The sequence below is a fragment of the Calonectris borealis genome, chromosome 4 (assembly GCF_964195595.1).
Source record: "Calonectris borealis chromosome 4, bCalBor7.hap1.2, whole genome shotgun sequence".
Taxonomy (NCBI): Eukaryota; Metazoa; Chordata; class Aves; order Procellariiformes; family Procellariidae; genus Calonectris; species Calonectris borealis.
Window position 1 is genome coordinate 29,207,124 of NC_134315.1, and position 144,179 is coordinate 29,351,302.

Here is a 144,179-nt window from a genome sequence, read left to right on the forward strand (position 1 = left end):
CGACCGCGATTTTGGGGAGGGCGGCACCAGCCACGGGGAAGGGGATACCCTCCAGCCCCTCGTCCGTCCCCAGGAAAAGGGCCCCACCCCTCCAACTGCGGTCCCTAAAGCCGTGCTGGAGGCAGGCGGCATGCTCGGCGCGCAAGTGCAACCGCGGGAATTCCGCGTACCCAAGATACGAGAGTCGCGCAAGCCCGGAGGCAGCAGGCGGCTCTGCGCGGCCGCGGAGCGCCCCCGGGGGGAAGGGGGAGGAAAGCGGGAGATGCGCGGTGCTGCGCTATAAAATGCGCCGGGGCTTGCTACAACATGCAAAACGCGCCTTTTTTTTTTTCCCCCCCCCCCCCCCCCCCCCCCCCCCCTCCTTCTTGTCTCCCCTCTGCTGCTCGCTCCTCCTGTCTCTCTCGGGAGACCTACGGGGGAAAGTAGCCCAAAAAACCCAAACAAAAAAACCCTAATATAACCCCCACCAAAACCAAACCCGAGGCAGGAAAAGCGGTGGCGGAGACGCGCCCGAGGTTCCGCGCTTGCAGCCCTCTTCCCCGGTGCCGGGCACAGGCGGTTACGTCCTGGCGGGACTAGCGCTTGAATAAAGCGCATTTCTTTGCACGGCTTCAGGGTCGGATGGCCCCTGAATCTCTCCCCAACCCAATTCCCTGGTCTCGGAGGTGTCCCCGCTTGCAGCTCTCTATGGGGCACTCCTGGAGTAACCTGCGCTGCCTGATCCTCCGCGTAAGGAGCAAACCGGTTTACAGTCATCATCATCATCCTTTGAGTCAAGATGTAACTGCACAGAAATGTAAATAATCCCCCATTCAGCGGTTACTCCGATGAAAGGCAGTGTTTTGTTTTGGGTTCTCCTGCTCCTTTACACGTCATCATCTGGTTATTATTTTATATATACAGCTTGCAGCTGCTTTAATGGTTAAAGAAACTCAGCACGCTTCAGAGAGCTGCAGTACATTAAGTGAAAATTCAACGACTTGAAAATTAATAGCCAGTCCTGGGGGTACTGGCAGAAGGTAAAGGCACATATTATTGTATGACCTGAGGTCTCTTTATTGGTGAATTAACACAGCAGGCAGCGTCCTAGCGTGATGGCAGAGGCATGAGCTCGGAGGAGAGAATATGCATTTATTACAGAGTAAGTGCAGAAGCAGCTCCCCTGCTGCAGCTGGTGGCACTGGCTCCAAGGAGCAGGATTGCTGTCCCTCTCAGCAAGAAAATAAGCACAGCCCATCCCCAAGTCCCTTTCTCTCTGGGAAGTCTTTTTGCCCTGAATATAGCCATGGTCCTTAGGTTTATTATGGATTGATCTGTCAAATCGACCGCATTTTGCAAAATATGCAATGAACTCTTCCTATGCCTTTGCATTCTGATGTTTATGGAGCCATTAAAACTCTTTACTAGTCTATAAAATTTCATCCTGTTACTAAAATATGTAATTAATGTGACTACCAAGAAAGTTTGATGTGAGAAGTTTAAGGGTACTTACAGGATTACAAGACATCTTCTTTCTACATGAGCATCTATTTAAAAACACTTAATTTCACCCCTGTGTAGCTCCAGCAGCTTGCTAGCACTGAAAAAGGTGGAGGATTACAGCTAAAATAACATGTAGCATGTATAGTGAGAAAATAAAATTTTTCATTTGGTTTCTGGGTTTAGAATGCTAAGGCACATAAAAGTGCCATTAAAAATAATTTAAAATAAAATCAGCACCAATGAGATTTCTCAAATGACACAAGACTAAGGATGATACTAGGATAAGCTGGTTTCAGATAGTCCCAAATCTGAATTTTCCTTGTACTTTAATGTAAAGAATAGAAAGCCATCCCTCTCAGAACTAGAAAAGAAATTATTCCATGAGTAAGTAAAATACTAGATGAAAAATAGATATAAACATTTTGAAAAGCAAACATGAAACAAAAATAACTTTAACTACCAGAAGAAAATTTGAGGGAAAAGAAATCATCTCAGATTGTCTGTATTCCTGAGGAAGAAAAGAAGCAATAAAGGAAAACTACAAAATGGAAAAGAGGTTACTGAAGAAAAGCTGGGGAAATTACCTAGATTAGTGTCAAAAGAGGAGATGCTGATGAAGGATAATAAGTTACCAAGGCCACTTGGTACTGGAGCAGCTGACCTAACAACAATATTTAAATTCTCAGTTGAAATCATCTTCTCCTGCTGAGAGTAAGGGACCTGTCTTTAAAAAAAATGCACGGAGGTGAAGAAAGGGGTCAACAGTGGCATTTCAGACCTGCGAGGCATCACTTCAGAAACAGCAAATTGAACAATGTTAATGGACAAGCAAAACTGTAGGATTCAAATAGCTATTATTATTAAAGAGGCACAAACCAGAACGGCTTCTGCAAAGGAAAACCACTGTCTCTAACTTCTTCAGTCATATTTAATGAGTCCATGAATAGAACAGGGCTACATAATTCACTGTCTTTCAAAACCTTTTAAATCTACCAGTTATTTGTTAAAGGAGCTGCAGTTATGGGGTGAGTAGGACAGTAATGCCATCTTTCAGAAATTCTGTCAGAGTGGTTAACTTTCCACGTTAAAAAGATGAATCTGCTCTTGAGATTATTTTATTTAACCAATTCCTCACAGAAATAATAGTTTTAAAGACAAGAAATAGAAAATTTACAGATTAAATTTTCAGTTTGATTAAGTCTATAGAAAAAAACATAGAGAATACTGATTAATTCATCAGAGTATAGAAAAATAATTATAAAATGGGAAGCAATGGTATGTTGGCAAACAGAAAAAGAAAAGTAATTCAAGGGTTGAATTTGGTAAAGATTTTAAGTACCCAAATGTAAAATCACATCTCAACTCTCAGCTCTGCTGCTACCTAATAGTGAAAGATCCAGAGAAAGCATTTATATTTAACTGTGAAATTTCTCCAGGAGTGTAGAGCAGCACCCATACAAACACCCACAAGAGCACTAGTTTGAGCAGCTCAGCACCAAAATTCTGCCCAAGCCCATATGAAATCTTTCTCTACCCTCCAGGTTTAAAGAGTACAAGATAAATGGATAATCAAATGCAATGTAAAAGTCCTCTAAAACACAGCCAGGGTAGATCACTCCTTTCCTAACTTCTTAAAAGTGTAAGAATTGATTTGGATTCCATACAAATACACCTAACCCTCAGGCACTATAAAAGGAGCAAAGGCACTTAGCACAAGCTTGTGATTTCCATTCTGGAAGCCACCTATTCAACTTCAAGGTACCTACAAGCTGTAATTCGTCTAAAATGACATGAGAAAGAATTTTCATGCTTAAAGCTGAAATCCAAATAAAAGGAGGAGGGAAAAAAAAAAACACAGAACTACCTAATATGACTATATTTTTCACCTGGGAGCCTTCATGCCTAGTATTGAAAAGCATTTTGATTCTTCAAAATTTAATTGTTCAAGATCACAGAGGAACCTAAAAACACTCATATGTAATTTTCCATAGTTGATGTCGCACATCTGCTGTATTTCTCTTGGACATACATGTGACAGGAACATGTGAAACTTGATGGCAGGTTTGTGTGCCTGCATACCACTTTGAGTGCACAAAGAGCTTTGAAAATCTAGCCCTAGTGGGTGGTCCGTCTTCATTCACTGTGCTTGATAGGAGTTGATGGTCCTCACTCACGTAGTTCTGTAAGGAGCACTTATCCTGCTGAGACCAAAGTCATCCAGTGCATGGAAAGGGAAGAGAAAATCATTACGGTGTTCTGTCCTCCACCAAAAAACAATAGCAAGAGCTCAAAGACCATTGAAGCCACGTCTTCAAAAGGGTAGATTCAAATTTACATAACAATTTTTGGTGAAGTTACATAGGTAGACCTTAACTGTGGATGCACAAAGCAATTTCCTGTGTGTACCTCACCCCCTAGATTCATAGAATCATAAAATAGTTTGGGTTGGAAGGGACCTTTAAAGGTCATCTAGTCCAACCCCCCTGCAGTGATCAGGGACATCTTCAAAAAGTATGCACATGTGATTTATGTGCTTGCATTTGAGTAAGCACAAATGTAAGTGCGGAGTCACATTCACAGTATTTTAAACCTGCAGTCCAAATGAAAACAGTTCCATTCTTCTTAGGACGATTCAGAAAAAATGGTTTTAAGTATGCCTAATCATGCTTAATCCTACCTGAATGTTTACTCTTTAATAAAATTCAGGAAAGGTATCCTAAACAGCACAGTAGCCTACTGCTGCAATAGGTGTAAAAAACATCTCAAGAACAATGAAAATTAATGCAAACATTTTGGCACTGGCCTCTTAAAATGGGCCTTTAAATATGAAGATGGTGGATATCCATGGGAGGAGAACAGAAACATGCAGAAACGTAACTTCAGTGCAGCTTTCATATTGTGATTAAAACCATAAAATAATTGCGTTCAGCGAAACAGTCAACATCTTAATAGAAAATAAATTATAAAACTCTTACTTCCCATAGCTAAATATCATTTTAATTAAGATTTCATCTCCAATACATTGATTTAACTGCTCACTCACTTATGTTATTCATTAAAATGATTACTAACAGTACGACTTTAGCGGCACTTAAAAATTAAATGAGAGAAGTAATCTTAAGTAGAGAACGACAGATGTAGGAAAGGAGAAGACTGCACCCCTCTTTGCATCCAAGGGAGAGGGGAAGGGTTAGAGCACATAAGATGATATTCCTTTACATTTAGCGTGTTACCCTTCTTCTCCATTTAAGCTATGATGAAATGAAAAACAAATTGAAGTGTAGGCAGATCTATGGTAACTAGGCTGAAGTGCTTAGGTACAGAAAGATAACTTCAGAGCACAAGTATTCCCTTCGTCTATGACTATTGTCATTGCCTTTCACTAGACCTCCAAGTATTTTCAACAGAAAGTCAGAAAACAGCAAATAAATACGTTTTGATCCTTCCTGTTTTACAGAGCATAAATCTACAATCCCTCCCTCTTCTCCCTAAGAGCACAATTTTATCTTTGCCTCTCCCTCACCCTTCAGACAATTTCCCAGAAAACGGAGGCCAGGACCCTGGATTTCTCACAAGCCTGGATTTCCCATCTGCCAAGACACATCTTCAAAGACAGCAGACTTTGCTAGCGAATATGGTGACCAACGAAAAGAGGGATCGTTGCAAGTGTGAGGCACAGGTATGCTGCAGACAAGGCAAGGAGTCTTACAGGGAACTGGGGCTTCATGTAGGAAGTTAAGTCCAGCTTGGACTACCTCACTCTCATGGGCGGGAGGTGAGCACTGGTTCAAACTCTTCTCCAGTCTCTGCTCTATTTTCCCTGGCAAGGAAGAGACATAGTTCAACCCAGTGAACCACAGTGCAAAAGTACAAAGAGTACATTATATACATTGGCACTTCAGATCAAGTGAGGAGCACGCTTTCAAAGTGAGCTTCCCGATCATCTCCACCTACTGAGCTTTAGTTGGCATAACAGAGAGGCCCTGGAGCACATGAAGATGCTTGCAGCATCTTTTTGGCGGTGCTTTCCAGGAGTGCTGGAACCTATTGTGCTCCAGCACTAATGGGTCTTCAGTCTATGGGATTAGGTTAGGGCTAGTCTAAAGTAACCCCCCCCAGAACACACTTACTGTGGGTGTTGCGTTCTCAGTGCTAACTGATTCTCTCTAAAGATCTACTTCTATTTCACCCCAGTATTTGCCAATGTAGCCAAAGCTACAGTGAATTATTAGATGACTAGGACCCTGGCATGAATTGTGGCAAATCAGCCTGCCAATGTAGGTGCTCCCATACTTTCAAATCATGTAGCAAAGAACTTTTTTTTGTTGATTCCTCTTGTCTCCAGGTAGGATGGAAATTCCCTGCAAATGGTAAGAATAAGAATTGTTTCACGGCTTATAGTATGCTCCCAGGAGACTAATATTTGATCATCTGTCTGGTCTTATTTTGTTAGAGGCTAACAGAGCAGCTGTTCTACCTGACTACTGTGAGTACTTACTGTTCCAGCCAGATCAGGAGGACAAAGACATGTGAAAATGAAAAATAATGGGACAGGCAAAAGACTGTGGTCTGTACTTTTTCCAGTTTCAAAAAGATTCTGTTGATACTTGGCTTAGCCTTTGTTGAAAGCTGAAAGCGGCTTTTCAGTATACCCTATCCTGACCAATCCTCCTTAGAGTGTAAGAAGTTTTTTAATCTGCAAAGCACAAGGCATAAAAAGGTGTCTTCATAAGACTGCTCTGTCTGATAATTGAAAAACATTCTCTCCAGAACGCTGATTTAAACTCTTGGTAACAGAATCCCATAGCAAATCTAAAGGAAGGGTGATACAATTGCTGTCCAGAACATTAACACTCTCTCTGCAATATATTATATCACTTGCTGAACTTCTATAATTGTTACCAATTGACCTCTAGACCTCTCGATTGTAACAAAAGCCTGAGATATTTAGAGATTGCTTTTTGGTGTATTAGATTATATTTTGCTGTCTTTTACAGAGGGTATACATTCTCTGAAATTGCACTAATTTTCTCCTTTTTTTTGCATCTCCATCTTTCTTCTCAAAGCTCTTTTTCCATCTTCCTGTTACTGGTTGCTATAGTACACTTCAAAAAAACAAATGTTTAACTTCCGTTTTGAATACATCACGATCATCAGTATCTCTTGTGCTTACTAGGAAAATGAGCAGAGATCTGGCTGAACTTCAAATTATTTTAATTGTTATTGAGTATTCAATACGTAATCAAACAGAACTGTCCTACAGCATAGCTTGGTGTAAACTCAGCTGTCAGGTCAATAGATCTATTTGCAGTGGCAGGAATAGGTCAAAACCCAGCATTGCTTCCAAGCTTAATTATTGAGAGAAAAAGAACCCAACCTTCCTAAGTAGTGTGTCATGCTAGATTGTGTAAAGAAAATGCTGTTAAGTACCAGTAATCATTTCCTGATGATATCAAATATGTCAACATTAAGCAGCATTGAGATAGCGTGGAGCTTAAAGAATAAATGTGTATTCCACTGTGTCAAAATGAAGAAGTCTGCTAATCTTTTAAAGATGTATTTCGTGGTATGTTTTCAAAACTACTTCATTGCATCATCAATATAAAAGCGCTTTGATTTTGTTTTTTAACATGTCCCAGAGAAGAGTATTTTTCTCTCTCAAACAGTACCAGAAAGTAGGACTAAAAGGCCCTTAATCTTAGGTCTTTTGCTCCTAGACAAATTCTTGCTTCTGCAGTTGTCTTTAATCACGGACTTGCATAGTCTAGCATCTGCATATGACAAAAATTCATCATTCTAGCATGACAAAAAATTGTTGCCGTGCGAACGACATAGAAATCAACTAGTTTTAAAAGTGGAAGAATTATCTTATGGTTTATCATATTGTCCTGGTTTTGGCTGGGATAGAGTTAATTTTCTTCCTAGTAGCTGGTATAGTGCTGTGTTTTGGATTTAGGATAAGAACGATGTTGATCACACACTGATGTTTTAGTCGTTGCTGAGCAACAGTCAAGGACTTTCCAACTTCTCATACTGCCCTGCCAGCAAGGAGGCTGGAGGTGCACAAGAAGCTGGGAGGGCACACAGCCAGGACAGCTGACCCAAACGGCCAAAGGGATATGCCACACAACAACACATATGCTCTCAAGAAGGTCATTATAGTTGTGATTATCAATACCAATTCACCCTTTTGATTGGAGACAATGGAACAGCTGCTTCAGTTTGTATCATTGATGACTCTATTATTCTTGAGTATGATCCTTCCTTGGGGTAATTCAACCATTCTCTTGAAAGTATCTCCTAAAATAATTCCACTGACAAGATTGGTGATACTCATATTATTTTCTGCTTCAGCTGTGTTGCAAATGATACTCTGGATGTTAGAGTCTTTGGTTTCCCTAATAGCTGTTAAAAGCATTGCATGTTTTTGTGAAGCTTCACCTCTGTTACTACACTGTATTAGCCATGTAAAACAGATCATTTATTTAGTCTGAAAAATATCATTATAATTTAATCTGATTTAATAAAATAAAATGTAATTTAAAATTAAATTTCTAATCTATTTTGTTTCATAGTTCCTTTACTTTAAAATATTTCTTCTAAACTACAAATCCTTTTTCACCATTAAATGCTCATTAGCTCCTGACAAAATTTTGTCCACCCAGAGGCTAGCCTTCCTCTTTAGGAAGTATTGCAAAGACTGCAGTATGTTAATAGCTGCCAGTCTCAGTGTGTCACGGGCTTATTACAGGTGTCGAATAGAAGCTGCCATTCATGCAGAATTTGACAGTGTGTCCCATAGTTGAGGAATTTCCCCCATCCATCTTCCACAGCTCTTTATCATAGTTCCCGCTTCCTTCCAGATCAATAACAGGACCTGGATGTCTATTTACAAGAGAGTTTGCAGCTCCTCCTGGATCACACTGTTTCTGCTAAGAAAAGATTATTTTAAGAGGACCATACCCCCACTTCCATTTTTCCAACTTGTACCTTTCTCACCCCCGATTTTCTTCAAAGTATCTAGTATAATATCAGTGACTTTGTATAATTTCTTAAACTACCTCATTAAATTTCAGTGGTGGTTGCACACACTCCACTTAGTCAAAAGTGTAGGATTTGAGCGGAAAATCTTATGGAAAGACAAAAAAAGACAGGAAGATATAAAGGCAGTCACGCTTTTCAGTGTTGTCTTTCTACAGAGGCTCGTGTCCATCATGAACCTTGCTTACCGTTGCTCATTCTACAAATTTCCTCCAGTAAATTGTTATGCCATCTTCTGATAAAGTCCTGCCTCCAGGTTTTGACCTTTATATCCTGGGTTGTGAGCATTACCTGAAGTCCCGCTCCGCTCTCTAGGTGAATCATGGCAAGAATGAGACTTTGCTGTTAGCCGGTTCCAGACTTTGTTGTAGCTCCATAGACTGGGTCCGTAACAGAGTGAGATCTGCCCCTTGGAATAAATGTAGCACCAATGGAAAAGACACATTCATGTTATCTCTTGGCCTTGAGTCACTGCCACATTATGCCGAGCAGTAAGCCCCAGATAAAGTGAGTCATAGCTGCACAAATACCAGGGATTGCTGGATACTTTTGAATTGCAATTGCAATTGCAAAATACTTTTGAATAGCAGTGGTGTAGTCCTTTTCCAAATAGATATTGCAGAACATTTTTGTCACAGTGAGTAAACATTAAAAATTGTCTTTAAAAAGTAAAGCCACTTGCCTTCTTGGGATGATGGAGATTCTTGCTAGCAGCAAGTATTCTTGGTGGGCCTTATGTGAATGTCCTAGCCAGGAGCACCTATTTCTTTCCTGGACTCGGAGTAAGCTGCCTATTCACAAGCATATCATCTTCAAGACTTGTGACAACCTGGTGACCTTAGACACTGCATCTGTTGAGGACAGATGAGTTCATTAATTCTATTCAAGCCCTTGATGATTAAGAATGTACTGAAAATAAATCCGTAGGCTAAATTGCAGTATAGAGTTTTGATAATATAAAGTGGTGGGACATCTTACCAGATGTACCTAATGTAATCTTACTTAATATATGTTGTTGTGATTGCCTTTTGTTCTCGTTTAGAGGCATTTCAAGATAGCAGGATAAGCTTTTATCCTGTAAGAATGCTCCCTGAAATATTGTCAAATTTTCCTTGGAGAAGTAATCTAGGTAAAAAAATTCACTATACTGAAAAAATCTTACTTCTTTTATCTATCCATAGAAAAAAAAGTAAAGTTTTTAAAAGTCATCTGTATGGTTTACTAGTATGTGTGTTTGGAAAGCAAGGTGATTAAGTCCAAGTTATAGCTTATCTTCAGGAAGGCACAACTTGACCTCATTAATATCAGTGTCTACAAATGGAAAGATGCTCCTGAGAATAGGCAAAATTATGTCAGCAGCCAAGTGCTAAGCTAAAACTAAAATGATTTATTAGCCTAAATTATTTAATCTACCACATTTCTTTATTAGCACATATGCCTTAGGCGTACTGTATTGCAGTGGTCCTGTCCTCTCAGCTGTAAGTATGGCATTATGACTGCAATGCTATAGTGTTTCTGGGATGAACAGGTCAGAAAAAGTAAAGTAACTATTATACACACAAGCACTACTTTCACATTGTAAATAATGATGGTAGCTTTTAATACTAATTTTCCTACCAGAATAAGAGAAAATCATGCTGCTGAACGTCCTGCTATTTTATAGCTGCTATTTTATACAGATTAACTAATTAATCTAGTGGCTTTTTTTGTTTACCTTTGTAGAGGTTTTAAGAAAGAAAGAAAAGGCAAGAAAAAATGAGTAGACATAGACCCAATATATTTGGTTTTGGTATGGCAGACATACAGATCATGATAGCGTCTGAATTGGCAGCCCTATGGATTTCTATTGACCTGCAAAATAGGTACAGCAAATGTAATCCTATTGCACCATATCTTCCTACCTATGGGATGTGAGAGAGTGAAAGCCCAGCTCATTCTCTTGCTCTAGACATTTATGCTGTCTCTGGATCTTATAAATATATCAACTAACATTAACTATGAGAGTCATTCTTCATACTGAAGAACTACCATCTCACACCAGCAGAAATTACTTCTTGTTACTCTTACTCTGCCAGCAACTAAGTAGGTGACCACTGTTAGAAAGCTCGGTATTGTATAACTATGTCAAGCTCTCTGATTTGCAATTCTGCATTGGCCCACCCCATATAAAAATATTTCAAATTTTTTTTCTATATTTGTGTCCATGAAAGCAGAGATATTTATAATGTTATAGCTATTTAACAGATAAACACTTGGGAAGTGACCAACTAAGATGCCAGTTTAGCAAGTGACTAGATAAATGCGACATATAATTGACTTTGATGTTGTTCTGAAGTGCTTAGGTTAAGAAATTTATTTCCCAGGATCCCTATGTAGTCCATAGAGAGAGAGAATTATCTTTTAGAGGATTTAGTTTCTCTTTCTCAGCTGCATAGAGAACATACAGTTTAGCTGTGTGACTAGTCCTTCCCTCCCATTCCTTCAGATGTTCACTGTAGATGGCACTATTGGTAATTACTGTTTCTGACAAATTAGTAGAGTGCACTCAATTCCTGGAAGCTCAATATGATCTGAGTCTTCCTTCTGCCTTATGCCCCACCGAACAGCCTCTTGCATTCTTCCCTCTACAGTGCAGCTATTTGGAGTTTTGATGTGGTAAAAGAAAAAAAAAAAAAACCCCATTGTTTATCAGGGTCTTGCAGATCTCCTGCTGCTAATGTTACCTCTGGTAATCACTGAGAATTTTTCCAACTAGAGGTAACCAAAAGAAATCCCACACTTTTCTTTTTCACTTCTCTGAAAATCTTCTAGTCATAGATGAATGTGCCCAACTAACTCTACCTATCACTTCTCTGAAGGTGGGTAGGCTTTTCCCACTTTCATCATACACATGCCTGTGGCTACTTTTCTTCTTCTCCGGAAGCAACATATAAAAGCACACTGCTAGCTACAACAGTAACCATAGTAACAGACAGCATGGTACCTCTCAATGTTTATCATCCTCTTAGATAGATAAACTAAACCCAAATATTAAACTAAGAAGTTTCTACCCTTTTGTGGGACATCCTTAGGTCTATGCAACTGGAAGATGTTTCCAGGCTGGGTCTGCAGAAGGCTTTCTGTCCTCATCATGAAGTGCTTGTCTCGTTCATTGCTTTCACTGGACTGAATGCTTCTTTACCCATTGCAGGATGCCCTTCCTCTTTCTTGTCAGAAACTGTCCATCTAGTCTCTCTAGATAGACAGTAGATCACAGACTCTCTGTTTCCTACAGCAGAGGAAGTATGAGCAAGCTAAGTAATGTAGATATGTTTCCTTCTGCTGTTTCAAGTTTTAGTCCTTCATCCTTGGCTACAGAAGCATTTATAGCCCTCATCCTTTTAAATAATGGTGACTTTCCAATACCTTCTAATCTTGTTTTAAACTTCAGATCTTATTCCTGCTTTTGTGCGGGAGCCCAAAATATTGCTCAGGCTTGCAGGCCTGGAATCCTATGTCGCATACAGATTGTCCAACCCTAACCCCATATTGCTCTACTACCCAGGGTACCAGAAAAACATATGTTGTGACGATTTTTGTCTTTTCCGAGGGAAACAAATGTAAGATAGTGTATTAGAGCAGCTGAAATAACTGGAGAAAGCATACAAGCTTGTAAGTACATGATGTCTTCACCAAGTCTGAAAAAATTGTGAAAAATTCCAAGCAAAACAGAGATTAAGTGCAGTTGTTTTAGATTTAACATAGTTGTATTTGTCAAACAGACAAGTTGAAAGCAAAGAGCACTTAGCACCTGTTCAACAAAGAACTACAGGTGGTAGGAGATGAGGTAGATTGGTTTAATGATCCATTTGCAATGTGGTTCTGAGTCAGAGTTTTAGGCTTAAGTAGCTCTCTGAATTTTTGGTTGCTGGACTAAGAGAATTGATGTTTGGTGCCTGAAGGTCTGAATAAGGGTTGACTTTTTTGAGCAGAATTCTCAAAGCACCAGAGGAGTGTCCTGCCACCAGGTCTTCAGACACTATTTTTGCATCAAATGCTGTAAGTTTTAGTACCTTTTAATGCCTTTAAGTCTTTCACTGAATCCTCTTCAATTTCTTGCTGAACTTATGCAAATATTCTTTTCAAAAATCAGCTCTAAACTTTTGTCCCCTGAAGAGCTTCCACTAATACAGCTCTTAGGAGTTTGCTTCCCAGTTCTCCTTCTTCTCTGCAACAAGTTTTACTTCTTCCCAGAATTTTTCCTGGTTGCTGGGATGGTTTATTTTTATACCTTTTTCTCCTAATGGAGCCAGTCCACAGTTTTCGGTAAGGAATCCCAAATCACATTTGAAATATGTAACTGTCAAAATGTCTGGTCTTGGATGGGAGAGGACTTGGTAATAGGCATATTGGGCTGCCCTTGTTCTATGTTACCAACCTGCTTAAGGTGGTGTCATTACCTGTGCAAAACATAAATGGATTTTAAACAACTGTTAAGTTTGCGACCAGAATTAAATCATGTTTGTAATAACAATAAGCTGGAATCAATGAGTTAGGAATCACATGCCAGTGCTACTTACCAATGAATTTTGCATATGCAGTGCACTCAAACAGAATTACTCCACCTTAATCCTGCACAGCTTTTGACAATGTGCAAAGTACACTAAGGATTTGAGTTCAATTGTTCAAATCTGCTCTGAGCTCTAGCAGCCACTAACTTGCACTGACAAGTTATAAACGTGCATTAGGATGGTCACCAAAAGTAACACACTATACATTTTTTAAAATAGCTACTCCAATTCTAGTGACTGAAATGCCTCCTGTGGTAAAGCAATTTTTATAACAATTTTGATAAATGAGCTGCTGGAATCCTTGATAAAAATCACAGCCAGTCAGACCAAGACACAATTACTGAAGAACAACAAATCACTTTGTATACCACAGCACATTTTTTTATAATGTATCTTTAAATATAGCAGCCCCCTAAATACATAACCACCCCAAAAGTCCCTTCCAGGGAATCGGTCTCTTTTTACCTCCCTGATGTGTCTGATTCTTTCAATTCACAGAAGTTCTTAAATAATCTGTCATCCTAACATAAGTCAATAATTTTTAAGGAGAATATCTTCAGGAAATTTCCCTTAAAGGGAGTAATACTTGTAGCTTGTGATTAAATATAGCAAATTATTAATGTGTGTGTTTGTTTCTTTCCCTATTCTGAATTGCCTAAGCATAATGTTGTGTTGTTTTTTTTTTTTTGCCCTATATCTACTTTGTAGGCATTTTTTCCACTTCAAAATAGCTGTGTTAGTCACAAAGCATAAAAGAGCTATAAAACCTGACTTTAAGTGGTGTCCTAAAATCCCTTAGGGACCATTCAGCATTCAGCAGATTAAAGTAGTAGTTCTTCAAGGCTGAAATGACATTTAAGCGTGGAAACTCATTTTAGGAAAAAAAAATAACTGTTGGCTACTATAGTAGACAAACAAGTCTTTTGAAAGACAGCTCTTGCAGAGCAGTCACTATCTGGGTATTAATATATGTCTCAAGTCATTTTTCATACACTCTAAATGGAAGTGCCTGGGATAAGAAAAGGCTGCTGTGCTCCCTCATCGTTTACACTATGCAGCACTGAACCTGGCTACTGCTTAGTCATCTACCAACTGTACCTGTTGCTGTGTAAAGGCTGCTGTAATGGAAAACAAACCATTCCCACTTAAAATTCATTGCAAAGTTACCAGCTGAGCTTTAAACACAGCATCTTGAAGATGTCATGGTGACTGGATATGGTGTAGCAGCTCTAACATCCTGACAACTCTATCTGTTTACAGAAAATGAGTTATAAATGTTCTTTCGCCAATAAACATAAAATGCTTGTGCCAATGAAAACGCAATTAAAATACAAGCAAGTTGTGTAAGTAAATTTACTAGTAATAGAAATCCGTAACAGAACTGAGGAATGACATTTTGTGACACATTACCCCAACAACTACTTTCCCGGGGCTGAAGCGCAAGCGGCAGGGCACTGCCCATGGGCAGGCTCCTAGGAGCTTTATAGAGTTGGAGGGAAGAGCCTCATGCATTAGCAAAAGCCTCATAAACCTCAGAATCAAACTTAAGAAGAGATACCTGAGAGAACGAAATTTTGAAGATAACCTTTCTTTGTTATTGTTTCTGGAGAAGGAAATGACCGGACCGTTTCACTCTTCCTGCCCAGGCAAAAAAGAAAGTACAGATGGGTGCTTTGTGCATGCAAAGTAAGTGAGAAGAAGACTTGTGAGGCAAGTTAAAGGACAAGCAAAATAAAATTATTTTTCATGTAATTCAGACTAACCGAATTGGGAATGGAAATGCTGAAGGAAAGGAAATTGTAAAAATCTGAGCTGCATTTTATCAGAAGCTACAATGTGATCTGCTTTAAGAGAATTCCCTGGAGATCAGTCCAAGGCATTCAAGTGCAAGAATTAATATACTTTCTCACTCTGCATTTCAGAAATAATTTGAGACATAAGGCAAGTTGGAGGAGGTAGAAAATACCTTAAATAAACTTAAGTTAAATATCCCTTGTCAGAATATTGTGAGTTTTATGAGCCAAGAAGCTCTTTTAGGGCTATTTAATACTTGTTACAATTTCTAACTGTCTCCCACATTATTCCAATATTTAAACAATCCTGGTTGCTTCTAAATGGAAAAAATATAGCAAGCTACTTTGCCAAAATACATCAGGTAAAATGATTGCTAACATCTGATACACATAGAGGGAATTTTATTCTCAAAGGCACTTCTAAGGCACCTACTATCTTGCTATCAGAACAAATGTATTCGATCATTTTTATTATAGAGTATTAGCATGGGATTTGCTGGGAATTAATAAGGGTTTGAATCATCTCTAGGCCCTTTCTGAGCAAATTTCGTTTTTTGTAGAAAAAAACATCTAATGATATGGATCCTCTAATGGACTTAAATGTATGTTCTCTTTTATGTCTTGGTAAGTTCTCCCACTCTCTCCAGGAAACTCACTGTAATTCTTGACCACAGACTTTTGGAATAACTGTCATTACTGCTGTTTCATCTTACCCGAGCCTTCTCTTCTGCTGCAAAAGGGTGGGACACACTGACCTTTATCCTGTCTTGTACAGTCTGAAGTCAGTTTGCAAAGGAGAAAGAGGGGACAGCAAACAGCCTGGCTGCTCAGGCATAGCAGAAGCAGTGGCGGTCCCCCACCTGCCCTTGCTGCCCTGCGGGAGCAGGGGGCTCACTGAGCCTTTCGCACCCACCTGCAGCTCTAAAAGCCCCTGCTTTATCCCTTCCCTGAGCCAGCGTAGAGGAATCAGGCAGAATTTCTCAGATGATTCAGGAAAGCTAAGGAAAGGATTATGGCTTTACATACATTATAAATGCTTACACCTTCATACCTTCAAACGCACTGCAAAGGATGTTATATAGTTGAGGTTATTGACTTCTCTCCGATGCATACAGAAGTTTCTGAAAATAAAAGTGTTTCTTCCTCAGAGTTCTGTGCCTCAGAAGTAAGAGGTGCATTGAATCTTATCTTCCCTGGGTTTGGGGGGAGATAGGGGACTCGGAAATGCTCTTGTAAGCTCTCACACTTTTATAGAAAGAAATATGATGTTAAGTATTGAAGCCAAGGAAAAATTCATTTCACTAAGCTAAGAAGGAATTCACTAGAATGAAACATACTAGGAAAACAAACAAAACCCAAACCAAAAAAGCCCAAACCCCAAACAAATGGAATGTAAACAAATCAATTTTGGAAAAGCTTGAAGCTGTAAAAGATTGGAAAAGGTCTGGAAAAGCCTTACACTAAGGAATAATTCTTTCCACTAATCTAAGGAAAAATTCATTAGGATGAAATGTGCTAGGAAAAAACAAAATCAAACAAAAAGCCCATAACCAAATGGAATTTAAACAAACTGATTTTGGAAAAAGCTATTCCCCCTCAATTGCTTAGCAAGTTTTCTTTGAGAAAGTGCAAGTTCAATAGTTTTCTGTTTGTCTGACTTTCTGCTATGAAAAAAAAAGCACCAAACTGAAATATTTTTCATTTGATAAAACTCTCCATGCCTTCTACATGCATTACAAAGAGCTGAAACACAATAACAACTGCCTTTATCCTGCACAAGTCACCTTGAGAGGCACAGTCTAACCCTGAATTTATTTATGGTGACTATCAAGTATGACTATGAAAGGGATATATAGTACTGAAGAATGAATATGAAATACATTTTAGTTGAAGCGGTACATTATTACATAACCTCCCCTTTGTTATGTAGCCTCTTGTAACCTGATAGAAGGATGCAAGAACAAAAAGAGAGGTACTTTAATTAAAGAAAGGTTTTCTAAAATTCAACAGCAACAAGAGCTCCCTGTTAAGTATAAAGTTCAATTCAGTACAGCCCTCTCTTCCAAAATCTCAGTGGCATGGCTTCTGAATAAGAAGCACATCTAAGTATTAATCTTTTGGGGAAGAAAAAGGTATAGAAGAAGAAAGAGCAACTCACAAAAACAGAGAAATTTTTGCATGAATTTTAAAGAATCTGCATTTCTCTTTCCTCATGCATGCCCATATGGGAGGGAAACATGCCCAGGTGAGAGCTAAACCTCTGCACTGTCATCTGCCTGGGAGAAGAAATGAAATCAAGGATCCATTTATTCAGAGATTTAAACAGGATGTGAGTTGCCATAGAAGTTAGCAATACATTTTCCTAGACACTTAAATACTTATTTTAAATTATTCACAAATAATACATGTACTGACATTCATAATCTGCTGCATTGAGTGTGAGATAACTTTGAGTTACACCCTAATTATCTAACTAATGACAATTCCCTAGACTGAGTTTCTGATTCACAATGAGGGAAATATACCATGAAATGAAAATACAACTCTCATCCCACATTAAATTTATTGAAATCCAGGTATCTGTTAAATATTTTTATGCTTTACAGACTATTATACAGTTGCATGAGCGGGGAGGATGGAAAAGTTATACTGTTTTTTTTTTTGTTTTTCTAAATTTCAATGATGATTACTTTAAAAATAATCCTTAAAGCATCAGTGATCTCTCTCATAGAAGACTTTTCTCACTTATTTTTGTTATAGGTGCTTCCTATGAATGAGAAACTTTGTATACACAAGCATGAAAGCAATGTGGTTCGTGCAATCTCCATTTTTAACCCTAATTTAACTTTACTGAAATGGTCATATTTCTGGCTTGGCAAGAAAAATGTTTGTTGTGCTTTTTACTGAATTACTTTTTAAAACAAATGTATCAATAAATCATATTCCTTTATGTAGTCAGATTTGCTGAAGTGCAAAAGAAAATGAAAAGCATCAATTCTTTAAAGGTAGGTCAGGCTGGGAGGCAGTCTGGATTAGAAATAAGAACATTTTCTAAGATTTTATCTTTAAAATCCATTCCAAATATTTAAACATACAAATAATATACTAAATTTCTAAGCAATTTGTTTGTAACTTGCTATGAAAATAGCGTGAGTCATGTTCTGAAGTATTCTTGGATGATTTACCCCCTTCCAAGTATTTCCAAATTAAAGTAGTTCTTTTCTTAGCCGCTTTGCACATTTTCCTTTTCTTTGATTCCCTATGGTACTTTACCATACAACAGATGTGATTTCCATAGCTTTTTGTTCTTTCATTTAAACCATTTTCCTTTTTCTTTTTGTAGGGAATTCACTGAGATATCGTTTGAGTGGCATGCTAAAAGACATCCAGGTTATTTTACAGCCTCAACATTGCATTATATTGTAAAAGCTCTTGTGCAAAATGGCAAAATATGAACAATAATGGTCCCTGAGGGCTAGATAATGCCTTCAGGCTTAACTGTTAGCACCGTTCCTTGATTAGGTAGATTGAAGACAGTTCTCAGTACAATTCCTAAGAAAAAAGTCATTGTCTTTCCTGCAACAAGACCACGCTATGGACCACTGCAATGGAAGGACAGAGCAATGGCCTCGCCCTCACTGCATGTCGTCCTGCTTCCTTTGGGACTGCAATTAAGCTTACAAATGAGCAGGTCAGATAGCAGAGAGACAATCGCGGACCTTCCTTTCCTGCTGTACACCTCCACCACGAGAGAGTGATCGGCAGGGCGCTCGTCTTCCTCAGCCAGTTTTCACTTACTATGTACCAAACCAAATCAACTGTCACAGATCACCAGGACCCCACAAGATGTAGGACAGAGAGCCATGAAACTTTGCTGTCCTACAGTGGTCCCGCGAGGTGCCTGTTGGTGTAGAAGGGAACCAGAGAACCTGGAGGGGAAAACCAAAGTCACGTAGACCAGACCTGCCCTCAAGGAATAGATACAAAGCAGACTTTATCGTCTGAATGGTAATTTCTTCTAATACAGGTATGTAATTCTGATATGAAGTTACCCATTACCCCACTGAAGAAGTCTTTAGGTGGACTGAGCCTTTTGTTTCAGATTTTATACATGGTCTACATTTTAGAAATTGTAATCAATAAGTGAACTTGCAAATTAAACCATTAATCAATGTGAATAATATATGTATCATGTATTAGTTAGAGATTCAAAACTTATAAGATTCCTTCACCATTGATCAAAATAAATTCTGATGAAGGAGACTTACAAATGTTCTGAACAGCAGTATTCAATCTGTGATTGCATCACATGCCACAATGAAAAAAAAAATGTAATTGGGTGCAATGATATAATATCAATTGGTGCTTAGGCAGGTGTAAGGGATTCAGGTATAATTAGTGCATGAGAAATCAAATGCCAACATCCATAAAAAAATAAATGTCAGAAGTAATTCTCGTATGTAGAAAGGGAATAGTTTTTCCACCTTTATAAAAAACATCCAGTTAATAGAAACAGGTAGAAACTGAACAGAAAAGATAAAGATCTGCAATGGGAATTAGAGGGGAAAGTATTAGCTGAGACATACTTCTTGTCATAACCCAAATACACGGCTAAAATTAAAAAAATATCGCTCTCAGCAAATTCTCATTTAATTGTGATTATTCCTTTAGCATTGATGATCACTATTTCATCAACAGTGAAATAATTTAAAAAATATTGATATGTGCATCATACTCACTGGCCTTGAAAGTTAACATGTTGCCATTATTATAACTTGGCAACAAAGCAACTACACTTCAGGAATAAATACTTAGGATTAGCATCAAGTGTAATGTGTGAGTAGTGAGACAGGCAATAATTTCAAGTAGTCAGTGCTTTATGACATTTTGATAAGCTCAGAATAAATGGAAATCATCTGATTGTTATTAATGCTCTACAAAAGTGAATGGACAATTTAGAAATTTTCATTGTGAAAATGGAGAACGAATAGCAGGCAAAACATTGATTCAGTTGCAGGATCTTAACATAAAAAGGACAATTTCATGCAACTTTAGACTAGTAAACATAAGCTATCAAAGTGTAATAAGAGATCTAGTCATGCAATAAAGAAGAAACTGCTGACAATGTTAAACATGTGAAAAGCCTTCTCACACACTGACTTTTCTGTGGTGGACAAAATAATTCTCCCTACCACCACCAAAATGAGATGTAGCTGCAATCCTAGTCTGTGTCCCATGGGACACAGTCCTTGTTAGAGGGTGTTTGTATTGTTAGTAAGAGCTATAGCTTTCTAATAACTTTTGTAGGTACTTTTAAATAAGTTCTTCCTTGCCTTACAACCTGCAATACTTAGTTCTGATTGATTCATAAGTGTAGCACTGCATAAATCTCAGTTTGCTCTTTTTATGATTTTCTCTTTCCCATGTCCTAAGCGCTATAGACAGTTAAAGAGATGTATTTGTAGCCTAGCAGAGGAAACAAACCTCTTCCTTGCTCAAATGACTTAAATTATCTCAATTGGAGTACCAATTAAATGGTTAACTGATTAGTCCACAACACACTAAAATGGCACTTCTCTGAAGTGATCTATTGAGTCAGATTGTCTGCAGATTCAGGGAGTGCTGTATCTTTTGATGTTCAGCGTACAACTCAGAGGCTTTCTTTACAACTGCAAGGAATAGAAACTGTTGTTCTAAGGAAAAATGAGACATCAGTGTAAAAGGTAAGAAACAGGGCAATAGTGATGGGTTGTTTACTGTGTTGACTGTTGTGGGAATGCAAGACATCCAGCTAATTTTCCTAAATTCCCTTAATGTAGGAAAAAAATATCTGCAGAATTAGCAAAAATCCCAGCACCCCTAACAGTAATGTCCTACTACACACAGCTAATGCTGGAAAAGATGCAGTCCTTGATGCTGCACTTTAACATGTAACATCACACACAAAAATTGTCCCTGGAGTTCAACGGATCTGCTAACATAAGTGAAGTTATTCCTCTCTCTAGCAGGATGTGGGCCATGGAGTTTAGACAGCCAGCTCTACTCTTCTGGCTGGCTAACCAAGCAGGCTATGGGAGCATGCCACTGAATATAAAGAGAACTCAGTTGATAAAGAAGTTTCTGATAGACAGGAAAGATGCCTCCTTTGAAAAATATCATACAAGTTTGACATTTGCCAAAAGGTTAAATTACAAACAAAAGTATATGCTAGTAGCAAGGTGGGGGACAAACCCTGGAGCCAAAAGGAGCTGTGCAACTTGCAGGAATCTGGCCAGGATTTCACCCAGGGATTCAAATCGCAACAGAGCAGGCAAAGCTGAAAGATGTGGGTTCACAGCTGTGCGAAGCCCTTCCCTCACCTCTGGATGCTCATTCCCATTCCTTCATTTTGGCTAGCAATTGCTCTCTGTTTTAGCTCACCTGGTCAAATTAAGGAGCTAACCTGGCCAAAAATAAATAAATAAATAAAGTCAGCATTTAGCATCAATATCAGTAGTAGTGTTTCAACATTTTGTACTATTCTATCTATCCAGATTAGGAAACTTCCTCACTGAGGTAACAGTTTGGTTCAAGAGGCGTTAGCTGTTCTGCTCTAGGTTTTTTAAAATGTGATCCAAGCAACAGTTTTTAGTCATTCACAATTTATAACACAAATATAATTGTGATAAAGCCGTGGCTTAGGCCTAAAGCTTATGCAGAACATTTCTCTAATAATGCATGGTTCATTAATATCAAGTATAACTCATATCCCCTGTTCAGTATGCATCAGTTTTTTTGTTGGAATACATTTTACCATGATATTATAATCCATGACTTGCATAAAAGCACAAACTTGCATAACAAAATCCAGGCTGTATCATATTTATAAAGTATGACTGTTGCTTCTAGTGAAACACACATGAATCTACACTGAATTACAGCTGTAGCAAAGTATATTAAATTCTGTTTTCTGAACCAATTGACATTGTGTATGCTTTGTTTGCAGTGTGATGTGTGATCAGAAAGACAGTATTAACCAAAGACTGTGGAAGGCTAGCAATTTGGTCAGGTTTGGCAAAATAGCAAGGTGCGTGTGTTAATTCAAGCTGTGCTGAATCCTTTGTCTTCGGTCACACTCAACGCTCCCCTCATATCAGGCTCCTCATTTTCTAAAGGAGAAAGCAAATCGCTGGCTGGACTATAATGATCTGTGTTTGTTCCCATACAGAAATGGACTATATTCCCATTGTTGTGCACAACCATTTCTTTCAGTGTTTTAAAATTCGAAGATTGAAATATATGCCTGCATACTTGCATCTATGTATACCCACATAAGCTTTCCTACCTTTGTTTTTTGGGTTTTTGTTTGGGTTTGGGGTTTTTTTCTTAAATCAAGACTCTTCTTAACTTACCATGTAATTCACCAAGAACCGAATTCTGAACCTTTCAGATTAGCTAGGTCCTTTGGAGGGCAACAGAAAGCAAGATCAGTCAGATACTGCCTCAGGCTGAATTGTAAGGCTAGGTATATCTTTGGGAGTTTCATAAATTAAGTTCTCAGTGTATCTATCGGCTCCTTTTTAAAAAGGTAGGTATTCATTTCTTTTTGTAATAGATTTATATTCAAGTCAATCTATTTCTAGAGTTAAAGGGCTATCATTGTGACTTCTAACTTATTCACACTTTCTTTATATAGCTTGTGTTGGTAGTAGGATCTGAAGAAAATCTGGCTGCTATTCTTACACATTTCGGGTTTGAAAGTGAAGAGGAGAAGAGCACATTAATTTGCAGCCATGTGTTATAGGGAATGCCATTGTTGGTATCAGGTTGCCCCACAGTCCACCCCAGCAAGGAGTCTTCAGTGGAGCTGCATAACTCAAGAGGCCAAAATGATGTCCTCTGACCACAAGCAGAGATCTTCAGAACTGGAAATGACCCATCTTCAGGACCTGTACAGTTCAGATTTAACACAGAACTTGGAGGTGATAAATTCCAAGGCGGAAAGCCAAGAACACATTCGCAGAAGAGGAAATAAGATTGAACCTAGAGCTTGTATAATCGCATGAGAGACAGTGATCTGCTTGGATCCTTAGAAAGGAATTTAATACCTGCAAGGTCATTCTTCCTTCCAACACCATATTTATCAGCTTTTGCACAGAGACACGGGATCACTGAGGTTAGAAGGAACCTCTGGAGATCATCTAAAGTCCCTACTCCAAGCAGGTCACCTACAGCAGGTTGCTCAGGATCATATCCAGATGTCTTTTGAGTATCTCCAAGGGTGAAGACTCCAAAACATCTCAGGGCAACATGTCCAGTGCTCAGTCACTCTCACAGTAGGACAGGTTTTTTGTGTGTTTAAATGGAATATTCTATATATCAGTTTGTGCCCTTTGCCTCTTGTCCTTTCACCAAATATCACTGAGAAAAGTCTGGTCTGGTCATCTTTACTTCCTTAGATATTGATGCACATCGATAAGATGTCCCCTGAGCTTTCTCTTTACCATGCTGAATAGTCCTAGGCCTCTCAGCCTTTCCTCATATTTAAAAATCTCCAGGCCCTTAGTCATCTTCGTGGCACTTCACAGGACTTGCTCCAGTATGTTCATGTCTCTCCTGTACTACAGGGGAGCCCAGCACTGAACACAGTACTCCAAACATGGTCTCACCAATGCTGAATAGCAGCTCGACCTGCTGGCAATGCTTTTCCTATTGCAACCCAGGAGGCTGTTGGCCTTCTTTGCCACAACAGCACATTGCTGGCTCAGTTTCTCGTCTACCAGGACCCCAAGGTACTTCTCTGCAGAGCTGCTTTCCAGCCTGTACTGGTGCATGGGCTTATTCTCCTCTCATGCAGGAATTTGCATTTCCCTTTGTTGAACTTCATGAGGTTCCTCTCTACCCATTTCTCCAACCTGTCAAGATTCTTTTGAATGGCAACACAACCCTGTGTGTGGTGTATCGGCCACTCCTCCCAGTTTTGTATTGTCTGTGAGCTTGCTGAGGGTGCACTCCGTTACACCACCCAGGTCATTATTCAAGATTTTAAACAGTATTGGCCCCAGTATCAACCCCTGGGTAAATAACTAGCTTGCAAGTGAACTTTGAGCTACTGATCACAACCCTCTGAGACTGACAGTTCAGCCAGTTTTCAGTCCACCTCAGCTCCACTTCAACAGTTTGTCTAATAGGATGTTATAGGAGATACTGTCAAATGCCTTACTGAAGTCACATAAACAATATCCAGTGCTCTCCCCTTGTCCACAAAGCTAGTCTTCTAATCATGGAACAGTAACAAGTTGGTCAAGCATGATTTCCCCTTCTTAAATCAATGCTCACCACTCCCAATCACCACCTTGTCCTTAAGATGTTTGAAAATGCTTTCCAGGATTGTTTGCTCAATTACTTTCCCAAGAATCAAGGTAAAGATGACTGGCCTGTAGTTCACCAGACCCTCCTTCTTGCCCTCTTTGAAGGCAGGAGTAATATTTGCTTTCTTCCAGTCCTCAGGAACTGAATTTTTTCAAAGGTAATTGAGAGTGGCCTCACAGTCACATGAGGCAACTCCCTCAGCACTTGTGGGTGCATCTCATCAGAACATCAGAACCCGTGGACTTGTGTATGTCCTGTTTGTTTAAATGTTCCTTATCCTGATTTTCTTCCATCAAGACTAAGTCTTCCTTGCATAACTTTCCCACTGGACTCTGAGATCTGGGATTCCTGAACGTAGGTCTTACCAACAAAGACCAAGGCAAAGAAGGCATTGAGTTCCTCAGCCTTCTCCATGTCCCTGGTCACCAGGGTCCCTGCCCCATTCGACAGTGGGCCCATGTTTTCCCTAGCCTTCCCTTTGTTGCTGAGATACCTATAGAAGTCCTTCATTCTGCTTTTCATGTCTGTCATTAGATTTGACTCCAGGTGGACTTTTGTTTTCTCATGTCTGTCTCTGCATACTCAGACAGTGTCTCTATCTTCCTTCCAGGTCACCTGGCCCTGCTTCCACCTTCTGTGTGCCTCCTTTTTATATCTGAGTTTAGCCAGGACCAGCTTGTTCATCCATGCAGGCCTCCCGCTGCCTTGGCTTGACTTGTTGCATGCTGAGCTGGACTTTTCTCTCCAGGACCATCTACCAAGCGGCTCTTTCAAGCATATCCCCCAGCAGCCTGGAGCTGAGTATGGAGTTAGCACTGTGTGGAGATCAGAGTCAGGGCCAGTCTGCTGTCTTGAAGTCCAGGGCTGAAATCCTGCTTTTTGCCTTGTTCCCTCCTCTCAGGACCCTGAACACCACCATCTCATGGTCAGTGCACCCAAGGCTTCACATCCCCAATCAGTCCGTCCTTGTTTGTAAGTACGAGCTACAGCAGTGCATCTCCCCTTGTTGCCACGAAGTTGTCCTCAATACACTTCACAAGCCTCCTGTATTGCCTTGGGTATTTTTCCAGTGTGAAGGTACTCTCACCATTGGTAAATGGCAGGGTGACCAGATGGATCTAGTCTTTGATATTCCCAGTACCACATGGTCACTGGCTCATTACTGGACACTTGTTCTAGTGTATTAATGCTGTCAGACTTCTTTTTTTTTAAAAATAGAAACATTGACCACCATACACAGCCCACAGTTGAACTCTAATATTATGCAGCGTGAAGCATGGTTTGACTCTAAACTCCCATCACTGTCATTTCTGCAAACACTAAACTGCTTAGTGTTAGGTGGCTGTGATAGAAAGGAAGAACAGAAAGCGATTGTAAAGGAAAATGTGTCCCATCAGAAAGGTTAAACAGCAATATGCCAAACCACAACTTAGGGGAATTTTCATTGCCAGTTCTGACTATCTCAAAATATTAACAATTGACTTTGGAGGGAGGGAGAGGAGTGCAGCAGTTAAATAAGTTGCTCTGCACAAAACAGTAATCTTCATAAAACTCAGTCACATTCTTTGCCCTTGACACTCATGTCCAGTATTAGCAAAAAATGATGCTAGTCTTTGGAAAGTGGAAGAGACATTGACTTCCTTCCTCTTTAATAATTTATACCAGGGTTTCAAAAGAAATTGAAAGCAGAGTTGCTTTTCAATATTTAAAATGTTATGAATATTCATCTTTCACTTTTATTGTGACTCCTATCCACTACAAATGCAAAGGACAACTGTTCAAAATGTTTTCTGTGCTGGATCTAGTTAAATGCTTCTCTTTTCCCATATGATTTGTCAACTCTGCAAATATTACTCAGGCTCCCTGTTTACTTCGTATCTGTACATAAAGCATACTGTTGAAAAGAAATCCTTGTTTATTACAATCTGATTTTTGGATTAAAATTTTCCTGAAAAGATATACTATATTATAGACCATTTTCTGCATTGCTATTAATCCCTCAGCATTCCATGAGAGCATAAAAAATTTTGATACTGGTGAAATATTCAGAAAAAAATATTCTAACTAAAGAAAAACACTTTCCTATGGAACAATAGCTATCTTTGGACAATTCTTAATAAGAGAGCATTGCAAGCATATTTTGCACTCCAAGCATATTTTGTCTGCATACATTTTTGCATCCATGAAGAAGGAAATGTATAAAGAGACAAGCAGAACAGACTGCTTCTTCACCAATAACTTCATTCTAATTTTTATCTTGGCATTAGGATGTTGCCGTGCTTTATATTACAACATTCTCTCTGAAGGGGAAGAAATGAAAAGGAAGTCAAATTAATCCAGTGGCTCCAGGAGGTGTTATTTGCAGTGCCCTAATAAATCAGTAAATCTCTAAATAAGCAAATACCCTGAATAGATACAGAAGAAATGTACTGGTCATACAACTGAGATTGGACCCTGTCAGTACACACTCAAAAGCTACTGATTTACAGCTCTGGAAAAAAGCAGGCAGCAATGCCCAAATAACACAAGTATCAGTGTGTTTGAACAACCACGTCCAGCCTCTTGCTGGCAGCATCCCTGTGTCAATCTCATGTTTCATGGGTTGGCCAAACTCTCAGCACCACTTCAAGGGAGGGCTGTTTGTTTTGGAGCAGTGGCAAAGAAATGGCAAGCTATGAAGTGGCAATAAGAATCAGGCCCACACATTGCCCAATATGCAGTGTGTGTGCTGTTCATAGGCTTTTCCCTGGGAACAATGTTGGTGACAGTAGTAGGACTGGAGTTCAGTGAGAGTGTTGTACTTCAATGTCAGTCTCTAACACAGTAAAACAGGCTCTCTGGGATTTCAGGATCAAGACTAGATTAATTGTGTAAGGTGTGCTACAAAAAAAAAAAAAAAAAGACACTTTTGAGCTATCACAGAGCAATCCAGAAAAAAGCTAGTCCGTTAACAGAAAGGCAATGCCCTCCCTCAGCCTGCGCCAATCTGCAGATGGAGTGTAAATCCTAGTGCAGGATACAGTTCGAGACATGCTGTAAGCAGCAATTCAGCAATTTGACCTGAAGAACATAAGTGAACTTTCTTTGACATTTTTTTACTCCTCACATTTTGATTTTCCCTTCAAATCCAGGAGACTGCGATGACAGTTAGAAGGAGGCTGTATTCTCTGACAAACATTCCAGCACCAAAGAATATATTTGTTGGTATTTGTTGGTACCTTTAACACTCAAAGTTTACAAGCCTGAAGTCCAAGATGAACCATCTAATATAATTTGAACTACAAGTAACACAATATCTTGAACTCTACAAGGTATGCCACAGAGATCATAAAGAGGTCCCAGCCAAGGACCACAAGGAGCAATAGGTTTTACAGACATGTTTCTGAACTGAAGGCTGTCCCTGGTGCATACGCAAGGCACCTAACCGGTGTAGCCTGTCCTGCCAACAGTTGCCAGAATAAAAAGCGCAAGCAGGAGCTGTGGTACGTTACCCTGGGACCACAATGGCAATTACCCAGCCCTGCATTTATGGGTTCCTGGCTTCCCACAGGGAGGTGCTGGTACTGAAGCACAGGGCTTTCCAGACCAAAAGGCTGCATAGCCAACACAGTACCTTTTCCCCAAGGGAAGAGCGTGCTGTCTGAGCACTGCCTGCCTGCAAATCTTTCATACATTTTCAGCCCCTATTAAGGGAGGAATCCTGCTCCTGCAGGGCTTCTCGGGCAAGAGGCTCCAAGGCTGACAGGGCAGACATTTGGCTATGAAGCATCACGTGTTTGTTCCAGCACAGAGGTATGCCACTGTTCGAGCTGAGGGTTGCACCTACCTGATCTGTAGCACTCTATAGTCAAGTACCTACATGCATTTGAAATTAAAATATTAAGTCCATCAGCCACATTGTAACCCTTGCCTCATGACCAATGGTAGTCAATGTATAAGAGGGAGGGTTTTTCTCACCTGATAGAATATATATTTTGTATCACCTCAATACCTGAAAATTTACTGTGGGAAAGCAAGTGCAAAATCACCCAGTTTGATTACGTGAGGATATGCAATAGCAAGGGTGCTGTTAATTGTTCTACTATTTGTCAATTGACAGAAGTCATTATATACATGCAAAGGATATTGTCCTGATTCACAGAGGCATGTAGATTTTGTTATGCACCAGCCCAAATACCTCTTTTGGGATGCAAGCAAGTAGGATCTAAGCAGCAATGTTCCAAGGAAAACCCTAGGAAAGCCAGCTGTGTGGTGAAGCCTGGGCCCAAATGTTAGCATTTTCAATCTAAATTACCAATAAAGCCAAACCACTTAGGGCTATAGCTTGGACTATATACCTAGGGACACTCGTCTCAGAAGTCCAAAGCAATAAAGCAAGTAGCAACAGGCACAATTTGCAACATGGGAAATTCCAATCAAATAGAAAGAAATGTTTTTATGCCATGAGAGTGGTGGGACCCAGGGAGGTTGTGTGATCTCTATCCTTGGAGATGCTCGACACTTGACTGGACAAGGCCTCACATAACTTCATGTAATGTTGTTGTGCTTTGAGCAGGAGATTTGACAGGATGACCTCCAGAGATCCTTTCCAATGTAAATTATTATAACTCTACTATATTTTTCTGTTCGCAACATAGATTGCTCACACTCTGTCTTGGCATTCCCAAGTATTCTGGGAGAGCGTTACATAGCCCCAGCCCACATACAAGGAGCCCCAAACTGCTTCTGATAAGCAAAATTACTTCCATCTTCCATGAAGAACATTTATGCATTTGTCATGGGAAACTGCAGCTATGCGGGAAAAGAAAGGGCCATCCCTGAAATATTTATAGCCTTTCCACTGAAAGACATGGAACTCAGAACACTCATTTTAAAACAAACAAAAACCCAAAAACAGACCCACACCCTACCAAGAGTATATACATTTGGGGTTGTTTCCAAGTGAGCTTTGTTACCCCATCTACTCCCTTTGATGAACCAAGCTGTCTAGTAGGAGGTTTCTTATGTTCCACATCAACTGGTGGTTAGTGTACATCCTGCAGCAATATGTTTTATAACCTTCTGAAAACATGAAACATTGCCATGCGTAATATGAATACATGAGGACATTCTCATTATATAAATAGAAAACTCTCACCAAGCTAAGGAATATTTTCTTTCCAATACACTGTTTGCTTCCTTTGGGAAATTCTATCCTTAATAAAAAAGCACCTTCACAGAGGCTGTAATGGGTTGCTTAAAAACAAGCAAACAAAAAAAACCCAACCAAACAAAAAACCCACACACAAATACTAAGAGAAAAGCCATGAGGGGAATTAAACATTTGTGCTGTCAAAGCATCAAAAACAAAAATACAAAATGTGCTATATTTAAATTAACTTTAATAAGAAGTACAAAAAGATAATGTTAAGCAATATTTTGCATGTAGTTAATAAATATTCTTCAACAGCAAGCAGTGACACATTCAAACATAAATCCAGTTATTTCTTTTACATTTTAGAAAAGTAACAACTTTTTCCAGTTAAAACAAGGTCACAAATTACAGAATATTATCATCCTCTTCAATTATTTATAACTATGAAACCTACTAAATAAGTGAACAGTCATCCAGATTTTATATGACGTTGATGTTCAAGGTTAAGTATTCTTACACTTATCATGCAGTTTCTTACTGTGCATATTTGATTGGTGTTTAATTTTCTTTAAAATTATTGGTTCCATTCTTCCTGTTTCCTTATTTCTTGTTAATATACTGGAAGCACCTATTTTCAAACTCCTATACATTTTCATGCCTAAGTGACTCACTAAAGTAGATTTCTCATACAATGCATAAACGCTTTCTGACTCCAGCTCAGCTGAGAAATTGCTAACAATGTCTGAATCAGACTCCATGTTATTTTTATTTTTTTTTTAAATCAAGTATAACAAGATTTAGTGTAATCACTTCCATTGAAATTAAAGTACCTTCAAATGTTTCCTAATAAAATGACTCTTCGGAGGGGAGAGGGTGAAGGGATGCTGTTTAGGAACTGACTTGTTAACAGTTTATAGATACGGTGCATATTGTACATATGTATTCTAATAGATGTAAAGTACTACATTGCATTCCGTGCTAATGCTAAGCTACAGTAGCCTATAAACTGATAAATTCAGCCAAAATGAACATCTAATAAAGAATATCAAAAGCAGTTGATCAAAGTAATATCTTGTTCCATTCTCTATTTCCATCCATCCTCAACAGCGTAGATAGATGCATGAAGTACTGGAAAACAAATAACATTTCAACCTGTTGAAGCTCACATCTTTGAATATCAGGTGAATGAAAGCACTCAGTGCAATCATTAAAAACCTTGCATGCATAAAGACACGCTCCAGGCCACCTGGTCAAGTGATGTATTCACAACATTATGTAAGGAATTAAAATTTGAAAGCAAAATATAACTTCTAAATCATCCAACAATAAAAATATATTCATATATATTTATGTAGACACCAACACAGGAAGAGTATACATCATCTTGCATATTTTAAAACATCCTTCAAATTCCTTTTTGTGAGTGTTATCACCTACTCCTAACTCATAGCACTTTCACAATATTCTTAAAAGGCATTAATATATACCAGGAATGAAACAGACATCAAGTCCTGTATTTCAGTATGGCTGGCTCTTCTTTCAAGGGCTTATTTCTTTTAAGGGTTAAAGAACTAAGTACCTCTATCCAAAGAAGAGCCCAAGTGTACTCTCAGGTGTACTCCCCTTGTGTAAAAAATCCTTACTGACTTCAGTGACATAGACAAATATCCTGAGGATGCTAATCAGTTTTATTTTATTCAGTGCATATTTTGCCCTGATCTCAGTCAGAGTCATCAAGCCCTCAAAGTTTAGCCTCTTCCAGTAAGATGTAATCACAGACTCCAAAACATGAGTTCAAGGATTCACCTAGAGAGATCTGAATCTAGAAAATTAAATGGTTTAAAGTAGAGGAAAACAAATTTCTAATGTAATTAACATCTGCAATTTATTGAAACAAACTTTTGAGTCTTTAGCTTCTACTACTAAAGGTTTAAAGTGATGAAGTCCTTCACTGATTCTCAGATGGTTGGAATTAACAACTGGATTCTGAATAGAATTAAAAGTTCTGGTTATTAGGGAGTTTGGGTTATCTACAGAAATGAGGCAGAAGAGGTCTCCTTGAGTAAAAAAAAAATCATGAGAAGGTAATGTTAAAGGGATATAACTTAAAGTTATATTGCAAACTGACACCATTCTAGCAGAAGATACACTGTCGTTGAGAAGAGGTGGAAGGAATTCTAAAACTCTGCTTTCTAAAGAACCACTCCCTTTACTGGAGGCTGAAGTGTGAGCTGACTTTCACATAAATTCACTTAATTAACGTTTCAAAGTCTTTAAGACAAAAACTTTATATATGACATCAAATTATACCACATTCAGAGATTCTATTTAGATGTGTTTAGACATTTGTACATTTATCATGCTCTGTGTTTTTTAAATGAAGCTATTTAACTTTCTGGGCTCATTTTAAAATGTTTTCTTCCTCTGCTTTAAAACCCATTGCATTGCTTTCTAAATTTTAGCATTATGTGTCTACACATAATCGGGCATAGACTGATGATAGCTTCATATCCATAGTGAAATCATCTTTCATGCAAATTTGTTAGGAATGGAAATGTTCAGAAGCATAGACTTAATCTATTTTGTGAAAGGCCAAGGCAAAAACTTGTGCACCACTAAGCTTTCAGAATAGGAATGAGAGGTATGGAGAATGGGTGCTGACTATCTGTGCTTTAGTGAAAGTTACACCTCTTAAGAAAACAAAACCCAGAATTAACAAAGTTCTACTTAATTCCTGAAGCTTCTTTTCTCCCTCCGCCCTAGATGTCCCATACATCAGGAAGCACACAACATTGCATGGTTTTCACAAAGGTGTCAGCAGAAGCCTCTCAGTTTCAAAGGCACAACTCACGTCCTTCAAGTTCAGCAGAATTATACAAGGAATATTTCAATTTCACATGCTCTAAAAGTTACTTTCCCACAACTCACATATGGTAACGAAGGCTCGGAACTGAAGCTGAAGCAAAAATACATATTACCTTCCTCAGTGGCTTCTTCCTCAATCATCTCACAATCCACTGACACAGTAACAAAGCCATTTGTTTCTTCTCTTTCCCCCTTTCCTCCCCCACACATCCCTACCTCCTCCCAGCTGCTTCTGGTTGCTTTCACGCAGACAGTTCATGGTCACCCCACTTTTGAAAAGTCTCACCACCCCATATGTTATCTATAATCACTGGGAAGGGAAGCTGATTCGGTAAGGCTCCTGTCTGGTGTCTAGTGAAGCTCTTTCATGCTCTCTCCTGTGACAATGCTCCTTAATTTAGCATAATGTTCAGTGGTATGAGTAGTCTTCCAAGCTAAAGCTCGCATCTCAGAACATCTACCATAATATTTTTTTTAAAGATGCGCAACAATGCAGCAGTTACAAGTTGAATTAACCCAGATATGGAAGGTGAAGGTAATTTCATTGGTTACAACATAATTGAGAAGTTTTGGAAGCCACTCTTTTCAAAGCAATCTGTTAAGAAGTCCCCAGCAGACAACCCTGGCTGATAAACCCTGCTGATCTCTATATTTTTCATGCTGATTTATAAATTACTGTTAAATTACTGACCACATGCATCCAGAATTACGTGCCCCTTGGAAACCTACTTCACAAACCTAGTTCAGAATTATGGTAATTCCAATCCAAGTTTACCACAATGTTGTATCATTGTATTTATTGTATTCATTTCTTAAACCACATAAAATATGACACCCTGACCCAAGAATAATGGGAAAAATAAATTAGATTAGCATGTCAACCAAAAATTTCACTGGTAGGTTCCATGTGCAAGTCTTTGATAGCAAAGTGACTTGCGTTTGCTCACTCATGCTCTCTCTCCCTGCTTTAAGTATTTAAGACCAGCAAGTTTTACTCAAATTAAATGAAACTTCTAGGTATTTGGAACAAAAATTTTTGAGACCAGCTTTAAAATCCCAGACACAGATCCTATACGGCTAAATGGAAAGAATGACTAACTCTTCTATTCCCGTGTTCCTTGCAGGATGCTTGCATTCACTTAAATCTTTACACTCAAATTCACTTATCCAGTTGTTAGTCTTACAAATTTGCAACTTACATGTAGTCAGTTTATTCACTATAAGTGTTCCAGTAGTGAAACTCCTACGGAAGGAGTTTGCTTTAACACGGACCAACTGAACTAAATGTAAAACTTTTCTAGAGCATACACACTCAAAAGCCTTGCTGATGCCCAGAATAACTGCATGTGGATATGTAAAGTGTATTATTTTTCACCGAGTGAATTTATATAGTATGCCTATTTTTCTATATTAGTGTGTGATAAATGTATCTTTAGCATGTGATAAACACCTGTTTTTTTTGTCTGACTCAAAGCATAACACAAGTGCAGCGCAAATGGTCAGTGAATGAAAAAATAATTGTACCCAATAAAAGCAGTAGCAGCAGAGCTGACTAACATGAGACAGCATCAGGCTTCTTGTACAAACAGAAGATATGCTTTTTGCATGCAGCTTTGAATTATACAGATGTTATCTTCCAGAGAAGAATTCTTGTTGGAGAAGACTTGTTAAAAACCTTTGAGGGGTCCCGTTCTTGGATAAGGATGCAAAACCCTTCCTTATCAGGTAATCCAACATGCCTCTGAGCACACTCACGTTTGTAGTGGGGAGAATTCTGACTATACAGTGTCGTGCATGGAGCAATACACAATATTGTTTAAACATTGTAAAGGGTTTGGAGTACCTGGGATGTGACCAAGTGTGAAACACAAACCTCTGTTTCTCATACCCCAGCCCAGTGAGGTTCAGAGAGTCCCTAGATCTTGCTGACATGAGCAGAAGGTAAGAACTCCTGGCTAGGTCACAGGGAGGAGACCTCAGCTACAGAAAACATAATCGAGCTACTCAAGTTCAAGAGCAGTTTAGCATGGGCCTCCATTACACTATACGGTCAGAGCCCTTTGCCAAAAACAGAGTTAAAAGTGAAGAGATTTTTCTACAGTTCTAATATTTACAATTATTTGTACATATGTACATATTTATATATTTATTCATACCTGGACAATGTGACGTTAAAGGGATAATTTATAATTTACAAATGAAACATTTTAAAAATGTATCATTTTCATGTACCATGAAAAAACCTTTTTTTTATTGCTTGCCTTCCAGCCTTATGCTCATAATCACACTATTGCACACATCTCCATGTTACATGGAAGATCTACATTTATATATAAATATATATGAAAATAAGAATATTTTTATTTTAATGTTCTGAGTAAAGTGCTCATTTTTTAACTACTGTTGATGAGAAAGGTTTAATCTGACAGCTTAATTAGGGGGACTTCAAGGGATACACACCTTGTCCATGCTTCTCCCTTTCATTTATAACTTAGAAATGTCTTTAATTTACTGATGTCAACTCTGTCTTAACTATTAATTCTATTCATAATATGCATTTGTGACCTTGGCATCTATACTGTCACACAAAGTACAAAACAGAATCACATTAAAAGCAAAGAAAAAGCAAGAAAATAAAACAGCAAATGAAAGCATTGTTTCTCTTTGTTGTTTTTAGCACATTTCAATGTCTTAAGATACTCTTTTATTTGATTTTAGAAATATTTGTACAACTTTGTTAAACTCTGAACATATCTATTTTATGCACTATACTCAAGTACTGTACAAAACTGCAATAAATGACACTATACGACTACATATGTCTCTACTAGAAGACATCATCATAAAGGTGTATCTTTTTTTAAAGGTCAACTAATAACTGCTAATGTATGTGTGAATCAAAATATTTTTGATTGGCCAAGTATACTAAAATCTAAATACAGTACACAATTATTACTTATGTCATGATTTACCAGGCCTTTAGGGGCATAAAGAATCTTTGCAAAGGCTCAGATGAAAAACAATTTTACTGATCAGTATTAAATGTTCATATAAAATTGCAAATGGCAGCTCCAATTTTGTTATATTTGTGTATATGAAATACAGTTGATACCTACTGATAATGCATGACCTTTTATTAAAAAAATAACATTCAAATCTTAGCAAAACCATTTCTAGTATACAAAGTTGTAAAGTTATGTCAGCGAAATGTAAACTTGCAATTTACAAAAGCAGCAGCAAATTTTATTATATGGACAATTTCCTGAACTTAAATCATGGTTCTTGTTTCCCTTGAAAACAATGCTTTCTGGGACAAATACAGGTAAATATTTTAATGGCAGGTTTTAGGATAACACTAAGCAAGGAAAAAGAGTGTATTATATTACTGATATACTTAACCCTGAAAAATTTCTGAGTGCTTTTATGAATCTGACAATAATCCAATTAAGAACAAAATCAAAAAGCAAAAAAATCCAACTTTGCTGAACCAGACAACCTGGCTTAGCAACACCAAATAAATAAACAGTGAAAAGAATAAGATTTTCACTAGTGAAAGTGGATTGATATTGGAAATTTGATTAACACTTGCTTTTCCCTGAAATCAACTAGAAGAGTTTATTAACAACTTGAAACAGGACAGAAGTAAGAAGCTTGTGGCTTTTGCCATATAGTAGTCTTTAGTACCTCTTCAGTCTACCTAGTATCCAGAATGTTTGTGAACAGTAGAACTGTACGACCTCCGTACTCTGTTATGTACATGGGTACTGCTATTGTATGAAACAATTACACTTTTCTAAAAAAATCACTTTTTTAAATGACAGTTTCTTTCATTAAAGTAGAATTAGTTACTTTATAGAAAAATATTTTAACTTTAAATTAAAAAAATACTGTTCCTAAATAATTATGTAGGATCATATCTTCATTTCATTGTACGGAGAGAATATAATTCTGTATATTTGAATCCTAGTTTAACAGAACTCTCCTGGGTATAACTTTTAAAGAGCTGGCTATATTTGCCATGGGTGCTGTCTGTTTACAGACCCATGAATTAACTCTGTGTCCCTCCTTTGGAGATACACAGATAAGACATCTATATACACTCTGTACATAATGGTTCACAGATTAGCAGTTATTAGTCGTACTGTACATAGCGAACAACCTATCTGATTAGAATGATGCTTTAAGTCCTCAGTGCAATTCAGCTTTTAGGTTGATGGTGCAAAGCCAAGTAAGACAGGCTCTCTGTTTAAATATGTAGCCCAATACACTAAATTAAAAGTACCAAATAAGACTGGAAACACTATTCTAGACATTCTGTCAATTTTGCTAACACTGTTGAATGTCTTCTTTGCTTCCTGTGGCTTCGCTTCTGGTTTTGCCTTATTGGGTTCTGCAGTTGTAGCACTCTTGGAGATGGTTGGCAGCACTGAGTCCTTGGTAATATTTGGAGCATAGTTGGCAACAGCCACTGCATAGGCATTGTTTTTCTTAATGACAGATGCTTTTTCTTTTTTCTATTGGAAGACAGCATGAAGTTAAATATTTAATGTGTATTTGCCAGAATAGACTTAATAAAACATCATTTCAAATGTAAAAGAAGCAAATGAGTATGTGTGAGTATGTTAAAATAAATACCAGGAATACCACACTGATAAATTCGAATATAAAGACAGACACTTCCAGTCCATCCAGAAAGAAGGTACAGGTAACAAAAGAATGCTCTAAAAACATGGACTCTTGCACCATCAAATGCCCTGACGTTATATGAGGAAGGGTCTGTTACTGCGATTATAAGGATAACTGGAAAAGAGCTGGTCTACAGAGCTGATGCTTTGTATCATCTGGCTCCTTACAACAGAATTGCAAGATCTTTAAAATGTTCTCTGTTAAGAAAACTAGAAGGAGTGAAAGGGTGGACTGGAAAAAAAACATTACCTGGCAATGTAATAAAATGAAAATTAGGCCATCTTTCCCACCTAAATCTAGCATCACTATTATTTGAGCATCTCATAACATACCACTAATAAATAAAGGAATTTCAGTAATGGTCTACATTTTTAAAGAGATTCTGGAGAAATATGTGTGTGTTTACATGTATATATACATAGACACACACACACAGAGGTCAGAAAGACATTCCAATTAGAGAAAGAAGGACTCCAGCCTGGTAGTTGCAGAAGTGAGCTGAAAACTAGCCCAAGAACCATTTCTGTTTTTCAGAAATTATTGTTTAAAAAATGCATAACCGTGATGAAAATGGGGATTAGAACCTAAAAAATAACAGAAGATAAGAAAAGTGGGATAGAATGACAAGCACTTAATGAAGTTCAGCAAAGGGAAATTTAAGTCCTGCACCTGGGGAGGAATAACCCCATGCACCAGTACAGGTTGGGGCTAATGGGCTGGAAAGCAGCTTTGCAGAAAAAGCCCAGGGGGTCCTGGTGGACATCAAGTTGAACACAAGCCAGCAATGTGCCCTCACAGCAATGAAGGCCAACAGCCTCCTGGGCTGCATTACAAAGAGTGTTGCTAGCAGGCCAAGGGAGGTGATCATTCCCCTCGACTCAGTCCTGGTGAGACAAATCCGGAGTGCTGGATCCAGTTCTGGGCTCCCCAGTTCAAGAGAGACATGGACATAATGGAGTGAGTTCAGTGAAGGACCACAAAGATGATTTAAGGCCTGAAGCATCTGAAATATGAAAGGTTGAGAGAGCTGGGACTGTTCAGCCCGGAGAAGAGAAGGCTCAGGGGGGAATCTTATCAATGTATATAAATATCTGGCGGGAGAGAGTAAAGAAGACCAAACCAGACTCTTCTCAGTGATAACCAGTGGAAGGACAAGAGGCAATGGGCACAAACTGAAATACAGAATATTCCACTTAAACATACAAAAAAACCTGTTTTACTTTGAGTATGACTGAGCAACTGGAACAGGTTGCCCACAGAGATTGTGGAGTCTCCATCTTTGGAGATATCCAAACACCTGGCATGATCCTGAGCAACCGTCCCTAGGTGACCCTGCTTGGAGTAGGGGAGTTAAATTCGATGATCTCCAGAAGTCCCTTCCAATCTCAGCAATTCTGTGTTTTTACGGGATTGTGTATGCTTTCAAATGGCTAAAGTTCAGCAATGGCAGTCCAATGGAGAGGCTGCTTATACATAGATACAGGGTGTTATAGTTATGAGTATAGGCTTGAGTTCTTAGACATATATATAGGTACACAGACTAGCTCTTCAATAAGACGGTAATGCTATAAATTGATTCACTATTTTGCAGCAATCCCAAACTAAGGAACTTCTAATAACCTACAGGAAAGAATGGAAGGATTTCAGTTTCTCAGGAAGCAAGGCTCTCCATATATAATTTAGAAGCAGGTAAATAAATATTAAATTAATCTCTTCCACAAAACACAGAATTAAACAGATGAAGAAATAGCTAACTTCTGGCTCATATAAGAAATCATCAGCTGTTGTATTGGTTTGATTTGATTTTTAATCTAATAGAAGTGGCACAAGTGGGGGAATTCTTGTGATGTTTCTCATACAGGTGCATTCCAATTTTTTACTTCCACGGTGAGGCATCTACCCAATTTCCAATTTTGGTTTTAAATTAGCTCTAATTTTATATTTATCAGGGCCATCTACAAATCTTGATAAGATCTTCCTGGTTAGATGTTGTGCCCCAAATACCTTGTCTCAGGAGATGGTGTCACATAAAAAGAAAATCTGGGATCGGGTGGGAATTCAGCATTGTTCCTTATTGACTGGAGTGTGAAAAAGGGCTGATCAAATATGTAGTTTGTCCTTGCATATGCTTTCCTGTGAGACAAATTCCATATTGACAGCACTTAGATGGGAATTTCCATATAACGTGATCACAGATGACTGTCACTGAGGAAACATATTTCACTTTATATGGTGAAGAATAAGCCTGGCTTTAGGTGCACAGATGCATTCGGCAAAAATAAGAGCAAATTACCAAATCAAATTATGAGAGGAACACTCTAATTGTTTTATAATTCCTTCCTTTCAGACACAGTTAGTGTGTTTTTAAAAGGTATCTGTAATACCATTAGTGAGACCTGCATAATAAAGATGAACCATATTTTTGTATGAGAAACTATGAATATGTTAAAAGTTTAGCTTTTTGTTAAGTTTTGTTAAGAAAATAGAGAACTGAACATGTGAATGGTATATGAATCTTAAAATGGAATGGCTAAATTTGTCATTCCTAGGCAAGGAATACTACCTAGCTGTTGAACAGCTGCCACTCCTAAGACCATGAGACAACACTGTTATATTAATTTAAAGGAACAGCCAAAGGATGATCGGAGAGTTTATAAGGGCTCCCTACATTATGACAATGCCAGGGCAACGTGCCAGTCTGAAAAGCTTCACTCGTGACATGCTAATAAACTTGTAGTGATTCTATCTACTTCTAGAATGAGAGAAGAGATCTTGAAGCTATGGATAGTTCATGCCCTTCCAGAAGCCACAGGGAATTATAAACAATGTACTCATTTCCTCTAATTCTCCTTTACCATTAACTGAACATTTTGCTTTGTTATGCGTTGTGCTTTATGCATTCAAAGTGCTAAGAAACCATCAGTTAATTAAATATTGCTTCACATCTACTATTATCATCTAGGAAACAAATAATATTCTACCCTATTTTAAGGAGAACCACAAAAATCAGAGTATTCTTTGTCAGAAGAAATCCTTTTCCGTTGGTAGAATCGGGGATTGCGATAGCACAAAATTATGTAATATAGTAAGTCAGTCAGTCAAAACAACAAGTCAGCTTTAACAGTTGTTCTCTCTTATTAAAATTAAAAACTGTAAAGCTTGACACAAATTTAGGCATATCACCGTTTCACTCTGTTCATGAAATAAGAAATTCTATCTAAAATTTCTTCATGCTATCACACCTACACGACTATCAATACCAGAAAATTAAGGCATGACTGTGTTTCTGCACACTCAGAGCATCAATACATCATAGGCGAAGAAGTACTCAGAATTTAACTGCTATTTAAATTAGTTTTAAAAATTAATGTCTACATATCATTAGGGATAAGTTTCAGAATGCTGAAAATGTTCAAAACTTCTAGATTCTGTTGTTAATAGTTTTTACATATATGGGCATTCAGTTGTTTTTCTGATCCTTAGTTACCAGGAAAATTAATATATATTATATTTTTCTGTAATCTTTTTCTTATTTCCAGCTCAATTGGATTAAATAATATAATTAATATAATATAATTAAATAATATGATCAACCAATATAATCTGGATTAAATCTTCTGAATAACCAGATAAACAGTTGTATCTGAGGAGTGAAGAAACAAGTCAGACAGTTCAACATAACAAAACAATGTGCTTGATAACTAAATCTGGATTATTGAGACCAAGTGAGATTAGCTACATCAGGGCAGATATGTTTTTGTTCAGGACAGAAAATACATCTACATTCTTTTGATTTAAAGCATCATGTATTTTTTTTTTAATATAGCCAATTTTATCAAAACAATATATTACAGCTGTTTTAGTGCAATTGACTGGAAATAAGGCTATTTCCTTAAGACTTACCTTATCATTCACTACACTTTTTCCATCCCAGGCCCATCCTCGTTTTGTGAAATAATTTACAGTTGCAAATTCAATTAATGCAGAGAATACAAATGCATAACAAACAGCAATAAACCAATCCATAGCTGTTGCATATGCTACTTTGGGGAGTGAATTTCGAGCACTGATGCTCAGCGTTGTCATTGTCAACACAGTTGTTACTCCTGCAAGGGGACAAAAAAACAGAACATCAACAATTTTACTTGGATTTTGAATGTTAACAGAAATACAAACCAAAAATTATTATGGTATGTTTGTGAAATACAATGGAAAATTTGCTTATCTAAATTGGTGACAAACTGCCAGTACTATATTAAAGGCTGCATCTGGAGTTTCCTTTGAAGTATTTTTGTTCAATTTTGTTGTCTAAACTTCCCTTTTTTAATCAGCTGAAGATTTTACTTACCAGAGGTAGATAATATTATTTTTTTTTTTTAGCTATCAGGACAGGTAAGGGACAAAATTAACAATTCCTTAACGGAATCATAATATTTTGCAGCATTGCAGTAATAATGATTAATATGTTAATGTTTGGTGGCTGGCTTCACTGCAGTGGCTGCAGGTCTGGCACCCATCTTTACTAACAGTCCCACACAAATAGACCTTTGTTATTAGAAATAATGTTGGGGTTTTTTTTTGCCAGTAGCTGTCTCACTAACCATCCAGTGACGTAGTTGGAGACATAAACAGTAAAGTTTTCATTCAGGTAACATGGATTTTTTCTAGAACAGCATATTGATTTGAAATGCCAATTTATATAACTGTGCATTATGTGTCAGAAAACAAGACTTGATGATCCAGGAAGATTGTTCTTTTGCTGTGGCAGTTACTAAAAGCACTTTACGGTACTTTGTACATAATGAAGACCCAGTAGGAAGCCAGGAATTATATTCAAAAAAATCAGAAGAAAGATACATGGGAGGAAAGGAAGAGAAGAAGATTTTTCTGAATCAGTTTCAGCAAGCAGAAACCACAGCCACAAACGCAGTCTCCATTCCTTAAGTAAATCAGTTCTCCCACCTCAGGCTGAATCACACTTAGACAAACTAAACTATTCCCTTTGTGGCACGCCATTAAATAATGTCTCCAGAATGAAAAGCAACACAAAGTGATATACTTAGCACAGATCAGCAAACCTACACTCCATTATGACAGGCACAGGAGATGCCTTGGCAGAAATATTAGTAACAGCACATCACAACTTCAATAACTATACACTCATAAAATTGTTGTAAGAGGATTCCCAAGAGAAAGTAAAGTCTCTCTCCCTAAACCAGATCCTCCACTGTCAGCAATCTGTCCTCTGGGTTCTGCAGGATCGTCCTAGCTCAAATTTTCCTTCTGCTACAAGGGAAGCATTTTTAACCACTGTGTGAGAGGGAGGAGAGGCAGCAATTACACCTACTCAGACCTCTTCAGGCTTTGCAATTTCCATCCCTCCTGTAAAGAATCTCCATCTCAGAGAGTGCTAGAAAGGATGACAGAGCAAAGCTAAGTGGACTCAGCCTCAGCCTACTCTCCCTTGATACGCTTCCAAAGGCCTGTGCAGCAGGGAAAACAAGGCACAGAAACATCCTGCTGAGTCACACAGTATCCAGACACCTTAGCAAACATAACTCTCTAATTGCTATTTTTCAGCCTCCATAAATTAAAGAAGTGGATTTGGTCTGGAATCAGCTGTGACACTGTTGGGATCTACTAGCCTATAAATGAAAAGGAAGCAGCTATCATACTATATTGTATGAAAATGTGTAGACAATATATTTTGTAAAGAACTTATTCTCTCCTAACACTTACACAACATATGGCTTAATTATTTTCAGTACCTCAGGGAAAAGGCAGTCTACCTTACATTTAAAATTATCACATGCAAATTTTAACACTGGTCCTGAGCTGCAGATAAATCATTTTAATTATACAGAAGTATCAGTAAAGTGATTGTTTCTCAGAGATAAGGTGACCTTATCCACATGTAAATATATACAGTTGCTAAGGTACTGTTCTGTTTAAGTCCTACCTTTTAGAATAAACTAATCTTCTGGAAGCCCCATTGGCTTCTTCAGAAATCTAATTTAAGATTAACTGCTGACCTTTTCTAGTCTCAATTAAAACATCATGAATTTACATCTTGTATCGTGACCAGTTGACAATTTCTCTAAGAAGTTCTTTGTGACCCAAATGCTAATCAAACAGCACACATTGTCACACAATTGCCAAGGCACTTTCATTTATTCCTTCTCTCTATAAATTCAGTGATGTTCAAGCTACCACAGTCATTTAACCTGAAATGAGTGGGAAAAAATTGGACAGAAAATTTAATCTGTGATACCTGCCAGTTTAGGAATCTCTAATATTTTTATACTTGCTATTCTTCTTCAGTCAAAAGACAGATGATTTTGCACATTATAGTTGATTTGAAAAATCAGTATTATCAAGTCTTCTTTATGGAAAAGGACTGAATGGAAATAATCTACCTCCTTGTCACTGCTAAACCTGAGAGGACTGAAAAATTATTAATGTGGAGGAATATGGTCAACTTGTAAAACAAAACACATTTATTTCACAAAGATTTAACTTAAAACCCCACAAAACCCATACACTGACCAGATCAAAAACATTCCTCATTGCATTATCTAATTCATAACATTAGTGAACTAAAATTCGTATTAAAAACAGTGAGTAGCTTGTCCCCCTACAATAAGGTAGTCAAAATATTAGAGGAAAACAATCTTCTCCCCTAAATCATATACTACTCTGAACAGCCTAAATAATTTAACAGGCTATGTAAAGACCACATGATATCTCACCATGATGTAGAAAGACCACAGTTTATATACAGGTCAAGAACTATCTTCTATAGCCCAGCACCCAGCAGATGTGGCACTGAATGGGTGCCAGAAGGACATGGACAGGTATCATCTTGTAAGAGACCACAAGCAGTCATCAGTTTGTCTTTAAAAAGGATCCAAAAAATAAACCCTTGACATTTCCATTCTCCAAAGAGGACCAAGCATTTTATACTTGACAGTAAATATACCCCAGCATCCTTACAACTTTTGTTCTCAGCAGTGTATGCCTATAAAACCTAAATATCTTCTATCACTACAGGTTTATCCATTCAGGCCAAGACTGGAGCTATTTGATTGCTTAGGATTTTTTTTATGGTGCCTCTTTTGAAATGGCATCTGCTCACCGGAGAGAGGATATCCATCTCCAGGGTTGTAAATTCAACACTTTTCACTGGCACTAAACTTATATATGTGGAAAACACCAGCTCCGTCATATCCGTTGGATTCCAGGACAGATGGATACCATTCAAGATGCATTTAAAGTTAGACAGCCACCTTTGGGCAAACAATTTCTGTCACTCAACAGTATAGGGCACTGCCACGCAACAGCGGAAGAGGTAAACTGAAAACCTAGAAATGCATAACTAAAAACATACAGTGGAAATTGGAGAAGCTAGCACATAAATATTAAAGTTAAAATCTGTCATGATGACTAATTTACGCCAACTTCGTGTGCAAAAGTCAGGCTACTCCTTGACAGGGACAAGTTCTTTTGGACCCTAATTTCACCTCTTGTGTATCAACTGATTTTTCTAATTTGAACAGATTTTAGTCAACTGAATCATGTCCTAGCTTTCTCGTGTTAGAATATGGACATTTCCTTTGAAAATGAAAGTGAAAGGCCTAAATAATGAGTTACCAAAGGACATTTCTGTAACAAAAGCGGTACTTCAGCTTTGCAAATAATTTTTACAAAATGCTTAAAATGTGTTCCATTTCTTAAAATGTCATGTTACTCCTCCCACAATTTTATCTTTTCATCACAGCACTTTGCAAAGATATGCATAATGGTTGAGGAACATATCACAAAAGGATTGATAAATTACTTTTCTTTCTATTAGGAAGCTAATTCCATTGCTCTATTATTTCACTCTTTCTTTTTTTCTTAACAGTAATTGCAAATGTTGTTAGGTAATTAGAGCACTCAACCTGGTCCAAAACTTGAATAGATTCATAAATACAAATAACATAGCAGAAAGAAAAGACCGTTATCCCTTTTACAGAGATACAGATTACTACTTCATTTTATCACTCCAAGTAAATGGTTGGAGGTCTAAACAAAAGCTTAAAAATTCTGGAGATATTGTAATTTTAAAGTATTGTACCATAACACTTGGCTACACACACTGTTTCTTTTTTACTTATGTAATGTATATGTATTACTTGAGAATACAATACAAAAGTAGTGTACATTGATTCTGCTTAGACACTGGGAGATAAGTCTGAACAGCCATTGAGAGAAATATTGTAGAATATAGCTCAAGTGCTCTGTCTACCCTTTTTACTAAAAGAACAACACAAAAGACCAGAAGCCTTTTTAAATAGCATGGTAGGCCAAGGATCATAACATAATCTATTTCCAGAAAAGTTGCATTCAGTCAGTCAGTTAAGCTACATATACATATCGTGAAGTTGGTGCTCATGTTGCTTCACTGTACCAATACCGAGCAATGGAACTGAGTTCCCCATCGATCGACAGCCAAGCTAATTCCCAAAGCAGAACAGCAAGTGCTATTTACCCCAGCTCCAGTAACAGTCGCATGTCATTATGCCACTATTGGAACATGAGCTAGTGTCTTGGCACACCACTGAGCTGAGAAGACATATTAGTTCGTTCACAGCCAGCTCAGTCTCTAAGGGCTACAGTTTTCCAGGCATGCTTGCCCACTGCCTACCACTAGAGTGTTATGTCTACATAACAGTTAGCAGAAATTCCCAATTAAGAAATTATAGACTGAAAGCTGTGAGTGGGTGGATATCTCTAAAGGCACAAAAGATAATCTGCAACATGTGAAAGGAGAAGTAAATAAAGACAGTTGAGATTTTTTTCAATAAAATGGGAAAAGGTACTTTGTATATACAGAATTGTTCAAAAGGAAGGGTCGATGTCATTCAATTCCCATGTAAAAATAACCAGAGAACAAATATGAACTTTTCTTAGGTTCCCCTTTCTGTAGTTGCACAATTAAAAAGTCTATTTCAGGTCTAAATGTCTTTTTCCTTCAAAAGGTACATTAATTAATATAGGTTCAGAAAAGGTAAACCAAGAACAAGCAAAACGCAGGGATAGGAATGCAGCGTAAGAAAAGATCACAGAGAACAGAGTCCTGACAAAAGAACATAGCTATGTGAATTTAAAATTCTGCATCTTGGACAATGTACCAAAAAATAATATGACTATTAACTTTTGTTCTTGCCTGCTTCATGTATCAAAGAATATATACCTAACTACATTCATTTTAACATTCTTATTCCTACTCCGTGTGACTTAAAACACATAGATAACTGTAGCACTAAGAAAACTAATTTCTGTTTTTTGTCACCTGCATCTAAAGCTGCTACTCAAATATACGGGATGCTTCTAAATGTTATGACCCATTAAAAATGAAGCAAGAATTCAATAAGCTGTACAAGATTAGTTTTGCTAATATTGTTGACATTAAATGCGTAACAATAAACACATTACTAAGTGAAACAGATTGTAATCTTGCACTAAATGAAGGCATTATGAACCAGGCTTATTCCCTTTCGTTAAAAATGCAATCAAATGCTTTTCAAATTTATCTGCTAGGGAAAACACATTCAAGACTTATTTAATTAACAATGATAAAACTTTCTTCTTCCAATAATTTAAAGCAAAGTTGAAACAATATAACATTAGGCCATAATTCCTTTGGGATAGCTTAGGTCAACAATATTAAATAGATGCCATAAAGGAAAGGGATTAAAGAGCTCAACTATAAAAGAAGCCTCATTATACCAAACCCTTAATGTTAACCTAGAACTTGAAACTACGTTGCGAGAGAATAAAAAGGGGAAAGAAAAGTAACTTCTTTCAAACATGAAATAATAAATGCTAAGTGGTGCTTTGAATAACTGGGAGTTATGTTTCTTTGAAAGGAACAGTACTCCAGTAGTTAGTCCTTTCCAGGACTTGGTAGCTCTCAAGAAGGTACTTGAAATAAATTTCTCATTGATTCTCTGAGATTCTCTGAGAAACACTTTATCAAAACTAATACTTTCTACTTAATTGTATTTTAATATTGATATATTTATTATACAATGCAAAGATGGGTATCTAGCAAGTGAATATGGGCACTCCATATAAAAACTAAAAATTAAGTATGATCAATAAAAATGTAAAGTAAAATCTCCTGCAATTTTTATATTCCCTGCTGGAAGTAGCTTGTTTTATTACCTTAGCTGTAGTATGGGCTTCATGTGTCACTGGGTGGAGTCTACCTGAAAGTACCACCCAAATGAGACCTTGAGTGTACCTGCCCAGCTCTAACTGTCAAGATTAATGCAGAACAAGCCAGAAAACAGTAAGAAGCAATAGACGAACTTTGTCATGAAACTGTGGCTAACTTCACATTTGTGGAACACATTTAGGCAGGAGACCAGAGGGTAACAGAAATCCCAGTGACAACTGCTGCCAGTAGGTATGGAGAAAGACTGGGAGATTCTCCTGGGGTTACGTGATTAGAGAGGCCATTGGCAGCTTATGCTGACAATCTCATCTAGAGTGCAAAAGAATGTTAAGAAATCATTCCCCAGGGGACATCCAGCCCAATGCAGAAGGCAAAGCCTGAGGTGCAAATGCTGCATGCAGGGGCTATGCTGCTCCATCAGACAGAGCCTGGACATGTCCTGTTCCCCTGGGTTCAGGGTGCCAGTCTAAGCTGGCCTGGAGGGGATGGAGCCCTGACTGGTGCATGAGGTGCATGTCTGTGTGGCAGAAATAAAATGCTAGCATAGAAATTGCTATCTCCTCGATATACCCATTGTGCTTAGTAAACAGATTTTAGATTTTATGTCCCTGGGTGGTATGGTTCTGTTCTTGTGGCCATCCTACCCAGTTCCCTCAAGACATCCTGAAACAGGACCCTATTCATTACCCATATTATGCTAAACCCCCAGGAGAGTAAAGCTGCAGGCCGCCTTGCAGATACTACTTATTAAAAGAGGCATGCAGGAAGGGACACAACATTCCAGGAAAATTATCCTAGTGCCTTGTTACTGATGTAGTGCCTTGTTACTGACGACACAGTAACAGAAAGTGCATTTTAGGAAGAGAAGATGTGAGACTTTTTTTGGACAAACCAGTTACGCTGTCCTAAATGTACAGGAGGGGGTACAGAAAAGGGCAAAGACAGAGATATAGAGGGATTTGACAGTGTACTTGCAAGGCTGGAAAACAGGAATGTGCGTTTTGATAAGCAGAAATGGACAAATTCACAGAAGATTTTGAAGAAAGAAAAAGAACACCTGCCTGATAACTGTGTGGGAAAACATGGTAGAATCTGGTCCCACTAAAACCACTGACCCATTTCATCTGATTTCAAAAAGGCTCATATTCAAACCTGCAATTTTCATGATGCTTTGTGTGGCATTTTCTCTACCAGGAGAGACAGTAAGTGCTTTGTTGTACATCCTACTTAATATGCATTTGAGTTTGGCCTATTTTTTGAAGAGTGCATGGTGTTTACTGATGACTAATCATACAACTTTATGCAGCATTTCTGATGGCTGATTCCACACAGACGTTGCTTTCTTTTTGTTGTGTTAGTCATTTTTTCTTTAAAGGCAAACAAATTAAAAGAACTTTAAGTTATGCAAATAAGACAGACATTTGTTACTTTGCTTTAATAAAGAAGAGAGCAAGACGTTATTGTAAGAGAAACACCATTATTTTGCGCTGCTGAAGCTGTTTGCTGCCTTACAGTACACTCCAATTTGAATTAGTGAGAAAGTTCTGCCCAGGCCCCGGGAATAGGACTTATTTTAAACAACTGCAGCTTGCAAAGTTTAACACATTCAAATAATTCAACAAATTCAAATTTAATTTGCTTAATTTACAAATATATGTAGAAATGTGCTTATCTACCAAGTACAAAAATATTTGGAAAATATCAAGGTAAGACAGACATTTCAGAAAATAATCCAAATTTGCTTTTTAAATAGAAACATTATCATCTTTTTCCATTCTGTAAAAACCTTTTCCCCTTAAGAGAGTCAAGGATATATGGACAGTTCTCTCATATGTGCTAATTTCCAAAAACTTTGGGATTCTCAGGATATCTGTAAGCTGCAGTTGAAAGCTGTTTGGACTAGAAATAGTATCACATTCTACAAACACACTAACTTGAATGAAAAAGGCCTTTACCAAGCAGACTTCAGAAATGCTTCCTAGCAGCTTCAGGTGCTGCAAACAAAGGTAATGCTACTCAGCATACTCACCAAAGACTGTCCTGGCAGGTACAGATTCTCTGTTCAGCCAGAATGACACTTGAGAGAGAATGACAGTCATGATACAGGGGAGGTAAGTCTGAATGACAAAATAACCAATTTTTCTCTTCAAGTGAAAATGAGCCGTCATTACTGTGTATTCGCCTAGGTGCCACAAACAAACAAAATACAATGAAACAAAAGGTTATCATCTTAGGAAAGTCCATTTCTTTGGTAAAAGAAAGTTTGGTATGTTTATGCGAACCAAATGTGCTAGGGTTAAATTATACAGAACGTATTTTGTCGTAGAAAGCATCCTACAGAGTATAAGAAAGTTTTTGAGTACGACTACATCTTAGTCCCACTGAGCTCCAGTAAAGATTAGTGCTCAGGAACTTACAGGAACTCTTGTATGCCCGGACAAGAACTTCAGTCCTGCAGGCTTCTGCACATGAGCAACTCTCTGCATTCACACAACGGCATCCTGAGAACTTAACCTACAGTCAGAAGGCAGTCATGGGGGTCCATCACAGCCTGGCACATGTAGGAACACAGTGTAGAGTCTGGTAGAATAATGCAATGTTTAATGCCAAAAACATGATGGAAGGAAAAAATGGTTGAAACCTGCATGCTTCACCATTTAGTAGACAAAAAGTGTCATTTACCATATGAAATTAAACAATTATCCCAGTCTTGGGTTACAAACATTAGGATTCAAGACTGAGCTCCAGGTAGCATTAAAAAAAGGTCACTGGGGGCAAGTTCACCTCTCCTATCACCAGTTACTTATTAACTTGAAAGAATCAGTAAAGTGCTGCTATGTGTTACTTGTATCATACACTAATAGACTATGCCTAATATCTCACATTTTGCAACAGTTTTTTTCAGTAGCCTTCTAACACCACCATCAATGCCTATGTTCTTTATAGCCGAGTGAGTGCTTTTTTCTTCACAATATCTTTTACTAACCTGTACTTGATTTAACTGTCTCTTTTCCAATTGTTTGGCCTAAAAGATCATATTGATTCAATCTTGAGCCATCTGGTGCCACCTGCACTGAATCTGAAGCATTATAAGTCCAAATGTATGTCACTTCTGAAGTTGTGTATGCATCTGTGGGAAATAACATAAAATATTTTGACAGCAATTTAAATTAAACAGCTTCCATCCAAACTCACAGAATTAGAAGAGCTACTTATTTTTCAAAAAAAAAAACCCCACCCCAAAAACTTAAAATGATATGGTAAAAAATATATTTGGCCATTTAAAATAGCTTTACTGTAGAGTAAATGCCTATTGCAGCATGGGAACAGGGCACTTATTTGTGATCTTATTAACCACAATTTAGTGCTATTAAATTACAAACAACATCTCTTCTACACTGTTAAAAAACTTGTTAGAGATTAGATATTATATGTATCCTAAAACTCATGGTAAGCTAGATGAAAAGAAGAACAATTTGCAAGATTTAGGACACACAACATTTTTGAAAATTCATTCTTATATTGTTCTTACTTTCCATTGTCCCCACTCTCCACTTTGGGAGTGTATCACAAGCATTTTATTATTAGCTGAAATTCATACCTAAATATGGGAAGCCAGGTTCAGTGACAATGCCCTTAACAAACTTGTAGTGGCTCTGTGCCTTGCCCTGCGCACCCTCTTAAATTTCACTCCTTGGCATCTTTTTGTGGGACACTGACATTAAGCAGGCTGCTCTCTCAGTGCATTCACGGTCAAACATACATTTAGCCTAGGGTCTGTCAAAACAAACTAGAATGAAAGCAAATCAACACTGTATTTTAAATAGCATTAATGCCTCTCCACTAAGTAAGAAAGAAAAAAAATGAGTATGTCTGCAAGTTTTTCCAGTCCAATACCCTACTAACAAATGGAGTATGAAAGGAAAAGGGTAAACCACTGATGGAAGAAATTGTGTGTTCATTTCAATTGACTGAGACAAGTACATTTTAAGTCTTATACCATAACTGTAGTGAAGTGAAAAAGAAAAGCAACATTTCTGTTGGGCTGCAAACATTTTCACTTGAGAAATCACTGGAGGCCCAGAAAGAAGCTTCGTCATGCAACTAGCCATAAATTGCATGACTAACAAAATCTAGCAGGTGGGTAGCATATAGAGATTTTTAACACTTCCCTTCTATCTTTCCAGCTTCCCACAAGAAGATTTCTGCTTTAATGCAAACCAGCAGTATTGCCAATTGCTGATTTATCCCCATCCTCCCCACTGTTGGCTAGACTTTTGATAAGGATAAAGAAAGGCAATCTATTAAGCTACAGCTTCTCCAATACATTCAGTTTGGCTTTTTTCTTATGTATAAAAAAAAACCTGAGACATTTGTACAGTCTGATGATCCTCCAAGAAATGTAAGATTAGCACCATATGAAGAGCTATGACAAAAATATACCACTGGCAGACTTGTCTCAGCTAAACCAAAATCCTCAGGATTCCTGCTTATTTTCACCACTATTCATCATGCAAATTCTATCCCAGAATAAAAGCTGAAAAATGTACAATAGTCTAGAAGTGAGTTCTAGGTAAAGAAATAAAATAGTGTGAAGCCGTTCAAAATGAACAGAAATAAGAGTCCCCTGGATGTGCAAACAGGCTGGAGCACAGGTGACTGCAGGGGAAATGAAAGACAACTTTTCTAAAATCACATTGCTCACAGTTTGAATTCTCCTGTTTGCTAGAAAACCAGAAACCATGGGCAGAGAACAAAGAACAAATTAGTAAGCAAAATAACCCAACCAAATAATCAAGAGGAAAAGAAGGGAAAAAAAAGAAACTGTTCACACGAAGTCTAATATACCTAGTCAGAAGGGTTTCCAACTTAGGAATGCAAATGAAGTCGTACTACAAAGTAGCCTCTTGGCCTGAGTATTAGTTTCATTGTTACGGGGGTTTTTAAGTTGTTTGGAGGCTACATATGAGTCTTTTTTCCTCCCACACCTTATAAATCAAACATACCTTGCCGCGCACATATATGTAAATATTATTAGTCAGTAGCCGATTTCAGCTAACATCTCTGCTGTTAGTTATGTATTATGTATTATGTATTATAAATACAATATTTAGGGGGCAAAAAAGGCTCCATGATACAAATATTATTAATTCTAATGATCTTTTATCTCCATAGCTAAGATTTCCTTCTAGTGTGGAAACATCATCAGAAACACAGGCTTGGTTTAATTTGCTCCAAACTCCAAGGAAAAGGGATATGTCAGTGTTCTGGAGAGTGTCCACAGTGCTGTGACAATGTTGATGGTTAATGATGTCCTTAGTGGCAGCATATCACCTGTTTTGTAATTTGTGGTGGCTGCAATTAATGTAAAATCAGCCAGAATTTAAAGGTATTAACCTGTTTCCTCAAAAAAACATTCCCTTTCCTGGGCCCAGCAGAGAACATAGGCTGCAGCCAAAGAAAAAAAGAAACCCTTTTAGGGTACAAAATCCAGGAAATATAATTAATGTCATCCTAATTCATAAAGAAGAATAAAGGCCGTAATATAGGTAAACAAAGTTATGCTGCTGTTAAAATAATACTAGTGAGATCAAAGTTCACGTCTATAACATGCAGATGTGCTAATGAGTCAAGAAAGCTTTAAAATACATTAGAAGACACAACAATGAATAGAGAAAAGAGATTTCAATGTGTCAGGTTACAAATTTTTTAAAAAGTACCATCTTGTGTTTTAAACCTCTCATGTAACAACTTACTGAAACAAAGTGATGCTGAGCAATGTTAGATATTCACTAACCAAAGACTATACTTCCCGCTACATACTTACAGCTGCCAAATTTCAGTGGGCATGAGTGAGCATCCATAGGGAAGTCCTCCAAGTGCATTGGACATTCAGCTTGGACTGTAAGCCTAAAAGGCAAAAGACCGCTATGCATTTAAGTCAGTTAGCAGAACAAGAACCAATTCCACAGAAATGAACAGAGTTCATGCTGATTTAGGAGATGAAACTGAAATGTTATATTAAACTAATTAAAATTTAAATCAGCTCTTGCTTCTTCCCTTTTATGTGTTCCTTTGGAAGGCATTGACTTATCACATCAAAAACCTGAAAGAGCTGACCTCAAAACTATGAGGAAAGCCATTTAAATGAAAATATAAATTATGTAACTGCAGGTTGTTAAGAATAGTCATTTTCTTCTCATAATATTCTGAGGTACATGTGTGATTATATATGGCTCTCAAAGGCTCATTACAAAAGCACATAAAGTACATAAAATTTGCCAAAGGACTGTGCTTCATAGTTTTCTGAATTCTTTTTTTTTTTTACAGTTTGAATGGAAGATGTAGAAGAAAAACCCATTTGTGTTCTTTCAAAAGACTGTTGCTACTCATTCTCCATGTTACTTGTGATTACTATTTTTATTCATGTATAAACATGACAGTATGTTAACAATGCATTCACTTTTGTTCATTTTGTGAAAAAATCCCAGCAATATCCCAGTATCAAATATAGGGATTAATGTGATAAAAAAGAATTTTAAACAGTTTGAAGAAAGTTTTTGACAGACTTTTCTTTCCCATTATTTTTAATTTTTTTTTTTTTAAAAAAAAAAAAAAAAGCTCTGTTTCTCCTTCCTATCCTGTAAGTCTCCTCTGGGTAGAGATTTTTTTCTGATGTCTTCATTTCTCTTCATCAGCCTTAAACACCATCTACATCCTCCTGTACTCCCAGTGGTTCATAGTCATTGTATTCCCCACTATGTTCTCCCACCCCTCCACCCAAAAATATGCCATATTTCTATTCCCCCACTCCCCAGGAAAGTTTTCCTGAAGTCAACAGGCAGAGAGAAAGGAGAGTCAGCAAACAGCTGAAGGCAAAGGGAAGAACTGCCTCTGATAGAAATCACACTATCATTTTAAATAGGCACAGATAAAAATGGCTGTTTAAAATCTAGACAATGAAAACAGTTTACACATTAATCTCATACCCTCAGAAGCAATATACTTACAAGTCATGAAAATGCTTAGTTAATTCTAGCTGACGTGACCCATCTTACGTTTTTAAAAACATTCTTCATAGTGGTTTCAAACAGTATTTCTTATTATTTATAGCATATGATTATAATACCCTCCGGAGGGAGAGAATTTCAGTCAGTTTACACAGATACAAGTTCAAATATTGATTTGAGCCCAAGCAAAAATACTATAAATGAGGGTCTTAATTTATTTCCAGCAAACTTTTCTGAACATCTCCAACCACCACATCATTCAACATCATTAGCCGTCTATGCATCAACGCTCAATACTATAAGGGTTTGGGTGTTGTATAGTAAATCCGTCTAAGGGATGCTGGTATGGCTACATGGAAAAAATTGCACAGTACATATTTGCTTTACAGTTCACATTTTATATCTTACTTAGGCTAGGCATTTTAAGTTTACATTCAAACTTAATTTAGTAAATATTCTCAAAGAAAAAGAAAGAAACTAAGTCAGGCAGTTCTGGAAATTTGGATAAAAAATTTCCAAAAAAACTCGTGTAGGTAACATTATTGCAAAAAGAGTAATCAAAGAAGAAATCAGTCTTATAAAAATGCTGCTTATGCCTATGCATACATGATATTTATAATTTTTCATAAATTATTTTCTAAGCAAATTTAGCACATTTTACCATGTTTATCTTAGCTGCTAATCATGCACAGGATGCAAAATTAAAACTCTAAGTAAAATATTGTAATTAGATATAAAGAAACAGTTAATATAGAGTAAGACGTATTTTCCCTGTAGTTCTTGCTGGAAAGAATTTGAGGCCTTATTAACCCTTTCTTTTTCCTGTTTATTTTTTATTGCCACTCAATAATAAATTTGCTTAAGGGCTCACATGGTCGATACAATGGGTGCAGTAACAGGCAAAAGTCATACACTATTTTAATCGTTCTAAGATAGAGTTGGTAAACTTTGAGTATTCTTAACAATTCTTACACAGTGATTCCCATCTGAAGGTCTCAAAGCACTTTATGCAGGTGGTCAGTATCTTTTAATATATTATAGAGGTATGAAAACTGAGGAACATGTAGGAAAACTGATCTAACTCATAATCAGTCAACAGATTTGTAACAGAACTGGAAACAAAATATATGTTTTCCTAGCTTTCTTTCTGCTGGGACAGAAATGAAACAAAGGAGAGTCCTCCTGGAACCTTACTTAATTGTTATCTGGAAAAATCACATCAAGAAATAACTTGAGTAGAGAACAGATGAAAAGGCTTACCTCATGGTGTACAAGAGAGTCCCATCATCTTGGATTCGTAGAAGCTTGTTTGGCATTGTCATGTTATGAGCCACTGACTTCTTCCCATTGTGAAAAAATGTATCTGGGGTCCAGATTTTGCTGGCCATTAAGTTGTTCAATCGAAGAATGTTCATTGGGCCCTTAAACTTTAATCTCTCATCCTTCCACCTCTGACGGAAGAAAACATCTATTGTGTATTCCTGTAATGGAATAAAGGTATGCTTTTTTTGACACAATGAAACATTAACCTGCTTTTTGAGGACCAAAACAGAAAAACTCTGGTTGCAAAAATTCCGTTGGTAAAATTGTTAAGGGAGAACAACCATCACACAAAATTGTGTAATACTGAGAATAATAAACAGGAAGTCAATTTATTAAGGGTATGACATTCTCCTTCATGATTGCTAGCTCTTGTTTGTATATCAAACCCTTCCAATATTTAGATACACATAGTATGTGTGACAAGGGTAATTTCAATAAACACAGCTATTTTACATAAGAAGTAAGAAAAAAATACACAGAAGGATATTAAATAGTTCCTGCAGCAGATGCACCTGAAGGAGAGTAACCCAGTATTTCAAGGGCACGGAGAATGGCTGAGAGTGGAAGGAAGGAAACAAGGCTACCCATAAAGGGTTCAATATATCCAGGCAGATTGATATAAGGAAGATTTTTGCAAAGGGGAAAGTAAGGCTCTGTAATGCTATGGATTTTATTAACAAAAGTACATAGGTAGGGAACACATAGATGATGATAGGTGACACACACCGTCTGCTGAACTTTACTCTGATGTCTAATCTTGGGAAGGAAGTACAGTCTGGAGAAAGGGATGCAAGCAAAAACAGACTGGTGACCTAGACCAGATGCCTGTGTCACCCAGCGCTGGGTATCCCATCTGCTGGGGTTTGTTGCTGTTTTAAACAAACAAACAAAAAAGATACTGATTAAACATTGATAGTGTAAATTCATCAACTAACTTCAAATTGGATCCCTAAATGGGTTTAGTGGTTTGCTACTGTCAGCACAGCATATAAATTGGAAATGGCAGTGCTTAAAAACTTTGTTGGAAGCAAACTGTATTCTGTATACTGGCAAATGCTGCCTTGGTGCAATTTCAGTTTTGTTGGACGGGTGCAAAATGGACCCATGATTTCAAAATATTAGTATGTTACAACAGTCTGTACTATTGCAATTACTCTGCAAATGCTACAGTTTATGTAAACTGTTTTCGAGTAAATTATCTTTGAATGGACAAGTCCTGATAAAATTCAACCAATATAAAATAATCAAATGATTTCAATATAAAAGTGATTTCAGCCCCCATCACTTTCTGCTGGCTCCCTTGTGTGCTGATTAACAAGGCTTAAGTTTTTCTCAGTCAATCACACGGTGGTACAAAAGGAGTGCTGAGTAGACAGCAAGAAGCAACAGCCCTTTCCAGCTCCTTGAGTCTGTGAGCCAAGGAGCTGTGAGGACCTTTTCCAAGTCAGGGCCAGAGGCTAAGATGAGCATGTGGAATAAAGGAAAGAGAATTCTGTTAGTTGAAGGAGCGTGGCAGGGGCAGGAGAGAAAGCAGTTGTCATTAGGAACTGTGACAGGTGCTTGGGGAGATCTTTTTGGAATGATGTAATGGGATACTTATAAACTAACCTGACAAAACCCACAAGCACAGTTTTTATCTATATCAAGAGGTCTTACATTACTACAATAAAATTTTGTCATTTTTCGAATTAAAATTATAGTTACTCAAACAAATACTAAATAAAACTAACACTACAGTACACTGAAAATTAATTTGCTTGGGTTTCTTTAATGCCAGTTGCTATTACCTCTAATAATATTTTAGTAAATATATCTGTGAAATACAAAATTATGCACTTCTAAAACATGTATTTTTTTGACATTATACCTGATCTTTTACTGTCTCTCATCACTACCAGAGACACTGCCTCATGACAAGTAATTTGCCCATTTCTCTATGATAGATCACATTCAATTGTCCTGTTTTATTTCCTGATTTGTATGCTGTTTTATTTGCTAAATACCATGTGACTTAAAATCCCATTTACAAATTCCAAGTTATCGATCAGTTCACTTGTAGACCAGGGAAAGTCACAAAATGTATAAAATCATGGAGGATGAGAAGCAGCAGGAACAGTGTGCTTGAAGCAGGGGGAATATATGAAATCCGTCCAGGTAATTCAAAGAAAACAATTGCCCTAAAAGCCTCCTTGTGGTTTCTGTCTGAGGGGCTTTGCCAATAAATCATTGCTATGTATGATAAGATTGATGTTTGATGTACAAAGAAGTGGAAAGAGCCTGAGGGAGTAAGACACTGAAATCCCATTGAAATTCAACAGAAGTGAGTGATAAGTCCTACAGGTTTCTTTGACAAATATCCCTGCACATAAATGATTAGAATATAAATCTTAAGTTTTTGTAATGTTTCCATCAACAAAGAATTTCAAAGGTCCCGCTTCTTCACTGTCTTCCAACATATATAAAAAGAATTACAAGAGATATAAAACAGAAAAAAAGCAGACATGAAATGCCACTAAATCAAAACAGCAACATTTCAAAAAAGCACTCTGATGCATGGCAACTGCTTAGGAAGTGGAATAAGAAGGAGAGAATCTGAGCTGCAGCCTTGAAAGATCCCACTGATAAATCTCTGACTGATGCACAGGTAATTCTAATCTCTCCATCCAATCCATGCTGGAAATCTTTATTTGCAAAACATCCTATATAGAAGATGGAAACAGGGAACAAGCCAAGGTTTGGTGTGAATGATCATGAACACCTTCTCCTTCCATTTACCACAATAGCAATAAAATCTCACACAGGTCTTAAATAACTTATCTTTCTATAGACCTCAGTGCATTTTTCAAAGGAAGTATTGGGATCTCAATTGTGTATAAAGGGAAACCAAGGCACAGAAACGAAATTAGCTTGTCCTCGTCCATTTCCAGAGTGATTATGAAAAGCAAAATACAATCCATGACTTTTGCATCCCAGTGCTATATTCACTGATCCCATGTTCCCTCCTGAGCCAATCTATTCTACTTATGATCATGAATATCCCTATGATAATTACAACACAAAACAAATGAAAAAACAGGAAACTATTAAAGGATTTTGAATATAATAAGTGTGATAAAAAGCCAACATTTATCAAAAGATGCTACATTAGGACATTAGGAGATAGACATGAGGAGAAATTTCTTTACTGAAAGAGTGGTCAGGCCTTGGAACAGGCTGTCCAGGGAAGTGGTTGAGTCATCATCCCTGGAAGTATTTAAAAGACGTGTAGATGAGGCGCTTAGGGTCATGGTGTAGTGGGCATGGTGGTGGTAGGTTGATGGTTGGACTCGAAGATCTTAGAGGTCTTTTCCAACCTTAATGATTCTATGATTCTATAACGATTTTGTAACTATTTCGTATTGCATATATGTACCACTTTGTGGTAAATGCTGTGTAATGTTTACTTTCCAAGCAAGACTAACATTCTGTTAGAAACACAAATCTGGACTCTAGAGAAAAAGTCTCAAATTAATACCTGATACTCGTTTCATACAATCTGCAGATATTCTCCTATATGAAAGAACTTGTGCTGTCCCTGGACATTACCAAACCACTCTACGGTATATAGTGCAGCATCTCCACAAAATCACAAGAGCATAATTCCAGGACTACAAAGGACTCCTGTGATCATTTCTAGACAAGCAAATACTTCCTGATTTCGGCTGGGATAGAGTTAATTTTCTTCCTAGTAGCTGGTATAGTGCTGTGTTTTGGATTTAGTAGCAGAAGAATGTTGAAAACACACTGATGTTTGAGTTGTTGCTAAGTAGTGCTTGCATAGTCAAGGACTTTTCAGCTTCCCATGCTCTGCCAGGTGCACAAGAAGCTGGGAGGAGGCACAGCCAGGACAGCTGACCCCAACTGACCAAAGGGATATTCCATACCATATGGCGTCATGCTCAGTATATAAAGCTGGGGGGAAAAGAAGGAAGGGGGGGCATTCGGAGTGATGGTGTTTGTCTTCCCAAGTAACCGTTACACGTGATGGAGCCCTGCTTTCCTGGAGATGGCTGAACACCTGTCGGCTGATGGGAAGTAGTGAATGAATTCCTTGTTTTGCTTTGCTTGCGTGCATGGCTTTTCCTTTACCTATTAAACTGTCTTTATCTCAACCCACGAGTTCTCTCACTTTTACCCTTCCGATTCTCTCCCCCATCCCACCGGCGTGGAGTGAGCAAGCGGCTGGGTGGTGCTTAGTTGCCAGCTGGGGTTAAACCGCGACACTACTGATTTGTGCCTGAAATGGTGCTTTCACAGCTGGACTCTAACACAGTACAATTAAACATAATCTTTCAAATATGTATTATACCAGCTTACATGAAATTTTAGGTGCAGATGATGAGATTCTTACTACAGTGTTAAGAAGCACTGCCAGTTCAATGGTCAGAAGAATAAAATGGTGAAGGAATTTCATTCTTCTTTTAATATGCAGTTGCTGTGCATAACAGCATGCATAGCAAAAAAAAGACATTAGTATCTTTTGGAAAAGCTTTAATTGACCTGAGTATAAGCAATCCCTCCTCACTACATGGCAGTCTTCTTTTTTGCTAAGGCCAGATTTGTATGGGAAAAGTTCAAACAACAAAAAATGTACTCTCATCCTCTCAGCTAATGGTTGGTAGATTTTGGCAGTCTTTGCATCTGGAGTAAAGATGGAAGTGTTCCAAACATTTCAAAAATTGTGAGTGTCCATTAGCAAGCAGTATTGTCATGGAGCAGACTGAACATTTTATTAATCACCCTCTGGAACACAGCATTTTGTTTAGTGAATAGTTCAGGCCAGAGTTCCTCATTCCCTACTTGTAAAGATTTTTCTCAATCAATTCTCTAAAGAAAGTTTGGCTTTTTCTTGACCGCTGTTAAAGCCATTAACTGACATCCATATATAACAATGAAAGCAAATTTTAAATACTGCAAAATATAAAACCTTAAAAAGGCAAATAAAAAAAAATTAAAAATAAGGAAAGGGAAAATGGCACAGATATCTTTTTATTGATTCCTTAAAGACAGTCAGAAATACTGTGGCTGATACACTGATGAGATAAACAAATAAGATTCATGGACCTAAATCTCACCTAGCTAATATAGGGGCTCCATATTAATATTTATTTTTACATTAGTATAATTTCTTAATTTTAGTTCTTAAAAAGCACATTCTTGGTGCTTATATCTACGTTAAGGCAATGTGTAATTTTTCTTTCAGTTTAGCTTAAAAACATTAACAATATTAATATGCAACTAGTACTGTTGAAGACTAATATGGTTGGTATGAAACTAAGTATCAAAACCACTTCCAAGAAAACCAAGAAGGAGTTTTAGACAGAAGACTCAAAAAAAATGCTATTATTCAAAGCAAAATAATCTGCCCAGTATATGCATTCTTGCTATAATCTGGTATTTGTGGGTTTGATAAGTGCAAGTTTGTTATGGAACTTCTGCAAATTAATTTACCAAACTTCCTCACTAAGCATTTGGATCTAGCTTTGGAGTGAATGCTGAAATTAGCTTTACAGTGGGAGGATCATTAGTTTGTTGTCGTGGTCATTTAATTCTCTGTAGGATAGATTTATGCATGGTGCAAATGGCATACACAAGGGCTAACACACTACAACAGTCTGCAAAACCCCATAGTTCTTGAAGTACACCGTTGTATGCCTTGGCTTTACCGAGGCCTGTCTACCAGAACGGACAATGTTTCTACCACCTCCATCTCACTTCCTACTTATCCCTTCTCTAAAAAAAAAAGAATTGTCTAACAATATCAGGACGGAAAGAGTTCAGGATGCAATTCTCCTTTCCGCAAAAACCCCTCGACGCTCCAATCACAAACACTGACTCCTCAGGCTCTGTAAAAGGACTTCACTAGCTGTGCACCCAACATCAAATTTCACTGCGCAGATGTATAAACTGAGTCCATTTGTTCCTTTCCAAAACTTACCTTCTGATGTGTACAAAACACAGAACATAGAAGGAAATAGCAGACAGCCAGAAATTCCTTTCAGGTCTTTGGGAGGTGCAGATCCTATACACCGGTGAATAGAATTCTTGAAAATATTCTGAATAAACTTCCTTACGAAGGAAGGTTGTGGTTTGAAACTGCACTGTTGCTTATTTTTTATCAAAACCTTTAACAGCCCTGTTAAAAACTTAAACGCTATCTCATCACTGCATTTCGAAGGAACATGTATTCATTTTTAAATACATAAGTAATGTCTGACAGATAATACAACCTTTAATACCATGAAGAATATATGGTATATTTCTAGGGAATTACAGCACGATTTTCCTCTATTTGAAGAACTCATTTCAAGCCTTTTATTTCTGCTTCGTCATTTTTGTCTAGCATTTAATCTAAACATGAAATATTTGAAGAAAATCTGGAAAAAATGTGTTTAACCAGTTTGAATGATAGTGTCTAGGGAAGAGAATGTCTTCGTATTCATATCCATTTATGAAAAGGACCTTCTCTGAATTATTTTCTCTCTCTTTCTTTCCATAGACCCAACGTAGAATGAACTCTAAATAAGTCTAAAATAAGTCTAAAATAAGCACTGAGGAGGAATAAGAGAGGAATGTGAAAGATACGGATAGGGTTTACTTAGAAAAGAGACTACAGGATATTATTCACACCGCTGTCATTGAAAATACAAACACTTCTCATTACCCTTTTTTATTCAGACATGGAGAAAGAGCAACTCTGAAACACAATGGATGCCTGATGCCAGGGACAGGAATCCGAACAAGAGGTACACTGAGAGCTAATGTCAATGAAGGGCTTGGACACAGCCTCTGACAAATCAATCTCCAATATTGATCCACTTGGCAGGATGCTGCACAGGGGAACAAGCCTTCCCAACAGAACAAAAGGACAGAAATTCTGCAAGAGATCATGTGAGACATCCTCCTCAAAATTTCAGCCTATGGATTTAACTTGCAAAGGCAATGACCTGAGCCTATAATAAAAGGGAATAGAGCAACCAATTTATTGGCTTTTCAGAAACATATCAGTGATAAAAAGACAACATAGATGCTCCCCAACACCTAAGAAAGCCAAGTGTATTTATCATTTCTGTTTGCCTTGTACTCTTTAGTCTTCTGTTACTGTTTCAAAATAAAAGCTAGAGTAAAATAATTGCAGTGCTTTTTTAATCTTTGTGAAAAAAATCATCTTGGTGCATTCCCTTATTTTGTCCTGACTTACATATTATACAATCCCTGTAAAGCTTCTCTCCAGTTAAGGAACCATAGCTAATAATTAGACTTTGAAACTGCTAAATAATAAGTTTCAGAGAAAAAAAAAAAAACAAAATCTGAAATACAAAATGGAATGAGAAAATCTGAAAAACAGACACAAAAAAAGAAATGCGTTTCCCAGTTCAGCCACTCTCTGTAAAGAACCATGCTCAGTTGTAGTGAGAGATGTTGTAACAATCCTTTCGGTCATTTCTGGATTTGACCTTCAGCCTTCATTGAAAATTTCTGTTCTGGCTATATTTGAAAAATTAGAAACGTTTATTGAAAGTTTAATTGAAAACTGACAAGATGGAAGTGTGTGTAACAATGAACTAGCTGGCTATGACCATCTCTACAGAGAAATGTTCATGTTTCTTGACTCTAGAGTGAAAAATAGAGGTCTATCATTAAGAAACTAGGAAAAATTGTTGTGTACAAACAAATAGGGAAAAACAAAGATGTAACCACAGTAAACAAAACTCCCCAAAGACAATGAAAAGCTAAGGTTGAAAGTTGAAACACAAAACTTTCAGAAAGCTTGTTATTTTTAATATTCAAGCAAAACTGATTCAGGCCCTGCCACCTACTAACTGTTTTGTAGGAAAGCAGAAAAGACTGTTCCCAGCGACAATTAGAAGGACTGCTCTGAGGCAAAATTTGGCAAAATCTTGGCAGAGCTTTCTTCACAGCAGACGTCATATAAAGGCTCTCAGTGCCTATATGCTGTGTCTTACATATAATAACTATTGCTTGAGGAGTAAATAAATTTCTCATTTATTATTTATATTTTCTTTTTCTATCAATGACATCAGCACTTATGGCTATCTGGGAAATTTTAGAAGCCAAAGTCTCAGGAGAGCCTGGAAAGAAAGTAAGTCTGAGAAAAAGCTGTAAAAGTACCTTAATTGCAGTGCTAAAATCAGAGTTAGCAGCATATATATTTATAAAGATACATCAATCTACCTGACTTCAAATAATTAATTTTGAAAAAACAGAGAAATAATCAGGTTTAATGTTTAAGTTAAATTATTTCCATTTTATTATCCTACAAATCATAATCCAACTAAAATTATCCTTCACCTCAGAATTTTCAATTATTAAATATTTTAATTTAATTACAAATGTTTTAATTAGCCTCTTTAATCACAATTTAGCCTTATAACTCTTTAGAAAATTCATGTATGCTTTGTTTTTCAATTGTTCTGTTCAATTTTTGGTTTGTTTGTTTTCCTATACAATGCAGCTTTTCTTCTCTCAGGCTAATGTCAAAATAAATTTGTATCACTGATCTGGTTGGAAGCCTATAAGGCATAGCACCACAATACTGAACTTAAACATTTCAGAGAAATAACAGCTCAAAAAGACAGAACAGTGAAAGTAAAATCTGTTTAATCCCATGTTTTGGTTTGCCTTCCTTGATTCTCACTAGTTTGCAAAATGAAGTTGAAAATTCCTGTTGTATATTGGCATTTCCTTTAACATCAAATATTGTGGTTGACATACAATAGCATTTTTATGACACAGCTAATATAGATACACCAATATTTTAGTCACAGCAGTTCATGTGAAGTGCAGTTTGCAACAGAGTTCTGGCCAAGAGTCAAGAGATTTGGTAGCTGACTATTTTGGGCAGAACAGAGAGTAGCATCTTTTTAACTTAGTCAAAATGTTAATCCACAACAAGGATCAAAAGTTTTTGACTCTTAACACATTTGGAAAAAAATCTCAGCCTCAGCTTTTGCCTCCTAAATGTATCAATGACAACTTCAACTAGCCTAAAATTAGTCAAAGATCAAATTCCCCTGGACTTAATTATTTTTTGCAAAACTGTGACACTGGAAAAATACAGGGAATATGAATAAAAAGCTACATTCTAGCAATCATATTGAGTCACAGATTGCACACGATACTATATTATATTATCATTATTGGGAATTACTATACTTAGTGAGGAAAACAGAACCTCACAAATTGCTATCAATTCAACAACAACAAAGGTTAGAATGACATTTTATCAACTTTGTGAATCAACACTGTTATGCAACAACTGTGTTCTTAGCTCTGATCCACCCGTCACTTTCAGTGTGCCACCTTCCTCTTCCATACTATAAACACATATTAATCATACCCCATGGCAGTGAGTCCCCTTCCCATTTTCAACAGCCTTTTCTCCTAAGCTGTTATTCTTCACAAGATGCTAACCAAGGGGGGAAAAAAACAAACAGGCAAATAGATAATGCAAAGGGGTGCAGTCATACATCTGCTGACTTTCATTGCCATGAAAAATCCCAGGGGAAGGAATCCTACTGGCAGCAATGACTATGAGAGTTTTGGGCAACAGCAGTGTCCAGCCTAAAAACCTGATGTGTCTGAGGGCCTCACCACTCACACTGTGAAAGCAGAGGACCTCCGGGGCTGGGACCCAACCTTCCTGAAAGGATCTGAGATTCAGTTTGGGATCCTCTGGAGATTTAGGAGGACATGGGCAACAGTCAAACTTATTCTTCCAATGAAGCCTTTTAAGGAGGAAGCTTATAAAATGGGAATATTCCAGAGCTTCCAACATTTACATAAGAAAGTAGCAGTAAACCCTCTGTATAGTAGTTTACATTATCAATTCAGTAGTGCAATACCTACATGAAAGAGTACTCACGGTAAAAACTCTAATGTCACCTTCATGTTTGACAGAATATGTGATAGTTTGGAATAGTTATTATTTCAAAACTCACATGTTGAAATTTTCTAATTGACTGCTCATATGTTTCAAAATGATTTTATAATTATCAACTGAACAAGCTAAATTAACCCTGAAACTTGTAGTAGTACGTATTAAACTTCTCTTACTTACCTATCTACTTATCTGCAAATAGACCTGCCTATTACAGTAACAGCTGCCATATGTTTCGATTAACACCTCTCCACAGAGCTGTTAGAGCTGTAGCATCAAACGACCTGACCCCTTACTGTGCTGTCATATCTGTCTGTGCAAATGGACACCCAGAGTTTTCCACACATTTACACTCTGATGTCAAAAGTGTTTCAGGAGCGAGGGATTACGCTAAAGGAGCTTTTCATTAAATTCCCATTTAAGCAGAGATGACTTGCATAGCTTTGGGTAAGTCTCCTTGTGCCTCAGTACCACATCTTTAAAATTGGGTTAATATCATCTCCCCATTTCACAGGAATACTGCAAGTGTAAACACTGTGAAGTCATGAGATACTAGACTAACAAGGTCAAGATGTTCATATCACCTTTGTATATAGCTGTGGATATTTGTTTTCTATAATTAGCAATAAAATAAGAATAATTGCAGAAAGTTAACATCATTAGGAAAAAACACCTCAAGAGAATCAGTAACATATACAGTGATAAAAAGAAAATGTCTGGTTTTCCCATGAAATGACTTTTCATGTGAAGCCTCAGTAATGTATTCATCACAATCGAAACAAAGCTTGAAAACTGAAACTATCACACACAAAAAACAAACACAAAAAACCAGAATATATTCTCCAAAGCTATGACTGCCTCTTAGTCAGTGAGCAAGTAACTTTTAAAATATTCAGCGTACCATGAAATATCTAGTTTTGTTGCAACCTAGCTTGTAACATCATGATGTTTCCTGTTTTGTATGATGCATAACCTTAAAGTTTTCACAGAAAAAGTAAATATTGCCTGTTTTTAAAAATATTCATTTTTTAATACTTATAGATACACATAGGTAGTATTTTATATGTCTCATGTATAATCATGAATGTTCAAAACACTTCAAAAATAATTTCATGTGGGAAATAATTTCTTGCAGGAATGGCAAGGGCAGCTAAAGTAACTTTCAGATTGTCCTTCCCTTCTTTCCTTTTAGAGATGTTATATCCATGAAGATCTTTCTCCCTGGTGTGACATATTCTGCCTAATCTGTGTGTGATTTGCAGTGAGCCTACGAAGGACCCCTTGCCTCAGAGTTTTTTACATTGCTGTTTTCCTGAAAAACTGTATTCCAGAGCAATATTCTGACAGTTTATTTCTTTTTAATGTCATTGACTTCCTTTAAATGTTTACTAAATAGTGCAAATGATGAAGGACAGATCTGTAGAACAACACAATCATGTTGATGACCCAATTTCCAAGCCACGTCTGTCAAGAAGTTTAGTTTAGATTGACTTCAGTCAGGTCCCTCAGATTGTTGCCAACATTAAGTGTGCTCCTACAGTGCACCTTTCACTCTAGTTTCATCCAAGAGGAATCCAGTTCACCCATCTCAAGACTGCTCCAGAATATAAACCAAAGTACAGTCAGTGGAGACAATCAGAAGATTCACTGGTCCAAACTAAACAGCTAATACAAGTGTACTTACCATGTAAAGTCTATAAACCAATTTCCATCTTTAGAACCACTGGGATTTGGCACTTCCTGACTTCAGTGAAAGTATTCCCAATTTGTCCACAATAAGTAAAAGCAGAATACAAGTTTAAAGGAAGTTAATAGTATATATCTTACACCGTTTACCATATATGCAAAAGATTCAGAAACTCACCATATCAGTATCTGAAACAGGTCCAAAACTGGTCACATAGATGTTAGTGAAGACTTCAGTAATACTATCTGATATAAAAAGAAAAAAACAAGCAAACATTTTAAATTTATAGTACTTCTTCAAACTCTCTCTGCAAAATGATGGGACATTTTGAAGAAGTTTCTGTCCTTATTTACTTCTCCCAACCAGTATCCTATTGTAAATACTGGTGGTCTCTACCCCACTGAACACAGAGGTTATCAGACAAGAGTTTGTCCCACTGAGTAGTTTGCTTCAGTTCAAGGACTATACAACCATCAGCAACTACACACATATTTCCCATTTCGCCACCAGCAAAAATAACCACACTGTCTTGGACTTAACACAGTAGTACAGTTCTAAACATAAAATACCTTTGTTGCAGAAATGTTATCTCTGTTGTTGCAGAACATTCCTGTTAAAACCTTTCTAGTTCAAGGCTGTTTTCTTCACCCTGAATGGCTTTTTCAAAGCCAAAGGCAAGAAAAAGCTTACAAAGCAATTATTGATTACAGCAAATGTAACACTCAATAGCATCCTGCTTTTTAATGTTTTAAGTGGCATGTATTTTAACGTAATAGTTCCTACCCTTGATACACGATGCTCCTGATACGTTGTTGTGGTACTGTAAATACTATAAGAACGTGTTCTTCCTAATCATTGTAGTCAGACAGCCATGAAATCAGAATATTAAATATTGTACTGCAGGGAAAAATAATTGCTGAGTTTTCTATCTTCAGTTTTCAATTAGGCTCAAAATGGAACAATATTCATAAAGAGGGATAGCACAGACTTGCAGGAAATTTCTTACAGCAGTTGCCAACTACTGTCTGCATTCAAGACATTCAACACAAGGAATTCTCTGCCTTAAAGCCAGTTGCTGTCTGGAAAAGAAATATTTGAATACAACTAGCTGCAATTTGACTCACCCCAGAATTTCGCATTCCTAAAAATAATACAGCTGCCTGTTACATGAGTGATCCTGCTGTTATAGTATGATTTCCATATTTAATCATCATCATTTAATATGGATAGTTAATAGCTTCTATTAGTTCCTAATAGTTCCTAAAAACTATCTTTTGACAAATATGTGGCATGGGCAGATTTTACTTTTAATTGTATTGAGGCCAACAGTATAATCACGGCCCTCTATTGGGAGAAATCAGCAGTGCTCACCCGTGACAGCAGATGCTCTACCAGCCACCAGGCAAAGGCAAGACTGTTCCGTGAGCGGCTGCATGGGGAGCAGTGTATTTTCAAAGGGATGTAGGTGCACCCGAAGCAGATATGCAGTGATACAGTACTTTCAGAAAACTTCTGGAGCAGGGGGTGGCACATTCCTGCACTCTCATCTTTAAGGAAACTTGAATTTCCTTCTCCAGCCAAACACTAGACATGTGCTTATTAGAATACAGGACTTTGTAAAGCCTTTCGTACCCAAAAGAATCTTCTTTCTGGGATCATCTCTGCTTTTTAAGCAAATAAATAAAGGCTGACTCTTACTACGTGTCACTCTGAAAGTTCAAAAGCACACTTCCCCTGCACATCCTGAGAGATGTTTATTTGTGTGATAGAGACTTCTGTAATCCCATATGCAGCATCCATACACAAGCTGAGTTGATTTCTACTCCAAGCATCTTACAAACTAATTCTAAGTCAGTGGACAATAAGAGGTGCTGAGTCTGCACTGTTCTTAGTGTTCAACAAGGATAAAGTATGGGTCTAGCTGAAATATCATACAGAAACCACAGGTACAGTTCAGAAGACTAGTGACTGCATGTTGCCTGTGGGAGACTCTCCAGAAAAAAAGATTATTCTCTCCAAATGGTTACCTGGCACAGGCTGAGATGAAATGGAAAAGTGACAAGAGAGTTACTCTTCAGGGGACAAAACAGTGCTGCAGGGACTAACTGTGAAATTTGGCCTGTACTATAATGACAACACAAAATCTTAATTACAATTCCATGAAAAACACTGGTGTTACAAAAATATGACTGATAATCAAGTATCCCGACAGCAGAGAACCAAGGCTAATTCCAATAATACTAGTATAATCTGAAGGAACCCTACTATAGGCAACAAAGTCACTTGGCAATCTTAACCTGCACACACACACACACCCAAATGGTTGGAAGCATGGTCCTCTTGTAACCTCACCCAATTGCTACCAGTTGCTTGCATCTGATATATTATTTGACACATGGGATGACTTTACAATTTGCATACAGTAAACTACAGGACATGGAATCTCGAGGCTTGTCTTGCATTTTAAATTTTAATTTTAAAAAAGGTCCCATATTCTATCATATTATTTCTACAGACTTCTGGATCCATCCTCCCACCAGAAATGAGCAGAAAAGACAGAGCTGCGAACAAACAAATTGATCGCAACATATTGTTGAATGCTATTACAACAGCTATTACAAGTAATTCCCATTGTTGGTGTGCATTACTCACTTCAAATCACTTCAAATCCTTGGAGTGAAGGATCAAGACTTGGGGAGGGGGGATGGATGGGAAGAAGAAGAGGCTTGCTAGCCACAGACCCTCAGCTGCAAGAGCTTCATTTCAGGTTGTCATAATTAAGATAAGCACTTCAATGTATATAAAAAGTCCTGGGGCAAATTAATCCCTGATAGCCTCAGGAATGGGAATGGATGCAAATTAATCGTGCACCTTTATTTCTTTTCTGCCAAAACTGCCTTAAACTAGCATAACTCCAGACAATGGTGACAGCAGTGAGTTTCAACGCAACCAGTTGCTCTCCCCCGAAGTGAGGGTTCATCCTGATGGCAGGCACTCCACCAGGCTGCTTCTCCTCAGGCCAGAGTGAAGAGAGTAGGTAGAACGTCTTGAAACAGGGTATGAAAGGGAAAAGGGAAGCTGAAAAGTTATGAGAGATGAGAAGACTGAAGGAAAAGGAAGGATAAGAAAACAGAACAAAGGAAGAAAGGAAAAAAAGAAAGAGGAAAGTGCACAAATGAGGAACTGGCAGATTTTTATTTCCGCCTCCTATTTTCTCTCAAAATTCTGCATATTTTGTAAGTTTCTATTCATACCCTACTTACAAGGAAACTGGTCCTTAAAGACAAAAGAAGCTGAAATGTAATTAATCTTGAATTATTCCTGTTACGATCTGTTAGTGTTAGCAGCCTGAGCCTTGTGTATGTTTCTTCTTTGTTACTTTACATAGTGTTACAATTAAGATTCCTCTGAATTACAAATTTGAACTCAAGGTTTCAGAATCAGTGTCTATGAAAAGAAAAAATGAATCCTCCTTATTTACAACAAATATTGTAGTTATTGCTTTGAAAGAATACATGCTCGTCAAATAAAGTCTGTATTAAAACATACCACTTTGTCCCACTAGTAACTTACTGAAAACAATTCAGAGGTACAAAGCACAGTTTCAGATGGACTCTCTAATCAGAATTCATCCAGCAGGCACCACAATTACAGGCTTTTTATAACTCATGTTCTATCAAGAACAGCACACTTAGCCCACTGGAGATTCAAACAGTTCTGGATCATCAGTGCTTGTGGAAAAGCCAAAGGAATGTACTCAGCTAAAAAATGTTCAACGCAACGTGAACATGTGTTCGTGTACAAATCTATAGTCTATTTTTTTGAGAAACATTAAGGACAAGTTTTTTCCACTAGAATTATAAAAACTTTTTATTCAATTGACATGTAAACACATAACTAAAAGGCCTGATTTTCAAAAATGCTTAAATCAATGGAGCCTAGTGCTTTTGAAAAACAGTCTAGTTTTTAAAGAAGAACCCTCTGTTGGGAGGAGGGGTGGCTGACTCATTTATACTTGTGGGCTCTTAAGTTATTCTGAATCACTGCTTTGGAAGGTTAAACAAAGAAACAGGAACAGGAAAGGGTAAGGATATAGTTTCTATTTGTGATGCTTCTTTTAGGGGAAAAATTCTCGGGCAAAGAATATGACATGTAGATGCCATCATCACATGAAGTGCTCTGAAATTCAGCAAATGCTATTATAGCATCGTTTCTAACTTGCCTCAGTCATAAATGTTAAAAGAAAAGCCTTATCTGACTTAGCTTAGGCCAATTTCTCAGAAGATGGAAGCCAAAGGTAAACTGACAAAAAAAGAATCAAGAAAGTTAAGAATAAAAAGAAGAAGAAAAACACATCCTGTGGAAGCAGTAAAAACAGTAACCATTAAGATCATGTTTCACATGGTTCTCAAGCACTGGTTTCTTCTGATTCCCTTTCCTTACTTGAACTTTCATGATATCAATACTGAAAAAATTTCAAAAAGTAAGAAAAAGCAATAAATATACCAAATTGCAGAAGATTTATAGATACTTATCTATCCTTAGCTGGAAGGTTTACTGTGTGCTTTAATTACATTTAGGATTTTTCAAACATTAATTATAATAACCCCTCTCTGAAGATAATAATTTTGTTATCTTAATTTTTCCGTACTTGGGAAGCTGAGGCAGAAGGATTAAATGAAGTGTATGTAATGTGAAGTACAGGTGTTTACCAAATCTGGCTTCATCTGTTCAACATTAAGTATCCACACTGGAAAATGTGGATACTCATCAAAAATTAGAAGAGGAGTTCAGACCTTAGTTAGAGTTGGTATCAGTGCCTTTGTCTATTCCATTATGCCAACTCTCCTGCTGCTGGGATACCCTTTCGATGGTCTGAAGTCTTACTGACTTGTTCCTCAGTAGAAGAGCTGGCTTAGCTGAAGTAGGCTGCTTGGCAGAGAATTTGCAGTGGCTGAAGTCTAATCAATCACAGGTTGAGTAATGGAGATGGTCAGAAAAGTCAGATGAAAAGGTTCCTCATCAACATTTACCAATTTGTCATAACTGGAAATTTCCACAGAGACAATTCAATTTTGAATGAGTTCCTCTGGACTGTTGCCTGCCAGGCAGTTTTCAAAACTTCTCTGCTTTCTTTCAAATGTTCCTTCTCAGTTGCCTGCATCTCTGAAGGGGATTATGCAGGGTTCCAGTGTCTGCAATGGGGGGTAGCTAGACATGCAGGATTGGGCACACCTGAGAGCTCTCCCTTTCCTGGAGAACTCTGAGGCAGATTATCTTTCTTGAAACAAATTTTCTGAGTATTCCTCAAATTTGAGAATTATTGGTGTTTTGCTCATTCCTTCTCTTCTCTCACCAAAATAATTACAATCCTTTCTTCACAGAGAGTAGGGACAAAATACGCACAAATCGTTCTAGGTATGTTTAAAAAAGGAGAAGAAAGGAGTGTGATCATTGTGAAGTCTTCAGAGTAGACCACCAGCAAGGTGCCAGATGTCTGTTTGCTTGAAGCTGGCTATATTATCCATTAATGAAGGCTATCTTCACAAGAAAACAGGCTAGTAGATTGGGTTTGACTTTTTTTCTTCCATTTGAATTTTCAGTCAATAAAACTGTAAATTCAGGGTTTGGGCAGCTAAAATAAAAGCCAATCTGTTTGAGGTAATCCAAAACCATCAAAAGTATTCTTGGTGGGACAGAGCTTTTAAAATATACATACACAGTTCTAATGCATAGCATGAAACAATTTCTTACAAACATTATTTTAAATGTAGAGAAAATAGTACCCAGGAGAACACTGCAAGGCTGTAACTGAATGGCTGCTACAGCATGCAAAAAATGTGAAAATAAAATACTGCTCTTTAATTATGTCAACAAAAAATAAAAAAGGAGGTCAAGTTGCAGTGCTGTGGGAGCCTTAACTGAGGATTTCTGAGTTTTTGTGGAAATGCTGTCAAAAGGTTGATGTTATTTTAATTATTTTGCTATAAAAAATTATTTAACTGGAACTGACATTGTTCTGACATTGTAATATGGTCTCCAAGGGCATGCTTGGCAATGTTGCCCAAAGGCTTTGAAATTGTCATTCATAATACAAGTCAGAATTGCACAGGTGAAACAGCCAGGGTCTTAATCCATCAAACACTGTTCCAACTCAACATGCTGCCCTTATCTGACAAGCTCCTTAGTGTGTCTGTTGACAGCTCAAGACACTCTCTGGCTGGCAAGGAAGGTGGGTCAGAGGAGGTCATGCAACGTGGAGCCATAAGAGCAGCAAAATCCATAGGAATGCAGATATTTCAAAATACTGTTCTGCCAGTTCTTCTTTATATTCGGTTTTGGTGCTTTATGTGACAGTTTTATCTACCCAACTACTCAGCATCTTCATTCATTATCCACTGTTAAATTACAACAGTTTCAAGGCCACATGTGCCTACATAAATACACTTCCAATTTGTAAACTGAAGCCAACTGTGAGAAGAAACAAATTCACTTCCCTCCTCGACATCAGCACTTCACTTCCAATAGCTTCACTCTATCCTCGATCTATTGGCAAGACAATTTCTTAATATGAGCCATAAGTAAACTTCTCTTTTAAATTTCCATCTTTAACGAAGCATATGTAGAGTAAGCTTACTAGTAAGACCTAGTAATACCTGTAAGTGTTACTGTTAACAGTCGCTCTCTTGATTCACTTTGGTGTAAATGAGAGCTGAATCAGGCACTGTACTTGATTTCTCATGGTGTTGACTGAAACAAGAATATATTCTGGAGAAAATATTCTGGAGAAAGATACAGGAATTGAAAGACAGTAGGCTAACAGACCCCAACTGATTTCCCTCTGAAGAGCTTATATCTATTAACAGACATTATATCATATACTAAATAGACAGCTTCATGTAAAGACTATGAGAGACCCTCCAAAGGCCTACACAGAACTCATGAAGTTGGGCAACCCTGTAAAGCAATACCCTGCTATTGAAATAAATACCATTATGTCATTTAGACTAACTGAATACCTGGTCCTTTGTATAAGCCCATTCTTGAATTGGAATTTTTATTTCAGAAAAGTAGTATTTATTATTCTGAAATCGAATACAGCTGGTCCAAAATAGTAGGAAAATATAATCTTGAGGGAGAATTTACTGTAATACAAAACTTCAGTTAAAAGTAGGTGTATCTTTAGAGATGAGTGAGACTTTTTGACCATTAAAAAACCACACATTAACCTGGAAAAAAACGTTTAGCTTAACTGTCAATATCCTTTTCTTCTGTAGCAAAAAATATGACTTGGGAAAACATTTGCAGATATGTTTTTAGCCAAGCTAACATCTTTTTTAGGTGTAGGTTACCCACAAAATGCACACAGAATGAAATGTAGGCATATCTGCAACTCAAATAATGTGATATATCTCCACAGTCAGGTAATTACTCAGATTTGTCCTGTATGTAAAAGACACTGGTGCAAACTGTAAGAGCACTGTTTCCAGCTAGCAAACGGAAAATTAAAAAGTTCTCTCTGTGCTGAGTGATGTATTTACACGTTACCAAGATAATTTTCACATGCATATGACAGATTTGGGGTTTAACTCTCACTCAAAAAGACGAAAAGAGTGCAGATCACATACACAAACATTATTTTTGCTACTTTTTCTTCTCTCTCTCTCTAGCCAGAGATGTTTAATTTGCAAACTTTATTACTTCAGGTAAGAAAATTAAACACATTTCCAAAGAGTCCTATGAATGAAGAGCCTTGGATACAAGTGACATTTGAGGTGCAGTTTTAACTTATAGGCTTCTTCCCCAAGTTTGAGAAAGTCACTCAAGGGTAGGGCTAAAGACTAATTTTGGTGCCCAATTCTCTCTTTAAATATATCGGACAAGCTCCACAAAGTTATTTAAGCTCCAAGTTTCCACTTAAATCAATAAAGTTAATCTGAATGTCTCTGTGGTCCAGATCATAATAATGAAATTTTGCACCTATATTTGTCTGAATCTCCTTTAGTCCCAAATTCCTGTCGAACATTGTCAGTACCTAAAATTCCCTGGCTGCTTATATTTCCACCTTAAGGCAAAAATATCCTGATGCTGCCAAGCAGCTTAAAGAACTGGCTCTCAACCAAGTCTCAATGAGTTTCTCAAACTATAATAAATACAAATTTACTGGGCCAGAAAGACTTTGAGAGAGAAAGCAAGAAAACAAGCAAGAGACTGATTCCACAGCCTAGCAGTACTCATGGGATGTAGCAGACATAAATTGAAGTCTCTGCTCAATATCTAATTATTTACACAAAGAAGAACAATTCCTTACAATGACTGAGGAAGCATGCCCTATCTTAGCAAATTCACCTTTGTGGTCAAGACAGACCCTGACACACACAGTAACTTGAGTTCATGTCTCTGCTTTAAATCACAGCATGTACTTGACAAGAGGTGCTTTCTCTCTCACACATGTTTCCATCATCCCAGGCTATCAGCCACTCTCATGGCTCTTTTCAGGAAAGGAGGAATGGCACGAGCTCTAGTTCACCACTGTGAACAGACGAAGTGGAGACTGGTAATGTTTTCCAACCCAAACTTGGATGTTTCACCTGCCTTGGTAAGAAAAGGTTTCAGCTGCATGCCTCTCTTCAGCATTTTTTAATTAGTTAGCTTGACAGATCCCCACTCAGTTTATTGACTTTATGAACCGCTTTTGCACATAGTTAGGCTATGCCCACACCATTTCTGAGGTGTGCCAACATGCCTAGCTTTCCCCATGTTCCACAAAGGAGACCTGGCTGTTTGAAGCAATGAATTCCACTATACATGGGGTCCAGGAGATGTAGACACTGCCAAACCTAAGCCCTCAGACTGTATGGGGCTGATTGGCCAAAGACTGTGAATGGCTCTACAGCCCAGCAGCACAAAACATAGGTCTCAGTCCATGTTCTGACACATACGTAGATATTTTATACAAAGTAAAACATCTCCAGTGGAAGAAACCACTCTCCCAGAATGATCAAAAGTCCTGTGTCTAGTTAACAGAGTTGGAAAGTGGGAGACATGGATTCAGATCCCTATCCCCTCAGATAGAGAATAAATAAGATGTTTAAGCTAGAACGTACTTCATCCCTGATGAGGCAGCTACTGTACTGACTGGTGCATACGACATCGGGTCAACCAATCAACCAGTGTCTAGCTTGAATACTGCCGGTACTTAAACATGAGAGAGAGTTCAGAGCAACCCAGAAGTGCATAACTTAATTGGTTCTTTGCACGGGGAAAAGAAGAAATGTAGATACTCTTGGTCATTACTGTTGGACTTCATAGACTTTTGGCACCTCAAGCAACATTTTGACAATCTCAGAGGTATCAATTGCCAAGTGATTTAAGACAGCAATTAACTATGTAGACATCTTTCTGGATTTTTTTTCCTATCTTTTGAACAGAGTATTCCTCCAATTTACAGGTTCATTGTAAAGATATTAATACAACATGGATGCTTTGGTTGTGTAAACATTTGAGACAACTGAGTAATTATAAACAGTAGTTTATATGGTACAATTAACAAAGGGAGAAACAAAATGTTGAAAATAGGAACAAGAAGTAGTGAATAAAATCATTGGGAATGGCAATCTAAACACATGGGTAATATGAAATCTGTTTCCATAAAGCCAGACTACCATGAAATCCACCAAATCTCAATTTGTTCCCTTTTCATTACATCCTCACACACCAAGAAAAAAAGGAAAAAGAATTTAAAAGCATTCAGCTCTAAAATAAACTACACATGTGAGTCATTTTTAGTTGGAGTTGCACAAAATGTTCAACAGAAACATGAAAGTGAAAACATAGTTGCGTTTGGCTGGAAGAAATGTGATCTTACTGAGATGTATTACTTAAAAGGTTGAAGTAAAATGAACTTAGCTAACACACAACACATTTGGCAGCAAACCAAAACTACATGGCATTCAAATGAAAAATCAGCGCTAAACCTTATCTCCTTAGACACTACAGCTTCCATCAGGATGCAAAGAGATTGTATATAATAACCAGGCTGAGTAACAAATGGGACTACTGCATTGTTTAGATCAACTGGATGAGTATGATAAAGCTAAAGTGAACCAGACTGCCCCAACACTATCTAAAGAATGAGACAGAGGAAGACAAAGAGAACAAGAGCACTTGTCTGGAAATGGAAGGGAGCACACTTTGATAAAGTGGAGCAGTAATTATTTGGACCGATCTGAATCAGTGTCATCACACAAGTAGGAATGGCAAAGTTGTTATTCCCATGCAACCATATTTCCACCTACTCTGCTTAGAGGCTTGTGCTATTACAAAGGATACCATAACATGCAGATAAGGCAGAACAATTCCAAAAATTATTTCAGATTTTAGAAACTTGTATTCAGAAGTCTTTCTCTCTCTTCTTTTTTTTTTTTTAATGTTTGAATTTTATGACCTCGGTACTTAGAGTCATGGAACACCCTGTCAAATTCTGCTGCATTACCCTTCTAGGCTAATTTCAGATTTAATCTCTGTGCTTTACCCCAAGTCACAGCATTTATAAATCGCCCCATTTGATACACTCACTCTGCCAGCCCCTCCTGTACTCCAAAACACACCTCCCCATAACAGCGGTATCATTTTTAAAAAGCAGAATCTTCAAGTTTCCCTTTACAGTTATAAAGTGGCCAAGTCTGGGCTTCTTAAGATATGCCTTTATCGCACAGTGACTCTTGACTCACTTGATCTTAGTTGCTAGTTTATTTGCTTGTTCATCTCCTCTTAGACAGGCCCAGGTGCTTTTCTAACCAAGATCACTCAGCCTAGATTTTCTCCAGGATAGATTTCAGGAGCCACTTTGGCTTACGCTGGTAACATGTCAACTTGCCAGGGAAAGTACAAGTTATGAGAGGCGGCTCTCCTTCAGTACCTTCCCACATTCCAAACATTAAAAAAAACCCAAATTCTCACAATTCCCTGGAAGAACATCAGAGGTCAAAGTCCTTCCTCATCAAGAACATGTGAAATGGCCGCAGAACTCACACTGGAGTGACCAAGGAACTGTGATAATACATACATAATGCATACAGGATTTCACCCTTTGGCTACACACTACTTTTTCTAAGCTAGAACAGACACTGTCACAGTGCTTATTATCCTTGTTAATTATTTAATGAAGACTTGGGTAGCATGCCAGAGTCCACTGAATTCAGTGAAAAAGGCTTCCCCTGGTGATGGCCAACTTCAGAGGAAGCCTTTGGAGAATGCATGTCTCTGTGATCAGCCATGGCAAAAAGAGTTGGCACCCTGGAGCTGACAGAAACTGGGATGAAGCTCTGGGAAGAAGAGTCTTGCTTGTTCTGTGGCAAACACTCATTGTCACCAGAGGTCAGTATTTTCCCAAGGCTTGCTGCTATCAGAGCAAAGTATGAAATTCACATGTTCCAAAGACCCAAAGGCTCATGGAGCTCCTCAAGAGATCAACAGACTTAAGAAAGCATTGAAAATGATGATCCTTTCAGACAGATTAATTTTACTGTCCATGTATAGTCCCTGTTTACAATAGTCCTGGATTGTATAGCCATTAAAAATGGAGCTACAGTTCTTTCATCTTTTGCTAGCCTTGTACTTTGCATTCAAGCATGACAGGAACCAACAGTAGAAAAAGGTAGTGCCTTTATTTAATAGAGCTGTGTATTAGTGAGCACTCTTAATGCATTTTTTGCAGCAGGAGCCTCGAATATATTTTTAATAGGTAACGTTATATGAAATTCTGTAATAGCATTTCAGAAGATTGTGACACACTGTCAAAAAAACTACACAGCATTCTAATCCTTCCATCAACCAGCCAGCAGTTCCTATTTTAAGCCAGGTGAAATATATAAAGTATAGGAAATTAATGTTTATCCAGACTACTCTAATATTCTCAAAAAAGCTAGCATGGATTTACTAAAATCGGTTGGAGGTTGTGTGTATGTTAACACCCTAAATACCCAGGGTGCACAAGAACAGGTAGGCACACTTTTTCTTTACACTTCCCTGATCCCCACGGTTGCTGAAATGCAGGGAAAGGAGGAATAAAGGTATGGGTTTTGAGACACAGCACAAATCAGACTGGCTGCCAAGCTCCCTTTTTTTTATTCTTAACTGTTTTTTGTTTGGCAGGACAACCCATGGGATGGATAATAAGCTTCTTGCTAAACAGGAGTCCTGACAAATGATGAGTTCATGGCTTGACCCAACAGAGAATCATATTAATACTTAAATCAAAAAAGCACCCCCCAAATGAGCAAAAAATAATAACATGGACAATAATGGGGCAATCCTTTTTTAAATCCCATTTTAACATGTTACAGAATTGTCAGTTACTCTTCTGTTATCTAGTTAATAATAACAAAAAAAAAGGTCTTAGATTAAGGCTGTGTAATGTGCATACAAGAAGTGCACTGTAGCACTCAGAAGTCCCACGGCTGAGTCACTTAAATGTCTCCAAGCTACTTTACAGACAGCAGTGTTCCCCAGAATCTCCTCTAAAACGTACTCCTAGGATGCTCTCAGAGCTTGGATTAAGCAGCCTCAAATTTGTCTTTTATGGTTGCCTGTAACAAAAGAATTCCCCCCCTCTGGCTGTCCATGGGACTTTCAGAACCCATCAGGCTTCTATATGTGGAAAGGCTATATATTTGGGACAAGAATCTGCTTTTAATATTAAATTAACAAGTTTTTTTTTACAGGCACAAAATACAAACCAGTATTTTTTTCTTTGAAACAATGCCTAATATGAGTTTAATTAGAATCCAGTTTCTTAAAGTGCATATTCTTCTATGCAGATACTACAGCTTTGTGAAAATGCATACAGCATCTACCATCTAGTACATTATTTTGAAATAATTGGTTATTTTAAAAACAGCATATTTTGCAGTAGCAAACAAGCTAATCTGTTTTTATGGTCAACTAAGATAAAATGCCTGGTAAAAAATTAAAGAATTCTCTGACAGCTTTTAGCACCCAGCAGATGGAAAGGGATTATTAAGGATGTGACCATTCCCTTATCTCAAACAACAGGCATTTATATATTTCTCCCTTCTCATCTTTTTTTTTTTTTTTTTCCAGGAGGAAATATCTTCCCTTTTGTTCAGAAACTGCATGAGGCAATGCAGTGTCAAGTTCACATTTACAGATCTAGTAGAAGTTCACTGTTTGGTACTCAATTAACACTATGGACACTGATAAGGACAGTCCATGAAATGCCATGGCATGTCCTCAGGATGGCAGAGAGGTTTTATCAACACAGCACTGAAGCTAAGGCTCAAACTTCTGTTTTTCCTCATTTATGTACTCCACACTACAATTGCTCCTCAGCCTCTTCTCATCCAGAGGGACTTCATTCCTCATTCAGTGAGCCTATAAATTGTGAAAAATATAAATTACTTCAAATAATGGGAATAAAAAGTCTCTTTAATGAGAATAAAAAGCGTCTACAGTAACCTTTAGATTGTCAGTCAGAAGGAAATATCTAGAACATTAGGCTGGTGTGTTCAGGGCAGGAATTGTCGCATCAACCCACCTCTAAATTCTTAAAGATAAATGCAGACTCTCCTTGCCCTTCCATTCCCTTTCTGCTCTCTGCTGTTGTGCTGAAAGGCTCACACACTTGAGGGAATAGAAAAGGATGGCTCTAATAATTCCCAGTCTCCTGATAGAAGTGGTCTGAAGAACCTATTATCTTAGGGCAACTGAGAATGGATATATGAAAGAAAAAGCAGGGAATGTGTTGGAAGACAATTACCTCTCTCTGATGACAGAATCAGCATGAAGCAATGGAGACCAACGAAGAGAAGAACAACTCCTAATGACAGGGCAATACATTGCTTTTCTGACATTCACGTATTTAAGGGATCAAAAGGATGCAATTTTTTAAATTAAAACAGAAGAAGGTGTTAAACGCAGATAGGTAACTCCAGGAAACTACATTCCCATGAAAGATCACAAATGCAAGCAATCTATAAACACTTCAAGAAAAAAAATAGGAGTTTCAGAAAACATCTTATTCAGAAGTCATCTTTCCAGTTGGAATATATCTTCTGTATAAACCTCTCCACTCAGGTCAAATCTATGTTAGAAATTATGTGACCTGTAAAACAGAGCACTGTACTGGGGCTTGGAGACATGGATCTGTTCCATTACCAATGGTGGATCATACCTCCTGGTTACTTCACCCTCACGTACCTTTTTTATTTACTCAGATATAAAAGTCACCCCTTTTGCAAAGTAGTCTGAGTTCTCTGATACATTTTTAGTGTCACTGCTGTGAGAAAAGCCATGATGTACACATAATGGACATGTAGGTTTTACGGCATACATCAGTTTTTAACTGATCCTTATTGAACTATCTATGTCAGAACATAATGAAGGTCAGTGGTCCATGGCACTGAATTTGGATCGCAATAACTCTATTAGTCATAACACTACAATATTACAAGATACTTAACTTACAGTTTGTAAAAAACACAGATTAAGCAGATGGAATGTGGGGCATCCATGTTTTTCTCAAACAAATTGCAGATTAGGATGCATGATCTCTACTGGTTCAACAAAAAAAATGCATGTGCAGGATAAATATGTACGTATAGACATAAAAAATAAATGTCATCTGGTCAGATGCAACTAAATCCAATCTCTGACTGCAGCTATACAACTTTACTAAAATGTTTCATTTGTCCTCTGATGTGCACAATAATCCCAGGTAAGAGAGAAATTGATTTACACTGCTTTCACAGAGTTAACTGCTCTAATTATTAAATAGCCCTCAACATATGGCAAGGAATTACAGAATGTAAATCAAGAGCTATGTGCTACAAAGTAATCACATAAATGGTTCCCAAATAGCAACACCACTTCCAGAATGTTAGCAGAATCATACCTTCCTGATGTACAGACAATTTCAGAAAACTAGTGCTGACATACTGTGCATTATAAAGCAAACTATTATTAGGATGACATGGTAAACAAAACTTCCTTTAGCTGGTGATTAATTTAATTCGAGCATTAACCTGAAAAAACAGACATAAAAAAATGTGTTTAAATATTAATCTTGGCATATTAAAGAGCTTTGATTCTTACCATTAAAATTTATTAGACTTTTGACAGTATTAATTCAAAATCTTCTGCTGATGCTTTAATTTAGCAGGCTGGTGAGTTGTACAGCAACACAAAACATTATCCAATATATCCTCTATAGCTGCTTTTTGAAACAGAGGACTCATTGTTGAAAAACATTAATGTCAGAAATTTAAATACGTGCATATACCATAATGATAAAACTGCTTACATTATTCTACTTTCAAGTTTCCAAAGGGTATTTGAAAAAACTATCATTCAGCTGCCTTAATCTGCCAGTTGTTTAAAAGTGGCCAATGTTTAGTATCACCATTTTATCTCCCTCCTTCATTCTCTGCCTCTTCCGTCCTGCCCTCCTGCCCTTTCCCCTGTTCCTTGCTCATAGTGGTTTTTCACCTTGGCCTGTATTACCCTAATGCTAGGTTGTTGAAAAACAGCGTTATGTTCTACTTTGTATCTGTTTCTTGGAGTCTTTAGAAGCTACAGTTAGATACTAACAGTAGCCACTAATAAGAGCTACTAACACCAACAATTAATACAGACCAAAATACTGTAAAAAACAAAGCAGATGCAGTTTTAATGTACAGGGAATTACAATGTCCTTCTGCATGATCCTTGTTGATGAAATACCTCTCTCTATGCACAACTAATTCTAAAATCACTAGATTGTGTGTTGAAAAGGTTATTGTTAAAAATAGTCACAAAATGGCGGCACTCCAAGAAAACAGAAGCAGGAATATGTAGTCAGGAATACTGCCGGAAGCAACAGATCTATCTCATACCACTCAACAACACCAACAAAATTGTACTGGCACAAAAGGAAGGCCATCCAACCTGTGGGTAGAGAAGGATCTTTGCTTTCTACCAAGCCAGGAGTCTGCCTTCGCATCACTTCAACCTCCCCAGTCCATTTTCATTAGATATGAAATCTTTCAGGCAGCTGGATGTAAGCGACTGTACCTGGGAGGAGGGTAAGGCAAGTCTGGGTTTCATACCACAAAAAAAAAAAAAAAGCAAAATTAGACAGCTACATCTACATGGCATGTCTGGCCTGGATTTGGGGAAAGCTATATGTAGATGGACTGAAATAAATTCATGGAATTTTGGTCAAAGAAGAGGGTTGGGCATTTTCTAGAAGAATGTATGATATAAGTATTTAGAAAGGCAAGAGGCAACTATGAAAACAGCAGAAGAATAGAAGACGACCGCCGCCAGGACACTTCAAGCAGGGCAGGGTTTAGAGGTTCCTGGATGCTTCCTGAGCAGGTGTTGAGTTCTAGGATACACAGTGTTGTGCAGCTCTTCAGTTCCCTGTACGCTGCCTATCTAATGATGACAAAGTAAACTGTGCCTCTCCTTTAAAATACTGTCTTTTCCCATATTTAGCCCTTTTCAGGACTCCAGGTTATGGCGATAGTGGGAAAAATGTGGCTAGAGTCGCTTTTAGTCTATTAGTCAAGTCCCAGCTTCTGCTGAATGTTAGAACATCCAAGGCAAAGACCATAAAAAAAGATATGTCCTCTGCATTTTTCCAGACCTTTCCCATTTACCCCAAATCTTCTATTCATCACAGTGGATTGTTTATGAATAATAAGCTCAAGAGTTGTACAACACCGCGCATTCTGCTGCCCATAGGCAGTCTAAACCTTGCATCTACACAGGTATTTTTATTCAGCTATATCTTCCAGAACTGACATTCTGAATTTAATTTTTTTCACAGTTGCCAATTAAGATGGAAAACTTCAGCCATTATTTCAATGTCTTGCTGGTTGTAAGTCACAGAATCTTAGAATAATTCAGTTTAAAAAGCACCTTTGGAAGGTCCAAAGCAAAGCCAGCTCTGAAGACAAAATCAGGTTGCCCAGGTCATATTCTGTCAAATTTTGAGTGACTCTACCACTTCTCTGAGCAACCATTACCTCTGCGACTGTGTTGAAAATCACCATCATTGGCCTAATAATTACGAGCTTGCCTAGTAAAGCTAAGGAGGGGAAAAAAAGTAGTATTTCTTCATTTTTTTATCATTTTAGATTATGTCTCATAAATAAAGATAGTATTATTACATTGTTTTCACCACAATCAGGCCTTGAATGGAGTAGAAGCCTGTTGTACTATGCAGAATATAAATATGTAGTAAGAGGTGTGTCTCATGGCAGTTTTTATTTATGGGATGCTAAAATACAGGAAATATACTTAAATATATGTTTGCCATTAGAGGCTGCAAAAATTAAAGTTAAAAAAACCCAACCTTTTCTACACAAAGAAGATGAAGGAGTTCTGCGTGTCCATTTAATCCCAAGTTTTTAGTTTTCATTGACAATAGAATGTCAAAACTTGCCAATTAATTGTCTTGAAAGAGAGTTATGCATGACTTTTCTTAAATGTTGGTTGTTGTCACATGAGCAGAAATCAACATCACTAAAACAGTGATGCCTACTCATATCACAGTATGATGTAACTACCATTTTTCCTTAAATCAAACATACTCCTAGGGTCCATTTTTCCAGCTCTGTGAAGGACAGTGTATTCCAAGCATTGTCTGTGTCCTATATATCTAAAACCAAAAATTCGAAGAGCATCAATGCTTTTATTAACTCCTGGTTTAATAGTTCTTCACCAAAACTTTCTTAATACCTTTAGGTGATTATACAATGGAATAAGAGATCTCTCCATCTTCCTTCTTACATTCTTTAGTTAGCACTCTTTTTTTGGTATATCATATTATTAAAGAAAAGATTTGAAACGTAACTTTCTGCGTGTCTCCTATACAAAGAATATACGAAACTGAGTACTCCAGGGCTACATCATAGCAGTAAACATTAAAGGATTTCCCTGATACTGTTTATAAGTACACCTTTTACTGTAACCCAGAATACTATTAATTTTGTATTACAAAATGTGTCTTTGTTGCTACAGAATGACTAACATTTTTCTCATTGTAAGCAACACATACATTGATTTCTACGTTTTAAATTCACTTTTTCCTTGGTTAAAATCCACTAGTAAAAATCCATGAAATCCATTAAAATCCCCCAAAGATATCATGGATGAATTTCTAATGCACTTAAATATTTCTGAAAACGTTTCAGAGTAAGATTATTTAAATAATAATTATATTTCCAATTCAGGTGGCATTACACAAATTGTATCACTTCACAAGGGTAATAAAAATTTTAGAACTATAATATTGCAATCCTTTGGTACTTGGCTATTAAAACTAGTCAGCCTGAGTGAGAAACAGCTCCATATTTTGGATAGCAAATTCATTGCAAGATTTATGTAACATGATAAGAGGCCTTAGTGGAAAGCAGTCAACAGAAGAATACCTTGGATACCAGCAAGGCCACTGCTTTTCAAATAACCCAGAATAATGTATCACTGAAAAAAGGTGATGTTTGTCTTAGCCCATGAAATCTCTCTGAAAAATTAAACCATCCCATCAGTCTGATTTACAATGAGATCCAATGAGCTCCACAGAAATCTGCAGTATCTGCTTTCATGTCTTCCTTGCAGCTGAGATGAAAGTAAGCAAAGCCTTAATTCAGCCTTGGTGTCATCAGCAGTATTTCTAGCATTAGAAGCAAATGCTGATGCTTTGCCGGGGGGGGGGAAAAAAAAGTACTGAATATATATGTTCACTGAACTGGGAGATCCTCCCAGACAATCTCCTTTATAGGCATAAAAATTTTACTGTAAAGTACCTAGATTTTTGTTAACTATTGTGAAGCATAGCATTTTGCCACTTAGCACAGTGCAACACTTTCCCCAATTGCAATACTCTGCACAGTTGTAACATTAATTTTATTTTGATATCTTCACTGTTATCCACAGACTTTCAATAAATAAATAAATATTTTATCCACAGACTTTCAATAAATAAATAAATAAGCTTTGTTTAGCTCCTCAGCCACTATCCTCTCCTCCCACATTTTTGCTGGTTTGTTCTTCAGTATCACAACAGTTTCTGAGGGTTTTTTATCCTTCCACTTTCCTAATGATTCATTCCCTAGAATGCTTACAGCTACTGAGTTAGTTCTGTTCTTGGATTTTAGCACCATATGCGTGCCCTGGATAACTAATTAAATGAGATTTCCACATCCTCCTCTCTATTGCTTTTCCATTTTTTACATTTTTTGCCAATATACATTATCCACAACTCTAACATAAATTAATCTGAGTTTCTTCTCTGAAAGCACTATTATGGCCAGATTCCATATGACCCTTCCAGGTATGCCCAGGAAGGAGCATACAGTAGTTTACTCCTTTGTATCCCGGCATAACTACATAGATAGTGGGTTTTCAGAAAATGCAAGTGCTGCTCTGAATTGCTTTGCACTAGCACTGGCAGAGAGACACTACCATTTCCAAAAGATTAAACTGGAGCAAACAAGGACTAAGGAAACAACCAGAATTGAGCAGAGGAACTGTACTTTTTCCCTTTAAAAAACAGTAGTGAAAGCTTTCCTGTAGTCTGCAGCAAAAATAGTCAAAGGACCTTCTTTTAGGATACTCTGAATGTGTATTAAGCATGGTAAGGCTGACAAACTGCTACGTTTTGAATGTTCAGCTAGGGGACTGCTACAACTACAAACTCTTCTAAAGCTGATTTAAAACTCTGAATCACAGAGATATATAAATATACTGCCCTGACTTTAACATATTCCAGATGACCAGCATGTGATCATGGCCTTGTTTCCTGGCAACTGAAGACATACAACTCTTTGATAAAGACACACACACACACACACACATATATATAGCTCTCCTGATCTGAGGGGGGGGGGGAAGTTTTCTGTGAAAAAATGTTTTTTCCCTTTTAGATCATATTGGTGAGCACATCATACAACTTTTAACCACAGAGTCTGATACTCTACACTGCTACACCAATTCTATGCAACAATATATCCAGTGCTGCAAAGATGAATGATGATACCCGCAAGTGCTCACTGCTCACCATCTCTCTGATGATAGCAATAATCAGTAATAATCCTTCTCAGTTCTCTTTATTTACAAAATGTTGTGAAAAAAAGGTTTTGGTATGTCTATAAGTGAAACACAATTCTTGTTTAAATTGGAGATTCTTGTTTAAAGCAATCAGAACATCTGAAAGTCATCTTGCAGCAGAGATGAATCCTTCAAAATGGAACCACAGTGGCGTTTAGTTTTCACCTACCTATTGTCTGATCTTCCTCAGTTTTTTTAATAACCAACATTCACCTCTTTGGTTACAATGAGAATGCCGTTCCTGAAGCTGGTGAGACTGACCACAGTTTGTGGAAAGATCCTCAAATTTTATAAATATGCATAGCTCTTTTCGATGTCAATATGGCAGTTGAAAATCTGGCCTTCAGGCTATGAAGTCCAGCCCTCTATCCTTGTAACTTCCCTTTGTGGTTTTATTCAAGACATAAATTTTATGTTTTCTAAGTCTTGTATTCAATTATATTTTATAAATTTGGGAGAGTAGAACAGACAGAAGTTCTATAGCTGCTGGAAATGACCAATTTCAAACGTGAGAAAGCAAAGCAGGTCAAATAGCTTATGGAGATGGTAAGACTACTGAAGTATCCAATGTGATATCAAAACATCTCCATTCCTTCTCCCTTCCTTCCTCTTTTTCATCTTTAAAAAGAAGCTACCATTTTAAAAAATATGTATGTTTTTGCTTATACACCTAATACACAAGAACATCAACACATTAAAAGAGGGGATTGCCTCAATCTATGTCCCCTTTTCCTTTAATCATGTCTGTCCATGGGGCAGAGGAAAGCAGACAGATAATTCAATCACTTCCAGATTTGAATGCAGCTGTATCTCAGCTTCAACATTCTGTTGTCTCATTATTTGAAGATCTAAATTCTCTTTTGGTTCCTTGCTTAGTTTTAGTGTCCATTGTTTTGTGGATTTCTTTTTCTGTATGCTGACAAAAATCAAAGGATTTATGGAAAAGTGCTATTCTAAGTGTCTTCCAAACATTACAGCAAACAAATAGAAGAAAATACCTTCATGATTTTGGAGAAAATCATAAACAATCAAACTCTATGACTTGTCATTTGAATGCCTGTATTTCATACAAATTAGTGCAAATGACATAGGGAATTTGTTTTGAAACAGAACTTGTCATTTATTTTGATGTTTAAACAGAAATGGCATGGAATGTTTGGGTAAAATAGTTCATGTCAGAACTGAAAATGCAGTCAAGAGCGTTCCAGCTGCAGTCCTGTGCTTAGTATAAAATGAGTACGGAGAAAAAGTCATCTCCCCTTGAATACCCTCATGCCTATCCATATCAACACAGTAGGTTGGCGTATTATCTAAGTCATATGAGATGTCTCTGGCTTCAGGGGACAGTGCAGTGTCTTCTTTTCCCTGCTCACACCCATTTTGCAGGCTATTTCATCACTATAGTGTTCATACATCATTCAAGGATCCCAGCTGTTAGGATAGCCAATAGCCAACAGCCAAAACCTGTTTATACAACAGAGCTGCATCACCAGTAAAAGTTAAAGCTGCCTTAACAGTCTATACAAAATAGTACTCAGTTCTGAAGTGTATCGATGTACCAGTAAAGCATCAAGTTACATACTGTAAGTACTTACACCAAGTCTGCCAGTAAAATTACTTATAAATCTAGCCCTAAATTCAAGAACGAATTCCCAAACAGACAATTACGTAGTTGAATTTATATATATAGTCTTTGAAGGAGCCTATACATTTCCATTTTGTTGGTCAGTAACTAGCTAAAATGCCAGCGTTAAGCTAACACTTTTCATTATTAAAAACATTTTTGAGATGAATAATTCTTTACAGAGCTGAATTTTTGCTGTAAGACGTCCCTGAAAATGTCTTTCACAACAGGTGAAAGTGAGCTGGTGAACAACTCTTGCTTTCAGAAGACTTTAAAAGAATCCATCTCAGACCCTGGACTATTTCTGTTGTAGCACATGTTAGGCCAGATTGTGATTTCAGTCATAGTAGTGTAGCAGGATAATGCAAGCCGCTATGTTAAAGTAAATGCTCTATTGGTTTCAATTGAATTATTTCAGATTTATATAAATGCAAGTAGAACAGAACTGAGACTAAGTATATTAAATTAATGACGTGGCATAGTCAAAATGCAGTAGTCTGCAAAAACACTTTTAGAAAGTATCAGGACTCACTAGGCACATAGTGTTTAAAAAAAAGATGAATGATTTCCATTTTTATTTTCAGAGTACAGGTTAATAGAGAAAAAGGAATAAAGTGCTATAAAATTCCTGAAATATGAAACTCCATAATTACTAAGCATTATGTACAAAAGAATTGTTTGATATATTTCATATCATGGATTATCACAACTGGCTTTTACAAGCGTTCTTTTAAACTATAAGAATCTATCCATCCACAACTGAAGTATTCTTGCAGATTAAGATTAACGTACCATGAATCATCACGGTTTAATATGCATGACACAGTTTCATTTCACACATGTTCTGCATGGGTTGATTGCCATGTATGCCAATACCAAACAGATGTTAATTCTTTAATTTTTATGCTCCCAAAGTATATTTTAATTACCTAGGAGGCTTGCAAAAGAAAAAGAGGGAGGTATTTTGAAGTAGATTTAATGGAAAATCTAAAATAAAATTCCATTAGAAAAATAATTTTTAAAATTCATGTTTTCAGCAATATAAATTTTAATGTTAAAAATAATACATTATATGCAAATTAATGCCAATTAAACACGAGCTGTGTGATATGAAATGTTTCTGCAAGGCATTGTATGTTTATACTATGTCTAAATTCTTAAATTCGGGTATTTTGCAAAGAAATCGAATCTCCATGTAAAATATCATTATATAAATTCTCACATCAGCAGTGCTGTATGTCTCATTTTATGGATCATCTAAATTAAAAAGTCTTTAAATATAAAATATTTCACAAGTCTCCACTGTACAGAAGCCAGAAGTGGAAATGAAAAGATATCCTAGGTTAAGATTAATGTATAATGAGAAAGCTGTTTCCAGCCAGCACCAGCTCCCACTTTATGCTGTGTCAGATGCAAGCCAAGATTCTCCAGAACCAGAACAGCAGCAGAGCCACAGGTCAGGATGGAAGAGTGTTGGCTAGAAACTGTGAGCTTTAACTAATTCCTAATTTGATCAAATGGAGTTGTTAGAGTAATTTCCATGGAAGTTAGAGCAGGTCTCTAGCTTTGGGCCTGATCTTACTGAAATCAACAGGAACAGGAATGGTTCCCAGGGATTTCGCACTAGAATTAGTTTTAGCAAGCTGAAACAGTCTCCAGGTTGAAAACTACAATTACCAAAACTGTTACAAATAATAATAGTAACAGTGTTATATGCAATACACAAATATTTGTTAGATAGTATAAATAGCAGATAAACAATAATAGTAGATAAAATATTATCAAAACCAAGATATTCTGCCCCTCCCCATACCATAGAGATCTTTTTGCACAGCAATACTTCCAACACCAAACAAATTATTTAAATTCCTTGCTTATATACTTATATGAGCTGGCATACAGCTTTAAAATGAAAATGTGAACAGACATTTTGAAAAATAACTGACAGTCATGGCACAAGAGTGCAGTGACCTCTGTCCTCCAATATTCCCTTTTTTTTTTTTTTTTAAATGCCCAAATACATGTAAGGTACCCAGAAACAAAATGCTAATTACCAGTGAAACCCTAATCCAAGGAAGTCAAAAATACAACACTCCCATTGAATTTACCTGGACAAGGAATGAATCTAAAATGTGGATTTTACACACACCACATAAAACTCTTGTGCAGAATTCTGAAAACATACACTCATCGCATTGCCGGGAATCAAGCTGCACTCCTTGCTCAACCAAAATTCCCTGACTGGAATAACAGCTTTAGATGTTATTTTTGTTCTCATTCTGGTTTACTATGTTAAATCACCAGATTTTTTTTCTTTTTACTTAAGATAAATGTGTGAAAGTGCCTCCTTTCCATTCATAGATGTTATCTTCTCAAACTTCAAATGATTCAGCTGGGTGAATATAGAGTTATAAATAATTTATCAAGATACATACCAGTTGTTAGGAAAAAAAAAACCCTGAAGGAAGAATATCACTGCATAAAATCTGAACATTAAAACTGATTTTTTAAAATCAATCTTTAATTGTTTTTATTACCTCCTAATCCAGGTCTGAGACGATTATCATAACCATCCAGAAGTCTGTCTAGAATTCTTGTAAAGATGGTGATGTTATTCTTAGCTTCGTCTTCCAGGGAGTCAGCCAGCACTGATCTAAATGGACATTTTACATTTCAGAAAATGCTAGATATGTTTTAATGTACTCTCAACATGCAGTTTTTGCAGGCTGGCCTAGAATATTTAACTTGCTGCCCTCTAACAGGAAGGGTGTAGTTAAGAGTATATGAATGCACAATTTATACATAACGTGTTCAGAAACATAAGAGTCAACGATATACTATTTAAAATTTCCAGGAAGTAATTTTCCAGTAGCCTCACTTCTAGTCAACATTGCATCTCCATGAGTGCTACTTCAAGCAGCACTAACACATTTGGCTGTGCAGGTGCAAAAGCCTAAAAGAGCTTTCCAGGCCTCGGTGGCATGTCACTCCCAGACTGATAACCCGGGTTCCCACACACAAAACTGCCTCCTTCCAGCTCTATGCTGTCTGTCCTCAACGAAGTATACGCTGGATAAATCCTGTGGATATGCTTCCACCCAATGGTCATGCAATGTACATGACCAGAAGAACTAACATGAGGGAAAACTCCAGCCATCATGCTCAGGGAGTCCTCTGATGTCAGTATTCGGTGGGTGGGAACAACGATGCTGACTAGCAAGCTGCAGGATAGCTGTGGGTAGCCTTCATGTTTCTAAAACGCTATTTTGTTATAAAAAGCACTATCTGACGTTCCACTAGATGCAGACAAATCTTATAAGAGTTGGATAGAACAAAATCATAAATGAAGTGTCAAAAAGAATCTATAGATCATTGATGGTTTCAAACTTCCCCGATAAAGAAGGAGATGTTACAGCCTTTATGGGTCATATCTCTATGGAAAACACTAGGGGCCAGAACATGAATCTGCTGCCCAGCCAGCCGTGATGCTGAACAGTCCTCCTGGACCTGGACACCCAGACACCCACAGTTTTGTGTACTAGGGAAACACTCCCATGCAGGAAGCCTTACACATGCAAATGTTACTGTGCCAACAATTTTAAGCACCATGCATGTGAAATGCATGAGCTCATCATATGAACTCAATACCCGAATATTAGTATCAAGGAAGTAAAGCATCATAAACTACACGCGTCATCATTTACACCTTTTTCAGCCATCTACATTTTTAACCTGAAATGTTTGAGTGTTTATCATCTCTAAATGAACTACTGATCAAGGCATTCTAAATGCCATAAAAACAAGCATGTTTTCTTCCTCCTCCAAACCAAAAGGAGGTTTGGGTGACATTTTCTCTAAAGCAAGCTATAAAATGATTAAAGAAAGGGCTTTATGTTGGTCCCCAATTCAACAGCATGGAGGAAGTATTTAAATGTAAATCGTTGCAGTCTGTGCTTTCCATCACATAAACCATAGAATCAATCAAAATCAGATAACTTATAAAGAACATACCAAAATGTCATGTGTGATTTTACTGATGTGTAAGTTTTTTCTTAATTTTAATTACTGGATGGCTCATTTTTTATTTTTAAAACGTATTTCTGTACTGTAAGTCTCTGCCATTTTTTAAGCTTCTTTTTGAGATACAACAGTTTTTTGAACTCAAGGTACCACTAAAAAATTAGATCATACAATTATATCAAATTAGGGTCGAATCCTGCAAACTTTACTCAGGCATAAACTCCTTAATTACGCATGTAGTCTCTTTGACGTCAGTGAGATTACTCACTTGAGTAGGGTTTGCAGGATCTGGTCCACTGTGACTCAACTAATACTGCACCATAGTTATGCATAAAGTGAAATAGGAAACATAGTTTCAGGAAATATTTTGTGCACTAGGAAATAGTTAAAAAGAAATGCAGACTTTTTAAATCATAGGAAACTTGCATTATATAGCTTACAACCCTTACCATATTAGGACAACACCTACTGCAGTCAGAACCAAAGCAAGTAAACCGAAGTTACAAACTACAATTAATTGCATGTTTAGGGACTGTGGGCAACACAAAACTGTTACATGATTAAAATTACTTTCTCTTATGTTGTCACTTCAGAAATGGAGAACTTTAAACAACATAAGAAAACTTGATTAATAAATGAGGCTATTGTTTTATTATATGTGATTGTGAAGTTGTATGCTATCTCCACCTAGAGGTTTAAAGCTTAAGTATCATTTTGAATTCTGTTATGTTGACCAAAAAAAAAGACCAAAAAAAAAAAGGCATGCCCGTATTAAAAAATATGTGAGCATTATTTTAGAGACTGTGATTTGCTATTTGACTTCACGATAACCTATTTCTCCATCTTAACTGTTCTGTATGGTACAAAATCACAGTGATACAGTAACTCCAATAAATCTTTAAGATCCAAAAAGGCATTTAAAGGAATTATTTTCTTAATGGTGAAATAAAGCATCAATTCACAAACTGTTTAAGGACAAGGGATTAGGCTTATATGGTCCCTAGACTACCTTCTACTGCATTTGCTCTGGAAACTATGTAATACTGCATTCAGCTAGGAAAGATCTTTTAATTACATTACTATATACTATACTTTTATAACCTCTCACACAAGCTTACCCTCAGCAGATCGTAACATACATCTTTGTACTGAACAACAAAATTAAACATCCTCTCACCTTGTTGGTAGCCACACCAATAAAACGAGAAGAACCAACTGCATCTCGGAGAGTGCCAGCTTCCTCTTCATCGCTGCTCTTTGCAAAACCTAACCGTGCAAGAAAAACACAAACCCACTCTCAGCTACAGTCAGTCTCCACCAAGCAGTGCTTTTAACTTAACCCGAGGAAAAATATGTCCCTTCAGTGGAGAAAGGAAACCACTGGATTTCTGCAGCACTTTTCACTACTAGCAACTTATTGTATCTCCATCTTTCCCAATGATCCTGCTCTGTGCAAAGAGGCAACGTATGATCAAAAGTGGCATGTGAGCAGATGCATCAGATGCTTTCCTTTTCCGTAAGCCCCAAGACGGTAAGGAACAAAAAATAAAAAACGTATGTATGAAAAGGTCGGGGTTTAACCATTCCTCGCCTCACTACGGCACACGGCGGCCGGGGGGGCCGGGCGGGCGGCGGGGGGGAGTGATGCCATTCGCAGGGGCTCGGTGCGGGGACCGCGGGCGAGCCGCCCCCAGCCGCCGCGGAGCGCCCAACGCGTTTGACAGCTGCTCCGCAAAACACCGGCGACAGCCGCCGCCGCGGGGGGCGCGGAGCGGGGGCGGGGGTAGCCCCCGCGGGGCGACAAGTTGCGGACCGCAGCAGAGCCCTGCCACGGGCAGGCGCTGCCCGCGGCCGCGGAGGACCACGCCGCGTCCGCCGGGGGCGACGCCGCCGGCCCGCGCTGCCCGCGGCGGGCGGGGACCCCCGGGGACCCTACCTGGGAGCAGCGGGCGGGCGGCCGGGGCGGGGAGGGGGGAAGGGAGGACGCCGACGGCGAGCGGGGCCGGCGGCGGCGGGCGGCGGGGAGCGCGGGGCGGCGGCGGCGAGCGCGGCCAGGACGGAGCGGCTCCCGAGCGGCGGGCGCGCGCGCGTGCCTGGGCGCGCGGGGGGCGGCGGGCAGCGCGCGCTTGCCAGTGCGCGGAGGCGGGCGGGGGGGAGGCGGGTGTGCACGCGAGCCGGCGCGCGCGGGCGGCGGCGGCTTGGCGGGCGCGGGGCTGCCCCGCGGGGCGCGGCGCGGCGGGGGTGTGACGGCGTCCTGCCCGCCGTGCCCGCTGCCCCCGGGCCGGCGCGGCGGGCAGGGAAGGTGCAAGTCACCCCCTGAGCGGCGGCGCCTGCCAGAGGGGCTGCCGTGGCCTTACCGCCTGCGCGGAGCGGGCGGGCGCGGTAACTTCGCCGGTGCGCCAACGACGAACAGAGGGGAAAGGCGATCCCCGGAACGATAAACCACGTTTTCCGTGGCCCTTCTCAGCCTTTTAATCACCTCTTGTTAAGTACGTGTTTGATGGGGCATAACCCAACCAACCACCCCGTGCCCTTTTCGGTCTGCTGTGGGAATCGCCGCCGGTGCCCCGTTCCCACCCTCGCGCTGAGGCTGTCTCATTAATATTCCTTTCCCCACTTGCCCATTGGCACAGTCTAATTGAAATGCAGAGAGGAGAAAAGTCTGTCGTTTAAAGTGAGCTCGGGATGCAGGCAGCCAGGAAAACAAACCTTCCTTTTTTCGCTCAGATTGCATTACTTTCTGTTGTATTGCCTTTTACAGCACGTTGCCCTCCTTTCTTATACCTGCTCCTTCTTTGGCAGGAGCTGGACCGCTGCTAGGATTCATTCCCGTTGATTTTAGGTGTTGCAGTGCAAGTAGATCAGGACAGGCTTGACAATTAAAAATAAGGGTTTATATTTAGTGTACCCTCATTTTGCATTGTTAACTCGGAAATAATTAAATAACACCAGCCATAACATTGCAGCATCTTTTTTTTTAAATCAACCTCCATCCATCTCCTGTCCTTTCAATCTGTTAATTGCAGAAAACACAGCTGTCAATTATCCTCTTAACATTACTGGCCTACCTGCTTATTGCGTTTTGGCTGAAGTTGTTTTGCTGAAGTTCGCTTCCAAATCATTACTGGTTCCAAAATGAATATGTGAAGTTGCATGCACAGACATGGTGGGGAAAAAAAAAAAGATTAAAAAAAAAAAAAAGAAAAAAATTATTTTTTTCAGTTAACTATAGAATCAACCACAAAAAGGGGGGATTCTTTTTCCTACTTTCCTTTCTGCTGTTTTTCCTTTGTTTCCCACTTCCTAAGTGTTGCTGCTTGCAACTGGAGGTCTTGTTTTCCTTCTCCTCTAGTGGCTTAATGACTCCATAGCAGAGCATGAGAGACAAAAGAAGGAAGAAAAGTGCTTGGGCTGTCAAGACAATCTGTTACTTCCAACGTTGAGATATTTCATAACTTGCAGTAAGGCTGGGAAGAGGGAGGGAACAAGCTGGATTTCTCTTTTTTTAAATAACCAGTAAAATGACAGCCCAAGGGAAATTACAAAGATAAGGGCACAAGTACAAAACTTGAAATCCAAAGAACACTCATTCAGCAGCCATCTAACCCTGGCCGTGTCTAAGGTACAAGGCCTTTGTCTTTCCCTGTCCAGATGTGAAAATGTGCTCTGCTCACAGTTCTTCATTGTCTGATCAGTTAAGCATCTATGGTCAATCTAAAGTCTTCTCTGGATCTGCCTGTAAGTCCCCACATATTGGGAATTAACAACTGATACTAAAGGCAGGATCAACCCTCACGGTAAAGAAAACTAGTTTTAACTACTTGTCCTAAGAAAGGGTGACTTCACAAATATCAATATGCAGAAAAAAAAACATTAAAATTGAAGAGCCTTTGTGATTTATTCTTATGTGAAATTTATTACATAATAGAAGGAGAGTAATTTTTTTTCCACAGGTATTCATGGCATTCCTTCCCAAAAGACACTTCAAGTAACCATAATACCGAAACTAGAATCTAATCTTTGTGTGTGAATTGCATCAAAACATAGAAAAACACATTTGTTAAGGAAAGCAGTCGCAGTGGCTTCTTGTTGCTGTGATAGCATATTGTCATTCTTCAAAAGCCACATGGGGTAGGTATGTATTTATAATGAGCTTGTGCTCAAAGCCTTCCCCCAGAAAAATGTGCTGAGTTTCAGGCTCTGATCACAATTACTACCTGTGATGTTCTCTGAGATTTACCGTAGCTTCCTGCATTGAAGTCACACTTCAGATAAACCACGTACCTTAAAAGTATCAGAAACTTGAAAATAACTCCTTATTCCCATTCTTAGACAAGTTGGACAGCCCTATGGGGCGTCCCAAATCACAGGGAAGCTGAATACAGGGACAGATTGCTGCGTCAGTGTGCGAGAGATCAGAGGCAATATAATTACTACCAGAGAGAAGGTTCTTTGTCATAGTCCCACGCACTTATAACCCACGCTGCTGATGAACTGGAAGGCATTTGAGGAGAAAAGTGTGGTATTGCTGGGGTTTTATTGTTTTGCTGGGTTACATGCAGGCATGGCTCACAAACGCTGGATATGATAGCTCTTGTTGGTTAGAAACAGCACACTTGAGCCCCCTCAGGTGCATAGTCAACAGGGAACTCTCTCTTCCTTTCTGCATTATTATTTGTGGCGTGGTATTGAATGCTGTCATTCAGTATTGAATTTCAATTAGCTCTGAGTCATGTGTGGCGTCCAACACATGACCTGGGTTTGTGAGACTCTCCTGAGTCCTGATGCAAGTGCCCTGAGAGGTAGGGAGTCATGCCATTGGTTCACATAGGACTGAAACAGTCCACTGGAAGGCAGCAGGTCTACAAATTGTTGTTTTCAAAGTATAAACAAATTATTTTACTTAGAAGGTTTTATTTCTTTTCTGCTATATTTGCTGAAATATATAACTAGAATTCAATACCTATTTTGATATTTCAAACTATCTTAAAAAAGAGGGACCTTACAATCCTATTATTCCCCCTTGCCAAGGATCTCAAAGCTCTGTACATGCTGATAAATGGTGTTTCACAATACCTTTGTGAGATTGGAAAGGCTTCCTCTGTGAGGACAAATGGAATAGCGGGGCAGGGATGTGACGTTTTGTAAGCAATTCTTCCAGTTTAGAGGTGACAGAACCACAGGAGAGGTTAAGCCCAGGCAAGTCATTCTCTGTATTGCAAAATACTAAATCGAATGGTTCCTTTACCATTCTGCTTAAAAGAGTAATTTAGACGACCAAGTTACTTCATCCTTCAGGCAGAATAAATTACTCAAAACCAATACCTCCAATTTGTCGCCATTAGGGAGGTGGCAGTAAACATTTTCTGTCATAGACAGTATCAAGTAATGCCAAAAAAAACTTAACACAGTATGCTGATCTGGGGTACATTCTGCAGTATACAAGTTCCAGGCAAAAATTTTGGCAGATTGAGGTAATCGCCATATACTTTGTGTTGCTTGAGAATAATCCTCACCCTTATATCTAGGCCAGCAACACTCTCAGCTGTAAGAATAAAAACAATAATTATTGGGATTCAGTAAAGTGATGCATATATGTGAAAATTGAAGTGACATTTCAGAATTTTTAATATGTGATATAGCAGTGGACTTTTTTTAATATAAAGTATGCTTTTTATAAATACTTTAATTTCTAAAAAGGCATAAAACACATTTCTCAATCAATACAGTATTCATTATTGGAAAAACTATTTGATTTATCCTTTTAATATTTGGATTTTAAGAATTAAATAGTTAACCGTTCATGTATAAATGCAAGTGTTTGAGATACATAACCAAGATACAATGCCTATGTAATTTTAAACATGTACTTTATTTTATTTTATTTATTTTATTTATGTGAAGAATGACAAAATAAAAAGTTCAAGGGGGAATTAGTTTTTGACCAAGTCAGTCCCTAGGCTGGTTCATCATGCAGCTAAATGAATGCTTATCTGAGCAAAAAGAAAGGTCAAGCTGGTTTCTTTCAGGAGCAGCTCCAAGTTACGTCCCATTGAATTGATCATGGAAATATGATTTCTGTAAGAAAAGACGACTCAGGTCTCCAAAACCCCTCTAGTCACTCACTTTCTGCAAGATAGCACCCCAAATCCCTCAGAGAGGTGAAATTATTTTGAAATGCACTGTTCAACAGTAGATGCTAGTATAATAAGCAAGGAAGCACGAAAAATCTTATGGCCTTATGTGGTACCCGCTGCTGTAAGTGCCTGAGCAGCTGTTAATCTTTAGGGGTTTCCATCTAACTGTGACACTACTGGATTGGGAAGAGTTGTGCTCATTCAAAAGCTCTATCATACAGACTTCCTGACTGAAGCGCAGAAGTAAATGGCCAGTGCCAGCTTTATTTCAACTGTGTGTAATCAGCTTTAAGACACTTTCCGAAGTTCACTGGGAAGTTCAGCAGAACGGGAATTGAAATGAACTTTCCCATTTTATGTATTAATGTTTTTCTTTCCCAGGATTATACCTCTCCCAAATTTGAACCTTAAAACCCGCATCAGGATTTAGTCTTCTCCAAATACACCGAGACCTGCAGAAAGAATGAGCAGAGAGTCTTTGCTGTCTATCAGGAGTAGTGAGACTTGCATCATCCTTTTAGAGTAAGTCTTCCTTGACGGGACAAACGTTAAGGCAAGCAGAGGGCAATGCAACACACACACCAGCTGGGACAGGAAAGATGAGAACTGGTTCATAACTCTTGGTTTGAGTGAGAGAAAGGGGAGATCTGCTTTTTTAAAGAGCGACAGTTTTCTTCAGCTGCAAATTCCTGTTTTCTTTTGACATCTATGGGGAGCTCACATAGCACAGCAGGCTGAAAGTAGGTTTACAGCAAAACAAGATCTTTGCTCTGGGTAGACAAGACAGAACGCAGAAAATGCAAATATATGTTAAATAATTTCATAAATGTCTTTACATTTGTGTTACTTGTACAAATACAGTCTATTTTATCTTTCAGCTGTTCACTCAAGTAATCCTTGGATTCTGAAGATGTTTTTCATGTAAAGCCACACAGATTTGTGATGTTTCATGTTCCAGGTATCCAGCTTGGGGCAAGTAGAGGGATAGAAATATTCAGCATTTCTAAAAACCAACATGACAACATGGAAATACTTTGAGGTTAATTTTGTTTGAATATATTTTGAAGTTCAAAGACAAATGCTCTTCTATTGCTGCAATGAGATTGATATTCAGAGAAAATTTTACAGACACAGAGCCAGTTATGATCAACCTTTTTTCCAGGAATACAAAGAAAGCAGAGACACTAGACTTCTGCCACCTTGTGTTGCCCACGAAATTGCCATGTGGTGACTTTGCAATCTGGAAATACCAGGAATCATTCATCAATGGCTGTCTTTGCTTTCCAAAGGCCTTATCTCCCCTCTTCACTAGATAATATTGGCCATCCTAAATGATGTTCAATGCACACAAATTTATCAATGACCAATGGACTTGCCTAAGCCTCAAGGCCTCAGACAAATTCTGAGAGGATGTGCTTCTGCACGTCTTTTTCCCCCACCATAATGCAGTCTGTAGGCAGATGATGCAACTGAACAGTGATATTTCTATGTCTAAAATATTTAATTAATATTAAGTTCTGCTTTTGGAGAGCCAGTAGCATGAAAGAGTAGAAAAAACAAGCAGAAAATTAAATGGAATATAGCATGACAAACAAAGGGATTACTGAGGGATGAGTTTTCAAGACAAACTGGTTTAAAAGATACTGTCTTTTGTGAACAAGCACAAGTCACTCTAGAACAAAAAGCACAATACAGACCTTGAGATTGCCTGAAAACTGCTGGAAATGGCAGTTCTGGCAGTGACAGATTTTGAGCAGACCAAATCGCGGGGTTTTTTTTATTCCTACTAAGAAGGCATTGAAATTTTGAATTTAAAAAAAAAAATGATGCTTTTCTGAAGGTCTGATAAAAAATTTCAGCCCTTGCCCTAATTTCAGTGCTGCTTAAAAGAATGGCCAGGATTCATTTAGCAGTCTGTCCAATAATTGTTCCTAGTCAGGAAAGCTTTTGTTGCTGATCCACGATTACCTTATTTTGGGTGGCAAAAAATCTGCATTTTAAAAATGATTCTGCCTCCCAGGACTTCAAAGAGTTTACTCCTGTCTGTGACTAATGTTAGCTAAAACACACGCGAAGGTGTTCTTCTATCACTAACAACAAATAATCCAAAGACAGTTCTAACATGAAATGTCTTGCCTAGATTCAACAAGAACAACAAGAAAATCACATTGCTCCCTACAGAGTCAACACAAATGTAGCTTCTTTGTCTATGGAGTCTAGATAGTAAGATTTAGGAGGCAGAGTGTTGTGCTATGTCCCATGTTTGTTAGAAAAAAACATAAACCACATAATTACTTATAGATGTAGCTGTAGCCTGTGACAGTTTGCTCACATTTTGCAAAAACACTGAGCTATTTATAAACATATCTGGGTTAATTGCCATTATAGTATTTTTATACATTTAAAAGAAAAAATTAGCTTTTCTGCACACCGCAGATGACATATTATGCAGGATGTAAATTAAAACATAGTAAAGACATTTGCATAACCAAACTGCTAGATTTCAGTACCTGCTCTGTGTATTGCAGTTTCCTAAATTGCCCCTTGCTGCACCAACAGATAGAGAAATCAGGAACCTCCCCAGCTGGGCAGATGAGAACCACCCCAGCTCCCGAGGAGCTGGTTAGATGGATTCTCAGCCAGCCCTGCTGGAGGAGGCTGAAGTACCCAGGATGCACAAATCCAGAATGCTCCTAGCACACACCTAAGATGCCAGTATGAATCTTTCCCCAACTCCTCCATGCTTCAGTGCAAGAGATCTTTATGTGAATGAAGGTTCTCCATTTCATCTCTACTCACTTCCTTATGTGCAGGTGCCAAGCACAGCCCAGGGCCCAAGAAAATGCATCAGACTTCGGCAGCTGTCAGTCCAGCCACATTCCATTGCTTTGAGAATGCCCTGGGCTAAAATAAATAAATAACCAGATAAATGGACCACACTTGGTGTAAACAGGCCTGTTTTGCCTTCCTTTCCTTTCAAGCAATGAATCACCAATGAAATAGAGGTGACTCACTAAGGGAATCCAAAGCATGCTTTCTCTTTCACATGTGAGTCTGCAGTAGTCATCCATGCTCTAAAGGGGGAGAAAACTAGGCTACATTTTAATATTCATTTCCACAAACACTGAGTCAAAACTGCCTGTAAGTGCAAAGGGATTTTTAAGGAAAAACAGAGCTGCCCTCATATCTCACTAACGTAGTGAGAATGTATAAATAGTTGCACATGGCAGACAGTTTGTGTCAACACAGTATTGTACTTGCGAGCATCTGGGTAGCAACTGCTTGACACGAGAGAGCAACAGAGCGGCTGCTAGCAAAATATTATGCTGCTGTCTACAAAGTAAGCACCGTGTTACCCAAAAGCTCTGGACGGTGCTATTCAAATCTGCCACACAAAAAGGGGTGCCCAGGGCAAGAGTTTATTAAACATCACCAACATTATTTGAGAAGAGAGAACTTGTTATGTCCTTTCTAATTGATTCTGTGGTACCTGGCTTTGTGCTCTGAGCTCTTGCTGATGGTCCCTACTGTCTAACTAAGAACCTGGACAGGTCCTCACCTCGGCTTGGCCAGTCCCTGGTGTGGGTGGACAAAGTTGCATGCCACATTTTGGGAACATGGCAACAGGCTCTCCCGTCTTCCGTGGTGGCCCTCCACGCAATTTTCTCACTGCACCATCTGGCTCCAGAGGCTTGATCTGGTGCATTGCAAGTCCCCTTTTTTCCTGGGAAGCCCTGAGGGATGCTGTGGGGGCACAGGGGCGGCCCCAGCAGCTCCTTCCCCCCCTTCCTGATGAATGCAGTACTGCATCTCATGAAGGAAGCTTTTAGCTAACCTCAAATTGCTGCTGTATCAAAAAGCAGGCATGAGCACGGCCAGAAGTCACAAACACGCCCATTAGCCAGAGCAAGATCCTCCTCAGTGCTGGCTCTCCCTAAAAGCCTGAATCTGTTCTCACAAACACCAGAGGCAGAGGGGCAGTTATCTGGGATGCAAGAGAGTGGAGAGACATAGAGAAAAAAAGTCTTTCTTTAGGTAATTTGTCAAGAATTCCCACTCCTTTCATTTGCTTCCCATTTATTACAGGCAATGGTTTAACAGGAACCTCGTATCATCATATCTTTGACTATTTGCGGGTTTTTTGAATTACGTATTTTCCCAGCAGGATTACTTCCACAGAGAAGAGTAGATGGCTGTTACGATTCCCAATTACAGTTTCTCTTCAAGGAAAAAATTGTAGCTGAATGGAGTCTTATTTAACTTTTGAAATTTTAAAGGACTAGCAGGGGGCTCTGTTTGCATAAGGACCTTTCTATTGCTCTGAGCCTACATTATAGTAAGTATTCAACTAAGAGACCAAAGAGTCTGCCAAAACACACCAACAGCCTACATGCAAAAAATTGAAGAAAATATGCGAAGTAGTCTTTGTACACTGTTTATACGACTCTGTTAGAGATGTACCTGCAGCCCAATTTGGCACACTTGTAGCTTTCACATATTTCCACTGGAGTAGTTTCGATTGCAGAGAACAGCTCACTTCCCTGGTTTTGTGTCACTTATCCAGGCCCTCACGAGCACATTCAGGAGAGGTGGGATATTAAATTCATTTTTTCTGCACAGCAGCAGGTCTATTTTTAATTCAGGTATAAACACAGTGTTTCCTCAAGTTCATTCTTATCATGTATTAAAAAAAAAACAAGCAAAAAAACCCCAAAACAAAACCCAAATGGATCAAGCTATCCAAAGAGACCATAAAGAATTTTTTCTTTAAATACTTCTCTCTTACCCAACTGCCTTCTTTCTTCAGGGTGATTTTCTTCTCAGCTTCCTGCATTTGCTACCAGCCTGTTCCATCTTAAGAAAGAAATCACAGGCTTCAAGTTGCTCCTCTGTTACAGCATAAATACTTCGGGAAAATGGATGTTTCAAAGTTAAATGTTATTCAATACTTGTCATTTTGTGTATGTTATTTTAAATGGAAAATGAGTCTTTGATGTTCCATCACTTACTTAAAAGAAACTGAAAAAATATTCTTGTAATGAAGATTTTTGTACTTCACTAATACACCAACAGTGCTGAAAACATATGTCTCAAAAGGCACGAACAATACTTGTAAAGCCATGTAACTCTCCTCAAATGACACAATATGCTTTTATTTGGCTGAAAATGAAAGAGTAAATGTAAGTTGATCCTGGATACTATTCCCACACATTATTTAAATAATCTCTGCTTGCTTGCAATTTTCATGGATTTATGTTTTGTACTTCAACTCTCTCATAAATGCACAACACTTCTTTCTCTTTTTTAAATATTAATCTTAATCACATGTATCCAATTGCACATTGTTACTACATCTCCTCAAATTCTTATGTATCATTGCATTCCAGTCATCCGGCAAACCAAGCTGTAGCGTGAAAATCCCAGTCACATTGAAATTAAGCTCTTGACTTTCACAGGGCCCATAATTCTTTCCAAGACTCTTATCACTTCAGAGACTGATTTGAAGGTGAGTGCTTTGGTTATCTTTGACAGAAGAATGGCAGGGACTATCACATTATTCCACCCAAATACCTGTGCCATATTTGAATTACGTTATGCTTGAGTGAGAGCATCCCTATACCGCAGTTATTTGGGAGCTACAGAAAAATGTGAGGAAGTTTTGAGGTAGCTCAGATTCTGTTAACAGTGTAGAATTTGGCAGTATGCTCAATAAAATTGGCGCTTTTGAGATGGCAGGGTGAGCCCATGCTGGGAGGTAACTTCAGCTTGCCATGGTTTTAGTGCTATTAATTCAGGTTTGTCTGCAGATTACTCTATACTGTCTGTATCAAGATGAGTCCTCCTAAAAACTTTATGATGCTCATACAGTTTTTATGAAACATACTGTGAATCCAAAGTTTGGCCTATGCTCCACAATCTCTCTCCTATACCTGTTATCTGATGGGCTATGTAGGGAAAATTACTACATTACCAATTCAAAAAAATGGGATTTTCTACATCTATTGGTTTTGGAATAATCCTGAAGTATTATAAGATCATGGAAGGACTATTAGCATAATATATTTATACAAGGACAATGTATATTTAATCAGTACTTAATGGTGATATAATAATAGGTTTCCCCATGAAGAATGACAATATGATTTTCAACTTCCTGAATTAATAATCTTGCAGACTACTGAAGACCATTATTTCACTTCACTCACATGCAGAAAGAAGAAATCGTTTTCTGTGCAAGTAAGGAAACCTCTAAAACAAATCAAAGATGTGGGCAGACAGTACAGAGAACTAATTAACTTAAGGCAAGTAACCCAGGAAAATTAATATTGAATTGGAGGTAGTTCAAAGACTTCAATGGTAACAGTGTAAAATGCAGCATTTATGGTCTTCAGTAGTTAAGACCTTGTGAATGACTATATTCTTTTCAGAAGGCATGAAACGTCAAAGGCAAGAGGAATAAGAATAAATCTGTGTGATAGGAAAGAGAAAGGAAGAGCTCTCATTGTATTCATAGAAGGGCAAGGTTCCTTAAGATCCTCAAAGTCTACTCAGGAGATAGCAACCACTACTACTTTGCTATGACTAGGAACATAGATGCAGTGAGATTGTCGAAGGAACATGTGCAGGGATCCAGGCATGCCGAGTTCTCCTTAGGTGGTGTGCCTGGTGGCAGCTCCACTGTAACAGGGTCTTCAGTGCACAGCGCCTCCCATGTCTGTAAGTAGCTCCTTTTATAGTGTTGCTAAATTCAGTGTTCATTAATCAGAAACAGAGAAGAAAGATGGTTCTGAATCACTGACGTAAACTGGCACCGTAAAGCAAATGTGATCCTAGGACGCATGAGGAAGTTTTTTGCAGGAGAAATAAAGCTTTAGTACTTCTGTATAATATGCTTGGGTGACTCTGTCAGGAATAATAAGAATCAGTTTTTAAACTGGTGTTTGGAAAGGAGGAATTAAAACTTGGAACATGTGTCCAAAAGGGCTGCTGAAACAGCGGGACTACTTCCATTGCAGAAGAAAGTTGAGACTTGTCTTGTTGTGCCTACTATAATGAAGGCTGAAGAAAGAGGGGCAAAGAGAGAAATGAAGTTGTGATAAAACGTCTCTAGAAAACACCAAAGAGAAAAAGAGATATTGCCGTTGAAGGACAAAAGGAGTGGATATCCACAGGTCCTGAGTAGATGTAGCCAAGAAATTAGAGGGTTTCTAGCAAAGTGGAACAGCTGCAACAGGAGACTATGAGAGGGACAAACGCAACAGTTGGTAAGCAAAAGGGAGTGAAGCAGCAGTTTGAACAGAGATCTCCCTTTCCTGGGTGTTTGCTATTTTAGGACACGTTTCTCATTCTTCATTTAAACTTTGAAAGTATTGACCCGTCTTTCATCACCTTCAACAATATGGTCTACTGAAAGAGAGCATTGACTGACAAAGCTTTAGGCAGCAACAGCGTAAAGTGTTTTCCCTCTATACATCTTGCATGTTTCAGCACTATTGCTTAGTAATAAAAGAAAAATAAATGTTAATTAATGATAGCTATAACATTATAATAAACACAGAACAAAACTGAGGAGCACATTTTATCATGAGATGGGATACAGACACTTTTGATGAATGTCAGTCTGCCAACAATGATAATTTCTATTGCACAGGTATTTAATTTTGGCAGACAATTGTATTTTAGTAGAACAAATAATGTATATTGATTCCACCTCATACATACACATGAAACCTGCCCTTTTCCAAGAAACCTCACTCTTTCAGCTGGTTATGGTTAAGGAAAAGATATAATATTAAAATATATTGAATAAGCATTTTTACTATGCTAAATGTTTACCATATCTACTCTAAAGTTTTTAAATGTAGAGTGATTTTTTTTCTTTTTTAAGATTTGTTAGCTGGTCGAGACAAACTCTACCTTCTTCCAAAAGACATGGGGAACAGGGTACAGCTCATTCCCTTGTTTTATAAGCTTAGGATTTTTCCCTTAATGCTGAATATGGATTCATCACAGTTGTATATTTTCTAAAAATATACATTCTGAATGCCTCAGAAGGGTAAAATAAGTGCTTCCATAAATCAGAAGTAAGTGGGGTTTCTCAAGTTTAATGAAAATACATGCATGGGTGAAGATCACGTTTGGAGATTTGCTGCCGAATGGAAGAGTATTTTTAAGAACGTGCCAAAGTATTTTTAAAACAATATTTTTAATAATAGAAGATCTTACTGTAATTTTACTGTATAGTAAGAATTACTGGTCCTACAACATCACTGTAATTTTTTTAAATGCTACTGCCTCAAATTTATTCTTTCTCCATCAGTGAGCCATAATATTTATATATACATATTTTTATGTATTTTTATATATGTATACACATGCTACAAAACTGTGATTGATTAGGCCTGATCTTGATTAAGCAGATATGTATTGTTCATCTCCATCCCAAAAGGGATCAAGAAAGTAAAGAATTAATGAAAAAGGTTAGCAAAGTCATTTAAGAATTAATGTGATTAAAATCCATACCCCTCTTACCGTACCCAGATCTTTCAAGAGCAAATGGCAAATATGTTCCAGTCACTGGCAAGCAAAGAATAGATAATAAATCTCAGAGAAATGAGAAAGGTTAATGGAAGACCATAATAAGGAAAGAAAATTATCTCACAAATTCAATTAGGAACTTTGATGTCTAAGGCTAAAAGTAGAAACTGGAGGTTCAGAGATACCTGGACACAGAATTGTATGTCATTGAAACAAGAAAATGTAGAACATAAATGCTTTTTAGCAGAAATCAGTTTTACAGAGGTGGAAAAGGGACAGAAGTATTTACTCCATTGAAAAAGCTTCTTTACTAGCTGGGCTGGATACTGTTGTTTTGCTATATCAAAGCTGGATTTAACATTTACAGATTTCCTACAATGTGATCATCTGCCAAAGCCATTCTCAATCCCCTCTCTCCCTTTCTTACAAGGGGATGTATTCCCCAATATTAAATCTAGAGCTTTCTTTTCAGCCTTGACTACTTAAAATAAGATGAATAGGTAAGACTAAATACAGAGAACAAAGCAGTTTGCAATGACTTTGGGCTGTTATTTATATGGGATGCAGTTAACAGAGCAGCTTGCAACCACTATCAACTCGCTTCCAGTTCCTTATCCAGAATTAAGTACCAGAAATACAGAAAAGTTTGTGCAGAACGTTATTCTCTGATTTTATGAAACACAATACCCTTATTTTAAAGGAGAAAATGCAGTGATAAATGTAGTAGGGCGTTCATAAAGCTTGGAGCTAGAATAGATGCCTTTCTGCAGCAAAAAGCAATTAAGTATCAGGATAAAATAAAGGAAGTGTCTCCTGGAACTCAAGGAATAGTTGTTCACACACTCGGCCAGGAGAGGGACTGCAGAAGGCTGAGTCATGCTCTGCCCAGCAGAAGCTGCCTTGGTTATGCAGAAAAGACACCTCCGGGGCAGTGCTGCTGCCAGTTAAAGAGTTTTGCTTTTGATACTAAAAGCATGAAAACTGTCCACCTGGAGATTCAGTTAAGTGCCCAAGCTTTCAAAAAATGCACACGCACCCCAAAATACTGCATTTTCCCCTAATGGATGAAGGGATTTATTTAGACTTAAAATGACAAAGGCACTTCTCCAAGGTTTAAATGAATTAATTACACAGCAATTACAATACAAATAAACCTCAACAGTATTCAGCTTGTTCATAGGTAGGCTGACACCAGTAGTCAGCCAGTGGCCAGACTTCCTCTCCCTTCCTCTACCTCCCTTACTCACCAGGCAATCCCTGGCCCTCTCCAGACATTCTCTGTTTCATGTTCTTCTGATACCTATGAAAACACAATGATCATCCTTCTAACTTGTACACTTTTATCTTTCCAATAAAGGCCTGGATTTCCACATAAAGCTTTGAAATACATATTTTTATCATCCTTCTGTCCTTCCTTTTATATAATGTCCTAATGCAGTTTGTTTCAACCTTTTTTCAATTTGCAGGCCTCTAAAAACCTCCCAGTGGAGATACATAGTGAATTTAAGCCTACTAACAAAATACTTTTCATCATTCCATTTCTCAGACCCTTAGGGGAGGAATGCATAGACTTGACAAATTAAAAACCACCATAATGTCCAAGCCTTATCTTGATTGCAACCAACCAGTGAATGTGTCCTGTAGCTCTAAGTGTACCATTTTACAGATTTGCCTGGAGGCAGAAGGATATAATTCCCATTTGAATAACATTAAATTGGTGAGAATTGGCTTACATATATTGAACAAAATTGTGTATTTCATCATCAGAGCTTTGCCAATGGTGATTAATTTTAAAGGAACATACCTATTAGAAATTCTTCCTTCAGTCAGCTAGAGTCTCTTTATCCCTATCAGGAAAGGGAAAACATATTGACAAACTCAAGAAATCAATTTAACTCGACACATGTTCTTTAGGACCAGAGGAGTAGTGTTCTGGAGAGCAAACTCCCCCTTTGCATGTGCAGTTGTCACCTCAGATATGGCACGCGGGAGGAAAACAGATCTGTCATGGTCCAGCCTGTCCCTCATTATTCCTGTTGTTGGTGTGTGCACAGTCACCAGGTCCTAGGCACACTGTGCTGAGACAGGCAGTTGAGGCTCCATCCAAACTAGGACTTAAGCAGAATCTAGACCCCATGTTAGATACCTCACTGCATAGGACCTGCAGAAAGAAAGAGAGCTCAAACAAGGTCCAGAACAGCCACCTGGTAGTTACACACTTACATCTTCTCCTGAGCTTACAACTACTTTAAAAAGCAAGCTGGAATCTATTTTTAGAAAATACCAAGGCACATGGTTCTTACACTATAGGCAGATATTTATCTGCCAAAGACATTCTGACCCACCTCTCCCATGATGGCACCCCAGTCACTGTCCTGTTTCCATGTGACACTAGGGAAACTTGACTATCACCAACAACAGAACAAACCCCATCTCAACTATGGGACCCCATGCTGTTATGTAGAAACAAAAAGAACGACCAAAGGAGTGGAGATCATGAGAAGGTTCCCGAGTATTGCGATCAAGACAAGTTGGAAAGTCAGCCTGCAGAAACTTTGTACAAGTTATTTCCAGAAGCTATGTGATCTGGAGGAAAAAAAAAAAAAATACAAAAGTTTTTATTCCCTGTAATTCTCACCCACATTCATGAAGAAATTGCTTTAAAAAAAAAATTATGAGAAAAGTTAAGTTACTGTTTCTTTTTCCCCATATGCTCCAGAATTGTCTAATTTGGATGAAGAGTGGTGGGTGGTTTTTGTGGATTTTCAAGATCAGTTGCTCCAATTGTACATAAAAGCTCAGCATCTATTCCATTTATAGCAGAGCAGAAAATGTGTAAGTAGCTAGCAAAGAAGAAACATCAAAATCTGTAAATGCTTACTTGAACTTAACCTCCAGGCTTCTGCCTATAGGTGAGAGACTCCATTCCCCATTGATGCAAATCCTTTTAAGCAATACATTGTCTCAAATTAATAAACACTATAAAATAAACGCATTTGTGTTTGAATTTCTTGTGCTGCAGAGAAATATTATTCTCTTCCTATTGCCAAAGGCCTCTAATACCCAAATTACAGAAAACATTTTTTGGAGAAAAAGTGCAAAATCCAATGGCTTATGCAACATGACACAGGAAAGTGTTGCATGAAAATGCAAGCTGTGCTATGCAGAAGTGATTGCAAAGTCAGCACTAGTTTTTAAAACTAGTTCACTAGAGTACTTAAAAGAGCCTTTAACCCATCTTCTCATTCCCATGTAGGAGTTTCATAAAAACTCATTTTAGAATACAAAGCAAATGTGTCCCCAGCCATTTCAAACAGATTTAATCCCTTGTTATTTTAATACATTATGATGCTGTGCATATGATTTTATGTAAAGTTTTAATATGCCTAATAGAGTTGAACTAGTACATTAAATAACCAGTCTTTAAAATAAGTATGGGAAGAGACAAACTAAGTGATTGCTGTGTTCCTCTTGCTCTGACTTTGTATATATAGTTCTGCTATTAACCTCTAAGTTTTTTATGGTACATTTGTGATATAGAATTTTTAAGGCAGGGAAAAAGAAATAAGAACTTTTTTTAATAAGTATTCCAATCCAAATAAAGGCTTAAACCAACAGCTAGAGTTTAAACAACTCTTAAATTTCATCAAGCCAGGGACACAAATATGTTAGATTTTATTTGAAACCAGCTACATTAGTAAATTATGTTCATTTGGGGCCTTTCTCAATATTTAAAGGTCACTTCAGTATTAATTTATTTAAGTAGACTGAAAAGTCATTTAGTAAATTCAGCCATCCCAACAGTAATCTTTTCTCTCTTTGATTTCAAGAGAAATGACAGCTATTCCATCTCATGGGTATCTTTGCCAGTGAACTCTTGTGCACACTTCAGCCTTGGTATGTAATATTTACTTCCATCCCACAGGCACCACTGAACAAATAAATCACTGCTTTTTGTGCAGAGATCACACTAGTTATACAGGTTAAAGAAATCTGAGTTCCATGTAAACCAATTTTAACACTATGCTATGTTATAAAAGCGTAGTCTGGGTTATTTTGCCCACTGTTATTTAAGAGATTTAAAAGAACATTTCCAATAATCTCATTTTAACATTTTTGATTGATACTTCACAATAGCTACAGCTAAGTCAATTAAATGTTTGGGTACCGGGACAGGGGAGGAAGGGGAATTCATTTGAATGAGCAAGAGTTTGTCTTTTTCAGCAATATCAGCTGCTCTATGAAATACTTCAATAGCTTGCTCACTTGTCCTTGTCCTACTCAAAAGGCACTACCTTTTCTGTAAAATACGGTTTTAGCTTCAAAACCAGAAAAGAGATGGGAACATGGGAATGTTGAATTATTGACATTAGCTATCTTTTGTTTTGCCTTGAATTTGCTTTATCTCAAAAAGAAAGAAAGAAACTTTTGATAAAACATTTCATTTCAGCGGATCCCCGTGCTTAGAGATCCTGTTAGACACTGTAGTTGTTAAAAAAATTTTAAAAAATAAAGGCTCTCTAACTGATAACATTGTTTCTTCAAATATATTTTAGACAGCTCTGACATAGGAAATGCTATGCAGAAGTGTAAGTGAATGGCTGAAGTAGTTTCCACCCTGTATGCTTTGCAAGGATACTCTTAAGGATAGCAAAGCTTTTCTTTTCCTCACACAAGAATATTTATAATTTTTTTAGAGATTAAAAAAGAAAATTACATCAATCCTTTGAAATTTTAATTTCAGCTCTTAAAAGAATCCAAAGAGCCACCTAAGGTATTTTGAGCCTATATCTTTGTTGCGCTTAGTTGCTGTTAAAGCCCGTACCAACCTGGAACATGCCCTCATTATTTAATGCTCAGGTCTGGTGACCAGTCTGAGCTCCCTCTCATCAGGGATATGTGCTTTGGCATCTTAAAGAAAATGGATAAACAAATGACTTTTAAAGAAATACTGTCCTATCATATATCTATCAATCAGCTACAATTACTATCCATTCTAAATGAACATCCTTTTAATGGGGCAATTAATAAACATTACTTTTACATTCATCTCAAGTTTCTTGTTCCCCCAGGAATTAGTATGGCTAGCATTATACTCTTCAGGGTGACATGTAGTGGTTGAACATCACTGCACCGTGTACGTCAGGGAGATACTGCTCCCCACAAATAAAGTGTCTATGGTGGCAGCAGGAGGATGTAGGAAGTTGATTTCCCATATTCTCCACTGGAAAGAGCCATTTTTAAATGAACAGATAGAGAATACATCGGAAAATTGCTGGCCTCCCAAATTCATGCTATCGAAATAGCACTTAGGGACTGATTTGTGATAATCTGGTGATTCACTGCAAAGGGCTGAAGGAACAATTTCCCCCCTGTTGACAATGATAAGCAAGAATGAGATTTCTTATTACTGCCAATGCACCTGCTGAAATTACTACGCAAGTACTTTCTGCTATTGCTATTTTTCCTTCTGCTGTAATTAAAGTACCATAAGAGGAACACTGCCTTCTGCTATGTCTCAATTAAACCAAAGTCAGCTTCTTTATGCAATCCTATCCAGGAGGTTTACAAAAGCAACAAGAGACAGTATACTAACTTTAATACTGTTTCAAAGTTTTTAGCACTTTCACTATTTAGTGGTGCCTTTTTCTCAGAGAACTGCACTTCCAAAGACTCATGAGGACCCAGATGTTTTTATTTTTCCTGGGGTCATATCCCCATTATTAATCTAACTGCGGTAGGATTGCTGGATCAGCACAGACGTACCTAGTATGCAGGGGTGCCAGAACGTGAACTGAGGGTTTATTCAGCAATGACTCAGATAAAATTCCCTTTTATTTCAGGAGCTGATTTGACTGAAGAAAAATAAGCATGGAAGCACACTTCAGCTAGATTCACAGACCTGCTAGTAAATGTAATTTGAATGCCAAGATCAGGAGTATTAACTAATTGCTGAGCAAAAATCTTTTTCTCTGCACACATAAATTGGGCTTGGCTGTGACTTGGGTCCTCACCAGCCTCTTCATGGATGGACAAGTGAGACTCGTGCCTGCAGGAGCAGGATCTACTTCACCATAGTCCTGCACACTGAACTAAGTAGTTGACTCATCAGAGGGAGTACGAAGAGTGATTATTGCTTAAAAGGGCTGGGATTAAATTACTGCTGTGGGATATGTAGAGCAATTTTTCCTGGAGATTTTTCTCTAAATCACCCAAGCTATGTCTATATTGCTAAATAAAAGCCAGACAGGCATGTGTCCACATGACTAGGGACACTTTGACAGGGCCTTAGAAAGTGAGATGGGATGGTCCAAAGAGAGCCAGCTAGCAAGCTAGCTGTTAAGTAACACAGGCAGTCAGGAGAGCAATATTTGATCTCAGCCTCTGGGCCTCTTCTTTAGCAAAACAGAGGCATGACAGGACTGCTCTGGTACACCCACTACACAGGACCATGGCTAAAGTCAGTCTTCAAATGCCTGCCTTTCTGCAACAGTCGCCTCTGCTGTGGATGATACAGGACTCCCTCTTTTTCCCCAGACTGGTCAAAGATCAGTTGGATTAGGACATTGATCTAAAGTTTGGGTCATATCGCTGGGAGATGTGCCAGTCACAGGGGAGAAGAGAAAGAAAACAGCAAAAAGGAAATAACAGTGGATGTCAGTAAATATAAAGGCAGAGAAGCTATGTCCCTCTAATGTCCAGTTCTACTGATACATCTGTTTCCTTAAAGTCTGTTAGTAGTTTTGTATCTATGTATATGCATATATGTTTATATGCAATTAAATGCAGTTTCATACTGCAGCTAAGGAAAACTAACCCCTAGCTGCAGCCAAGTGCTGCCACCATTCTCCTTATGCTATTTCCTTATCATTCGTCCCACTTGCAGTGAACAATTCCCAAACACTACACTAGCACAAGTGTACCCTAACTTCTGTTGGCTCAGCTCCCTGAAAAATTTCACCATTAAACGGGACCCCATCTAGCCTGTGCTAGAACCCAAAAAGGAAAGTGCTTAACTGGGAGGCAGAAAGAGGAGCAGGACTGGCCTTTGTATCAGCCAGCAGCTATTTGACAGGGTCAGCTATACTTCCAGCCATACTCCCAGCAAAGAAGGTTTTTATTCAACAGAGTTTTGTTGGACTTAACAATGTCTACTATTACATACATCATGATACAAGCAGGAACAGATACATTTTTTTTTTTCCTGTAGGAGGGAGCAGTATTAATTCCTTAAGACCTGAAAATATGATTAATAAATAGACTCAGACACAGTCAAGTTTTCCATTTGAAACTGGAGCGCTTTTTACTTCCCAGGATCTGACACGTAACCAGGTTTACCTTGAATCTCATATCAAAGTATGATCCCGGCATATACCTGCTCCCCCTTCCAGTAAAGGATCCATAAGTACCTAAGTAGCAAAAAACCCTGTAGTCTGAAACTTTTGCTTATCCTTTTAGAACATTGCTTTCTGGGCACATTGAAAGTAAATCACATCTATGGGCTGAATCTCTCAGAAGGTCACTGCATTATTAATAGCTGATTCAATTTAGCTAGTTAGAGGAAGAACTCTTTCTAAAGTAAGATTGCATTCCAACCACCTTTCTTGGATTTATGTTATTTTTATCCTTTAGCACTAATTGCTCTCTGTGCATGGTTTGCCACACAGCTATAATTCCTATATCTCTACAATACCAAAACAAATAGCTGCTAGGCAATGCTAATCCTTGCTACCGCCATGGTGGAAATTTTATTGTCACCCTTGTTTGGATCTTTCCCTAAAAAGGCTTTTAAGTTCATCTGGAAATTGGGCTGTTGCATTTCCCTAGTCATGCCTTCCCACTTCAACCACCTCCCACCATAGATGCTGCTGCTGCTAATAATTTTCCATTGAGGGTTAGCATATATCGCAGGGTATCTTCACCGCCAAGATATATGAGGCACACTCAGCCATTCTGATTGAGAAAGCTGTCAGCACAAGGGCTGTCCTCTACCACCATGTTTTTTTAACAATGAAATTTGTTCTAAGGAAGAAATTCGCAAAGTAAAAATAGTACCTCAGCACCAATCCCTTTCAAAAGGCAATGACAGTGGCAAATGTATTTCTCTGTACCTTTCTCTAAGAGACGAATAAGTAGAGCATGTCCTTCAGCTACTTAACCATAGATACAATATTTATATTCCTTCTCTATAACTGAACAATATACAGCAACATTTTGCAATAAAGCCCTAATGATATTGTGCTATGTTCACTTAAAAACACCATGAGTTTTGTATCACCAGAGGATATACGGTTTCTGCTCTGAGGTTTCTTTTGACTGGATAGCTTCTTCATTAGTCATAACCTTACTTACATACACAAATAATAAAATGCTTGCACAAAGGATTTAAGTTAAGGTTTACAAATATCTTAAGAAATGAGGAACAGTAATGATTTTTCTCCTTCTATTTTTTCCATTAAAAAATTGCTATGGATGGTGATATGGAGATCAGTGGATATCGGGATTCCAAGAAAGAATAATAGTAGTAGATTCACAGAGACTAAGCAGGGAGATGACATTAGCAGACAGATTTTTTTCTGGGAAAGGGAGAAAATGATGGGAGTCTTGTGGGAAAAAAAAAATAAAGCAGTTTGAGTGCTCACAATGCATAAGACTTAAGGCCTGAAAGTGCTAAGCCTCTGTGTTGAAAAAGAAAGACAAGGCTTTTAGACGTGCTATGGGGAAAAAAAAAAAAAGCCAAGCATAAAAGGCAGCTTGGCCCTTTGCATCCAGCAAGTACTGAGGATCGTCTTGCATATTTTATGATCAATCTCCCAAGATAAATAACACCACCCTGAAAACCTTTGATGCTTTCAGTTTTATTAAATTACAGCAAGTTACTTTCCCATCGATCAATTAAACAGGCAACACTGGAACTTGATTATATATCTCTGAGTTGATCTGCCATAAATCAAGCCCACAGTCAAATAACTGTTTAATTATGTGTTCGTAAACTGTTGTGTAAAAAGGAACATACCTACCAAGTCGTATTTTTTACTTTTTATCTGGAGAATTTGTTTCTCATTAACCAATTGCTAGCCATGGTGAACTTTCCCTTGAGAATGATAAATAAGAGCCTAGTATCAAGACAGAATTTCACCTAGGAAGATCCTACATTTCCACTGACTCACATAATTCTGGCAGCTTGAGGAAAGGACTCCATACCTTGCAGAAACAGTATTCATTCATAATCTGAATGTATGCATTGCTGGCTTTGTTTATCCTATGTTTAATTTACTGGGCCCAGGGAACGCATTTGTGAATGGAATCCAAGACTGAGGAAAGCTATATACCAAGATACAGGCAGCAAACCCATTCTTACACAACAGCCAGGAAAAAAAACATGAATAGTAAGGGCTTATTTTATCTATTGCCACAAGAAAAGCCACAGGATAGAATCCTTTCCAGCATACCCAAGAGCAAAAATGGGGATTGTGCCCCAATGACATCCACTTTTTGTAGACTTAGTAAACATTTAGACTGTAGCCTGACCACCACAGTCCACAGTCTGTCTTTATTATTTATTCAAAAACATCAGCCACCTGGGGTTTTTTGCTTGCTTTTAGGAATTCTTAGCCTAATGGGCAATCATGTGTAATCTGTCTGCATTTCCATGTTAATGCCAACAATTGAGTTCACTGGGCTTGTTAAGGCTATCAGGATGTTGATGGAAGTATCTAAGACTCCTAATGCAAATCATTACTGCCCCAGAGGGAGACTGAGTTAATACTTTGTAAGGACACATGGCATGCCAACCCCAAGTTTCACAATCATAATTTCTCTCCTAATGATATCCTAAGGAATATACTCTTAAGAGCCATTACCCCATCTTCTCTATTTGGCATTTTCAATATATTGTTCTTCTTTTGAGAAGAAGCCAGGAAATCCACATTTCCAGAGTGGCTCGGTGCCTGAAGGGTGACATATGATCATTGTCATCAGTTAGTGAACAACCGGGATGAGTAAGTCATAAAGACGAAAAGGAAAAGCTTATAAATAATACCAAAACTTATAAAACTTTAAAAAAAAAATCCGGCAGAATCCGGATAATTCATCATCTGTGACTCCAACTTTGCTGTGGCTTATGCGTGAAGTACGTTAAAGGGAAAGTCATCACAAGTTTTTCTTCTGATCTTAAACTACCTTCTGTTGTAAAAACATGCTTTTCATGGCCAGATAATCACACCATTGAGAAACCTGTACTCCCTTTCTTCCACCATCCCAGCCTAGACTGGTGATCCTTCCAAGAATTCATTTTCTTAGAAATGGTGGGTCTTGAACAAGTTTGGCTGCTCCCAGATGCCATTAGATGTACAGAGAACAGATCATTCTATTACAGTGCCCTTCAAAATCAATGGAATACTCTTTAATAAATTTGCATAAAGGCACAGGCTTAAACTGTAAACTCAAGAATAATGTAGCAATTTTAATTCATGGTGCTAAAATCTTTACTCAACATCTTTCACCTCTGCTAATATATATGAACATGTTTGGAATCCATAGAGGTTCCTATTGGAAAACCTAATTTAACCAGAGATCCCAGAGTTGCCACTAAACCTGTAGCTTAAAATTTTGTTGAAGAACTGTGAATTGCATGCTCTTTTGATTGACCTCTAGCATGCCACAAGAGAACCACATCCACACTCAAACAAGGTGATCTGAGAGCAGTAAAATTGTACATATAGGGCAATTTTAAAGATTTCATAGAATAATTATAAATTAATTTGAAAGATTAATTTCAGGATCTTGTGTGAGTCATTAAGGCTGTAGGTCTGGGAGGAGAATGGTCAGATCAAGGCAAAGCATAAGATTTCCAAAAGGCATGAAGGACACAGATTTTTCCATCCTCCACGTCTGTAATTAGTGCTTTCTTGGCACAGCCATCTTAGCATGTAGTAAATGCCTATTTTCACCCAGGCCAATGCTTGCTGGCCTTGGTAACTTGCTGGTTTCCATCTGCTTTGCATTCTTTGCTGCTGGGAGCCAGATGATAACTGCCCTTGCTACAATACGGGATACTCTTGAATGGAAAAAAGGGAGGGAATGCAGGTAAAAAACAGTGTTATGAAACAGATGGAGTGTGAGGAAAACTGCTGAAATCATCTGATTATTCTGTGTGATTTTTTTGGTTGGGGAGGTTCTGCTTCTGCTTTATAATATTGAACCTTGGGCATTGGTTGCATAGTTATGTATTACTGCTTGTCCAGAAAAATGTGGGTTGTGATCCCTGGTGTACCAAACACCCATAATTTCGGTTAGTTTCTGGGCAGCTTCATATGCACAGCATTTTGTCAGATCTGACACATGAACAAGTTGATACATGAGTACAGGCTAGTTTAAATTCCTAGACAAGATTCTTATTTACAGAATCCCAGGATAAGAGTTGTCCTACAAAAAGTCCAAGATTTTAATTTCCCTGGTATATGTGTCCTTGCCAAGGACATATCAGAGGCCAGATAAGAACATTCAACAATTTATTACACCTCCAAGGCTTTCAACTAAGATAAATCAAAGGTAGATTTTAAATTTGAAAGTAATAATTCCTTAATATCACTTTGGTACTTGGGAAGGGTAATATGTTGGGTTTTTTCAGCGGAGTGGGAGAGGACCGGATATTTTTCCTGAAATCAAAATTTGTGTTGTATATTCTTCCATTTAGAGCAAATGAACTTCTTTTCCCATTTACTATCTTTGTCATTTGTTCTGATTCAGCAAGGTAGTCAAATTTAAGCCTACGAATAAGAACATGGAGTCAGTAGAACTGCTTGTGTCCCCCAGCTGAGGAACATGCTTAGGCATAATGATGAATTCAGCCTTAATTAGTTTCTAATACTGCTAAGCACTTTTTAAGTCAAGGAAGATTGAGTACGCTCTGGTTGGAAAGTTTCAAACTCAGCAGGAACCAGAGTTATCTTGGCCTAGCCATGAATGTCCCAAGTAATTAACCAGTTTAAGGATGACGCTTATTTATGCATTTATTTATTTTAAATAAGGAGAGGGACAAGACTCCTAAATTTGGAGTTACCCTGACATTGCTAATGCTACAAAATAAATTGTTAAGGAAAATGACACAAAGAAAACCCCTAAGATAGGAATGCAACCACATCTGCAGAAAGAATGAAACGACTTCCCTGTTGGTGAAGAATTCATTTAGGTCATCACATTAGGTCTCTCTACCTATTTATTCTTGCAGATTAAACTGAATGAGTAGAGTTTAAATTCTATTTACTTAATGGAGGGAGTCATTACATTTGTTTAGTGGAAAGGTGGTGGAGAGAAGAGGATGAGTTGACTTGCTTTTGTCATCTTTATTAATTATGTTTAGACACCTTTGTAAATACACTAGGGATGCTAATAGGAAATCAGGAAAATGCAGGAAATGGAGGGACTCCAGGACAGAGAACTTCTATGTCTGCCTATGTAAGACTACACATGGAGAGAGGAGGCAGCTTCAGTTAATGGAAGGAGCAGACAAATGGCAGATAAGGAATGTGAGTTTTAAGAACAGCCTTCTGAGTGATTTTTTAACTGGATGCCGAACTAATTAGAAGTTAATGGAATTGGTTTTAAAAACATACCTATTTTTGCATGCCAGCTCAAGTCACAGCTTTCTGAAATCTTCATTGCCATCTCCTCCTTTCTCATTCTTCAGACTGTTACGGAAATTGTGACACTTCTGCAAGGATGTGTGATGCTTCTTGATTCTCTTCTACTTTATTTTTCTGCTATTGGGTTGTGCATTTTTTTACTTCCAATATTCTTAAGTACTTCCCCTAATAAGGAAAATAAGAGTCAGAAACCACTGGAGTAAAAATTTCATTGACAAAGATAAACATAAGTGAATAAAGTAATGGAGAAAGATAGTGCTATGTATGCTTTAAATACAGAAGAAAGCAGCTGTCTCGTGAATTTGTTTTCCCACAGCCAAAGCCATTTAGTTTGTATTTAAGAAGAGTGGCAAATAGTAAAAATAATTAATAGAAACAGATGTCACTGGGGCTACTTAAGTAAGAAAAACTAATGTGAATAAGTACTTGAGGGGATATAACATTTAATAATGGATACTTATAGGGAACTTTATGTGTTCCAGGAACTGCACTTACAGCAATTAATCCTTAGGACACCCCAGGGAGACGACTTGGTAAGAAATAGTCTCCTGCTCAGTTTACAGAAGGGGCTACAAGTGTGGAAACAAGCTGTCATTGTAATATGCCCAAGACTAAATAGTACTTTAATAGGAACAATAGGGCAAGAACTCCTGAGGTTCTGGATTTCTGTTCTGCATTCGCATCGTCAAAAGTGGCAGAACCAGAGTGACGTGGGAGGTAAGCACGCACACTTATTTTGTGTGTGTTCTGTTGCCTAACAGAGTGGATCTCATACACTGAAGTCCCATAGAAAGATATCTAAAAATATATTGGTGTAGTAAGGCTTGAAATCCATAGTTTTCCTTCATGATTTTCAATTATATGACCAATGGAAATTTAGGTTGATTTCACAAAGTAAAAAAATAAGTAACAAATTATTTTATTTTCAGAAATAGTAGGAGAGAAGAGTATTTGTTTGCTTATGTTTTGAGGATGAGACAAGAGTTGGCATGAGTTGAAAATGTCTCATATTTTCCCTTGGGCTGTTAAGTATTAGTGGTTCATTTGAGCAACGGAGGATGGAAAACAAAATAGTGAGAATGTAAAAAAGGACAAAACAGAATATAACCAGAAAGGGGAGAAAAGGAACCTAGCTTGTAATTTAAAATTCCAGTATCACATATATTCAAAATACTCTCCTTTTTTTCCCAACAGACTCATATAAGCAAGCATTCATCTGCCTTACCAAGGTTATTGCCTTCACACAATACTTTTATGTGCTCCCATTTAAAAGCATTTTATTGGACATCCCAATTATAGACTATTATTTTTATTACTAGCATTGGGTAGGAGTAATAGACCAACATGCCATTACAAAGACAACAACAAAACCATTCCTCCTTCAAACAACTTACATGTTCTTTTTAATGGGATGTGTAAAATGTTATAATGAGAACCACTCTGAATAGTAGTGATTTTCCTGATTGAATGATGGCACGTACAGAACCTTCAAAGACAATTTTTTTCTCCTAATTCTTACATCTAAAATAACTAGAATTGTAAAGCAAGCTTAGTAGAGAGTTAATATGGACAGTAATTTTTATTTAGTGATAATTAGTAACATTTTTGTAAACATGAGAGTTTGAGGACAAGTAAAAAGGAAGAATTTGATTTTGATACAGCTGGGTGTCCTGAATATCAAAAATTAAATTATGCTGTCATGAGTGTCAGTGGCATAAGTCTATGGACTTCAGCTTGCATGCTCAGAATATTCACAGTGATGCTTTCACTGTTCCTGCAGAGGAGTGATGGATAACACTTTTTCTTGGGTAATATTCTCTATCAGATATGCTCAGACATTGCTTTTTGTATTCTGCCGTTCCAGCTGATAGTCCATTCCTGCAAGAAGGGCAGAACAAAGACCAACCATACTGTGAAGGCAAAAAGTGACTAGTGAAATCCAATCATGAATTGAAATATGGCCACTCACTTACCACACTTTTCTCCCCTTGAAAAAAAAAAGAAAAAGAAAAAAGGGAAAAAGAAGATTATTATGGTTCCTGTGAGGCTATGGGCCGTATGTAATTTGAATCTATTCTGTAGTTTTATGGATGGCAGCTCCCCTAGTTTGTGCTTTTCTTATTTTATTCTACAATGCTTCGCATACAGAGAAAACAGTCATGATTTATCCATACTAACTCATGATTTACAATGCTACATATTGCAATGACAAGACCTTTCCCAGACAGACAGAAAGCAGGAGAGAGTAACTTTGGAAAAACAAGACTCTGAATGTCGGATTTTTTATTTTTACTATTTTGTCACATATGGTCTCTGAGAAAGAAGCTAATGGTAAGCTGGAAGTCATAAGCCCTCCGTTGTGCATGAGCAATGAATCCTCCTCATCTAAGTTCTGTATAGCCTTAAAATAATTTGCAGAAAGGGCCAGAAGCCAGAAAGACTAGTTAAGGAACACAGTGGAAATATCCATGTGAGGTTACTTCAATTCTAATTAATTAGAGGCAAATTTGGAGGGAAGAGGGAAAGAAACCTAACCCCTGGTAGCAAGGGATTAGAAACCATCCTGCTTACTACAAGTGTCCAAGTAGCCTCACAAGGGAGGAAGTAACTTCACAGCCATATTTAAGAAAACCAAGAAAGAAAGTCTACTGAGAGCAAAGAGAGAAACTCACTCCAGGGACACTATAGTTTTAACAAAGACCAGAAAAGGTCTTCTAGAAAGAGCTAGTAAAAAAAAAAAAAACAAACACCACAAATACAAAACAGTCTTATGGGAAAGAATGGGATAATCCCCCAGCACCCATCCTAGCTGAGATGCTGAGGCCGTGAAAGAGGGAGCTTTAGCAGAATCCATCCTCAACAAAGGAACAAAGAGGACCCATAAAAGAGAAAGACCTCAGAGCAAGTGGTATATATGACAGCTGCGCTAGTTGCTGTGTCCCCACATTGGGTAATTTGGAGTAACTAGGAAATCCTTGCAGTGCCGAGACTGATGCAGAACTGCATTTGGAGGGGGGTTGGTTTTGGGGTTTTTTTGGGGGGGGGGAGTCTTTTATGACTTTTGTGTTTTAAAATTTGTATTTCAAGAAACTTATCTCATTTTCAGCCTAAACTGAATGTGACGATGAGCACTCTCAGGTTGCTCATCAGAAATGCCCAGGGCTCATCACTAAGAAATTACCCCAGGTGCTTTCTTCCTTATGGAGCAACACATCAAAATACAGAGAGGACTGAGGGGAGAAAACAGGTCTGAGAGGATTCCTGCAAGTGGGTATTCCCAGGAACTGCTGGGATTTGTGGTTTACATCAAAAATATCCTGGAAAACTGTGCAAGATGTAAGAGCTGCCTTCATCAAACAGAAACTAAGGAAAACTTTAATTCTCTCTTCCCTTTTTCCCCCTTTTTTCCCCCTTGTTTTGCATTTTTTTGAGAGGAGTTCTTTGGATCCCAGCGCTATTTCCTCTTGGAGAAGGGGCCAGATTTTGCTGGTGAGTGTCAGAGCTATGACTCTCTTGCTTTGCAGATCTCTTTCCTCCATATTTCTTGTACCTCCAAGACAAATGAAATTCCTAAATAACATGCTTAGGGCTGGTGCTAGCTGTAGAAGTTCTGATCCTCCACTCACGGAAAGCATAAGTAAAAATAAGCTCAGCAGAAGCCAGCTTGGGGGAGGTCTTCTAGTCCTCCTGCATAACATCTAGGCCCAGCGCTTTACATTTGCTGCCATTTGTTTCTGCAGCACTTCAGCGACGTGTAATTCCTTATCCTGCAGGTGACAGATATCTTTGGTGTTATTGCTGCCCTGTGGGCAATAAATCTCCACTCAAATATAAACCTGGGTCATGCCATATGACAACTTCTTTACTTATTTGCATCACTGTAAGGCAGCCTGGCAATTATACCGAAAGTATGTTACCATGGCAACACAGGGAAACTGCAGCATCTAAAAAAAAAAAGTAAGACCGCAGAATTACTTAACATTTTATTCCCCAAAGACTTCGATATTCTGAGTTTAAACTTTGAATGAAAAATCATAACAAATGGTGCCTATTTCATAAATAGTGCTTCCTACACCTTTTAGAAGTAATTGCTTTTATAGCATTTTATAAAGCATTTTATATATTCATCTTTGTGGAAATATTGAGTACAGAGTTTAATGAGTGAAATACTCCTCTATCCCCTGTCCAGAATTTTTTTTTTTTGGCAGCAAATACCACTTATTAGTCAAGTCAAATACATAATTATTTCAGCACAGTTAATGCATAAGTCCCCTCACACACCTCCCACACAAATGACTGCAGACAGCTCTGACAGCTCCTGTGTCCTGGTAAAGCTCTGGAAAAGCACAAAAGAGTAGCTGAGATTTTACTTTTCATAGGATGGGAAGATCCAAGCAGTCTGAAGCATGACAAGGCACACAAAAAGGTGAGAGGGACACAACCATCCAATGCCCAAGTCATGGGCTGGTACCTGCTGACTCAAGATAAAAAACACCCTGGCTTCTAGCATAAGTCGCAAGACTGCTTCTGGCTTAGTGGCTAATTCAAGACTGAGGCTCAGCCGTCCAAAGACGGCTTTGTCACCCAGGTCCCACCAGCTGCACTGGTTATGGGTGTTGCGTGTCACATGATTTATGCTCTTAAACCTTTTAGTCACATACATAGTGATCAGGAAAGCAATGGGCAATGGAGACTGTACTGCCTTCCATATCAGCCTCCTTCTGCAGGCCTTGTAAACCTGGGTTTTGTAATCATTTAGTATAAGCCATTGCTGGCATATCATTACTATAAATAATGGCAATACAATGAAGTGCACATAGAATATTAATGAAATTCAAATAAATAAAAAAATAAATATCACTATATCCCAGAGCATTTTCTTTTGTGCTACTGTTTGTAAATTATTTCTTCTCACATACATGGTCAAAGCATGTAAAGGCAAAATCTGTTTAGTGGCCTAAGAATGTTCATTACGTGCCTCTTTAAACAGAAATAATTTTAAGCAAATATGAGGCAGTCATAGTTTTGTGACACCTTTCTCACAAACAGAGGGTAGGCAGAGTTGTCAGTCTGAGCCCTGTTTGACAAAAATGGAACTGTGTGACACAGATACAAAATTTAGAGAAGTCCATTAAAGCATAACTAATGCTCTAGACTGAGGTAAATACCCTGGGTTCAATTTTTTTCTAAATGGTTCAACACTGCTAGCAGGCTACTTTAAAGTCTGATTTTGAAAAACATCCATCCATTCATTGGCATAGTCAACAGAAAAGCAGACATTGACTTCTGAATATCAGAGTTTGAAAAACAAAAGTCTTGCTGTTCAGTGTCTCTGATCCACATTCCATGCTAATTAACCTATATCTTTCAATTAAAAACAGATCTTGGTTCCTTAACAAGAAGCTTAATTATGTTACCTATATTGCATTTCTGAAATAGGTGATAAAGTCCAGTCTTTGTTGACACCACTAACCGATATGATTCACAGACAGCTGGTTAGGAACAGAAACTCTAAAAATGTCCAAAGCATTTGCACAAACGAAACATGAAGAAGTTAATCACCGTGAATTATCTATTGCCAGATACCAGATATTAGATACCAGATACCAGAATTATATATTGCCTTAGTACATACAATAAATACGTAATACAAGAATTCAAAATAGCCCAACTGTCTTTGTAAAATTCTAGAGCTTGAGGCCAACAATACAACAGGAAATAAAGTAATAGATCAGTAAAAACTCAGAAATAAAATCAGCAAAGAAAAGCTGATTTTTATTCCAAACAATAATCTCGATGAACAAGAACCAGAATGCCAGGTATAGCAAAAAGCAGAAGCAGCAGGAGGAAGAGAGGTAACAGAAGGAGATACTTGATGTTGTCAGGGAGTCTACTGACATGTCAACTGAAACAACAAGCTGAGAGCTGTGAAAAGAAAATGGTAAACAAGAAGCAGCAGCTCAATCGTTAAGAAGCAACATCCAGCTAATGGGAAAAGACATCCAGCTATCAGGAAGCTAACTGCTTGGAATAAAACTACCACAAAGGAAAGATGACCACCTGGTACCACTGTAAAGAAAAAAACAGCCAGTTGCACATACCAATAAAATTACTAGAATTATTGAGTGGAAAAAGCAGCAAGAGAGGAAGCCTGAAGGTAAAGCTGCAGGAAGGTCTTGGTCACACTGCAGAAATTATTTGAAACTAATTCAATTTTGGCTACAGCCTCATGTAGTTGCAATGCAGCTTTCGTAATGAAATGGACTGATTTCCAGGTGCTGAAAAATCTGTTTTCCTAGTGGAGAAAATGAGGTATCATCATAGGAATGGGATTACTTATCACCTCTAACTGTTTACGCATTTCTGTTTAGAAATGTTTAATCGAGTGATACTTCTGTTCATAGGGTAGGATTCCTTTCACACCACAGCAGTATTTCCCGTCATGCCAAGCCCCAAATACAACCCCATGTCTAACTAAAGAGGAGGAGGAAGGAAGGATGACACAATATCATTGGCATGGGATGTGAGAAGCCAAGCAGGTTTAATTCCCTGCCCTGCCACACACTTCTGGAGTAAACTTTTGTAAGCCACTTTAGGTGAGTTTGCTCCTTCCAGTAGACCACAGTTCAGAGAGCCTTGGCATGGCTTTCCACTGGGCTCTGCAGGTGACGTGCCAGCCTGCACTGGTAATGTATGTGCTCCTGCAGTCACACTGGAAGCCTTCCTATCTGTGAAATGAAGAGAATGATCTTCCCTGTCCTATAAAGATGTGAAGATCTGGACAGAGATACAGATGACAAAGAGCTAGTGAAATATTAGGTCTGTATATCCTCTTTATTCACAGAGCGCAAGATGTCTGGTTAAAAATCTAGTGGATATAGGCTGAAAGGAATGTACAGCCACCTCTAGAGAAAACATATGGCTGAATTCAATCTTGGTGTAAACAAAAATACTCTAAGATCACACAACTTCTTTTCCTCTTTTTTATTTCACACTTTTTCAATAGCTGCAAACTATCGTCAAAGCCCATCACAGCAGAAGTCATTTCTGAAGGCAAGCTATGCATTTTTTGATGCCATTTTATCTTTTTCCATATGTCACTGCTTCTATTTCTGTTGCTCTTCTTCACCTGTAAGCCAATTATATATCTGGTAATTCGCTCTCCAGTAAAGTCTGACTCATCTGTAACCGCGTAAGGACAGATTCCATGAAGAAATCTTTAGGCGAGAGGGTTTGGAGGAGGAAAACTTCACAGTTTCCCCTAAAGATATTTTTCCTAAATGTTCCACTTCTAGGAAAAAGCTCTCTAAATCCTGTGGAATAAACATAATAAATAATACAATCCCTAAGGCCAAAACTTCATATAGGGAAGCCTGTTTCTGGACAGGCTTTCCTTCATGCAATATTCCCCTGTGCACTTTATTCCTTTTTAAAGACACTCTTGAAAGGGGTAAGCTATATTTTACCATGTCTATAGTAACTACAGGATTATTTCACCCATTTTAACAGACATCTTTCCACATTGGCGCTTTTGTATTGTTTTGCCTGTATATCCAGTTTTTTGGCTCTAAATCAATGTTTTCTCTACCATTTACTTTGCGTGTTTGAAACACATGGATATGCCTTTACCTTTTCCATAAGAAATATGTTACTTTAGCTGCTAAGTTATTAGTCCCTAAGACAGTTCATTAAACATCTTCTACCTTGTTTGACATATTGTTATTTTTAATACATCTCATAGTCTTTCAGACCTTTTTTTGGAACAAGTGGTACTACTTTTGTTCAAGTAAATGTGAATTAATTTTTGTCAGCTGATTTCATAGGATGAGATAAAAGTCTGAAATTAAATCCAGAGACATTTCATCTGCTGCAGTCTGTACAGCCACTGATTTTCTATTGTACTTTCAATATAAAAAAATAATTAAGAACATGCCTGGTAAAAAATAACATTTATAAGAATCATGATACTTCCTGCTCAAAGTGGTTTTATATGTTTAGAGAGACATTTTTCCATAGTATTCTACTATGCTTCTAGAAGCAGAAGTGTAAAAGTGCTATGACTATCTTTCCCCCCCCGCCCCTTCCTCTTTACTCCCAACTCACGAATCAGTACAGCTAGATGTATTTTCTCCCATTTTTAACCAGGTGGCAGGGGCTGCTGCTGCTTCTCCTGGCTGCAGAGTCGCTTCCACTCCCTTACTCTGGAATCCCAATGCCACATGCAGGCAATGTCTGGTGCGCAAAATCCTCCAGCACGATGCAAGAGATGCAGGTACTGAGGCAGAGGAAGAGGGAGAGATCAAAGTGAGCAGTTCATGCTCAGTCCACATCTCAAGTTGCCCCTGAGGGCTCCTCAAAAATAGCTCACGATACAGATATTTGGTTAAGTGCTCCCCCCAAAACTGCATGCCATAAATTCTCCAGAGTAGCAACTCCCCCAGGCTCTGCTACTTACTTCCAGTGTTTCCTCACTTGCTCCCTTGTCCTCCCCCGAAATCATTTCTGTATGACCTTACCTTCTTTCTGATTTGTGTGCGCACATATGACAAAGAAGTTTTGCAGGGAATCTCAATCTTTGCCATTTTCAATTCATAATTAATTCACTCCTCCTCTTCATTTATTAATGAACTAATTTCTTGCTAAGATTAAAGTTGCTCAAAAAGGAAAAAGGCAGAACTTTTTCAGTGCATGAAGTTCTCCCACACGTCAGTAAAGAAGCACATTTTGGTGGCCTGCTGCCTAGAAGAGTCTACAAACCATAGCAATGAATAACAGAAGCTGCATGCTTAGGAAAGTTGGAACCTGGCATTTGTTTTGGATTTTGTGTTTGCCTCTCATTCCTAAGCCCCGATTAGACGCTTTAGAGGAGGAAAACAAAAACAAAACCCTCAACTGTTCCTCTATAATCATCCTCAGAGAAAATATTTTTCACAGCTTCTGAAGATCGCCTTCACATCTGGGGACACTGTTTATTTTCTGAGGACCAGGAAAGCAATCATTTGCATTTGAATATAAAATACCTTTTATGATCGTTAGCATCCTGGAATGGGAAGCTCAGGATTTCAGGGGTCTAATTCAGGAATTATAAAAAGGTAGAGCAGACTGTACATCCCAGTGCAACTTTTGCCACGTCGGAGCAGCACAGTTGTGCAGGTTTGGCTCACGTTTTAAATATCTGAATTCTCCCCTATACAGTCTCATTATTACACTGAGCTACACGTTGCTTTCTACGGGCAATATATTGCAATATATTGTGAGGGGAAATGCGGGTAAGTGAAGATATCTATCCATATTACTTGCAGAGAAGTTTTTGAATATTGCATGTCACTAGGCACAACTGCTGGATTACGCATGCCTCCTGTTCTCCCTGCCCTCTTCTGCGACTGTATGTTACGCATTGATTTCAGATTACACTCACTCTCCTTTTGCTAACATTACGTTCTCATTTCTACGTTCTCTTAGAAAATAGGTCTTTGGCTCACTCAACTATGTGGCATGCAGACTTCTAAACCAAAAATAAGGTCAACCAAGGTCATCATTACTAATGGAGCCTATTCTAAAATTATGTAGCCCAGATGTTTCTTTTTTTTTCTTTTCTTTTTTAATCAAATGTAGGACAAGAGTAAAGAGTACTTGAATTGACACATTAATATAGGAGGGAGACTATGTGAAGATGGAATCAGAGTTAGAATCAAAGCCTACTGCATAAGAGCAGACTGCTGCAGCTATATTCAGAGTGGAGTACTGGTAAGGAAATAAGTTACTGGGCCCTGAAATCCACATTTTAAATTAGAATTATATTAAGATTTGAGGCAATTCATACTTAAAATTGTGAATGAGTTTTTATTTGTATCTACCTAGAGCAGGAAATTATTAATTGTGCTAATATATTTGAAGGAAACCTCGTTATTTCATCAGTGTTGAAGTCAAGAAAGGATATAAGAAATAAATTGCTGAGGAATGTGAGCACATTCCTATAGAAAAAAATCAATTACAAAAAATTGCAATGCCTTGTTTCCCACAACTTTAGGTAATTTTTGAGGAACTGAGACACCAAAACCCAGCATTTTTTGTTGGTTTCCATTAAATTACCACTATAGACTGCACTTGAATTATCTTATGAGGAGGCTGCCTTCCCACATTTGCTGTTCATGAAAGAAAACAACTGAAATTCCCCTTCCTTCTGTTCTTGTTCATGTGATACTTGTACACAGCCTTCCTTGTAGCCTTCTGCTGAGGTCCCTCAGGTTTTGTGCAGTCATTACAAATAATTCAGTGCCTCTATTTCATCTTATATATTTAGGGGTATTTTATATGCCCCAAGAAAAGGGCATTGAAATATCCACTGGCCCAGGATTGTATAGACCTAGCAGCAAAATCAAAAGGAAAAGTTACTACTTATGGCTTTTCTGAGGGCTTCAAAAAGCAGCCAAGAAGGGACAGCCTTTGTGCAGCATACATTGCTAGGGTAATAGCAGCATTTTCCTGCCAAGTACTGTTTGTTACCAGAACAAAGTCCAATTACATGGTTGTTAAACAAATTTCATTGTTCCTAGATGGAAAGTTTCAAACTCAAACCGAACAGTAGTGCTTTATCAGTTCTTTCTGATGTAACATTTTTATTTTTCTTCCATATAGCAATTAAAGAGATGCAGTAGGGATTACTAAAAATGTTACTAGTTTACGTGAAAACATTAAATGTGAAAATACGAAGTGTTGGCAGTTCAAGTGATAAGTGGAACAAGTCAGCATTTTAAGTTTTCCACATATTAATCCATTCATGACTTATACCTAATTAAGACGTTATAGCTGAAGAAACTATAATTTATATCCCATCCTGTTCTCATGGTAAGGCTGGTATAGGCTGGGAATGTACCATCTCTGCTTGAACCACTTCTTCTGGGAGTTATATGCATGCTGTATAATGAGAATAAAACTTCATGTCATATTTTGAAAATGGCATTTATGGTCTATTTATGGCTTCATAATTCAAGGTCATTTACAGGGATCATTACCTCCACGTATTCTGCCAATTCTTTCAATATTTGACATAGTCAACTAATAAGGTTTCTAAAAGTATTAAAGCACAAGCTGCCTTAATTTAAAATAGATGCCCTCTTAGGTACATTGATGAATTTCAAACTAGAAAAAAGCATATGTATTTTAGTTGGGTTTATATTATAAAACTCAAGCATATATAATTAACTAAGGATCTTAAGCATTTGTTTGTAAAGAGAGTCTCAAATTCCTGGAATAATTATTAAATTCTGTAAAAAATGGTTCTTATGTCTTTATGCAAAAAAAAACATTATGTCTTTGTGCAAAATAAATACTTCTTTTAATTTTAAGCTCAAATACCATTTTAATTTTTTTGTTGAAAAGAGTATTTTTATGAAATAATGGACTAGAAAAAGATACTTGCGAACAAGATATTAAATCCGACTACATGCAGGAAGATGGGTCTAAATCTCTTGGACATTTTTCAGCCAACAATATGTCAAGCACTTATTTTGTTATGAGACTTATTTCATCTGAATAGCAGGAAAATTCTTACTGATTTAACTTCATTTACTTTGCATAGTCATTGGCAAATTTAAAGAATGGATTTATTAGGGATTTTCCATCTCTAGGGACAAATTTTCCCTCTCTTTCCAGCAAGATGTGCAGAGCTGCACTACTACAAGTATTAACCTCTCATCATCTATAGTAGTGATACATTTTCCTTTCCTCTCCTAATAAAACTAATTCAGGCATTGAGTACTTTAATTATTACTTCTTAGTACTAATGACTTTTTATGCAAGTAGAGCTAATAGCACTGAATTATCGGTACAAATATACCCATATAACTCCAACAGTGAAACTATCTGGCATCAGGTACTGTTCAATGCTGTGAATTTTATTATTTAATCTGCATATGTCTACAAAAAGACTTATTTGCCTACAGATGATCAACAGAAACAAATTACGGACAAGGTTCATTAAATATATACATCTTTTTTAGTAATTACTAGTAAGACAGACATATAAAGGGAAAATATTTGTATTTGAATATAAATACAGGCACTGGCTACACTTCGGTTGCCATCTGTCCTGCAAAGTCAGGCAAAAAGGTGCTGTACTGTAAATGCCATCCCACCTTCTGATATGCTCGCCACATGAGCTTAGAAAACCTTAGTTATGTTTAGGGTGGTTCCTTGCCACGCTTGTCAAAGGTGCCTCACACCCTAATAATGCTGATATTTATCCTAATCATGTTCTCAAAGGACTTCAAAGCACTGAACGCCATCCATTTCAAATGGAAATACTTGGCTCTTTCAGAAATACCTTTAATGTTTATCTGACTACATTCATCCCAGGATCCCAGTGCTTTATAAACAGTACTGAACATAGCACAGTGCTTTTTAGGGCATGGAGGTATGGACAAATGAACTAAATCTATCAATACCTCACACAGTTCTCTTATGAAAGACCAAGAAGGGCTTTCTTCTGCTCTAGCCAGAAGACCAGAGTTTTGGTGCCTGTTATAGTTAATTTTTATAATTACAATAGCTAATAATAAATGACCACTCCTTCATTCCTTCTGCACTACCAGTTAGTAAAAAAAAGTCTCCTGTCTCTTGCTTGTATTTCTCTTTGAGCAGGTTTTGAAAGTGGGATCCAGAGACACATGTTTGGCACCCCCATGGGAAGAGGACAATTTCCAAGCCTGCTGCGCTCGGGAGCCACGGGCAGAAGGACGAGTGCCTGAACAAGCTGAGGAAAAGAAGCTTTTGCTGAGTCTCCAGTCTTCAATGGGAACGTGGGATTTTGTAGTTTTGGTAAGAAATTAAGCAGCAGGAAGCCAAATGTTTAATCGAATAGCTAAAATGTATTCCAGCCCTGGAGGTACTCTTTGTTTGCTCCTTACTTTGAACCTCTTTCCTGACCCACCAGAAACTCGCCTTTCTCCTCTGCTGTCTGGCTCACTCTGCTCTCACCACACCTCTCATGGTAAACAGTTGCTCTATTTGTGAAAGATAATTTAATTTTATATTGGTACAGTTAGGAGAGGTGATGCCCCAGACAGAAAGCCACAGACGTGTTTGCTGGGTATGGTTTTGTGGAGGCCTTTGCCCCCCAGTTTTGTATGCACACAGTGTTTTCCTCTTTCTTCTCAACCCCAAATCAGAAGAAGGGAATATTTCTGAAAAAAAATTGTGAAACTCTATAAATGAGTTTTAAGCTAAAGCCCTTTCATGTCCCCAAAGTATAGGCCACAACACTGGCAACTACTGTAACTGGGTCTGCAGTGAGTAGTTCAAGGGGGTCAAGCTGATTGACAGCTCTCTCCGGGCTAATAACCACAGGAGCTGAGCCATTTTTTTTTCCTACAGCTGAAGTACTCCTACAGAAGCTTAAAAGCGAAACACAAACTTTGGCTTTTTCTCCACTTTAAAAATATTTATTTTATTACCTGCTTAGAGCCCTCCAGGGCACTTTTCTGCTTTCTAACCAGATTTCAGATGTTATGAGACTGCAAAAAAACAACAGGACTTTGTTTAGACTCAAGAACTGTTCCCCAGGTCTGAAGGGCCTTTCTGAAATTACAGTGGGAGTTTCTCCCTGTTCCAAAATCTAGGTATATTTTCACACATTCCCTGACTGATTCATGGGATAGTCACTAAGTTGATGGAATAGCCCTGAGGCATTTAAAAAGATTATACCAATTTAGTTAGCTAAAACACTGGGAACACATTAAAATAATCAAAACTATTACATACTTTGGAAAATACAAAGTTACTTAAGCCTAAGGCAGATTGTATATTCTTTTACAAAATTGTACATTAAGAAACAGTTGACTCCTTTTTTTTTTTTCCCTTTACGATAAGCCCTGGGCTAAAAATCTATTCTTCCCCCATCCGATTTGTCCCCACTATTTCCTCACAACAACAATAATCCTTCTCTCAGCAGTGTGTTAACCTTAATGCAAAGCATCTCATCGAGAAGCAATGCACTGATGTCTTTGTTGGAATTCGGTATTCAGCATATGCAGTACTGGGATGCGCTATGCAAGACATATCTAAATTTGCTCATTTCAGTAGTGTAAATCAGCAACATTCAGAACAGATTTTATGAAAGCATTCATCACAGAAAATTTTTGTAGATCTTCCATGAACTCTAGTACTGTTTTACTATTGCAGCAATACAAATCTCTGTATTCCTAAACTTATGGGAACACATTCTTCATTCTATCACAAACCAGACTAACCTTAAAAGTCAGTATTTTTGCGTGATTTACTTCACCACAGCTGTGCTCCAACTACATTGGAGTAGTGCTCAAAGTACAGCCAGCCAGCTGTGCAATTGCTCCATCAGCAACACAGGGTCTTTTAAACTCAACACGCTAAAACGACTGTTTAAAGATGTGTCGAACTATTCAGCGGTGATTAGAATACTGAACGGGAGTGGCTGTTTGCTGGCTAATGGTGGGCAAGAGATATAATTTCCTACCCATGAAAATAGATGAATTTTTTAGGACTTGTATTGTCATACCACTGCATCCTAATTTACAGCACACAGCACTGCATGAAAAAAGAATAACGTAACTGGGTTGAATTCCATAGGCCTTTGTCAGGCAAAAGCCATCGCTCAATTAGGGAGCGCAGAATTTGGCACACAGACCTTGAGCATTTGTCTCATAGAACAACGTATGGTTTTCTAAAAAAAGAAAATTTGAAACTAACCAATTTTATTTCATCTTCCCATCTTGTAAACAAGTGGAAGTATGAATGTTTATATCCCTTCTATAATTCCCACTTATAATGCAACTGTAAATATTGTGAAGAGATATATAAAAGTTTAAGACTTTTTGGACTCTTGTTTATCATCTGTCTGCAATGATATCTTGGGGCAATGCATGACAGAGGTTAATTATCCATTGCAAAAAAAAGGTTTATATTCTTTTACTCAGCTTCATGTTCAACTGATTGAAAGCTCTCTTGCTGTCAGCATCTAGGAACTGTGAACATAAAGGAGTAAAAGAGACCCCATGAAATCATCTAGATTAATCTTCCTCTTAGAGGTCCATGGCAGCATAAATATCACTTACCCTCAGCTAGAATGGCTCCATAGTCTGTGACTTTTCAGTTTTAAGTTATATATAGTGAACAAACACCACTTGCTAAAAAAATCTTTTTCTGAAAAAAGTTGAAATCTTTCCTTTAATTCAGTAAGCATTAACTATTGCCTATTAAGCTTATTATTGCAAAAGTGGGCCATTACAGTAAATAGCCAATATCACTTACCTTTACAACATCAACAGTGCCACTTCATGATTCCTGACTGTCATTAAGCATAATGTCAGCTCCTGATTTTGATATCTTTAAAGTCGTTACTACAACTCTTCCTAAGGGAAAAATTCCTACTATTTGTAGAGACACCCAGAAAGTTTTTGCTGTTTTTTCTATAAAAGGATGCCAGAAGGACAGGGCTTTCTTCAAGAAGAGTAAAAAACCTCCTCAGAAAAATCTCTTTTGGGAAAGCAGATAAGACAAAAATAACAGACTATGAGCTTAAGCATAGCCCCATTTCAATGTTCAAATAGTCTTTGGATCAAAGATGATTTGCTGGGTGAAAACCCATTCAACATCAGGGAGGTGCTAACTTTTCTTACTTGTCTAACAAGATGAACAAGCCCTGAGTTATCAGGAAAGGTTGAGCCAATTTCCCCAAACATTTGTACTGAAGCAAAATGAAGTCTGTGACAAATCACAGCTCCTGCAGAAGCAAGTTTCATAGGCTGGCGCCATTTATTAAGTCAGACCAATACACATACCCAGAACTTTATCCTCATGATGGATAGCTTCGTCAGTCGGAACATTTCCAGCCTTTCACTATCAAATCTGATCTGCCCTCCAACAGCCTCTCTGAGCAATGCACAAAGTATTGTGCACGGCAGTCACTTCCAATGAAATTCATTGCTACCTAGTTTCTGATGATGTATATGCATTCTTATATTTCATTCTTAAGCTTTCCAATGAATTTATTAATTCATTTTGTAGGTAATGGCCATAACCAAAATGTTGGATTATACACATGGATGAAGATAATATAAAAATCCAAATATTTTGGTCAAAGTTTGGAAACACTGCTGTAGCTTTTCCAGGAAAATTTGCATGACTTGCTCTTTAGCTGTCCTTTATAGATCAGTCTCTCCTCCTGGGGGAAACACCTATTTTCATACAAAAATTCTGTTTAGTCAGAAACCACTTTTGCAGTGAGAATGCTCAAGTGAAATTCTCCATCAACCATAATACTAGCAAAACACTTGAGGCTGAAATTTAAAGTCCTGTTAGTACAAACATTTTATAGTTTGTTCTTTTTCGTTCTACTCTCTAAATCTCTTTTCCATGAAAGGATGCATCTCAAGGATATATCTGATGCAGGGGAGCATAAAGTAAGAATCATTTACAGTCAAGGCTAAAACAGTCCTTACCTCATTAAAGGTTTGCTGTTGCAGCTGTTATGGTCTTTCAAGGAAGGAAATCTTGCACACTAAGTGAGGTACAATACTTCAGCACAAAAATGAGAATTGTTTGCTTGAGTCTTACCCCTGCATTTCCCAAGTTTAATCAGACTCTTAATGTTAGTTTAGCATATTTTTCCTCTGGATTCCTTTTTTGGTGCTTAGAAGTAGAGAAGATAAATAAACATTTAACAGTCATTCTCTTTAAAATTAAATCTGCTAGTGAAGAGTACAAGGCAACCTTCTGGTGGAGGTCAGTACAGCAAAGCTCCAATTTTCCCCCAAGTTCAGCAGAGTTTCACAGGAGCAACCATTTTGCCAAAGGTGAGGTCTCCTCATGAAGATGACCACTTTGCAGAATGGGCCTCACTCATCTATGAGCCTCAAAACCAGGTTCATACCACTAACATCATTGTATCAGGACTATAATCATACAGGCTCCTCAATCAAACATTACCAAAACAGTTCTTGTACTATGATACCATGATGGTATCCTTCCCATCAGCCTCACAGGCAGTAGTATTGGTGTCATAAAAGATGTCATTATCTAGTATTTAAAAAAAAAACAAAACACTATTTGCTACCCAAGCCACTGTTTCTCTTCTGGTTAGGGTATACATCTTTATTGAGGGTCTCCAACCCCCTGCGCACCAGCTGTGAACCTGACAGCTCCAGCCACACACTGAGGCACAGCAGAGGGCAGGGCTTGCTGTCACAACACGTTTCAGACTCTCAGACTCAAATTAGGCAGGACTACGGTTTTAGTAATTAACTGCCCTTGATCAGTGATCCAGGAATATAAATACATGCATCAGTCAATTAGAGTTTATGTAGTCAAGCATTTACCCTTAGCTGTACCTAAATTAAAATATATCTGAATCAAGCATGCAAGGTAAAGTAGCTTGTATACAGTTGGCAGACTTATTTTTACAAAACACTTAATCACACCATCTAAAGATCAGTTGCATAATTTAGTATGTCAAATACCACCTTCAACAGAAAAAAAAAATCATAACTTTAATATACTTCAGTGAACAGTGAAATTAATGAGAAAGGACAATATTTTGTTATAACGACAGGCCCATTTTTTGTACGCACCTTTCTTGACTGGAACAATGTCTCAATAAACAGTAATTGATGTGAAGTCATTCTGGGATAGCTTTCTATCCTGTGTCAGATGAGATACATAAACACTCAGGGAGTGTTTCCACACATTCTTCGAGACATAGTAATTTTTACAGAACTACCTGGAATCCTGGCACTCAGAAGTTGTTTTTCCAAAGACCCTAGTAATAAGACTGTCTGGTTTTTCTTATTTCATACTAGATTGGGGAAAAAAAACCCAAACCACCATGATTCATGTTCTCTGAATCTCTTGCACTAGATCACAGCTTTTCCTATATTTTCTTGTCTCTCAGGCAATAAATATTTCTCAATGACCTCCCCCTCACACACTACAGCTACGTTAAAAACTGAGCCCTTAGGATCAAAGATGACTCGGTACTGTTTTTTCTACAAAATGTCAAGAAATTAAATTAATTTGTTTCAGGAAGTCACTTTTCTTTGCTCTCTAAGAATATTAACAGGAGTATTTGAAAGAATGTCCTTGAGCAGCGAATTTTCTTATCAATAGCTATTTTGGTCTAGTTATCTACAGATAAAATCTCTTGCCATGGCAAGGAGGGTAATAAAGATGACTGAACTAGGAGTAGAAAGCAGCCAACTAATAAAGATTTAAGTGACTAAACAAAAGACAGAAAGAAAACTCCAATTTCATACCATGTTCACAGAGCTTAAACAAAGAGGAAGCCACAACATTATCTACATATAGAGTCTGGCCTTCAGATCACTGCTGATCTACAGCTTACTAAAGAATGAAATGTACAAGTTCTTCATTTCTTTATGACTTTCATGGTAAAGTACAAGTAAATCTAAAGCTTCACAATGATACATGTGTGTTCAAAACTTGGGTAACCACTGCTATGGATCATTGTAATTTCTTGCAGACATACCTATACTGAGCCCTGTCACTTGACTTAAGCAGAATATTTTCACTTCTTAGATGAATAAACAAACAGATTTTTTCAGGCAACAAACAAGAGAGACCAATGCCTAAGGCAAGGACACAACGTGACATCCAAAAGTCATCTACACTACCTTCAGATTCAAGACAAAGCCCCTGCCAGCCAAACCTAGGGAAGTCAGCTTCCCAGACGCTTGTGATGGTTCCTGTGACCCTGATCATATAAGGACACCAAGCAGAGGACTCTCAGTATTATTTAACAACGTGAGTACAACCTTCTTAACTCACCCTGTCATCTGACCAAATTTTGAAGGTTCAGATGAATAAATAAATAAATAAAATGTGTAAATTCCTCCAGACCCTCCCAGACAATGAGCTGACATTGGAGATTCAACTGAAGCAGGATTGTCAGTCCTACAGTTTTGTTATGTTAATAACAGCTGCAAATGTTTAAAATATGCTGAGTGCAATACACATTTTACCTGTGGATCCTCAAAAAAAGAGAGAAATAGAATTCATAAAACCACAGATTTCAAAGTCCAAAAAATGCTGTAATAATCTATGCCAGTACAAACAAAATGTTTTTAGGAAATATTTTGCTTCCTTTTTAAGGTTTCAGAAAGTGGAGCAGTGTCATACCTCCAGTGCTACTTTTGAAACACTGAATTATCCTCATATGAAGGAGCATGCCTCTTTGAAACTGGAGATTTCTAATTTCAGCCTACATCTCCTGGATTTTGATGGAAATAGGAGTGGAGAAAAAGGGAGTGCTTTCTGGCTTGGAGGCCCATTGGTGAGATTGGGATCATATTCTCAGCAATTGTACATTTTCCTTTCTTCTTTGTCAGGTCACAGGCATTATTGAATGCTGGGTTTGGGGGGGTTGTCTGTTTTTTTGGTGGAGTATTTTTCAATATTACTCAGCTGTATTGTTTTAACATCCTCATGGATGTGGCTGAAGAAATGTAGTTTGGAAAAAAAAAAATGCTTACTGAGTCCCTTTAAAAAGTCTAAGTATATGCTGACAAAACCTGTAAATTTGAAACTGCTTGATTTTAGTAGATAATGCCTCACAGCTCCCTTTGCTACAACTGGTAATCTACCTACCATACCATACATGATGGAGCTATCACCCTGCTTCAGAATAGCATTGTCTCTCTGCATTATTATTTATAATCAACGCTTAATAATAGTTATTTCTCTGACTGAAGCTCTTTTATTTATGCATTTATCATTTGCTTTCCATTATTTATGCAATATAAATAACAAGATCTCCTTTAAGTAGGATGGATTGTTACCCAGTGTAACTTCCCATTCCCCAACTCTTTTTAAGAGTTTAGGAGTGTCTCAGGGTGGTGTGCTTCACCACAGACATGCTCACAGCTCTTTGCACTGCTTTGGATTAGTCTCTACAAGGAAGCTACATGCAGTTTCATAACTTGAGTTGTCCCCATTTTTCCCAGAGACAGACCAAAAAAAACAAAACAAAACAAAAAATACATTCCCCAAAGCAGTGGTGCCACCTGGCACAAAGCAGGAGTGGCGTCTTCCAGCATCAGGCAATCAGAGACCACTTGGGTGCTTCATTTCACCTCAATACAAATGAGAAGAAGGATACCAACAGCAAAGACCACAGTACATGTTTCACCTAAAACTTACCAGCAAAGCACAGTTCCTCTGAGACTCTGCTGTTTTTCTAATCCATACAACACACATCAAGGCAGTATGACTGTAGGAAATAAAGGAAAGGATGCATACAGTTAATCCTTATAATCAGAAAGGATAAAAAGAACATTTCTCTTAGTTTGCTCTTAGACTTCTGGAGTGCTGAATGGCTACTGTCTGGCAGACATACTAACTTTGAAATTACTGAGACAGATCTGAGATTCACGTATGAAAGGATGATATTCTACAAAGGCAACTCGTTCAGCTGTTACAGAAGAAAAAACCTTCATATTACCTTCAGTAGTGCATTATTTGGCTCTCTAAAATTGCTGTATTCAATTTTTGTACGTCAACTTACTTCTATTTTCTAGGGTAAAACAGCAATGAAAGGAAGTATTACCACATAGAAAAACGTCTCAGTTCAAGGCATGTAAGGAAGTATTTCATTTTGTGGCATAAGTGTGTTGCAAAGCCATAGCATGTGAAAGGCAAGTTGTTTTGCGCTATTCCCTGGCTAAAATCACGTCAGGTAACAGTGAGTGCACGTGCCTGGGGCTAATGGTTATAACTCCCCTAGAGCCCCCATACATCTGTATATTCCTAGCATTGCCTTTCCATAATAGTTTGGGTTGGAAGGGACCTTTAAAGGTCATCTAGTCCAACCCCACTGCCATGAGCAGGGACATCTTCAACTAGATCAGGTTGCTCAGAGCCCTGTCTAACCTGACCTTGAATGTTTCCAGGGATGAGGCATTTACCACCTCTCTGGGCAACCTGTGCTGGTGTTTCACCACCCTCATTGTAAAAAATTTCTTCCTTATATCTAGTCTAAATCTACCCTCTTTTAGTTTAAAACCATTACCTCTTGTCTTGTTGCAACAGGCCCTACTAAAAAGTTTTTCCCCATCTTTCTTACAACCACCCTTTAAGTACTGAAAGGCCACAACAACGTCTCCCCGGAGCCTTCTCTTCTTCAGGCTGAATAACCCCAACTCTCTCAGTCTTTCTTCATAGGAGAGGCGTTCCATTCCTCTGATCATTTTTGTAGCCCTCCTCTGGACCTGCTTCAACAGGTCCATTTCTTTCTTGTGCTGAGGGCTTCAGAGCTGGACACAGTACTCCAGGTGGGGTCTCACCAGAGCGGAGTAGAGGGGCAGAATCACCACCCTCGACCTGCTGGCCACGCTTCTTTTGACACAGCCCAGGATACAGTTGGCCTTCTGGGCTGTGAGCGCACATTTGTCAGCTCATGTCCAGCTTTTCATCCACCGGTACCCCCAAGTCCTACTCGGCAGGGCTGCTCTCAATCCCTTCATCTCCCAGCCTGTATTGATACCAGGGGTTGCCCTGACCCAGGTGCCAGGACCTTGCACTTGGCCTTGTTGAACCTCATGAGGTTCACACAGGCCCACTTCTCAAGCTTGTCCAGGTCCCTCTAGATGGCATCCCGTCCCTCAGGCGTGTCGACCACACCACTCAGCTTGGTATTGTCTGCAAACTTGCTGAGGGTGCACTCGATCCCACTGTCTATGTCATTGATGAAGATATTAAACAGTACTGGTCCCAATACAGACCCCAGCAGGATACCACTCGTCACCAATCTCCATCTGGATATTGAGCTGCTGACCACTACCCTTTGGATGTGACCGTCCAACCAATTCCTCATGCACCGGACAGTCCACAGGTTATTGACAGGTTGATCTTAATTGTAGTTAAAGACTGCTTAAGAATCACCTATGTTTTTAAAAATAGACAGCCTGACAAATAAATAATTTTTTAAAAGTGAAACAGAAGTAAACCAGGAATTTTGCTACAGTGAATGAATCCCATCTGTAAACGTGGGATAAATTCACACTTGAATTTTTTTTTTTGAAAGTTCATGTTATTGAGAAAGATAAAGAATGAATTAAAATGCTGAATAACCAAAATGGAATATTTCTGGTTAGATTTCAAGAGTGTTTTAAAGTGAATGTTTTTCCTCTCATTTTGTGCAAAGTTCTGTTCCAAGCAAAACTGAGTTTTATTTGCCCGCTCCATGTTGTGGCCACTGCAGAGAGGAAAAAAAGAAGCCTCTTAACTCTGATAAATAGATAAAATAGATCCCTAAGAAAAAGATGGTATAAGAATTGAGTTAACATTCAAAAGATGTTCCAAGAGCTTTCCTACTCCAGAGGTGAAAGCAATTACACCTTCACTGCATTAGCAGCACTGAATATGCATTTTTATGACCTGTCCTCTGCTCTCTGCGTTGAATTCAGATAAAATTCACAAGGCACAGAGTTGTTCTCATCTGGAATAGTCTGTTACACAACACTGATCACCCCCTTCATATCTCACGGATTTATGGAAGATTAAATCATCAGTGTGTATGTGTGAGCTGCTTAGAAACTGTAAAATGAGGATCAGATGAAAAACATGGACACACACAGTGTCAAATAGTACTCCTTTGATCTAAAACACCTCCAGTTAGTTTATAGGTAGAATTTCTAGTACTGTAGTTCCCAGAGATTCCAGTGCTGTGAGTCTATGATGCTTGTATGGTCAGGCAATATAATGCCTGGTCTAAAAAAGAACAGTCACATGTTTTGATGACAGCAGCACAACCAATTCAAAGGCTGTGCTTGTCCTGGTGGCCAGCATTTCTGGTGCTGGGCCTCTGTAAGATCAGACAGACACACAGGCTAGGCTACTTATTGTGAGCAACAGCAACTATGTTTTGGCCAAATATACTCTGCAGCAGCTAGCTTGGTACAATGAAGCAGTTACGGGTCTCCTGCGGGGAAGATAACAGCCTTTGAGGAATAATACGATCCTAATAAGCAGACACTAATACTGTTACTCTTCTCTTACTAACTATGTCTTATTAGAAATAAACTCTGGGTTATTTTTGAGGGAGCTTTTTTCCTACATGCATTCTCTATTGATAATAAACACAACATGAAGACAGTCTGCGCAATATCCAGTATTGTTCTCCCCTAATGACCTGTGCAAGAATTAAAATGACATTAATATTTTCTTTTTCCAGATGTAGACTGCAGTTGCTGAGGATCTTTTAATTATCTTTAATTACATTTTAAAAATATTAAAAAGCTCTTTAAGAGAGAAAACTGCACTTGGCTCAAGTACTCAGTGTGTTGGGTTTAGATTTTTTTTTTAAGCTAGAATTTTTCCTTTCAGTAATTCCATATTATCTTTCTAATTTTAGCATTTTCACATGAATATTAAGTTAATAGCAAGAAATTCACATATACTGTTTATATAACATCTTTGAATTTAGTTTGGTGGCACTTTAACCCTTAATGGGTGTTTGCAAGCAAAGATAGTAAGGATCAAATATCTATTGATTCCTTCTGCACATAGGATACCACAGCTTGTAGCCACTCCCTGAAATGTAAGGAAAAATGTCAAAAACCTCCTGCAGGCAGTATCTTCCTGTATATGAAACAAAAGCTATATGGAAAAGAAAAATAAATTTGACATCAATTCAGGAAATTAAACACCAATAAATCACAGAGGTGTTTGCACAAAAAACAAAGCACACACTTCCACGGCTTAAGCATTCTGAGTCTTTTGACTCATTTTCCCCATCTATTGATGTGAATATCCAATATTAAGGACCTCTGGTCCCATGGCTCCCTCCCACTTTCCAGAGACCCCCTGCACACTATCCATGGTCAGTGAAGTTACAGACCCCGGCACAACTCTACACATCCCCCCTTAACTCCTGGGGAGATGCACCGTCATGCAGAGGTGCCTGTTACATTGGCTCGCGCCTGGCTGTATCACTGCTCCTACTCACTGTCCTCTTCACTTGCTCTAGA

The 144,179-nt window shown here is 38.0% G+C and overlaps 1 protein-coding gene across 3 annotated transcripts; it reads right to left on the bottom strand.

The window, feature by feature from the left end:
• Positions 1–34,583: 34,583 nt before the first annotated feature.
• Positions 34,584–95,414, bottom strand: GABRA2 (gamma-aminobutyric acid type A receptor subunit alpha2). Of its 3 annotated transcripts, none has more exons than XM_075149010.1 (10): positions 95,201–95,414; positions 94,021–94,109; positions 91,361–91,476; positions 67,262–67,329; positions 55,395–55,615; positions 52,952–53,034; positions 50,111–50,254; positions 49,154–49,306; positions 40,806–41,008; positions 34,584–36,730 (listed from the first exon to the last, which is right to left on the bottom strand). In XM_075149010.1, exons 2-10 carry the CDS (start codon positions 94,089–94,091, stop codon positions 36,422–36,424), a joined length of 1,368 nt encoding a protein of 455 aa, XP_075005111.1. In that variant the 5' UTR covers positions 94,092–94,109; positions 95,201–95,414; the 3' UTR covers positions 34,584–36,421. The 3 variants fall into 3 exon arrangements, with proteins under 3 accessions (XP_075005111.1, XP_075005110.1, XP_075005109.1); XM_075149009.1 differs by lacking the exon at positions 95,201–95,414 and adding an exon at positions 94,780–94,932; XM_075149008.1 differs by lacking the exon at positions 95,201–95,414 and having other exon boundaries at positions 94,021–94,698.
• Between the last annotated feature and the right edge of the window lie 48,765 nt (positions 95,415–144,179).

Bases quoted from the DNA above. Each gene is read 5' to 3' on its own strand.
- GABRA2 (XM_075149010.1), bottom strand. From the start codon at position 94,091: ATGAAGAGGAAGCTGGCACTCTCCGAGATGCAGTTGGTTCTTCTCGTT. The intron at 50,255-52,951 runs GTAAGTATGTAG...TATTTCCCACAG, and splicing joins CCCACTGAAATTTGGCAGCT to ATGCATACACAACTTCAGAA. The intron at 41,009-49,153 runs GTGAGTATGCTG...GTCCCCTTGCAG, and splicing joins ACCTGCCAGGACAGTCTTTG to GAGTAACAACTGTGTTGACA.